Genomic DNA, 102969 nt, shown 5'->3' with positions numbered 1-102969 from the left:
CTAAGTATACTTGCTTGAAAATTGCTGTGCAAAGTTTTATGATGCCCAGCAGAGTTTTTCTGATGGATAAAACCCAAGACATGTCACATGCTGTGTGCAGATAAGTACTTACAAATAATTTTAGCAGTTTGACAAAAAACAAAATTCAATTGTGCAAATTAGTAAATACAATCTATTTTGAGAGTTTTGAAAAAACAACATTCAGTTGAAATTCACTCAGGAAATTGACTACAATAAGATAATAGAACCATTTCAAAGAATCTGAAAATTTGGGCTCATCCAGGATTTGAACCCGGGACCTCTCGCACCCGAAGCGAGAATCATACCCCTAGACCAACGAGCCACCTACCTGAAGATTTTTCTTTGGATTTTTCAATTGATTTTTAGAAAATAGCTTTTTGTTTTTAAAACACCATATACATTTATGTAAAAATTAATTTGTAGAATAAATAAAATATTTCCTTATGGTCCAGTAGATAGTTTTCTAAGGTATGCATATAGGAAAAGTGCAGGGACAAGATTTGTGAGTGCCTACAGAGTTTGCACTTCTCTCATGGATGAAGCTATAGACTTGTCATATGCAATGTACAAATCATGCTTCCAGACACCGAAGAAAGGCAAAAGAATACCTTGCAATTTCATTTTTGAACTTTTTGTGTTTCAAAGTGAGACTATTCTTTTAAAACATTCAAAGCTATCTAGACAGAAGGGAACTTGCAGTTTTCCGGATATACCACAATACGGTTGAAATTTTAATAAGTATGCTCTTATTTGTAGTACAACTAAAATGTTTTCGTAAGATTCTATTGATAGTTTTCTATGTGTGCTTATTTGGAAAGTGCAGTGACAAGATATAAAAATGGCGACAGAGTTTGGACTTGTCTGATCGATAAAACCCAAGACTTGTAAAAAGCTATGTGTAAATCATGCATAAATAGAAGAAAGGCAATAGGAAAATGATGAAGGCAAGATTCATAAGTATGTACAAATTCTATTGGGAGTATGGCAAAAACAAAACTCAGTTGATGCTATTGACTTAGCCAATTGAGAAAATCAGATATATATAAACCATGAGATGCACCGTAAAAAGAAAGAGAGGGCTCGTCAGGGAATTGAACCAGGGACCTGTCGCGCCCAAAATGAAAATCATAGAATCATCAAGTAAGCATGTTTTATTTGATATCTTAACCAATTTTATGTGAAAATTATATTATTTTAAAGCAGTCACTAATGTGTACAAGGAGGAAATATTAGCATAAATAAAATATTTCCTAATAGTCAATAATTTTCTAAGTATACTTGCTTGAAAATTGCTGTGCAAAGTTTTATGATGCCCAGCTGAGTTTTTCTGATGGATAAAACCCAAGACATGTCACATGCTGTGTGCAGATAAGTACTTACAAATAATTGTAGCAGTTTGACAAAAAACAAAATTCAATTGTGCAAATTAGTAAATACAATCTATTTTGAGAGTTTTGAAAAAACAACATTCAGTTGAAATTCACTCAGGAAATTGACTACAATAAGATAATAGAACCATTTCAAAGAATCTGAAAATTTGGGCTCGTCCGGGATTTGAACCTGGGACCTCTCGCACCCTAAGCGAGACCAGCGAGCCACCTACCTGAAGATTTTTCTTTGGATTTTTCAATTGATTTTAAGAAAATAGCTTTTTGTTTTTAAAACACCATATACATTTATGTAAAAATTAATTTGTAGAATAAATAAAATATTTCCTTATGGTCCAGTAGATAGTTTTCTAAGGTATGCATATAGGAAAAGTGCAGGGACAAGATTTGTGAGTGCCTACAGAGTTTGGACTTCTCTCATGGACGAAGCTATAGACTTGTCATATGCAATGTACAAATCATGCTTCCAGACACTGAAGAAAGGCAAAAGAATACCTTGCAATTTCATTTTTGAACTTTTTGTGTTTCAAAGTGAGACTATTCTTTTAAAACATTCAAAGCTATCTAGATAGAAGGGAACTTGCAGTTTTCCGGATATACCACAATACGGTTGAAATTTTAATAAGTATGCTCTTATTTGTAGTACAACTAAAATGTTTTCGTAAGATTCTATTGATAGTTTTCTATGTGTGCTTATTTGGAAAGTGCAGTGACAAGATATAAAAATGGCGACAGAGTTTGGACTTGTCTGATCGATAAAACCCAAGACTTGTAAAAAGCTATGTGTAAATCATGCATAAATAGAATAAAGGCAATAGGAAAATGATGAAGGCAAGATTCATAAGTATGTACAAATTCTATTGGGAGTATGGCAAAAACAAAACTCAGTTGATGCTATTGACTTAGCCAATTGAGAAAATCAGATATATATAAACCATGAGATGCACCGTAAAAAGAAAGAGAGGGCTCGTCAGGGAATTGAACCAGGGACCTGTCGCGCCCAAAATGAAAATCATAGAATCATCAAGTAAGCATGCTTTATTTGATATCTTAACCAATTTTATGTGAAAATTATATTATTTTAAAGCAGTCACTAATGTGTACAAGGAGGAAATATTAGCATAAATAAAATATTTCCTAATAGTCAATAATTTTCTAAGTATACTTGCTTGAAAATTGCTGTGCAAAGTTTTATGATGCCCAGCAGAGTTTTTCTGATGGATAAAACCCAAGACATGTCACATGCTGTGTGCAGATAAGTACTTACAAATAATTTTAGCAGTTTGACAAAAAACAAAATTCAATTGTGCAAATTAGTAAATACAATCTATTTTTAGAGTTTTGAAAAAACAACATTCAGTTGAAATTCACTCAGGAAATTGACTACAATAAGATAATAGAACCATTTCAAAGAATCTGAAAATTTGGGCTCGTCCAGGATTTGAACCCGGGACCTCTCGCACCCGAAGCGAGACCAGCGAGCCACCTACCTGAAGATTTTTCTTTGGATTTTTCAATTGATTTTAAGAAAATAGCTTTTTGTTTTTAAAACACCATATACATTTATGTAAAAATTAATTTGTAGAATAAATAAAATATTTCCTTATGGTCCAGTAGATAGTTTTCTAAGGTATGCATATAGGAAAAGTGCAGGGACAAGATTTGTGAGTGCCTACAGAGTTTGGACTTCTCTCATGGACGAAGCTATAGACTTGTCATATGCAATGTACAAATCATGCTTCCAGACACCGAAGAAAGGCAAAAGAATACCTTGCAATTTCATTTTTGAACTTTTTGTGTTTCAAAGTGAGACTATTCTTTTAAAACATTCAAAGCTATCTAGACAGAAGGGAACTTGCAGTTTTCCGGATATACCACAATACGGTTGAAATTTTAATAAGTATGCTCTTATTTGTAGTACAACTAAAATGTTTTCGTAAGATTCTATTGATAGTTTTCTATGTGTGCTTATTTGGAAAGTGCAGTGACAAGATATAAAAATGGTGACAGAGTTTGGACTTGTCTGATCGATAAAACCCAAGACTTGTAAAAAGCTATGTGTAAATCATGCATAAATAGAAGAAAGGCAATAGGAAAATGATGAAGGCAAGATTCATAAGTATGTACAAATTCTATTGGGAGTATGGCAAAAACAAAACTCAGTTGATGCTATTGACTTAGCCAATTGAGAAAATCAGATATATATAAACCATGAGATGCACCGTAAAAAGAAAGAGAGGGCTCGTCAGGGAATTGAACCAGGGACCTGTCGCGCCCAAAATGAAAATCATAGAATCATCAAGTAAGCATGTTTTATTTGATATCTTAACCAATTTTATGTGAAAATTATATTATTTTAAAGCAGTCACTAATGTGTACAAGGAGGAAATATTAGCATTAATAAAATATTTCCTAATAGTCAATAATTTTCTAAGTATACTTGCTTGAAAATTGCTGTGCAAAGTTTTATGATGCCCAGCAGAGTTTTTCTGATGGATAAAACCCAAGACATGTCACATGATGTGTGCAGATAAGTACTTACAAATAATTTTAGCAGTTTGACAAAAAACAAAATTCAATTGTGCAAATTAGTAAATACAATCTATTTTGAGAGTTTTGAAAAAACAACATTCAGTTGAAATTCACTCAGGAAATTGACTACAATAAGATAATAGAACCATTTCAAAGAATCTGAAAATTTGGGCTCGTCCAGGATTTGATCGGGACCTCTCGCACCCGAAGCGAGACCAGCGAGCCACCTACCTGAAGATTTTTCTTTGGATTTTTCAATTGATTTTAAGAAAATAGCTTTTTGTTTTTAAAACACCATATACATTTATGTAAAAATTAATTTGTAGAATAAATAAAATATTTCCTTATGGTCCAGTAGATAGTTTTCTAAGGTATGCATATAGGAAAAGTGCAGGGACAAGATTTGTGAGTGCCTACAGAGTTTGGACTTCTCTCATGGACGAAGCTATAGACTTGTCATATGCAATGTACAAATCATGCTTCCAGACACCGAAGAAAGGCAAAAGTATACCTTGCAATTTCATTTTTGAACTTTTTGTGTTTCAAAGTGAGACTATTCTTTTAAAACATTCAAAGCTATCTAGACAGAAGGGAACTTGCAGTTTTCCGGATATACCACAATACGGTTGAAATTTTAATAAGTATGCTCTTATTTGTAGTACAACTAAAATGTTTTCGTAAGATACTATTGATAGTTTTCTATGTGTGCTTATTTGGAAAGTGCAGTGACAAGATATAAAAATGGCGACAGAGTTTGGACTTGTCTGATCGATAAAACCCAAGACTTGTAAAAAGCTATGTGTAAATCATGCATAAATAGAAGAAAGGCAATAGGAAAATGATGAAGGCAAGATTCATAAGTATGTACAAATTCTATTGGGAGTATGGCAAAAACAAAACTCAGTTGATGCTATTGACTTAGCCAATTGAGAAAATCAGATATATATAAACCATGAGATGCACCGTAAAAAGAAAGAGAGGGCTCATCAGGGAATTGAACCAGGGACCTGTCGCGCCCAAAATGAAAATCATAGCATCATCAAGTAAGCATGTTTTATTTGATATCTTAACCAATTTTATGTGAAAATTATATTATTTTAAAGCAGTCACTAATGTGTACAAGGAGGAAATATTAGCATAAATAAAATATTTCCTAATAGTCAATAATTTTCTAAGTATACTTGCTTGAAAATTGCTGTGCAAAGTTTTATGATGCCCAGCTGAGTTTTTCTGATGGATAAAACCCAAGACATGTCACATGCTGTGTGCAGATAAGTACTTACAAATAATTGTAGCAGTTTGACAAAAAACAAAATTCAATTGTGCAAATTAGTAAATACAATCTATTTTGAGAGTTTTGAAAAAACAACATTCAGTTGAAATTCACTCAGGAAATTGACTACAATAAGATAATAGAACCATTTCAAAGAATCTGAAAATTTGGGCTCGTCCGGGATTTGAACCCGGGACCTCTCGCACCCTAAGCGAGACCAGCGAGCCACCTACCTGAAGATTTTTCTTTGGATTTTTCAATTGATTTTAAGAAAATAGCTTTTTGTTTTTAAAACACCATATACATTTATGTAAAAATTAATTTGTAGAATAAATAAAATATTTCCTTATGGTCCAGTAGATAGTTTTCTAAGGTATGCATATAGGAAAAGTGCAGGGACAAGATTTGTGAGTGCCTACAGAGTTTGGACTTCTCTCATGGACGAAGCTATAGACTTGTCATATGCAATGTACAAATCATGCTTCCAGACACCGAAGAAAGGCAAAAGAATACCTTGCAATTTCATTTTTGAACTTTTTGTGTTTCAAAGTGAGACTATTCTTTTAAAACATTCAAAGCTATCTAGACAGAAGGGAACTTGCAGTTTTCCGGATATACCACAATACGGTTGAAATTTTAATAAGTATGCTCTTATTTGTAGTACAACTAAAATGTTTTCGTAAGATTCTATTGATAGTTTTCTATGTGTGCTTATTTGGAAAGTGCAGTGACAAGATATAAAAATGGCGACAGAGTTTGGACTTGTCTGATCGATAAAACCCAAGACTTGTAAAAAGCTATGTGTAAATCATGCATAAATAGAAGAAAGGCAATAGGAAAATGATGAAGGCAAGATTCATAAGTATGTACAAATTCTATTGGGAGTATGGCAAAAACAAAACTCAGTTGATGCTATTGACTTAGCCAATTGAGAAAATCAGATATATATAAACCATGAGATGCACCGTAAAAAGAAAGAGAGGGCTCGTCAGGGAATTGAACCAGGGACCTGTCGCGCCCAAAATGAAAATCATAGAATCATAAAGTAAGCATGTTTTATTTGATATCTTAACCAATTTTATGTGAAAATTATATTATTTTAAAGCAGTCACTAATGTGTACAAGGAGGAAATATTAGCATAAATAAAATATTTCCTAATAGTCAATAATTTTCTAAGTATACTTGCTTGAAAATTGCTGTGCAAAGTTTTATGATGCCCAGCAGAGTTTTTCTGATGGATAAAACCCAAGACATGTCACATGATGTGTGCAGATAAGTACTTACAAATAATTTTAGCAGTTTGACAAAAAACAAAATTCAATTGTGCAAATTAGTAAATACAATCTATTTTGAGAGTTTTGAAAAAACAACATTCAGTTCAAATTCACTCAGGAAATTGACTACAATAAGATAATAGAACCATTTCAAAGAATCTGAAAATTTGGGCTCGTCCAGGATTTGAACCCGGGACCTCTCGCACCCGAAGCGAGACCAGCGAGCCACCTACCTGAAGATTTTTCTTTGGATTTTTCAATTGATTTTAAGAAAATAGCTTTTTGTTTTTAAAACACCATATACATTTATGTAAAAATGAATTTGTAGAATAAATAAAATATTTCCTTATGGTCCAGTAGATAGTTTTCTAAGGTATGCATATAGGAAAAGTGCAGGGACAAGATTTGTGAGTGCCTACAGAGTTTGGACTTCTCTCATGGACGAAGCTATAGACTTGTCATATGCAATGTACAAATCATGCTTCCAGACACCGAAGAAAGGCAAAAGAATACCTTGCAATTTCATTTTTGAACTTTTTGTGTTTCAAAGTGAGACTATTCTTTTAAAACATTCAAAGCTATCTAGACAGAAGGGAACTTGCAGTTTTCCGGATATACCACAATACGGTTGAAATTTTAATAAGTATGCTCTTATTTGTAGTACAACTAAAATGTTTTCGTAAGATTCTATTGATAGTTTTCTATGTGTGCTTATTTGGAAAGTGCAGTGACAAGATATAAAAATGGCGACAGAGTTTGGACTTGTCTGATCGATAAAACCCAAGACTTGTAAAAAGCTATGTGTAAATCATGCATAAATAGAAGAAAGGCAATAGGAAAATGATGAAGGCAAGATTCATAAGTATGTACAAATTCTATTGGGAGTATGGCAAAAACAAAAATCAGTTGATGCTATTGATTTAGCCAATTGAGAAAATCAGATATATATAAACCATGAGATGCACCGTAAAAAGAAAGAGAGGGCTCGTCAGGGAATTGAACCAGGGACCTGTCGCGCCCAAAATGAAAATCATAGAATCATCAAGTAAGCATGCTTTATTTGATATCTTAACCAATTTTATGTGAAAATTATATTATTTTAAAGCAGTCACTAATGTGTACAAGGAGGAAATATTAGCATAAATAAAATATTTCCTAATAGTCAATAATTTTCTAAGTATACTTGCTTGAAAATTGCTGTGCAAAGTTTTATGATGCCCAGCAGAGTTTTTCTGATGGATAAAACCCAAGACATGTCACATGCTGTGTGCAGATAAGTACTTACAAATAATTTTAGCAGTTTGACAAAAAACAAAATTCAATTGTGCAAATTAGTAAATACAATCTATTTTGAGAGTTTTGAAAAAACAACATTCAGTTGAAATTCACTCAGGAAATTGACTACAATAAGATAATAGAACCATTTCAAAGAATCTGAAAATTTGGGCTCATCCGGGATTTGAACCCGGGACCTCTCGCACCCTAAGCGAGACCAGCGAGCCACCTACCTGAAGATTTTTATTTGGATTTTTCAATTGATTTTAAGAAAATAGCTTTTTGTTTTTAAAACACCATATACATTTATGTAAAAATTAATTTGTAGAATAAATAAAATATTTCCTTATGGTCCAGTAGATAGTTTTCTAAGGTATGCATATAGGAAAAGTGCAGGGACAAGATTTGTGAGTGCATACAGAGTTTGGACTTCTCTCATGGACGAAGCTATAGACTTGTCATATGCAATGTACAAATCATGCTTCCAGACACCGAAGAAAGGCAAAAGAATACCTTGCAATTTCATTTTTGAACTTTTTGTGTTTCAAAGTGAGACTATTCTTTTAAAACATTCAAAGCTATCTAGACAGAAGGGAACTTGCAGTTTTCCGGATATACCACAATACGGTAGAAATTTTCATAAGTATGCTCTTATTTGTAGTACAACTAAAATGTTTTCGTAAGATTCTATTGATAGTTTTCTATGTGTGCTTATTTGGAAAGTGCAGTGACAAGATATAAAAATGGCGACAGAGTTTGGACTTGTCTGATCGATAAAACCCAAGACTTGTAAAAAGCTATGTGTAAATCATGCATAAATAGAAGAAAGGCAATAGGAAAATGATGAAGGCAAGATTCATAAGTATGTACAAATTCTATTGGGAGTATGGCAAAAACAAAACTCAGTTGATGCTATTGACTTAGCCAATTGAGAAAATCAGATATATATAAACCATGAGATGCACCGTAAAAAGAAAGAGAGGGCTCGTCAGGGAATTGAACCAGGGACCTGTCGCGCCCAAAATGAAAATCATAGAATCATCAAGTAAGCATGTTTTATTTGATATCTTAACCAATTTTATGTGAAAATTATATTATTTTAAAGCAGTCACTAATGTGTACAAGGAGGAAATATTAGCATAAATAAAATTTTTCCTAATAGTCAATAATTTTCTAAGTATACTTGCTTGAAAATTGCTGTGCAAAGTTTTATGATGCCCAGCAGAGTTTTTCTGATGGATAAAACCCAAGACATGTCACATGCTGTGTGCAGATAAGTACTTACAAATAATTGTAGCAGTTTGACAAAAAACAAAATTCAATTGTGCAAATTAGTAAATACAATCTATTTTGAGAGTTTTGAAAAAACAACATTCAGTTGAAGTTCACTCAGGAAATTGACTACAATAAGATAATAGAACCATTTCAAAGAATCTGAAAATTTGGGCTCGTCCGGGATTTGAACCTGGGACCTCTCGCACCCTAAGCGAGACCAGCGAGCCACCTACCTGAAGATTTTTCTTTGGATTTTTCAATTGATTTTAAGAAAATAGCTTTTTGTTTTTAAAACACCATATACATTTATGTAAAAATTAATTTGTAGAATAAATAAAATATTTCCTTATGGTCCAGTAGATAGTTTTCTAAGGTATGCATATAGGAAAAGTGCAGGGACAAGATTTGTGAGTGCCTACAGAGTTTGGACTTCTCTCATGGACGAAGCTATAGACTTGTCATATGCAATGTACAAATCATGCTTCCAGACACCGAAGAAAGGCAAAAGAATACCTTGCAATTTCATTTTTGAACTTTTTGTGTTTCAAAGTGAGACTATTCTTTTAAAACATTCAAAGCTATCTAGACAGAAGGGAACTTGCAGTTTTCCAGATATACCACAATACGGTTGAAATTTTAATAAGTATGCTCTTATTTGTAGTACAACTAAAATGTTTTCATAAGATTCTATTGATAGTTTTCTATGTGTGCTTATTTGGAAAGTGCAGTGACAAGATATAAAAATGGCGACAGAGTTTGGACTTGTCTGATCGATAAAACCCAAGACTTGTAAAAAGCTATGTGTAAATCATGCATAAATAGAAGAAAGGCAATAGGAAAATGATGAAGGCAAGATTCATAAGTATGTACAAATTCTATTGGGAGTATGGCAAAAACAAAACTCAGTTGATGCTATTGACTTAGCCAATTGAGAAAATCAGATATATATAAACCATGAGATGCACCGTAAAAAGAAAGAGAGGGCTCGTCAGGGAATTGAACCAGGGACCTGTCGCGCCCAAAATGAAAATCATAGAATCATCAAGTAAGCATGTTTTATTTGATATCTTAACCAATTTTATGTGAAAATTATATTATTTTAAAGCAGTCACTAATGTGTACAAGGAGGAAATATTAGCATAAATAAAATATTTCCTAATAGTCAATAATTTTCTAAGTATACTTGCTTGAAAATTGCTGTGCAAAGTTTTATGATGCCCAGCAGAGTTTTTCTGATGGATAAAACCCAAGACATGTCACATGATGTGTGCAGATAAGTACTTACAAATAATTTTAGCAGTTTGACAAAAAACAAAATTCAATTGTGCAAATTAGTAAATACAATCTATTTTGAGAGTTTTGAAAAACAACATTCAGTTGAAATTCACTCAGGAAATTGACTACAATAAGATAATAGAACCATTTCAAAGAATCTGAAAATTTGGGCTCGTCCAGGATTTGAACCCGGGACCTCTTGCACCCTAAGCGAGACCAGCGAGCCACCTACCTGAAGATTTTTCTTTGGATTTTTCAATTGATTTTAAGAAAATAGCTTTTTGTTTTTAAAACACCATATACATTTATGTAAAAATTAATTTGTAGAATAAATAAAATATTTCCTTATGGTCCAGTAGATAGTTTTCTAAGGTATGCATATAGGAAAAGTGCAGGGACAAGATTTGTGAGTGCCTACAGAGTTTGGACTTCTCTCATGGACGAAGCTAAAGACTTGTCATATGCAATGTACAAATCATGCTTCCAGACACAGAAGAAAGGCAAAAGAATACCTTGCAATTTCATTTTTGAACTTTTTGTGTTTCAAAGTGAGACTATTCTTTTAAAACATTCAAAGCTATCTAGACAGAAGGGAACCTGCAGTTTTCCTGATATACCACAATACGATTGAAATTTTAATTAGTATGCTCTTATTTGTAGTACAACTAAAATGTTTTCGTAAGATTCTATTGATAGTTTTCTATGTGTGCTTATTTGGAAAGTGCAGTGACAAGATATAAAAATGGCGACAGAGTTTGGACTTGTCTGATCGATAAAACCCAAGACTTGTAAAAAGCTATGTGTAAATCATGCATAAATAGAAGAAAGGCAATAGGAAAATGATGAAGGCAAGATTCATAAGTATGTACAAATTCTATTGGGAGTATGGCAAAAACAAAACTCAGTTGATGCTATTGACTTAGCCAATTGAGAAAATCAGATATATATAAACCATGAGATGCACCATAAAAAGAAAGAGAGGGCTCGTCAGGGAATTGAACCAGGGACCTGTCGCACCCAAAACGAAAATCATAGAATCATCAAGTAAGCATGTTTTATTTGATATCTTAACCAATTTTATGTGAAAATTATATTATTTTAAAGCAGTCACTAATGTGTACAAGGAGGAAATATTAGCTTAAATTAAATATTTCCTAATAGTCAATAACTTTCTAAGTATACTTGCTTGAAAATTGCTGTGCAAAGTTTTATGATGCCCAGCAGAGTTTTTCTGATGGATAAAACCCAAGACATGTCACATGCTGTGTGCAGATAAGTACTTACAAATAATTTTAGCAGTTTGACAAAAAACAAAATTCAATTGTGCAAATTAGTAAATACAATCTATTTTGAGAGTTTTGAAAAAACAACATTCAGTTGAAATTCACTCAGGAAATTGACTACAATAAGATAATAGAACCATTTCAAAGAATCTGAAAATTTGGGCTCGTCCAGGATTTGAACCCGGGACCTCTCGCACCCTAAGCGAGACCAGCGAGCCACCTACCTGAAGATTTTTCTTTGGATTTTTCAATTGATTTTAAGAAAATAGCTTTTTGTTTTTAAAACACCATATACATTTATGTAAAAATTAATTTGTAGAATAAATAAAATATTTCCTTATGGTCCAGTAGATAGTTTTCTAAGGTATGCATATAGGAAAAGTGCAGGGACAAGATTTGTGAGTGCCTACAGAGTTTGGACTTCTCTCATGGACGAAGCTATAGACTTGTCATATGCAATGTACAAATCATGCTTCCAGACACCGAAGAAAGGCAAAAGAATACCTTGCAATTTCATTTTTGAACTTTTTGTGTTTCAAAGTGAGACTATTCTTTTAAAACATTCAAAGCTATCTAGACAGAAGGGAACTTGCAGTTTTCCGGATATACCACAATACGGTTGAAATTTTAATAAGTATGCTCTTATTTGTAGTACAACTAAAATGTTTTCGTAAGATTCTATTGATAGTTTTCTATGTGTGCTTATTTGGAAAGTGCAGTGACAAGATATAAAAATGGCGACAGAGTTTGGACTTGTCTGATCGATAAAACCCAAGACTTGTAAAAAGCTATGTGTAAATCATGCATAAATAGAAGAAAGGCAATAGGAAAATGATGAAGGCAAGATTCATAAGTATGTACAAATTCTATTGGGAGTATGGCAAAAACAAAACTCAGTTGATGCTATTGACTTAGCCAATTGAGAAAATCAGATATATATAAACCATGAGATGCACCGTAAAAAGAAAGAGAGGGCTCGTCAGGGAATTGAACCAGGGACCTGTCGCGCCCAAAATGAAAATCATAGAATCATCAAGTAAGCATGTTTTATTTGATATCTTAACCAATTTTATGTGAAAATTATATTATTTTAAAGCAGTCACTAATGTGTACAAGGAGGAAATATTAGCATAAATAAAATATTTCCTAATAGTCAATAATTTTCTAAGTATACTTGCTTGAAAATTGCTGTGCAAAGTTTTATGATGCCCAGCAGAGTTTTTCTGATGGATAAAACCCAAGACATGTCACATGCTGTGTGCAGATAAATACTTACAAATAATTTTAGCAGTTTGACAAAAAACAAAATTCAATTGTGCAAATTAGTAAATACAATCTATTTTGAGAGTTTTGAAAAAACAACATTCAGTTGAAATTCACTCAGGAAATTGACTACAATAAGATAATAGAGCCATTTCAAAGAATCTGAAAATTTGGGCTCGTCCAGGATTTGAACCCTGGCCTCTCGCACCCTAAGCGAGAATCATACCCATAGACCAACAAGCCACCTACCTGAAGATTTTTCTTTGGATTTTTCAATTGATTTTAAGAAAATAGCTTTTTGTTTTTAAAACACCATATACATTTATGTAAAAATTAATTTGTAGAATAAATAAAATATTTCCTTATGGTCCAGTAGACAGTTTTCTAAGGTATGCATATAGGAAAAGTGCAGGGACAAGATTTGTGAGTGCCTACAGAGTTTGGACTTCTCTCATGGACGAAGCTAAAGACTTGTCATATGCAATGTACAAATCATGCTTCCAGACACAGAAGAAAGGCAAAAGAATACCTTGCAATTTCATTTTTGAACTTTTTGTGTTTCAAAGTGAGACTATTCTTTTAAAACATTCAAAGCTATCTAGACAGAAGGGAACCTGCAGTTTTCCTGATATACCACAATACAGTTGAAATTTTAATAAGTATGCTCTTATTTGTAGAACAACTAAAATGTTTCCGTAAGATTCTATTGATAGTTTTCTATGTGTGCTTATTTGGAAAGTGCAGTGACAAGATATAAAAATGGCTGCAGAGTTTGGACTTGTCTGATCGATAAAACCCAAGACTTGTAAAAAGCTATGTGTAAATCATGCATAAATAGAAGAAAGGCCATAATAAAATTATGAATGCAAGATTCATAAGTATGTACAAATTCTATTGGGAGTATGGCTAAAACAAAACTCAGTTGATGCTATTGATTTAGCCAATTGAGAAAATCATATATATATAAACCATGAGATGCACCGTAAAAAGAAAGAGAGGGCTCGTCAGGGAATTGAACCAGGGACCTGTCGCGCCCAAAACGAAAATCATAGAATCATCAACTAAGCATGTTTTATTTGATATCTTAACCAATTTTATGTGAAAATTATATTATTTTAAAGCAGTCACTAATGTGTACAAGGAGGAAATATTAGCATAAATAAAATATTTCCTAATAGTCAATAATTTTTTAAGTATACTTGCTTGAAAATTGTGTGCAAAGTTTTATGATGCCCAGCAGAGTTTTTCTGATGGATAAAACCCAAGACATGTCACATGCTGTGTGCAGATAAGTACTTTCAAATAATTTTAGCAGTTTGACAAAAAACAAAATTCAATTGTGCAAATTAGTAAATACAATCTATTTTGAGAGTTTTGAAAAAACAACATTCAGTTGAAATTCACTCAGGAAATTGACTACAATTAGATAATAGAACCATTTCAAAGAATCTGAAAACTTGGGCTCGTCCGGGATTTGAACCCGGGACCTCTCGCACCCGAAGCGAGAATCATACCCCTAGACCAACGAGCCACCTACCTGAAGATTTTTCTTTGGATTTTTCAATTGATTTTAAGAAAATAGCTTTATGTTTTTAAAACACCATATACATTTATGTAAAAATTAATTTGTAGAATAAATAAAATATTTCCTTATGGTCCAGTAGATAGTTTTCTAAGGTATGCATATAGGAAAAGTGCAGGGACAAGATTTGTGAGTTCCTACAGAGTTTGGACTTCTCTCATGGACGAAGCTATAGACTTGTCATATGCAATGTACAAATCATGCTTCCAGACTCAGAAGAAAGGCAAAAGAATACCTTGCAATTTCATTTTTGAACTTTTTGTGTTTCAAAGTGAGACTATTATTTTAAAACATTCAAAGCTATCTAGACAGAAGGGAACTTGCAGTTTTCCGGATATACCACAATACGGTTGAAATTTTAATAAGTATGCTCTTATTTGTAGTACAACTAAAATGTTTTCGTAAGATTCTATTGATAGTTTTCTATGTGTGCTTATTTGGAAAGTGCAGTGACAAGATATAAAAATGGCTGCAGAGTTTGGACTTGTCTGATCGATAAAACCAAAGACTTGTAAAAAGCTATGTGTAAATCATGCATAAATAGAAGAAAGGCAATAGGAAAATCATGAAGGCAAGATTCATAAGTATGTACAAATTCTATTGGGAGTATGGCAAAAACAAAACTCAGTTGATGCTATTGACTTAGCCAATTGAGAAATCAGATATATATAAACCATGAGATGCACTGTTAAAAGAAAGAGAGGGCTCGTCAGGGAATTGAACCAGGGACCTGTCGCACCCAAAATGAAAATCATAGAATCATCAAGTAAGCATGTTTTATTTGATATCTTAACCAATTTTATGTGAAAATTATATTATTTTAAAGCAGTCACTAATGTGTACAAGGAGGAAATATTAGCATAAATAAAATATTTCCTAATAGTCAATAATTTTCTAAGTATACTTGCTTGAAAATTGCTGTGCAAAGTTTTATGATGCCCAGCAGAGTTTTTCTGATGGATAAAACCCAAGACATGTCACATGCTGTGTGCAGATAAGTACTTACAAATAATTTTAGCAGTTTGACAAAAAACAAAATTCAATTGTGCAAATTAGTAAATACAATCTATTTTGAGAGTTTTGAAAAAACAACATTCAGTTGAAATTCACTCAGGAAATTGACTACAATAAGATAATAGAACCATTTCAAAGAATCTGAAAATTTGGGCTCGTCCGGGATTTGAACCCGGGACCTCTCACACCCTAAGCGAAACCAACGAGCCACCTACCTGAAGATTTTTCTTTGGATTTTTCAATTGATTTTTAGAAAATAGCTTTTTGTTTTTAAAACACCATATACATTTATGTAAAAATGAATTTGTAGAATAAATAAAATATTTCCTTATGGTCCAGTAGATAGTTTTCTAAGGTATGCATATAGGAAAAGTGCAGGGACAAGATTTGTGAGTGCCTACAGAGTTTGGACTTCTCTCATGGACGAAGCTAAAGACTTGTCATATGCAATGTACAAATCATGCTTCCAGACACAGAAGAAAGGCAAAAGAATACCTTGCAATTTAATTTTTGAACTTTTTGTGTTTCAAAGTGAGACTATTCTTTTAAAACATTCAAAGCTATCTAGACAGAAGGGAACCTGCAGTTTTCCTGATATACCACAATACGGTTGAAATTTTAATAAGTATGCTCTTATTTGTAGAACAACTAAAATGTTTCCGTAAGATTCTATTGATAGTTTTCTATGTGTGCTTATTAGGAAAGTGCAGTGACAAGATATAAAAATGGCTGCAGAGTTTGGACTTGTCTGATCGATAAAACCCAAGACTTGTAAAAAGCTATGTGTAAATCATGCATAAATAGAAGAAAGGCCATAATAAAATTATGAATGCAAGATTCATAAGTATGTACAAATTCTATTGGGAGTATGGCTAAAACAAAACTCAGTTGATGCTATTGATTTAGCCAATTGAGAAAATCATATATATATAAACCATGAGATGCACCGTAAAAAGAAAGAGAGGGCTCGTCAGGGAATTGAACCAGGGACCTGTCGCGCCCAAAACGAAAATCATAGAATCATCAAGTAAGCATGTTTTATTTGATATCTTAACCAATTTTATGTGAAAATTATATTATTTTAAAGCAGTCACTAATGTGTACAAGGAGGAAATATTAGCATAAATAAAATATTTCCTAATAGTCAATAATTTTTTAAGTATACTTGCTTGAAAATTGTGTGCAAAGTTTTATGATGCCCAGCAGAGTTTTTCTGATGGATAAAACCCAAGACATGTCACATGCTGTGTGCAGATAAGTACTTACAAATAATTTTAGCAGTTTGACAAAAAACAAAATTCAATTGTGCAAATTAGTAAATACAATCTATTTTGAGAGTTTTGAAAAAACAACATTCAGTTGAAATTCACTCAGGAAATTGACTACAATTAGATAATAGAACCATTTCAAAGAATCTGAAAACTTGGGCTCGTCCGGGATTTGAACCCGGGACCTCTCGCACCCGAAGTGAGAATCATACCCCTAGACCAACGAGCCACCTACCTGAAGATTTTTCTTTGGATTTTTCAATTGATTTTAAGAAAATAGCTTTATGTTTTTAAAACACCATATACATTTATGTAAAAATTAATTTGTAGAATAAATAAAATATTTCCTTATGGTCCAGTAGATAGTTTTCTAAGGTATGCATATAGGAAAAGTGCAGGGACAAGATTTGTGAGTGCCTACAGAGTTTGGACTTCTCTCATGGACGAAGCTATAGACTTGTCATATGCAATGTACAAATCATGCTTCCAGACTCAGAAGAAAGGCAAAAGAATACCTTGCAATTTCATTTTTGAACTTTTTGTGTTTCAAAGTGAGACTATTATTTTAAAACATTCAAAGCTATCTAGACAGAAGGGAACTTGCAGTTTTCCGGATATACCACAATACGGTTGAAATTTTAATAAGTATGCTCTTATTTGTAGTACAACTAAAATGTTTTCGTAAGATTCTATTGATAGTTTTCTATGTGTGCTTATTTGGAAAGTGCAGTGACAAGATATAAAAATGGCTGCAGAGTTTGGACTTGTCTGATCGATAAAACCAAAGACTTGTAAAAAGCTATGTGTAAATCATGCATAAATAGAAGAAAGGCAATAGGAAAATTATGAAGGCAAGATTCATAAGTATGTACAAATTCTATTGGGAGTATGGCAAAAACAAAACTCAGTTGATGCTATTGACTTAGCCAATTGAGAAATCAGATATATATAAACCATGAGATGCACTGTTAAAAGAAAGAGAGGGCTCGTCAGGGAATTGAACCAGGGACCTGTCGCACCCAAAATGAAAATCATAGAATCATCAAGTAAGCATGTTTTATTTGATATCTTAACCAATTTTATGTGAAAATTATATTATTTTAAAGCAGTCACTAATGTGTACAAGGAGGAAATATTAGCATAAATAAAATATTTCCTAATAGTTAATAATTTTCTAAGTATACTTGCTTGAAAATTGCTGTGCAAAGTTTTATGATGCCCAGCAGAGTTTTTCTGATGGATAAAACCCAAGACATGTCACATGCTGTGTGCAGATAAGTACTTACAAATAATTTTAGCAGTTTGACAAAAAACAAAATTCAATTGTGCAAATTAGTAAGTACAATCTTGAGAGTTTTGAAAAAACAACATTCAGTTGAAATTCACTCAGGAAATTGACTACAATAAGATAATAGAACCATTTCAAAGAATCTGAAAATTTGGGCTCGTCCAGGATTTGAACCCGGGCCTCTCGCACCCTAAGTGAGAATCATACCCATAGACCAACAAGCCACCTACCTGAAGATTTTTCTTTGGATTTTTCAATTGATTTTAAGAAAATAGCTTTTTGTTTTTAAAACACCATATACATTTATGTAAAAATTAATTTGTAGAATAAATAAAATATTTCCTTATGGTCCAGTAGACAGTTTTCTAAGGTATGCATATAGGAAAAGTGCAGGGACAAGATTTGTGAGTGCCTACAGAGTTTGGACTTCTCTCATGGACGAAGCTAAAGACTTGTCATATGCAATGTACAAATCATGCTTCCAGACACAGAAGAAAGGCAAAAGAATACCTTGCAATTTCATTTTTGAACTTTTTGTGTTTCAAAGTGAGACTATTCTTTTAAAACATTCAAAGCTATCTAGACAGAAGGGAACCTGCAGTTTTCCTGATAAACCACAATACAGTTGAAATTTTAATAAGTATGCTCTTATTTGTAGAACAACTAAAATGTTTCCGTAAGATTCTATTGATAGTTTTCTATGTGTGCTTATTTGGAAAGTGCAGTGACAAGATATAAAAATGGCTGCAGAGTTTGGACTTGTCTGATCAATAAAACCCAAGACTTGTAAAAAGCTATGTGTAAATCATGCATAAATAGAAGAAAGGCCATAATAAAATTATGAATGCAAGATTCATAAGTATGTACAAATTCTATTGGGAGTATGGCTAAAACAAAACTCAGTTGATGCTATTGATTTAGCCAATTGAGAAAATCATATATATATAAACCATGAGATGCACCGTAAAAAGAAAGAGAGGGCTCGTCAGGGAATTGAACCAGGGACCTGTCGCGCCCAAAACGAAAATCATAGAATCATCAAGTAAGCATGTTTTATTTGATATCTTAACCAATTTTATGTGAAAATTATATTATTTTAAAGCAGTCACTAATGTGTACAAGGAGGAAATATTAGCATAAATAAAATATTTCCTAATAGTCAATAATTTTTTAAGTATACTTGCTTGAAAATTGTGTGCAAAGTTTTATGATGCCCAGCAGAGTTTTTCTGATGGATAAAACCCAAGACATGTCACATGCTGTGTGCAGATAAGTACTTTCAAATAATTTTAGCAGTTTGACAAAAAACAAAATTCAATTGTGCAAATTAGTAAATACAATCTATTTTGAGAGTTTTGAAAAAACAACATTCAGTTGAAATTCACTCAGGAAATTGACTACAATTAGATAATAGAACCATTTCAAAGAATCTGAAACTTGGGCTCGTCCAGGATTTGAACCCGGGACCTCTCGCACCCGAAGTGAGAATCATACCCCTAGACCAACGAGCCACCTACCTGAAGATTTTTCTTTGGATTTTTCAATTGATTTTAAGAAAATAGCTTTATGTTTTTAAAACACCATATACATTTATGTAAAAATTAATTTGTAGAATAAATAAAATATTTCCTTATGGTCCAGTAGATAGTTTTCTAAGGTATGCATATAGGAAAAGTGCAGGGACAAGATTTGTGAGTGCCTACAGAGTTTGGACTTCTCTCATGGACGAAGCTATAGACTTGTCATATGCAATTTACAAATCATGCTTCCAGACTCAGAAGAAAGGCAAAAGAATACCTTGCAATTTCATTTTTGAACTTTTTGTGTTTCAAAGTGAGACTATTCTTTTAAAACATTCAAAGCTATCTAGACAGAAGGGAACTTGCAGTTTTCCGGATATACCACAATACGGTTGAAATTTTAATAAGTATGCTCTTATTTGTAGTACAACTAAAATGTTTTCGTAAGATTCTATTGATAGTTTTCTATGTGTGCTTATTTGGAAAGTGCAGTGACAAGATATAAAAATGGCTGCAGAGTTTGGACTTGTCTGATCGATAAAACCAAAGACTTGTAAAAAGCTATGTGTAAATCATGCATAAATAGAAGAAAGGCAATAGGAAAATTATGAAGGCAAGATTCATAAGTATGTACAAATTCTATTGGGAGTATGGCAAAAACAAAACTCAGTTGATGCTATTGACTTAGCCAATTGAGAAATCAGATATATATAAACCATGAGATGCACTGTTAAAAGAAAGAGAGGGCTCGTCAGGGAATTGAACCAGGGACCTGTCGCACCCAAAATGAAAATCATAGAATCATCAAGTAAGCATGTTTTATTTGATATCTTAACCAATTTTATGTGAAAATTATATTATTTTAAAGCAGTCACTAATGTGTACAAGGAGGAAATATTAGCATAAATAAAATATTTCCTAATAGTCAATAATTTTCTAAGTATACTTGCTTGAAAATTGCTGTGCAAAGTTTTATGATGCCCAGCAGAGTTTTTCTGATGGATAAAACCCAAGACATGTCACATGCTGTGTGCAGATAAGTACTTACAAATAATTTTAGCAGTTTGACAAAAAACAAAATTCAATTGTGCAAATTAGTAAGTACAATCTATTTTGAGAGTTTTGAAAAAACAACATTCAGTTGAAATTCACTCAGGAAATTGACTACAATAAGATAATAGAGCCATTTCAAAGAATCTGAAAATTTGGGCTCGTCCAGGATTTGAACCCGGGCCTCTCGCACCCTAAGCGAGAATCATAAACATAGACCAACAAGCCACCTACCTGAAGATTTTTCTTTGGATTTTTCAATTGATTTTAAGAAAATAGCTTTTTGTTTTTAAAACACCATATACATTTATGTAAAAATTAATTTGTAGAATAAATAAAATATTTCCTTATGGTCCAGTAGACAGTTTTCTAAGGTATGCATATAGGAAAAGTGTAGGGACAAGATTTGTGAGTGCCTACAGAGTTTGGACTTCTCTCATGGACGAAGCTAAAGACTTGTCATATGCAATGTACAAATCATGCTTCCAGACACAGAAGAAAGGCAAAAGAATACCTTGCAATTTCATTTTTGAACTTTTTGTGTTTCAAAGTGAGACTATTCTTTTAAAACATTCAAAGCTATCTAGACAGAAGGGAACCTGCAGTTTTCCTGATATACCACAATACAGTTGAAATTTTAATAAGTATGCTCTTATTTGTAGAACAACTAAAATGTTTCCGTAAGATTCTATTGATAGTATTCTATGTGTGCTTATTTGGAAAGTGCAGTGACAAGATATAAAAATGGCTGCAGAGTTTGGACTTGTCTGATTGATAAAACCCAAGACTTGTAAAAAGCTATGTGTAAATCATGCATAAATAGAAGAAAGGCAATAATAAAATTATGAATGCAAGATTCATAAGTATGTACAAATTCTATTGGGAGTATGGCAAAAACAAAACTCAGTTGATGCTATTGACTTAGCCAATTGAGAAAATCAGATATATATAAACCATGAGATGCACCGTAAAAAGAAAGAGAGGGCTCGTCAGGGAATTGAACCAGGGACCTGTCGCGCCCAAAACGAAAATCATAGAATCATCAAGTAAGCATGTTTTATTTGATATCTTAACCAATTTTATGTGAAAATTATATTATTTTAAAGCAGTCACTAATGTGTACAAGGAGGAAATATTAGCATAAATAAAATACTTCCTAATAGTCAATAATTTTCTAAGTATACTTGCTTGAAAATTGCTGTGCAAACTTTTATGATGCCCAGCAGAGTTTTTCTGATGGATAAAACCCAAGACATGTCACATGCTGTGTGCAGATAAGTACTTACAAATAATTTTAGCAGTTTGACAAAAAACAAAATTCAATTGTGCAAATTAGTAAATACAATCTATTTTGAGAGTTTTGAAAAAACAACATTCAGTTGAAATTCACACAGGAAATTGACTACAATTAGATAATAGAACCATTTCAAAGAATCTGAAAACTTGGGCTCGTCCGGGATTTGAACCCGGGACCTCTCGCACCCGAAGCGAGAATCATACCCCTAGACCAACGAGCCACCTACCTGAAGATTTTTCTTTGGATTTTTCAATTGATTTTAAGAAAATAGCTTTATGTTTTTAAAACACCATATACATTTATGTAAAAATTAATTTGTAGAATAAATAAAATATTTCCTTATGGTCCAGTAGATAGTTTTCTAAGGTATGCATATAGGAAAAGTGCAGGGACAAGATTTGTGAGTGCCTACAGTGTTTGGACTTCTCTCATGGACGAAGCTATAGACTTGTCATATGCAATGTACAAATCATGCTTCCAGACACAGAAGAAAGGCAAAAGAATACCTTGCAATTTCATTTTTGAACTTTTTGTGTTTCAAAGTGAGACTATTCTTTTAAAACATTCAAAGCTATCTAGACAGAAGAGAACTTGCAGTTTTCCGAATATACCACAATACGGTTGAAATTTTAATAAGTATGCTCTTATTTGTAGTACAACTAAAATGTTTTCGTAAGATTCTATTGATAGTTTTCTATGTGTGCTTATTTGGAAAGTGCAGTGACAAGATATAAAAATGGCAACAGAGTTTGGACTTGTCTGATCGATAAAACCCAAGACTTGTAAAAAGCTATGTGTAAATCATGCATAAATAGAAGAAAGGCAATAGGAAAATGATGAAGGCAAGATTCATAAGTATGTACAAATTCTATTGGGAGTATGGCAAAAACAAAACTCAGTTGATGCTATTGACTTAGCCAATTGAGAAAATCAGATATATATAAACCATGAGATGCACTGTAAAAAGAAAGAGAGGGCTCATCAGGGAATTGAACCAGGGACCTGTCGCGCCCAAAATGAAAATCATAGAAGCGTCAAGTAAGCATGTTTTATTTGATATCTTAACCAATTTTATGTGAAAATTAAATTATTTTAAAGCAGTCACTAATGTGTACAAGGAGGAAATATTAGCATAAATAAAATATTTCCTAATAGTCAATAATTTTCTAAGTATACTTGCTTGAAAATTGCTGTGCAAAGTTTTATGATGCCCAGAGGAGTTTTTCTGATGGATAAAACCCAAGACATGTCACATGCTGTGTGCAGATAAGTACTTACAAATAATTTTAGCAGTTTGACAAAAAACAAAATTCAATTGTGCAAATTAGTAAATACAATCTATTTTGAGAGTTTTGAAAAAACAACATTCAGTTGAAATTCACTCAGGAAATTGACTACAATTAGATAATAGAACCATTTCAAATAATCTGAAAATTTGGGCTCGTCCGGGATTTGAACCCGGGACCTCTCGCACCCGAAGCGAGAATCATACCCCTAGACCAACGAACCACCTACCTGAATATTTTTCTTTGGATTTTTCAATTGATTTTAAGAAAATAGCTTTTTGTTTTTAAAACACCATATACATTTATGTAAAAATTAATTTGTAGAATAAATAAAATATTTCCTTATGGTCCAGTAGATAGTTTTCTAAGGTATGCATATAGGAAAAGTGCAGGGACAAGATTTGTGAGTGCCTACAGAGTTTGGACTTCTCTCATGGACGAAGCTATAGTCTTGTCATATGCAATGTACAAATCATGCTTCCAGACACAGAAGAAAGGCAAAAGAATACCTTGCAATTTCATTTTTAAACTTTTTGTGTTTCAAAGTGAGACTATTCTTTTAAAACATTCAAAGCTATTTAGACAGAAGAGAACTTGCAGTTTTCCGGATATACCACAATACGGTTGAAATTTTAATAAGTATGCTCTTATTTGTAGTACAACTAAAATGTTTTCGTAAGATTCTATTGATAGTTTTCTATGTGTGCTTATTTGGAAAGTGCAGTGACAAGATATAAAAATGGCAACAGAGTTTGGACTTGTCTGATCGATAAAACCCAAGACTTGTAAAAAGCTATGTGTAAATCATGCATAAATAGAAGAAAGGCAATAGGAAAATGATGAAGGCAAGATTCATAAGTATGTACAAATTCTATTGGGAGTATGGCAAAAACAAAACTCAGTTGATGCTATTGACTTAGCCAATTGAGAAAATCAGATATATATAAACCATGAGATGCACCGTAAAAAGAAAGAGAGGGCTCGTCAGGGAATTGAACCAGGGACCCGTCGCGCCCATAATGAAAATCATAGAATCATCAAGTAAGCATGTTTTATTTGATATCTTAACCAATTTTATGTGAAAATTATATTATTTTAAAGCAGTCACTAATGTGTACAAGGAGGAAATATTAGCATAAATAAAATACTTCCTAATAGTCAATAATTTTCTAAGTATACTTGCTTGAAAATTGCTGTGCAAACTTTTATGATGCCCAGCAGAGTTTTTCTGATGGATAAAACCCAAGACATGTCACATGCTGTGTGCAGATAAGTACTTACAAATAATTTTAGCAGTTTGACAAAAAACAAAATTCAATTGTGCAAATTAGTAAATACAATCTATTTTGAGAGTTTTGAAAAAACAACATTCAGTTGAAATTCACACAGGAAATTGACTACAATAGAACCATTTCAAAGAATCTGAAAACTTGGGCTCGTCCGGGATTTGAACCCGGGACCTCTCGCACCCGAAGCGAGAATCATACCCCTAGACCAACGAGCCACCTACCTGAAGATTTTTCTTTGGATTTTTCAATTGATTTTAAGAAAATAGCTTTATGTTTTTAAAACACCATATACATTTATGTAAAAATTAATTTGTAGAATAAATAAAATATTTCCTTATGGTCCAGTAGATAGTTTTCTAAGGTATGCATATAGGAAAAGTGCAGGGACAAGATTTGTGAGTGCCTACAGAGTTTGGACTTCTCTCATGGACGAAGCTATAGACTTGTCATATGCAATGTACAAATCATGCTTCCAGACACAGAAGAAAGGCAAAAGAATACCTTGCAATTTCATTTTTGAACTTTTTGTGTTTCAAAGTGAGACTATTCTTTTAAAACATTCAAAGCTATCTAGACAGAAGAGAACTTGCAGTTTTCCGAATATACCACAATACGGTTGAAATTTTAATAAGTATGCTCTTATTTGTAGTACAACTAAAATGTTTTCGTAAGATTCTATTGATAGTTTTCTATGTGTGCTTATTTGGAAAGTGCAGTGACAAGATATAAAAATGGCAACAGAGTTTGGACTTGTCTGATCGATAAAACCCAAGACTTGTAAAAAGCTATGTGTAAATCATGCATAAATAGAAGAAAGGCAATAGGAAAATGATGAAGGCAAGATTCATAAGTATGTACAAATTCTATTGGGAGTATGGCAAAAACAAAACTCAGTTGATGCTATTGACTTAGCCAATTGAGAAAATCAGATATATATAAACCATGAGATGCACTGTAAAAAGAAAGAGAGGGCTCATCAGGGAATTGAACCAGGGACCTGTCGCGCCCAAAATGAAAATCATAGAAGCGTCAAGTAAGCATGTTTTATTTGATATGTTAACCAATTTTATGTGAAAATTAAATTATTTTAAAGCAGTCACTAATGTGTACAAGGAGGAAATATTAGCATAAATAAAATATTTCCTAATAGTCAATAATATTCTAAGTATACTTGCTTGAAAATTGCTGTGCAAAGTTTTATGATGCCCAGAGGAGTTTTTCTGATGGATAAAACCCAAGACATGTCACATGCTGTGTGCAGATAAGTACTTACAAATAATTTTAGCAGTTTGACAAAAAACAAAATTCAATTGTGCAAATTAGTAAATACAATCTATTTTGAGAGTTTTGAAAAAACAACATTCAGTTGAAATTCACTCAGGAAATTGACTACAATTAGATAATAGAACCATTTCAAATAATCTGAAAATTTGGGCTTGTCCGGGATTTGAACCCGGGACCTCTCGCACCCGAAGCGAGAATCATACCCCTAGACCAACAAACCACCTACCTGAATATTTTTCTTTGGATTTTTCAATTGATTTTAAGAAAATAGCTTTTTGTTTTTAAAACACCATATACATTTATGTAAAAATTAATTTGTAGAATAAATAAAATATTTCCTTATGGTCCAGTAGATAGTTTTCTAAGGTATGCATATAGGAAAAGTGCAGGGACAAGATTTGTGAGTGCCTACAGAGTTTGGACTTCTCTCATGGACGAAGCTATAGTCTTGTCATATGCAATGTACAAATCATGCTTCCAGACACAGAAGAAAGGCAAAAGAATACCTTGCAATTTCATTTTTAAACTTTTTGTGTTTCAAAGTGAGACTATTCTTTTAAAACATTCAAAGCTATTTAGACAGAAGAGAACTTGCAGTTTTCCGGATATACCACAATACGGTTGAAATTTTAATAAGTATGCTCTTATTTGTAGTACAACTAAAATGTTTTCGTAAGATTCTATTGATAGTTTTCTATGTGTGCTTATTTGGAAAGTGCAGTGACAAGATATAAAAATGGCGACAGAGTTTGGACTTGTCTGATCGATAAAACCCAAGACTTGTAAAAAGCTATGTGTAAATCATGCATAAATAGAAGAAAGGCAATAGGAAAATGATGAAGGCAAGATTCATAAGTATGTACAAATTCTATTGGGAGTATGGCAAAAACAAAACTCAGTTGATGCTATTGACTTAGCCAATTGAGAAAATCAGATATATATAAACCATGAGATGCACCGTAAAAAGAAAGAGAGGGCTCGTCAGGGAATTGAACCAGGGACCCGTCGCGCCCAAAATGAAAATCATAGAATCATCAAGTAAGCATGTTTTATTTGATATCTTAACCAATTTTATGTGAAAATTATATTATTTTAAAGCAGTCACTAATGTGTACAAGGAGGAAATATTAGCATAAATAAAATACTTCCTAATAGTCAATAATTTTCTAAGTATACTTGCTTGAAAATTGCTGTGCAAACTTTTATGATGCCCAGCAGAGTTTTTCTGATGGATAAAACCCAAGACATGTCACATGCTGTGTGCAGATAAGTACTTACAAATAATTTTAGCAGTTTGACAAAAAACAAAATTCAATTGTGCAAATTAGTAAATACAATCTATTTTGAGAGTTTTGAAAAAACAACATTCAGTTGAAATTCACACAGGAAATTGACTACAATTAGATAATAGAACCATTTCAAAGAATCTGAAAACTTGGGCTCGTCCGGGATTTGAACCCGGGACCTCTCGCACCCGAAGCGAGAATCATACCCCTAGACCAACGAGCCACCTACCTGAAGATTTTTCTTTGGATTTTTCAATTGATTTTAAGAAAATAGCTTTATGTTTTTAAAACACCATATACATTTATGTAAAAATTAATTTGTAGAATAAATAAAATATTTCCTTATGGTCCAGTAGATAGTTTTCTAAGGTATGCATATAGGAAAAGTGCAGGGACAAGATTTGTGAGTGCCTACAGAGTTTGGACTTCTCTCATGGACGAAGCTATAGACTTGTCATATGCAATGTACAAATCATGCTTCCAGACACAGAAGAAAGGCAAAAGAATACCTTGCAATTTCATTTTTGAACTTTTTGTGTTTCAAAGTGAGACTATTCTTTTAAAACATTCAAAGCTATCTAGACAGAAGAGAACTTGCAGTTTTCCGAATATACCACAATACGGTTGAAATTTTAATAAGTATGCTCTTATTTGTAGTACAACTAAAATGTTTTCGTAAGATTCTATTGATAGTTTTCTATGTGTGCTTATTTGGAAAGTGCAGTGACAAGATATAAAAATGGCAACAGAGTTTGGACTTGTCTGATCGATAAAACCCAAGACTTGTAAAAAGCTATGTGTAAATCATGCATAAATAGAAGAAAGGCAATAGGAAAATGATGAAGGCAAGATTCATAAGTATGTACAAATTCTATTGGGAGTATGGCAAAAACAAAACTCAGTTGATGCTATTGACTTAGCCAATTGAGAAAATCAGATATATATAAACCATGAGATGCACCGTAAAAAGAAAGAGAGGGCTCGTCAGGGAATTGAACCAGGGACCCGTCGCGCCCAAAATGAAAATCATAGAATCATCAAGTAAGCATGTTTTATTTGATATCTTAACCAATTTTATGTGAAAATTATATTATTTTAAAGCAGTCACTAATGTGTACAAGGAGGAAATATTAGCATAAATATAATATTTCCTAATAGTCAATAATTTTCTAAGTATACTTGCTTGAAAATTGCTGTGCAAAGTTTTATGATGCCCAGCAGAGTTTTTCTGATGAATAAAACCCAAGACATGTCACATGCTGTGTGCAGATAAGTACTTACAAATAATTTTAGCAGTTTGACAAAAAACAAAATTCAATTGTGCAAATTAGTAAATACAATCTATTTTGAGAGTTTCGAAAAAACAACATTCAGTTGAAATTCACTCAGGAAATTGACTACAATAAGATAATAGAACCATTTCAAAGAATCTGAAAATTTGGGCTCGTCCGGGATTTGAACCCGGGACCTCTCGCACCCTAAGCGAGACCAACGAGCCACCTACCTGAAGATTTTTCTTTGGATTTTTCAATTGATTTTAAGAAAATAGCTTTTTGTTTTTAAAACACCATATACATTTATGTAAAAATGAATTTGTAGAATAAATAAAATATTTCCTTATGGTCCAGTAGATAGTTTTCTAAGGTATGCATATAGGAAAAGTGCAGGGACAAGATTTGTGAGTGCCTACAGAGTTTGGACTTCTCTCATGGACGAAGCTAAAGACTTGTCATATGCAATGTACAAATCATGCTTCCAGACACAGAAGAAAGGGAAAAGAATACCTTGCAATTTCATTTTTGAACTTTTTGCGTTTCAAAGTGAGACTATTCTTTTAAAACATTCAAAGCTATCTAGACAGAAGGGAACTTGCAGTTTTCTTGATATACCACAATACGGTTGAAATTTTAATAAGTATGCTCTTATTTGTAGTACAACTAAAATGTTTTCGTAAGATTCTATTGATAGTTTTCTATGTGTGTTTATTTGGAAAGTGCAGTGACAAGATATAAAAATGGCGACAGAGTTTGGACTTGTCTGATCGATAAAACCCAAGACTTGTAAAAAGCTATGTGTAAATCATGCATAAATAGAAGAAAGGCAATAGGAAAATGATGAAGGCAAGATTCATAAGTATGTACAAATTCTATTGGGAGTATGGCAAAAACAAAACTCAGTTGATGCTATTGACTTAGCCAATTGAGAAAATTAGATATATATAAACCATGAGATGCACCGTAAAAAGAAAGACAGGGCTCGTCAGGGAATTGAACCAGGGACCTGTTGCGCCCAAAACGAAAATCATAGAATCATCAAGTAAGCATGTTTTATTTGATATCTTAACCAATTTTATGTGAAAATTATATTATTTTAAAGCAGTCACTAATGTGTACAAGGAGGAAATATTAGCATAAATAAAATATTTCCTAATAGTCAATAATTTTCTAAGTATACTTGCTTGAAAATTGCTGTGCCAAGTTTTATGATGCCCAGCAGAGTTTTTCTGATGGATAAAACCCAAGACATGTCACATGCTGTGTGCAGATAAGTACTTACAAATAATTTTAGCAGTTTGACAAAAAACAAAATTCAATTGTGCAAATTAGTAAATACAATCTATTTTGAGAGTTTTGAAAAAACAACATTCAGTTGAAATTCACTCAGGAAATTGACTACAATAAGATTATAGAACCATTTCAAAGAATCTGAAAATTTGGGCTCGTCCGGGATTTGAACCCGGGACCTCTCGCACCCTAAGCGAGACCAACGAGCCACCTACCTGAAGATTTTTCTTTGGATTTTTCAATTGATTTTAAGAAAATAGCTTTTTGTTTTTAAAACACCATATACATTTATGTAAAAATTAATTTGTAGAATAAATAAAATATTTCCTTATGGTCCAGTAGATAGTTTTCTAAGGTATGCATATAGGAAAAGTGCAGGGACAAGATTTGTGAGTGCCTACAGAGTTTGGACTTCTCTCATGGACAAAGCTAAAGACTTGTCATATGCAATGTACAAATCATGCTTCCAGACACAGAAGAAAGGCAAAAGAATACCTTGCAATTTCATTTTTGAACTTTTTGCATTTCAAAGTGAGACTATTCTTTTAAAACATTCAAAGCTATCTAGACAGAAGGGAACTTGCAGTTTTCTTGATATACCACAATACGGTTGAAATTTTAATAAGTATGCTCTTATTTGTAGTACAACTAAAATGTTTTCGTAAGATTCTATTGATAGTTTTCTATGTGTGTTTATTTGGAAAGTGCAGTGACAAGATATAAAAATGGCGACAGAGTTTGGACTTGTCTGATCGATAAAACCCAAGACTTGTAAAAAGCTATGTGTAAATCATGCATAAATAGAAGAAAGGCAATAGGAAAATGATGAAGGCAAGATTCATAAGTATGTACAAATTCTATTGGGAGTATGGCAAAAACAAAACTCAGTTGATGCTATTGACTTAGCCAATTGAGAAAATCAGATATATATAAACCATGAGATGCACCGTAAAAAGAAAGAGAGGGCTCGTCAGGGAATTGAACCAGGGACCTGTCGCGCCCAAAACGAAAATCATAGAATCATCAAGTAAGCATGTTTTATTTGATATCTTAACCAATTTTATGTGAAAATTATATTATTTTAAAGCAGTCACTAATGTGTACAAGGAGGAAATATTAGCATAAATAAAATATTTCCTAATAGTCAATAATTTTCTAAGTATACTTGCTTGAAAATTGCTGTGCCAAGTTTTATGATGCCCAGCAGAGTTTTTCTGATGGATAAAACCCAAGACATGTCACATGCTGTGTGCAGATAAGTACTTACAAATAATTTTAGCAGTTTGACAAAAAACAAAATTCAATTGTGCAAATTAGTAAATACAATCTATTTTGAGAGTTTCGAAAAAACAACATTCAGTTGAAATTCACTCAGGAAATTGACTACAATAAGATTATAGAACCATTTCAAAGAATCTGAAAATTTGGTCTCGTCGGGGATTTGAACCCGGGACCTCTCGCACCCTAAGCGAGAATCATACCCCTAGACTAACGAGCAACCTACCTGAAGATTTTCCTTTGGATTTTTCAATTGATTTTAAGAAAATTGCTTTTTGTTTTTAAAACACCATATACATTTATGTAAAAATGAATTTGTAGAATAAATAAAATATTTCCTTATGGTCCAGTAGATAGTTTTCTAAGGTATGCATATAGGAAAAGTGCAGGGACAAGATTTGTGAGTGCCTACAGAGTTTGGACTTCTCTCATGGACGAAGCTAAAGACTTGTCATATGCAATGTACAAATCATGCTTCCAGACACAGAAGAAAGGCAAAAGAAAACCTTGCAATTTCATTTTTGAACTTTTTGTGTTTCAAAGTGAGACTATTCTTTTAAAACATTCAAAGCTATCTAGACAGAAGGGAACCTGCAGTTTCCTGATATACCACAATACGGTTGAAATTTTAATAAGTATGCTCTTATTTGTAGTACAACTAAAATGTTTTCGTAAGATTCTATTGATAGTTTTCTATGTGTGCTTATTTGGAAAGTGCAGTGACAAGATATAAAAATGGCGACAGAGTTTGGACTTGTCTGATCGATAAAACCCAAGACTTGTAAAAAGCTATGTGTAAATCATGCATAAATAGAAGAAAGGCAATAGGAAAATGATGAAGGCAAGATTCATAAGTATGTACAAATTCTATTGGGAGTATGGCAAAAACAAAACTCAGTTGATGCTATTGACTTAGCCAATTGAGAAAATCAGATATATATAAACCATGAGATGCACCGTAAAAAGAAAGAGAGGGCTCGTCAGGGAATTGAACCAGGGACCTGTCGCGCCCAAAATGAAAATCATAGAATCATCAAGTAACCATGTTTTATTTGATATCTTAACCAATTTTATGTGAAAATTATATTATTTTAAAGCAGTCACTAATGTGTACAAGGAGGAAATATTAGCATAAATAAAATACTTCCTAATAGTCAATAATTTTCTAAGTATACTTGCTTGAAAATTGCTGTGCAAAGTTTTATGATGCCCAGCAGAGTTTTGCTGATGGATAAAACCCAAGACATGTCACATGCTGTGTGCAGATAAGTACTTACAAATAATTTTAGCAGTTTGACAAAAAACAAAATTCAATTGTGCAAATTAGTAAATACAATCTATTTTGAGAGTTTTGAAAAAACAACATTCAGTTGAAATTCACTCAACTGAGTTTTGTTTTGCCATACTCCCAATAGAATTTGTACATACTTATGAATCTTGCCTTCATCATTTTTCAATTGCCTTTCTTCTAGTTATGCATGATTTACACATAGCTTTTGACAAGTCTTGGGTTTTATCGATCAGACAAGTTCAAACTCTGTAGCCATTTTTAAATCTTGTCACTGCACTTTCCAAATAAGCACACAAAGAAAACCATAAATAGAATCTTACGGAAACATTTTAGTTGTTCTAAAAATAAGAGCATACTTATTCAAATTTCAACTGTATTGTGGAATATTAGGAAAACTGCAGGTTCCCTACTGTCTAGATAGCTTTGAATGTTTTAAAAGAATAGTCTCATTTTGAAACACAAAAAGTTCAAAAATGAAATTGCAAGGTTTTCTTTTGCCTTTCTTCTGTGTCTGGAAGCATGATTTGTACATTGCATATGACAAGTCTTTAGCTTTGTCCATGAGAGAAGTCCAAACTCTGTAGGCACTCACAAATCTTGTCCCTGCACTTTTCCTATATGCATACTTAGAAAACTATCTACTGGACCATAAGGAAATATTTTATTTATTCTACAAATTCATTTTTACATAAATGTATATGGTGTTTTTAAAAACAAAAAGCTATTTTCTTTAAATCAATGGAAAAATCAATAGAAAAATGTTCAGGTAGGTGGCTTGTTGGTCTAGTGTTAAGATTCTCGCTTAGGGTGTGAGAGGTCCCAGGTTCAAATCATGGACGAGCCCAAATTTTCACATTCTTTGACATAGTTCCATTATCTTATTGAAGTCAATTTCCTGAGTAAAATCTTCAACTGAATATTATTTTTTAAAAACTCACAAAATAGATTGGATTTACTTATTTGCACAATTGAATTTTGTTTTTTGTCAAACTGCTAAAATTATTTGTAATTACTTACCTGCACATAGAATGTGACATGTCTTGGGTTTTATCCATCAGAAAAACTCTGCTGGGCTTCATAAAACTTTGCACAGCAATTTCCAAGCAAGAATACTTAGAAAAATATTGACTATTAGGAAATATTTTATTTATGCTAATATTTCCACCTTGTATACATTAGTGACTGCTTTAAAATAAAACAATTTTCACATAAAAACAGTTAAGAAATCAAATAAAACATGCTTACTTGATGACTCTATTATTCTCACTTTGGGTGCGAGAGGTCACAGGTTCAAATCCCGGACGAGCCCAAATTTTTAGATTCTTTGACATGGTTCCATTATCTTATTGAAGTCAATTTCCAGAGTGAATTTCAACTGAATATTGTTTTTTCAAAACTCTCAAAATAGATTGGATTTACTTATTTGCAGAATTGAACTTTGTTTTTTGTAAAACTGCTAAAATTATTTGTAAGTACTTATCTGCACATAGCATGTGACATGTCTTGGGTTTTATCCATCAGAAAAACTCTGCTGGGCATCATAAAACTTTGCACAGCAATTTCCAAGCAAGTATACTTAGAAAAATATTGACTATTAGGAAATATTTTATTTATGCTAATATTTCCTCCTTGTATACATTAGTGACTGCTTTTAAAGAACACCATTTTCACATAAAATAGTTAAGAAATCAAATAAAACAGACTTATTTCTGTTGGCTCGTTGGTCTAGGGGTATGATTCTCACTTTTGTGTGAGAGGTCCCGGAGTCAAATCACGGACGAGCCCTCTATTTCTTTTTTACGGTGCATCTCATGGTTTATATATATATGATTTTCTCAATTGGCTAAGTCAATAGCATCAACTGAGTTTTGTTTTTGCCATACTCCCAATAGAATTTGTACATACTTATGAATCTTGCCTTCATCATTTTTCAATTGCCTTTCTTCTATTTATGCATGATTTACACATAGCTTTTGACAAGTCTTGGGTTTTATCGATCAGACAAGTCCAAACTCTGTAGCCATTTTTAAATCTTGTCACTGCACTTTCCAAATAAGCACACAAAGAAAACTATCAATAGAATCTTACGGAAACATTTTAGTTGTTCTAAAAATAAGAGCATACTTATTCAAATTTCTACTGTATTGTGGAATATTAGGAAAACTGCAGGTTCCCTACTGTCTAGATAGCTTTGAATGTTTTAAAAGAATAGTCTCATTTTGAAACACAAAAAGTTCAAAAATGAAATTGCAAGGTTTTCTTTTGCCTTTCTTCTATGTCTGGAAGCATGATTTGTACATTGCATATGACAAGTCTTTAGCTTTGTCCATGAGAGAAGTCCAAACTCTGTAGGCACTCACAAATCTTGTCCCTGCACTTTTCCTATATGCATACTTAGAAAACTATCTACTGGACCATAAGGAAATATTTTATTTATTCTACAAATTCATTTTTACATAAATGTATATGGTGTTTTTAAAAACAAAAAGCTATTTTCATTAAATCAATTGAAAAATCAATAGAAAAATGTTCAGGTAGGTGGCTTGTTGGTCTAGGGTTAAGATTCTCGCTTAGAGTGTGAGAGGTCCCATGTTCAAATCATGGATGAGCCCAAATTTTCAGATTCTTTGACATAGTTCCATTATCTTATTGAAGACAATTTCCTGAGTAAAATCTTCAAATGAATATTATTTTTTAAAAACTCACAAAATAGATTGGATTTACTTATTTGCACAATTGAATTTTGTTTTTTGTCAAACTGCTAAAATTATTTGTAAGTACTTATCTGCACATAGCAAGTGACATGTCTTGGGTTTTATCCATCAGAAAAACTCTGCTGGGCATCATAAAACTTTGCACAGCAATTTCCAAGCAAGTATACTTAGAAAAATATTGACTATTAGGAAATATTTTATTTATGCTAATATTTCCACCTTGTATACATTAGTGACTGCTTTAAAATAATACAATTTTCACATAAAAACAGTTAAGAAATCAAATAAAACATGCTTACTTGATGACTCTAACATTCTCACTTTGGGTGCTAGAGGTCACGGGTTCAAATGCCGGACGAGCCCAAATTTTTAGATTCTTTGACATGGTTCCATTATCTTATTGAAGTCAATTTCCAGAGTGAATTTCAACTGAATATTGTTTTTTCAAAACTCTCAAAATAGATTGGATTTACTTATTTGCACAATTGAATTTGTTTTTTGTCAAACTGCTAAAATTATTTGTAAGTACTTATCTGAACATAGCATGTGACATGTCTTGGGTTTTATCCATCAGAAAAACTCTGCTGGGCATCATAAAACTTTGCACAGCAATTTCCAAGCAAGTATACTTAGAAAAATATTGACTATTAGGAAATATTTTATTTATGCTAATTTTTCCTCCTTGTATACATTAGTGACTGCTTTAAAAGAACACCATTTTCACATAAAATAGTTAAGAAATCAAATAAAACAGACTTGTTTCAGTTGGCTTGTTGGTCTAGGGGTATGATTCTCGCTTTGGCTGCGAGAAGTCCCGGGTTCAAATCCCGGATGAGCCCTCTATTTCTTTTTTGTGGTGCTTCTCATGGTTTATATATATCTGATTTTCTCAATTGGCTAAGTCAATAGCATCAACTGAGCTTTGTTTTTGCCATACTCCCAATAGAATTTGTACATACTTACGAATCTTGCCTTCATCATTTTTCAATTGCCTTTCTTCTATTTATGCATGATTTACACATAGCTTTTGACAAGTCTTGGGTTTTATCGATCAGACAAGTCCAAACTCTGTAGCCATTTTTAAATCTTGTCACTGCACTTTCCAAATAAGCACACAAAGAAAACTATCAATAGAATCTTACGGAAACATTTTAGTTGTTCTAAAAATAAGAGCATACTTATTCAAATTTCAACTGTATTGTGGAATATTAGGAAAACTGCAGGTTCCCTACTGTCTAGATAGCTTTGAATGTTTTAAAAGAATAGTCTCATTTTGAAACACAAAAAGTTCAAAAATGAAATTGCAAGGTTTTCTTTTGCCTTTCTTCTTTGTCTGGAAGCATGATTTGTACATTGCATATGACAAGTCTTTAGCTTTGTCCATGAGAGAAGTCCAAACTCTGTAGGCACTCACAAATCTTGTCCCTGCACTTTTCCTATATGCATACTTAGAAAACTATCTACTGGACCATAAGGAAATATTTTATTTATTCTACAAATTCATTTTTACATAAATGTATATGGTGTTTTTAAAAACAAAAAGCTATTTTCATTAAATCAATTGAAAAATCAATAGAAAAATGTTCAGGTAGGTGGCTTGTTGGTCTAGGGTTAAGATTCTCGCTTAGAGTGTGAGAGGTCCCATGTTCAAATCATGGATGAGCCCAAATTTTCAGATTCTTTGACATAGTTCCATTATCTTATTGAAGACAATTTCCTGAGTAAAATCTTCAAATGAATATTATTTTTTAAAAACTCACAAAATAGATTGGATTTACTTATTTGCACAATTGAATTTTGTTTTTTGTCAAACTGCTAAAATTATTTGTAAGTACTTATCTGCACATAGCAAGTGACATGTCTTGGGTTTTATCCATCAGAAAAACTCTGCTGGGCATCATAAAACTTTGCACAGCAATTTCCAAGCAAGTATACTTAGAAAAATATTGACTATTAGGAAATATTTTATTTATGCTAATATTTCCACCTTGTATACATTAGTGACTGCTTTAAAATAATACAATTTTCACTAAAAACAGTTAAGAAATCAAATCAAACATGCTTACTTGATGATTCTATGACTCTCACTTTGGGTGCGAGAGGTCCCGGGTTCAAATCATGGACGAGCCCAACTTTTCAGATTCTTTGACATGGTTCCATTATCTTTTTGAAGGCAATTTCCGGAGTGAATTTCAACTGAATGTTGGTTTTTCAAAACTCTCAAAATAGATTGGATTTACTTATTTGCACAATTGAATTTAGTTTTTTGTCAAACTGCTAAAATTATTTGTAAGTACTTATCTGCACATAGCAAGTGACATGTCTTGGGTTTTATCCATCAGAAAAACTCTGCTGGGCATCATAAAACTTTGCACAGCAATTTCCAAGCAAGTATACTTAGAAAAATATTGACTATTAGGAAATATTTTATTTATGCTAATATTTCCACCTTGTATACATTAGTGACTGCTTTAAAATAAGACAATTTTCACATAAAAACAGTTAAGAAATCAAATAATACATGCTTACTTGATGACTCTTTGATTCTCACTTTGGGTGCGAGAGGTCACGGGTTCAAATCCCGGACAAGCCCAACTTTTTAGATTCTTTGACATGGTTCCATTATCTTATTGAAGTCAATTTCCAGAGTGAATTTCAACTGAATATTGTTTTTTCAAAACTCTCAAAATAGATTGGATTTACTTATTTGCAGAATTGAGTTTTGTTTTTTGTCAAACTGCTAAAATTATTTGTAAGTACTTATCTGCACATAGCATGTGACATGTCTTGGGTTTTATCCATCAGAAAAACTCTGCTGGGCATCATAAAACTTTGCACAGCAATTTCCAAGCAAGTATACTTAGAAAAATATTGACTATTAGGAAATATTTTATTTATGCTAATTTTTCCTCCTTGTATACATTAGTGACTGCTTTAAAAGAACACCATTTTCACATAAAATAGTTAAGAAATCAAATAAAACAGACTTGTTTCAGTTGGCTCGTTAGTCTAGGGGTATGATTCTCGCTTTGGGTGCGAGAAGTCCCGGGTTCAAATCCCAGACGAGCCCTCTACTTCTTTTTTATGGTGCTTCTCATGGTTTATATATATCTGATTTTCTCAATTGGCTAAGTTAATAGCATCAACTGAGTTTTGTTTTTGCCATACTCCCAATAGAATTTGTACATACTTATGAATCTTGCCTTCATCATTTTTCAATTGCCTTTCTTCTATTTATGCATGATTTACACATAGCTTTTGACAAGTCTTGGGTTTTATCGATCAGACAAGTCCAAACTCTGTAGCCATTTTTAAATCTTGTCACTGCACTTTCCAAATAAGCACACAAAGAAAACTATCAATAGAATCTTACAGAAACATTTTAGTTGTTCAAAAAATAAGAGCATACTTATTCAAATTTCAACTGTATTGTGGAATATTAGGAAAACTGCAGGTTCCCTACTGTCTAGATAGCTTTGAATGTTTTAAAAGAATAGTCTCATTTTGAAACACAAAAAGTTCAAAAATGAAATTGCAAGGTTTTCTTTTGCCTTTCTGCTTTGTCTGGAAGCATGATTTGTACATTGCATATGACAAGTCTTTAGCTTTGTCCATGAGAGAAGTCCAAACTCTGTAGGCACTCACAAATCTTGTCCCTGCACTTTTCCTATATGCATACTTAGAAAACTATCTACTGGACCATAAGGAAATATTTTATTTATTCTACAAATTCATTTTTACATAAATGTATATGGTGTTTTTAAAAACAAAAAGCTATTTTCATTAAATCAATTGAAAAATCAATAGAAAAATGTTCAGGTAGGTGGCTTGTTGGTCTAGGGTTAAGATTCTCGCTTAGAGTGTGAGAGGTCCTAGGTTCAAATCATGGACGAGCCCAAATTTTCAGATTCTCTGACATAGTTCCATTATCTTATTGAAGACAATTACCTGAGTAAAATCTTCAAATGAATATTATTTTTTAAAAACTCACAAAATAGATTGGAATTACTTATTTGCACAATTGAATTTTGTTTTTTGTCAAACTGCTAAAATTATTTGTAATTACTTACCTGCACATAGCATGTGACATGTCTTGGGTTTTATCCATCAGAAAAACTCTGCTGGGCATCATAAAACTTTGCACAGCAATTTCCAAGCAAGTATACTTAGAAAAATATTGACTATTAGGAAATATTTTATTTATGCTAATATTTCCACCTTGTATACATTAGTGACTGCTTTAAAATAAGACAATTTTCACATAAAAACAGTTAAGAAATCAAATCAAACATGCTTACTTGATGACTCTATCATTCTCACTTTGGGTGCGAGAGGTCATGGGTTCAAATCCCGGACGAGCCCAAATTTTTAGATTCTTTGACATGGTTCCATTATCTTATTGAAGTCAATTTCCAGAGTGAATTTCAAATGAATATTGTTTTTTCAAAACTCTCAAAATAGATTGGATTTACTTATTTGCACAATTGAATTTTGTTTTTTGTCAAACTGCTAAAATTATTTGTAAGTACTTATCTGAACATAGCATGTGACATGTCTTGGGTTTTATCCATCAGAAAAACTCTGCTGGGCATCATAAAACTTTGCACAGCAATTTCCAAGCAAGTATACTTAGAAAAATATTGACTATTAGGAAACATTTTATTTATGCTAATATTTCCTCCTTGTATACATTAGTGACTGCATTAAAAGAATACCATTTTCACATAAAAACAGTTAAGAAATCAAATAAACCACACTTATTTCAGTTGGCTCGTTGGTCTAGGGGTATGATTCTCGCTTTGGGTGCGAGAGGTCCCGGGTTCAAATCCCGGACGAGCCCTCTATTTCTTTTGTACGGTGCATCTCATGGTTTATATATATGTGATTTTCTCAATTGGCTAAGTCAATAGCATCAACTGAGTTTTGTTTTTGCCATACTCCCAATAGAATTTGTACATACTTATGAATCTTGCCTTCATCATTTTTCAATTGCCTTTCTTCTATTTATGCATGATTTACACATAGCTTTTGACAAGTCTTGGGTTTTATCGATCAGACAAGTCCAAACTCTGTAGCCATTTTTAAATCTTGTCACTGCACTTTCCAAATAAGCACACAAAGAAAACTATCAATAGAATCTTACGGAAACATTTTAGTTGTTCTAAAAATGAGAGCATACTTATTCAAATTTCAACTGTATTGTGGAATATTAGGAAAACTGCAGGTTCCCTACTGTCTAGATAGCTTTGAATGTTTTAAAAGAATAGTCTCATTTTGAAACACAAAAAGTTCAAAAATGAAATTGCAAGGTTTTCTTTTGCCTTTCTTCTTTGTCTGGAAGCATGATTTGTACATTGCATATGACAAGTCTTTAGCTTTGTCCATGAGAGAAGTCCAAACTCTGTAGGCACTCACAAATCTTGTCCCTGCACTTTTCCTATATGCATACTTAGAAAACTATCTACTGGACCATAAGGAAATATTTTATTTATTCTACAAATTCATTTTTACATAAATGTATAAGGTGTTTTTAAAAACAAAAAGCTATTTTCATTAAATCAATTGAAAAATCAATAGAAAAATGTTCAGGTAGGTGGCTTGTTGGTCTAGGGTTAAGATTCTCGCTTAGAGTGTGAGAGGTCCCAGGTTCAAATCATGGACGAGCCCAAATTTTCAGATTCTTTGACATAGTTCCATTATCTTATTGAATACAATTTCCTGAGTAAAATCTTCAAATGAATATTATTTTTTAAAAACTCACAAAATAGATTGGATTTACTTATTTGCACAATTGAATTTTGTTTTTTGTCAAACTGCTAAAATTATTTGTAATTACTTACCTGCACATAGCATGTGACATGTCTTGGGTTTTATCCATCAGAAAAACTCTGCTGGGCATCATAAAACTTTGCACAGCAATTTCCAAGCAAGTATACTTAGAAAAATATTGACTATTAGGAAATATTTTATTTATGCTAATATTTCCACCTTGTATACATTAGTGACTGCTTTAAAATAATACAATTTTCACTAAAAACAGTTAAGAAATCAAATCAAACATGCTTACTTGATGACTCTATCATTCTCACTTTCGGTGCGAGAGGTCACGGGTTCAAATCCCGGACGAGCCCAAATTTTTAGATTCTTTGACATGGTTCCATTATCTTATTGAAGTCAATTTCCAGAGTGAATTTCAACTGAATATTGTTTTTTCAAAACTCTCAAAATAGATTGGATTTACTTATTTGCACAATTGAATTTTGTTTTTTGTCAAACTTCTAAAATTATTTGTAAGTACTTATCTGAACATAGCATGTGACATGTCTTGGGTTTTATCCATCAGAAAAACTCTGCTGGGCATCATAAAACTTTGCACAGCAATTTCCAAGCAAGTATACTTAGAAAAATATTGACTATTAGGAAATATTTTATTTATGCTAATTTTTCCTCCTTGTATACATTAGTGACTGCTTTAAAAGAACACCATTTTCACATAAAATAGTTAAGAAATCAAATAAAACAGACTTGTTTCAGTTGGCTCGTTAGTCTAGGGGTATGATTCTCGCTTTGGGTGCGAGAAGTCCCGGGTTCAAATCCCGGACGAGCCCTCTACTTCTTTTTTATGGTGCTTCTCATGGTTTATATATATCTGATTTTCTCAATTGGCTAAGTTAATAGCATCAACTGAGTTTTGTTTTTGCCATACTCCCAATAGAATTTGTACATACTTATGAATCTTGCCTTCATCATTTTTCAATTGCCTTTCTTCTATTTATGCATGATTTACACATAGCTTTTGACAAGTCTTGGGTTTTATCGATCAGACAAGTCCAAACTCTGTAGCCATTTTTAAATCTTGTCACTGCACTTTCCAAATAAGCACACAAAGAAAACTATCAATAGAATCTTACAGAAACATTTTAGTTGTTCAAAAAATAAGAGCATACTTATTCAAATTTCAACTGTATTGTGGAATATTAGGAAAACTGCAGGTTCCCTACTGTCTAGATAGCTTTGAATGTTTTAAAAGAATAGTCTCATTTTGAAACACAAAAAGTTCAAAAATGAAATTGCAAGGTTTTCTTTTGCCTTTCTGCTTTGTCTGGAAGCATGATTTGTACATTGCATATGACAAGTCTTTAGCTTTGTCCATGAGAGAAGTCCAAACTCTGTAGGCACTCACAAATCTTGTCCCTGCACTTTTCCTATATGCATACTTAGAAAACTATCTACTGGACCATAAGGAAATATTTTATTTATTCTACAAATTCATTTTTACATAAATGTATATGGTGTTTTTAAAAACAAAAAGCTATTTTCATTAAATCAATTGAAAAATCAATAGAAAAATGTTCAGGTAGGTGGCTTGTTGGTCTAGGGTTAAGATTCTCGCTTAGAGTGTGAGAGGTCCTAGGTTCAAATCATGGACGAGCCCAAATTTTCAGATTCTCTGACATAGTTCCATTATCTTATTGAAGACAATTACCTGAGTAAAATCTTCAAATGAATATTATTTTTTAAAAACTCACAAAATAGATTGGAATTACTTATTTGCACAATTGAATTTTGTTTTTTGTCAAACTGCTAAAATTATTTGTAATTACTTACCTGCACATAGCATGTGACATGTCTTGGGTTTTATCCATCAGAAAAACTCTGCTGGGCATCATAAAACTTTGCACAGCAATTTCCAAGCAAGTATACTTAGAAAAATATTGACTATTATGAAATATTTTATTTATGCTAATATTTCTACCTTGTATACATTAGTGACTGCTTTAAAATAATACAATTTTCACATAAAAACAGTTAAGAAATCAAATCAAACATGCTTACTTGATGACTCTATCATTCTCACTTTGGGTGCGAGAGGTCATGGGTTCAAATCCCGGACGAGCCCAAATTTTTAGATTCTTTGACATGGTTCCATTATCTTATTGAAGTCAATTTCCAGAGTGAATTTCAAATGAATATTGTTTTTTCAAAACTCTCAAAATAGATTGGATTTACTTATTTGCACAATTGAATTTTGTTTTTTGTCAAACTGCTAAAATTATTTGTAAGTACTTATCTGAACATAGCATGTGACATGTCTTGGGTTTTATCCATCAGAAAAACTCTGCTGGGCATCATAAAACTTTGCACAGCAATTTCCAAGCAAGTATACTTAGAAAAATATTGACTATTAGGAAACATTTTATTTATGCTAATATTTCCTCCTTGTATACATTAGTGACTGCATTAAAAGAATACCATTTTCACATAAAAACAGTTAAGAAATCAAATAAACCACACTTATTTCAGTTGGCTCGTTGGTCTAGGGGTATGATTCTCGCTTTGGGTGCGAGAGGTCCCGGGTTCAAATCCCGGACGAGCCCTCTATTTCTTTTGTACGGTGCATCTCATGGTTTATATATATGTGATTTTCTCAATTGGCTAAGTCAATAGCATCAACTGAGTTTTGTTTTTGCCATACTCCCAATAGAATTTGTACATACTTATGAATCTTGCCTTCATCATTTTTCAATTGCCTTTCTTCTATTTATGCATGATTTACACATAGCTTTTGACAAGTCTTGGGTTTTATCGATCAGACAAGTCCAAACTCTGTAGCCATTTTTAAATCTTGTCACTGCACTTTCCAAATAAGCACACAAAGAAAACTATCAATAGAATCTTACGGAAACATTTTAGTTGTTCTAAAAATGAGAGCATACTTATTCAAATTTCAACTGTATTGTGGAATATTAGGAAAACTGCAGGTTCCCTACTGTCTAGATAGCTTTGAATGTTTTAAAAGAATAGTCTCATTTTGAAACACAAAAAGTTAAAAAATGAAATTGCAAGGTTTTCTTTTGCCTTTCTTCTTTGTCTGGAAGCATGATTTGTACATTGCATATGACAAGTCTTTAGCTTTGTCCATGAGAGAAGTCCAAACTCTGTAGGCACTCACAAATCTTGTCCCTGCACTTTTCCTATATGCATACTTAGAAAACTATCTACTGGACCATAAGGAAATATTTTATTTATTCTACAAATTCATTTTTACATAAATGTATATGGTGTTTTTAAAAACAAAAAGCTATTTTCATTAAATCAATTGAAAAATCAATAGAAAAATGTTCAGGTAGGTGGCTTGTTGGTCTAGGGTTAAGATTCTCGCTTAGAGTGTGAGAGGTCCCAGGTTCAAATCATGGACGAGCCCAAATTTTCAGATTCTCTGACATAGTTCCATTATCTTATTGAAGACAATTTCCTGAGTAAAATCTTCAAATGAATATTATTTTTTAAAAACTCACAAAATAGATTGGATTTACTTATTTGCACAATTGAATTTTGTTTTTTGTCAAACTGCTAAAATTATTTGTTATTACTTACCTGCACATAGCATGTGACATGTCTTGGGTTTTATCCATCAGAAAAACTCTGCTGGGCATCATAAAACTTTGCACAGCAATTTCCAAGCAAGTATACTTAGAAAAATATTGACTATTAGGAAATATTTTATTTATGCTAATATTTCCACCTTGTATACATTAGTGACTGCTTTAAAATAATACAATTTTCACATAAAAACAGTTAAGAAATCAAATCAAACATGCTTACTTGATGACTCTATCATTCTCACTTTGGGTGCGAGAGGTCACGGGTTCAAATCCCGGACGAGCCCAAATTTTTAGATTCTTTGACATGGTTCCATTATCTTATTGAAGTCAATTTCCAGAGTGAATTTCAACTGAATATTGTTTTATCAAAACTCTCAAAATATATTGGATTTACTTATTTGCACAATTGAATTTTGTTTTTTGTCAAACTGCTAAAATTATTTGTAAGTACTTATCTGAACATAGCATGTGACATGTCTTGGGTTTTATCCATCAGAAAAACTCTGCTGGGCATCATAAAACTTTGCACAGCAATTTCCAAGCAAGTATACTTAGAAAAATATTGACTATTAGGAAACATTTTATTTATGCTAATATTTCCTCCTTGTATACATTAGTGACTGCATTAAAAGAATACAATTTTCACATAAAAACAGTTAAGAAATCAAATAAACCATACTTATTTCAGTTGGCTCGTTGGTCTAGGGGTATGATTCTTGCTTTGGGTGCGAGAGGTCCCGGGTTCAAATCCCGGACGAGCCCTCTATTTCTTTTGTACGGTGCATCTCATGGTTTATATATATCTGATTTTCTCAATTGGCTAAGTCAATAGCATCAACTGAGTTTTGTTTTTGCCATACTCCCAATAGAATTTGTACATACTTATGAATCTTGCCTTCATCATTTTTCAATTGCCTTTCTTCTATTTATGCATGATTTACACATAGCTTTTGACAAGTCTTGGGTTTTATCGATCAGACAAGTCCAAACTCTGTAGCCATTTTTAAATCTTGTCACTGCACTTTCCAAATAAGCACACAAAGAAAACTATCAATAGAATCTTACGGAAACATTTTAGTTTTTCTAAAAATGAGAGCATACTTATTCAAATTTCAACTGTATTGTGGAATATTAGGAAAACTGCAGGTTCCCTACTGTCTAGATAGCTTTGAATGTTTTAAAAGAATAGTCTCATTTTGAAACACAAAAAGTTCAAAAATGAAATTGCAAGGTTTTCTTTTGCCTTTCTTCTTTGTCTGGAAGCATGATTTGTACATTGCATATGACAAGTCTTTAGCTTTGTCCATGAGAGAATTCCAAACTCTGTAGGCACTCACAAATCTTGTCCCTGCACTTTTCCTATATGCATACTTAGAAAACTATCTACTGGACCATAAGGAAATATTTTATTTATTCTACAAATTCATTTTTACATAAATGTATATGGTGTTTTTAAAAACAAAAAGCTATTTTCATTAAATCAATTGAAAAATCAAGAGAAAAATGTTCAGGTAGGTGGCTTGTTGGTCTAGGGGTAAGATTCTCGCTTAGAGTGTGAGAGGTCCCAGGTTCAAATCATGGACGAGCCCAAATTTTCAGATTCTCTGACATAGTTCCATTATCTTATTGAAGACAATTTCCTGAGTAAAATCTTCAAATGAATATTATTTTTTAAAAACTCACAAAATAGATTGGATTTACTTATTTGCACAATTGAATTTTGTTTTTTGTCAAACTGCTAAAATTATTTGTAATTACTTACCTGCACATAGCATGTGACATGTCTTGGGTTTTATCCATCAGAAAAACTCTGCTGGGCATCATAAAACTTTGCACAGCAATTTCCAAGCAAGTATACTTAGAAAAATATTGACTATTAGGAAATATTTTATTTATGCTAATATTTCCACCTTGTATACATTAGTGACTGCTTTAAAATAATACAATTTTCACATAAAAACAGTTAAGAAATCAAATCAAACATGCTTACTTGATGACTCTATCATTCTCACTTTGGGTGCGAGAGGTCACGGGTTCAAATCCCGGACAAGCCCAAATTTTTAGATTCTTTGACATGGTTCCATTATCTTATTGAAGTCAATTTCCAGAGTGAATTTCAACTGAATATTGTTTTATCAAAACTCTCAAAATAGATTGGATTTACTTATTTGCACAATTGAATTTTGTTTTTTGTCAAACTGCTAAAATTATTTGTAAGTACTTATCTGAACATAGCATGTGACATGTCTTGGGTTTTATCCATCAGAAAAACTCTGCTGGGCATCATAAAACTTTGCACAGCAATTTCCAAGCAAGTATACTTAGAAAAATATTGACTATTAGGAAACATTTTATTTATGCTAATATTTCCTCCTTGTATACATTAGTGACTGCATTAAAAGAATACAATTTTCACATAAAAACAGTTAAGAAATCAAATAAACCATACATTTTTCAGTTGGCTCGTTGGTCTAGGGGTATGATTCTCGCTTTGGGTGCGAGAGGTCCCGGGTTCAAATCCCGGACGAGCCCTCTATTTCTTTTGTACGGTGCATCTCATGGTTTATATATATCTGATTTTCTCAATTGGCTAAGTCAATAGCATCAACTGAGTTTTGTTTTTGCCATACTCCCAATAGAATTTGTACATACTTATGAATCTTGCCTTCATCATTTTTCAATTGCCTTTCTTCTATTTATGCATGATTTACACATAGCTTTTGACAAGTCTTGGGTTTTATCGATCAGACAAGTCCAAACTCTGTAGCCATTTTTAAATCTTGTCACTGCACTTTCCAAATAAGCACACAAAGAAAACTATCAATAGAATCTTACGGAAACATTTTAGTTTTTCTAAAAATGAGAGCATACTTATTCAAATTTCAACTGTATTGTGGAATATTAGGAAAACTGCAGGTTCCCTACTGTCTAGATAGCTTTGAATGTTTTAAAAGAATAGTCTCATTTTGAAACACAAAAAGTTCAAAAATGAAATTGCAAGGTTTTCTTTTGCCTTTCTTCTTTGTCTGGAAGCATGATTTGTACATTGCATATGACAAGTCTTTAGCTTTGTCCATGAGAGAATTCCAAACTCTGTAGGCACTCACAAATCTTGTCCCTGCACTTTTCCTATATGCATACTTAGAAAACTATCTACTGGACCATAAGGAAATATTTTATTTATTCTACAAATTCATTTTTACATAAATGTATATGGTGTTTTTAAAAACAAAAAGCTATTTTCATTAAATCAATTGAAAAATCAAGAGAAAAATGTTCAGGTAGGTGGCTTGTTGGTCTAGGGGTAAGATTCTCGCTTAGAGTGTGAGAGGTCCCAGGTTCAAATCATGGATGAGCCCAAATTTTCAGATTCTCTGACATAGTTCCATTATCTTATTGAAGACAATTTCCTGAGTAAAATCTTCAAATGAATATTATTTTTTAAAAACTCACAAAATAGATTGGATTTACTTATTTGCACAATTGAATTTTGTTTTTTGTCAAACTGCTAAAATTATTTGTAATTACTTACCTGCACATAGCATGTGACATGTCTTGGGTTTTATCCATCAGAAAAACTCTGCTGGGCATCATAAAACTTTGCACAGCAATTTCCAAGCAAGTATACTTAGAAAAATATTGACTATTAGGAAATATTTTATTTATGCTAATATTTCCACCTTGTATACATTAGTGACTGCTTTAAAATAATACAATTTTCACATAAAAACAGTTAAGAAATCAAATCAAACATGCTTACTTGATGACTCTATCATTCTCACTTTGGGTGCGAGAGGTCACGGGTTCAAATCCCGGACAAGCCCAAATTTTTAGATTCTTTGACATGGTTCCATTATCTTATTGAAGTCAATTTCCAGAGTGAATTTCAACTGAATATTGTTTTATCAAAACTCTCAAAATAGATTGGATTTACTTATTTGCACAATTGAATTTTGTTTTTTGTCAAACTGCTAAAATTATTTGTAAGTACTTATCTGAACATAGCATGTGACATGTCTTGGGTTTTATCCATCAGAAAAACTCTGCTGGGCATCATAAAACTTTGCACAGCAATTTCCAAGCAAGTATACTTAGAAAAATATTGACTATTAGGAAACATTTTATTTATGCTAATATTTCCTCCTTGTATACATTAGTGACTGCATTAAAAGAATACCATTTTCACATAAAAACAGTTAAGAAATCAAATAAACCACACTTATTTCAGTTGGCTCGTTGGTCTAGGGGTATGATTCTCGCTTTGGGTGCGAGAGGTCCAAGGTTCAAATCCCGGACAAGCCCTCTATTTCTTTTGTACGCTGCATCTCATGGTTTATATATATCTGATTTTCTCAATTGGCTAAGTCAATAGCATCAACTGAGTTTTGTTTTTGCCATACTCCCAATAGAATTTGTACATACTTATGAATCTTGCCTTCATCATTTTTCAATTGCCTTTCTTCTATTTATGCATGATTTACACATAGCTTTTGACAAGTCTTGGGTTTTATCGATCAGACAAGTCCAAACTCTGTAGCCATTTTTAAATCTTGTCACTGCACTTTCCAAATAAGCACACAAAGAAAACTATCAATAGAATCTTACGGAAACATTTTAGTTGTTCTAAAAATAAGAGCATACTTATTCAAATTTCAACTGTATTGTGGAATATTAGGAAAACTGCAGGTTCCCTACTGTCTAGATAGCTTTGAATGTTTTAAAAGAATAGTCTCATTTTGAAACACAAAAAGTTCAAAAATGAAATTGCAAGGTTTTCTTTTGCCTTTCTTCTGTGTCTGGAAGCATGATTTGTACATTGCATATGACAAGTCTTTAGCTTTGTCCATGAGAGAAGTCCAAACTCTGTAGGCACTCACAAATCTTGTCTCTGCACTTTTCCTATATGCATACTTAGAAAACTATCTACTGGACCATAAGGAAATATTTTATTTATTCTACAAATTCATTTTTACATAAATGTATATGGTGTTTTTAAAAACAAAAAGCTATTTTCATTAAATCAATTGAAAAATCAATAGAAAAATGTTCAGGTAGGTGGCTTGTTGGTCTAGGGTTAAGATTCTCGCTTAGAGTGTGAGAGGTCCCAGGTTCAAATCATGGACGAGCCCAAATTTTCAGATTCTTTGACATAGTTCCATTATCTTATTGAATACAATTTCCTGAGTAAAATCTTCAAATGAATATTATTTTTTAAAAACTCTCAAAATAGATTGGATTTACTTATTTGCACAATTGAATTTTGTTTTTTGTCAAACTGCTAAAATTATTTGTAATTACTTACCTGCACATAGCATGTGACATGTCTTGGGTTTTATCCATCAGAAAAACTCTGCTGGGCATCATAAAACTTTGCACAGCAATTTCCAAGCAAGTATACTTAGAAAAATATTGACTATTAGGAAATATTTTATTTATGCTAATATTTCCACCTTGTATACATTAGTGACTGCTTTAAAATAATACAATTTTCACATAAAAACAGTTAAGAAATCAAATAAAACATGCTTACTTGATGACTCTATCATTCCCACTTTGGGTGCGAGAGGTCACGGGTTCAAATCCCGGACGAGCCCAAATTTTTAGATTCTTTGACATGGTTCCATTATCTTATTGAAGTCAATTTCCAGAGTGAATTTCAACTGAATATTGTTTTTGCAAAACTCTCAAAATAGATTGGATTTACTTATTTGCACAATTGAATTTTGTTTTTTGTCAAACTGCTAAAATTATTTGTAATTACTTTCCTGCACATAGCATGTGACATGTCTTGGGTTTTATCCATCAGAAAAACTCTGCTGGGCATCATAAAACTTTGCACAGCAATTTCCAAGCAAGTATACTTAGAAAAATATTGACTATTTGGAAATATTTTATTTATGCTAATATTTCCACCTTGTATATATTAGTGACTGCTTTAAAATAATAAAATTTTCACATAAAAACAGTTAAGAAATCAAATAAAACATGCTTACTTGATGACTCTATCATTCTCACTTTGGGTACGAGAGGTCACGGGTTCAAATCCCGGATGAGCCCAAATTTTTAGCTTCTTTGACATGGTTCCATTATCTTATTGAAGTCAATTTCCAGAGTGAATTTCAACTGAATATTGTTTTTTCAAAACTCTCAAAATAGATTGGATTTACTTATTTGCACAATTGAATTTTGTTTTTTGTCAAACTGCTAAAATTATTTGTAAGTACTTATCTGAACATAGCATGTGACATGTCTTGGGTTTTATCCATCAGAAAAACTCTGCTGGGCATCATAAAACTTTGCACAGCAATTTCCAAGCAAGTATACTTAGAAAAATATTGATTATTAGGAAATATTTTATTTATGCTAATTTTTCCTCCTTGTATACATTAGTGACTGCTTTAAAAGAACACCATTTTCACATAAAATAGTTAAGAAATCAAATAAAACAGACTTGTTTCAGTTGGCTCGTTAGTCTAGGGGTATGATTCTCGCTTTGGGTGCGAGAGGTCCCGGGTTCAAATCCCGGACGAGCCCTCTATTTCTTTTTTACGGTGCTTCTCATGGTTTATATATATCTGATTTTCTCAATTGGCTAAGTTAATAGCATCAACTGAGTTTTGTTTTTGCCATACTCCCAATAGAATTTGTACATACTTATGAATCTTGCCTTCATCATTTTTCAATTGCCTTTCTTCTAGTTATGCATGATTTACACATAGCTTTTGACAAGTCTTGGGTTTTATCGATCAGACAAGTCCAAACTCTGTAGCCATTTTTAAATCTTGTCACTGCACTTTCCAAATAAGCACACAAAGAAAACTATCAATAGAATCTCACGGAAACATTTTAGTTGTTCTAAAAATAAGAGCATACTTATTCAAATTTCAACTGTATTGTGGTATATTAGGAAAACTGCAGGTTCCCTACTGTCTAGATAGCTTTGAATGTTTTAAAAGAATAGTCTCATTTTGAAACACAAAATGTTCAAAAATGAAATTGCAAGGTTTTCTTTTGCCTTTCTTCTGTATCTGGAAGCATGATTTGATCATTGCATATGACAAGTCTTTAGCTTCGTCCATGAGAGAAGTCCAAACTCTGGAGGCACTCACAAATCTTGTCCCTGCACTTTTCCTGTATGCATACTTAGAAAACTATCTACTGGACCATAAGGAAATATTTTATTTATTCTACAAATTCATTTTTACATAAATGTATATGGTGTTTTTAAAAACAAAAAGCTATTTTCATTAAATCAATTGAAAAATCAATAGAAAAATGTTCAGGTAGGTGGCTTGTTGGTCTAGGGTTAAGATTCTCGCTTAGAGTGTGAGAGGTCCCAGGTTCAAATCATGGACGAGCCCAAATTTTCAGATTCTTTGACATAGTTCCATTATCTTATTGAATACAATTTCCTGAGTAAAATCTTCAAATGAATATTATTTTTTAAAAACTCTCAAAATAGATTGGATTTACTTATTTGCACAATTGAATTTTGTTTTTTGTCAAACTGCTAAAATTATTTGTAATTACTTACCTGCACATAGCATGTGACATGTCTTGGGTTTTATCCATCAGAAAAACTCTGCTGGGCATCATAAAACTTTGCACAGCAATTTCCAAGCAAGTATACTTAGAAAAATATTGACTATTATGAAATATTTTATTTATGCTAATATTTCTACCTTGTATACATTAGTGACTGCTTTAAAATAATACAATTTTCACATAAAAACAGTTAAGAAATCAAATAAAACATGCTTACTTGATGACTCTATCATTCTCACTTTGGGTGCGAGAGGTCACGGGTTCAAATCCCGGACGAGCCCAAATTTTTAGATTCTTTGACATGGTTCCATTATCTTATTGAAGTCAATTTCCAGAGTGAATTTCAACTGAATATTGTTTTATCAAAACTCTCAAAATAGATTGGATTTACTTATTTGCACAATTGAATTTTGTTTTTTGTCAAACTGCTAAAATTATTTGTAAGTACTTATCTGAACATAGCATGTGACATGTCTTGGGTTTTATCCATCAGAAAAACTCTGCTGGGCATCATAAAACTTTGCACAGCAATTTCCAAGCAAGTATACTTAGAAAAATATTGACTATTAGGAAACAATTTATTTATGCTAATATTTCCTCCTTGTATACATTAGTGACTGCATTAAAAGAATACCATTTTCACATAAAAACAGTTAAGAAATCAAATAAACCACACTTATCTCAGTTGGCTAGTTGGTCTAGGGGTATGATTCTCGCTTTGGTTGCGAGAGGTCCAAGGTTCAAATCCTGGACGAGCCCTCTATTTCTTTTGTACGGTGCATCTCATGGTTTATATATATCTGATTTTCTCAATTGGCTAAGTCAATAGCATCAACTGAGTTTTGTTTTTGCCATACTCCCAATAGAATTTGTACATACTTATGAATCTTGCCTTCATCATTTTTCAATTGCCTTTCTTCTATTTATGCATGATTTACACATAGCTTTTGACAAGTCTTGGGTTTTATCGATCAGACAAGTCCAAACTCTGTAGCCATTTTTAAATCTTGTCACTGCACTTTCCAAATAAGCACACAAAGAAAACTATCAATAGAATCTCACGGAAACATTTTAGTTGTTCTAAAAATAAGAGCATACTTATTCAAATTTCAACTGTATTGTGGTATATTAGGAAAACTGCAGGTTCCCTACTGTCTAGATAGCTTTGAATGTTTTAAAAGAATAGTCTCATTTTGAAACACAAAAAGTTCAAAAATGAAATTGCAAGGTTTTCTTTTGCCTTTCTTCTGTGTCTGGAAGCATGATTTGTACATTGCATATGACAAGTCTTTAGCTTCGTCCATGAGAGAAGTCCAAACTCTGGAGGCACTCACAAATCTTGTCCCTGCACTTTTCCTGTATGCATACTTAGAAAACTATCTACTGGACCATAAGGAAATATTTTATTTTATTCTACAAATTCATTTTTACATAAATGTATATGGTGTTTTTAAAAACAAAAAGCTATTTTCATTAAATCAATTGAAAAATCAAGAGAAAAATGTTCAGGTAGGTGGCTTGTTGGTCTAGGGGTAAGATTCTCGCTTAGAGTGTGAGAGGTCCCAGGTTCAAATCATGGATGAACCCAAATTTTCAGATTCTCTGACATAGTTCCATTATCTTATTGAAGACAATTTCCTGAGTAAAATCTTCAAATGAATATTATTTTTTAAAAACTCACAAAATAGATTGGATTTACTTATTTGCACAATTGAATTTTGTTTTTTGTCAAACTGCTAAAATTATTTGTAATTACTTACCTGCACATAGCATGTGACATGTCTTGGGTTTTATCCATCAGAAAACTCTGCTGGGCATCATAAAACTTTGCACAGCAATTTCCAAGCAAGTCTACTTAGAAAAATATTGACTATTAGGAAATATTTTATTTATGCTAATATTTCCACCTTGTATACATTAGTGACTGCTTTAAAATAATACAATTTTCACATAAAAACAGTTAAGAAATCAAATCAAACATGCTTACTTGATGACTCTATCATTCTCACTTTGGGTGCGAGAGGTCACGGGTTCAAATCCCGGACAAGCCCAAATTTTTAGATTCTTTGACATGGTTCCATTATCTTATTGAAGTCAATTTCCAGAGTGAATTTCAACTGAATATTGTTTTATCAAAACTCTCAAAATAGATTGGATTTACTTATTTGCACAATTGAATTTTGTTTTTTGTCAAACTGCTAAAATTATTTGTAAGTACTTATCTGAACATAGCATGTGACATGTCTTGGGTTTTATCCATCAGAAAAACTCTGCTGGGCATCATAAAACTTTGCACAGCAATTTCCAAGCAAGTATACTTAGAAAAATATTGACTATTAGGAAACATTTTATTTATGCTAATATTTCCTCCTTGTATACATTAGTGACTGCATTAAAAGAATACCATTTTCACATAAAAACAGTTAAGAAATCAAATAAACCACACTTATTTCAGTTGGCTCGTTGGTCTAGGGGTATGATTCTCGCTTTGGGTGCGAGAGGTCCAAGGTTCAAATCCCGGACGAGCCCTCTATTTCTTTTGTACGCTGCATCTCATGGTTTATATATATCTGATTTTCTCAATTGGCTAAGTCAATAGCATCAACTGAGTTTTGTTTTTGCCATACTCCCAATAGAATTTGTACATACTTATGAATCTTGCCTTCATCATTTTTCAATTGCCTTTCTTCTATTTATGCATGATTTACACATAGCTTTTGACAAGTCTTGGGTTTTTTCGATCAGACAAGTCCAAACTCTGTAGCCATTTTTAAATCTTGTCACTGCACTTTCCAAATAAGCACACAAAGAAAACTATCAATAGAATCTTACGGAAACATTTTAGTTGTTCTAAAAATAAGAGCATACTTATTCAAATTTCAACTGTATTGTGGAATATTAGGAAAACTGCAGGTTCCCTACTGTCTAGATAGCTTTGAATGTTTTAAAAGAATAGTCTCATTTTGAAACACAAAAAGTTCAAAAATGAAATTGCAAGGTTTTCTTTTGCCTTTCTTCTGTGTCTGGAAGCATGATTTGTACATTGCATATGACAAGTCTTTAGCTTTGTCCATGAGAGAAGTCCAAACTCTGTAGGCACTCACAAATCTTGTCTCTGCACTTTTCCTATATGCATACTTAGAAAACTATCTACTGGACCATAAGGAAATATTTTATTTATTCTACAAATTCATTTTTACATAAATGTATATGGTGTTTTTAAAAACAAAAAGCTATTTTCATTAAATCAATTGAAAAATCAATAGAAAAATGTTCAGGTAGGTGGCTTGTTGGTCTAGGGTTAAGATTCTCGCTTAGGGTGTGAGAGGTCCCAGGTTCAAATCATGGATGAGCCCAAATTTTCAGATTCTTTGACAGCGTTCCATTATCTTATTGAAGTCAATTTCCTGAGTAAAATCTTCAATTGAATATTATTTTTTAAAAACTCACAAAATAGATTGGATATACTTATTTGCACAATTGAATTTTGTTTTTTGTCAAACTGCTAAAATTATTTGTAATTACTTACCTGCACATAGCATGTGACATGTCTTGGGTTTTATCCATCAGAAAAACTCTGCTGGGCATCATAAAACTTTGCACAGCAATTTCCAAGCAAGTATACTTAGAAAAATATTGACTATTATGAAATATTTTATTTATGCTAATATTTCTACCTTGTATACATTAGTGACTGCTTTAAAATAATACAATTTTCACATAAAAACAGTTAAGAAATCAAATAAAACATGCTTACTTGATGACTCTATCATTCTCACTTTGGGTGCGAGAGGTCACGGGTTCAAATCCCGGACGAGCCCAAATTTTTAGATTCTTTGACATGGTTCCATTATCTTATTGAAGTCAATTTCCAGAGTGAATTTCAACTGAATATTGTTTTATCAAAACTCTCAAAATAGATTGGATTTACTTATTTGCACAATTGAATTTTGTTTTTTGTCAAACTGCTAAAATTATTTGTAAGTACTTATCTGAACATAGCATGTGACATGTCTTGGGTTTTATCCATCAGAAAAACTCTGCTGGGCATCATAAAACTTTGCACAGCAATTTCCAAGCAAGTATACTTAGAAAAATATTGACTATTAGGAAACATTTTATTTATGCTAATATTTCCTCCTTGTATACATTAGTGACTGCATTAAAAGAATACCATTTTCACATAAAAACAGTTAAGAAATCAAATAAACCACACTTATCTCAGTTGGCTAGTTGGTCTAGGGGTATGATTCTCGCTTTGGTTGCGAGAGGTCCAAGGTTCAAATCCCGGATGAGCCCTCTATTTCTTTTGTACGGTGCATCTCATGGTTTATATATATCTGATTTTCTCAATTGGCTAAGTCAATAGCATCAACTGAGTTTTGTTTTTGCTATACTCCCAATAGAATTTGTACATACTTATGAATCTTGCCTTCATCATTTTTCAATTGCCTTTCTTCTATTTATGCATGATTTACACATAGCTTTTGACAAGTCTTGGGTTTTATCGATCAGACAAGTCCAAACTCTGTAGCCATTTTTAAATCTTGTCACTGCACTTTCCAAATAAGCACACAAAGAAAACTATCAATAGAATCTCACGGAAACATTTTAGTTGTTCTAAAAATAAGAGCATACTTATTCAAATTTCAACTGTATTGTGGTATATTAGGAAAACTGCAGGTTCCCTACTGTCTAGATAGCTTTGAATGTTTTAAAAGAGTAGTCTCATTTTGAAACACAAAAAGTTCAAAAATGAAATTGCAAGGTTTTCTTTTGCCTTTCTTCTGTGTCTGGAAGCATGATTTGTACATTGCATATGACAAGTCTTTAGCTTCGTCCATGAGAGAAGTCCAAACTCTGGAGGCACTCACAAATCTTGTCCCTGCACTTTTCCTGTATGCATACTTAGAAAACTATCTACTGGACCATAAGGAAATATTTTATTTATTCTACAAATTCATTTTTACATAAATGTATATGGTGTTTTTAAAAACAAAAAGCTATTTTCATTAAATCAATTGAAAAATCAAGAGAAAAATGTTCAGGTAGGTGGCTTGTTGGTCTAGGGGTAAGATTCTCGCTTAGAGTGTGAGAGGTCCCAGGTTCAAATCATGGATGAGCCCAAATTTTCAGATTCTCTGACATAGTTCCATTATCTTATTGAAGACAATTTCCTGAGTAAAATCTTCAAATGAATATTATTTTTTAAAAACTCACAAAATAGATTGGATTTACTTATTTGCACAATTGAATTTTGTTTTTTGTCAAACTGCTAAAATTATTTGTAATTACTTACCTGCACATAGCATGTGACATGTCTTGGGTTTTATCCATCAGAAAACTCTGCTGGGCATCATAAAACTTTGCACAGCAATTTCCAAGCAAGTATACTTAGAAAAATATTGACTATTAGGAAATATTTTATTTATGCTAATATTTCCACCTTGTATACATTAGTGACTGCTTTAAAATAATACAATTTTCACATAAAAACAGTTAAGAAATCAAATCAAACATTCTTACTTGATGACTCTATCATTCTCACTTTGGGTGCGAGAGGTCACGGGTTCAAATCCCGGACAAGCCCAAATTTTTAGATTCTTTGACATGGTTCCATTATCTTATTGAAGTCAATTTCCAGAGTGAATTTCAACTGAATATTGTTTTATCAAAACTCTCAAAATAGATTGGATTTACTTATTTGCACAATTGAATTTTGTTTTTTGTCAAACTGCTAAAATTATTTGTAAGTACTTATCTGAACATAGCATGTGACATGTCTTGGGTTTTATCCATCAGAAAAACTCTGCTGGGCATCATAAAACTTTGCACAGCAATTTCCAAGCAAGTATACTTAGAAAAATATTGACTATTAGGAAACATTTTATTTATGATAATATTTCCTCCTTGTATACATTAGTGACTGCATTAAAAGAATACCATTTTCACATAAAAACAGTTAAGAAATCAAATAAACCACACTTATTTCAGTTGGCTCGTTGGTCTAGGGGTATGATTCTCGCTTTGGGTGCGAGAGGTCCAAGGTTCAAATCCCGGACGAGCCCTCTATTTCTTTTGTACGCTGCATCTCATGGTTTATATATATCTGATTTTCTCAATTGGCTAAGTCAATAGCATCAACTGAGTTTTGTTTTTGCCATACTCCCAACAGAATTTGTACATACTTATGAATCTTGCCTTCATCATTTTTCAATTGCCTTTCTTCTATTTATGCATGATTTACACATAGCTTTTGACAAGTCTTGGGTTTTATCGATCAGACAAGTCCAAACTCTGTAGCCATTTTTAAATCTTGTCACTTCACTTTCCAAATAAGCACACAAAGAAAACTATCAATAGAATCTTACGGAAACATTTTAGTTGTTCTAAAAATAAGAGCATACTTATTCAAATTTCAACTGTATTGTGGAATATTAGGAAAACTGCAGGTTCCCTACTGTCTAGATAGCTTTGAATGTTTTAAAAGAATAGTCTCATTTTGAAACACAAAAAGTTCAAAAATGAAATTGCAAGGTTTTCTTTTGCCTTTCTTCTGTGTCTGGAAGCATGATTTGTACATTGCATATGACAAGTCTTTAGCTTTGTCCATGAGAGAAGTCCAAACTCTGTAGGCACTCACAAATCTTGTCCCTGCACTTTTCCTATATGCATACTTAGAAAACTATCTACTGGACCATAAGGAAATATTTTATTTATTCTACAAATTCATTTTTACATAAATGTATATGGTGTTTTTAAAAACAAAAAGCTATTTTCATTAAATCAATTGAAAAATCAATAGAAAAATGTTCAGGTAGGTGGCTTGTTGGTCTAGGGTTAAGATTCTCGCTTAGAGTGTGAGAGGTCCCAGGTTCAAATCATGGACGAGCCCAAATTTTCAGATTCTTTGACATAGTTCCATTATCTTATTGAATACAATTTCCTGAGTAAAATCTTCAAATGAATATTATTTTTTAAAAACTCTCAAAATAGATTGGATTTACTTATTTGCACAATTGAATTTTGTTTTTTGTCAAACTGCTAAAATTATTTGTAATTACTTACCTGCACATAGCATGTGACATGTCTTGGGTTTTATCCATCAGAAAAACTCTGCTGGGCATCATAAAACTTTGCACAGCAATTTCCAAGCAAGTATACTTAGAAAAATTTTGACTATTAGGAAATATTTTATTTATGCTAATATTTCCACCTTGTATACATTAGTGACTGCTTTAAAATAATACAATTTTCACATAAAAACAGTTAAGAAATCAAATAAAACATGCTTACTTGATGACTCTATCATTCCCACTTTGGGTGCGAGAGGTCACGGGTTCAAATCCCGGACGAGCCCAAATTTTTAGATTCTTTGACATGGTTCCATTATCTTATTGAAGTCAATTTCCAGAGTGAATTTCAACTGAATATTGTTTTTGCAAAACTCTCAAAATAGATTGGATTTACTTATTTGCACAATTGAATTTTGTTTTTTGTCAAACTGCTAAAATTATTTGTAAGTACTTATCTGAACATAGCATGTGACATGTCTTGGGTTTTATCCATCAGAAAAACTCTGCTGGGCATCATAAAACTTTGCACAGCAATTTCCAAGCAAGTATACTTAGAAAAATATTGATTATTAGGAAATATTTTATTTATGCTAATTTTTCCTCCTTGTATACATTAGTGACTGCTTTAAAAGAACACCATTTTCACATAAAATAGTTAAGAAATCAAATAAAACAGACTTGTTTCAGTTGGCTCGTTAGTCTAGGGGTATGATTCTCGCTTTGGGTGCGAGAGGTCCCGGGTTCAAATCCCGGACGAGCCCTCTATTTCTTTTTTACGGTGCTTCTCATGGTTTATATATATCTGATTTTCTCAATTGGCTAAGTTAATAGCATCAACTGAGTTTTGTTTTTGCCATACTCCCAATAGAATTTGTACATACTTATGAATCTTGCCTTCATCATTTTTCAATTGCCTTTCTTCTAGTTATGCATGATTTACACATAGCTTTTGACAAGTCTTGGGTTTTATCGATCAGACAAGTCCAAACTCTGTAGCCATTTTTAAATCTTGTCACTGCACTTTCCAAATAAGCACACAAAGAAAACTATCAATAGAATCTCACGGAAACATTTTAGTTGTTCTAAAAATAAGAGCATACTTATTCAAATTTCAACTGTATTGTGGTATATTAGGAAAACTGCAGGTTCCCTACTGTCTAGATAGCTTTGAATGTTTTAAAAGAATAGTCTCATTTTGAAACACAAAAAGTTCAAAAATGAAATTGCAAGGTTTTCTTTTGCCTTTCTTCTGTATCTGGAAGCATGATTTGATCATTGCATATGACAAGTCTTTAGCTTCGTCCATGAGAGAAGTCCAAACTCTGGAGGCACTCACAAATCTTGTCCCTGCACTTTTCCTGTATGCATACTTAGAAAACTATCTACTGGACCATAAGGAAATAGTTTATTTATTCTACAAATTCATTTTTACATAAATGTATATGGTGTTTTTAAAAACAAAAAGCTATTTTCATTAAATCAATTGAAAAATCAATAGAAAAATGTTCAGGTAGGTGGCTTGTTGGTCTAGGGTTAAGATTCTCGCTTAGAGTGTGAGAGGTCCCAGGTTCAAATCATGGACGAGCCCAAATTTTCAGATTCTTTGACATAGTTCCATTATCTTATTGAATACAATTTCCTGAGTAAAATCTTCAAATGAATATTATTTTTTAAAAACTCTCAAAATAGATTGGATTTACTTATTTGCACAATTGAATTTTGTTTTTTGTCAAACTGCTAAAATTATTTGTAATTACTTACCTGCACATAGCATGTGACATGTCTTGGGTTTTATCCATCAGAAAAACTCTGCTGGGCATCATAAAACTTTGCACAGCAATTTCCAAGCAAGTATACTTAGAAAAATATTGACTATTATGAAATATTTTATTTATGCTAATATTTCTACCTTGTATACATTAGTGACTGCTTTAAAATAATACAATTTTCACATAAAAACAGTTAAGAAATCAAATAAAACATGCTTACTTGATGACTCTATCATTCTCACTTTGGGTGCGAGAGGTCACGGGTTCAAATCCCGGACGAGCCCAAATTTTTAGATTCTTTGACATGGTTCCATTATCTTATTGAAGTCAATTTCCAGAGTGAATTTCAACTGAATATTGTTTTATCAAAACTCTCAAAATAGATTGGATTTACTTATTTGCACAATTGAATTTTGTTTTTTGTCAAACTGCTAAAATTATTTGTAATTACTTACCTGCACATAGCATGTGACATGTCTTGGGTTTTATCCATCAGAAAACTCTGCTGGGCATCATAAAACTTTGCACAGCAATTTCCAAGCAAGTAAACTTAGAAAAATATTGACTATTAGGAAATATTTTATTTATGCTAATATTTCCACCTTGTATACATTAGTGACTGCTTTAAAATAATACAATTTTCACATAAAAACAGTTAAGAAATCAAATCAAACATGCTTACTTGATGACTCTATCATTCTCACTTTGGGTGCGAGAGGTCACGGGTTCAAATCCCGGACAAGCCCAAATTTTTAGATTCTTTGACATGGTTCCATTATCTTATTGAAGTCAATTTCCAGAGTGAATTTCAACTGAATATTGTTTTATCAAAACTCTCAAAATAGATTGGATTTACTTATTTGCACAATTGAATTTTGTTTTTTGTCAAACTGCTAAAATTATTTGTAAGTACTTATCTGAACATAGCATGTGACATGTCTTGGGTTTTATCCATCAGAAAACTCTGCTGGGCATCATAAAACTTTGCACAGCAATTTCCAAGCAAGTATACTTAGAAAAATATTGACTATTAGGAAACATTTTATTTATGCTAATATTTCCTCCTTGTATACATTAGTGACTGCATTAAAAGAATACCATTTTCACATAAAAACAGTTAAGAAATCAAATAAACCACACTTATTTCAGTTGGCTCGTTGGTCTAGGGGTATGATTCTCGCTTTGGGTGCGAGAGGTCCAAGGTTCAAATCCCGGACGAGCCCTCTATTTCTTTTGTACACTGCATCTCATGGTTTATATATATCTGATTTTCTCAATTGGCTAAGTCAATAGCATCAACTGAGTTTTGTTTTTGCCATACTCCCAATAGAATTTGTACATACTTATGAATCTTGCCTTCATCATTTTTCAATTGCCTTTCTTCTATTTATGCATGATTTACACATAGCTTTTGACAAGTCTTGGGTTTTATCGATCAGACAAGTCCAAACTCTGTAGCCATTTTTAAATCTTGTCACTGCACTTTCCAAATAAGCACACAAAGAAAACTATCAATAGAATCTTACGGAAACATTTTAGTTGTTCTAAAAATAAGAGCATACTTATTCAAATTTCAACTGTATTGTGGAATATTAGGAAAACTGCAGGTTCCCTACTGTCTAGATAGCTTTGAATGTTTTAAAAGAATAGTCTCATTTTGAAACACAAAAAGTTCAAAAATGAAATTGCAAGGTTTTCTTTTGCCTTTCTTCTGTGTCTGGAAGCATGATTTGTACATTGCATATGACAAGTCTTTAGCTTTGTCCATGAGAGAAGTCCAAACTCTGTAGGCACTCACAAATCTTGTCTCTGCACTTTTCCTATATGCATACTTAGAAAACTATCTACTGGACCATAAGGAAATATTTTATTTATTCTACAAATTCATTTTTACATAAATGTATATGGTGTTTTTAAAAACAAAAAGCTATTTTCATTAAATCAATTGAAAAATCAATAGAAAAATGTTCAGGTAGGTGGCTTGTTGGTCTAGGGTTAAGATTCTCGCTTAGAGTGTGAGAGGTCCCAGGTTCAAATCATGGACGAGCCCAAATTTTCAGATTCTTTGACATAGTTCCATTATCTTATTGAATACAATTTCCTGAGTAAAATCTTCAAATGAATATTATTTTTTAAAAACTCTCAAAATAGATTGGATTTACTTATTTGCACAATTGAATTTTGTTTTTTGTCAAACTGCTAAAATTATTTGTAATTACTTACCTGCACATAGCATGTGACATGTCTTGGGTTTTATCCATCAGAAAAACTCTGCTGGGCATCATAAAACTTTGCACAGCAATTTCCAAGCAAGTATACTTAGAAAAATATTGACTATTAGGAAACAATTTATTTATGCTAATATTTCCTCCTTGTATACATTAGTGACTGCATTAAAAGAATACCATTTTCACATAAAAACAGTTAAGAAATCAAATAAACCACACTTATCTCAGTTGGCTAGTTGGTCTAGGGGTATGATTCTCGCTTTGGTTGTGAGAGGTCCAAGGTTCAAATCCCGGACGAGCCCTCTATTTCTTTTGTACGGTGCATCTCATGGTTTATATATATCTGATTTTCTCAATTGGCTAAGTCAATAGCATCAACTGAGTTTTGTTTTTGCCATACTCCCAATAGAATTTGTACATACTTATGAATCTTGCCTTCATCATTTTTCAATTGCCTTTCTTCTATTTATGCATGATTTACACATAGCTTTTGACAAGTCTTGGGTTTTATCGATCAGACAAGTCCAAACTCTGTAGCCATTTTTAAATCTTGTCACTGCACTTTCCAAATAAGCACACAAAGAAAACTATCAATAGAATCTCACGGAAACATTTTAGTTGTTCTAAAAATAAGAGCATACTTATTCAAATTTCAACTGTATTGTGGTATATTAGGAAAACTGCAGGTTCCCTACTGTCTAGATAGCTTTGAATGTTTTAAAAGAATAGTCTCATTTTGAAACACAAAAAGTTCAAAAATGAAATTGCAAGGTTTTCTTTTGCCTTTCTTCTGTGTCTGGAAGCATGATTTGTACATTGCATATGACAAGTCTTTAGCTTCGTCCATGAGAGAAGTCCAAACTCTGGAGGCACTCACAAATCTTGTCCCTGCACTTTTCCTGTATGCATACTTAGAAAACTATCTACTGGACCATAAGGAAATATTTTATTTTATTCTACAAATTCATTTTTACATAAATGTATATGGTGTTTTTAAAAACAAAAAGCTATTTTCATTAAATCAATTGAAAAATCAAGAGAAAAATGTTCAGGTAGGTGGCTTGTTGGTCTAGGGGTAAGATTCTCGCTTAGAGTGTGAGAGGTCCCAGGTTCAAATCATGGATGAACCCAAATTTTCAGATTCTCTGACATAGTTCCATTATCTTATTGAAGACAATTTCCTGAGTAAAATCTTCAAATGAATATTATTTTTTAAAAACTCACAAAATAGATTGGATTTACTTATTTGCACAATTGAATTTTGTTTTTTGTCAAACTGCTAAAATTATTTGTAATTACTTACCTGCACATAGCATGTGACATGTCTTGGGTTTTATCCATCAGAAAACTCTGCTGGGCATCATAAAACTTTGCACAGCAATTTCCAAGCAAGTATACTTAGAAAAATATTGACTATTAGGAAATATTTTATTTATGCTAATATTTCCACCTTGTATACATTAGTGACTGCTTTAAAATAATACAATTTTCACATAAAAACAGTTAAGAAATCAAATCAAACATGCTTACTTGATGACTCTATCATTCTCACTTTGGGTGCGAGAGGTCACGGGTTCAAATCCCGGACAAGCCCAAATTTTTAGATTCTTTGACATGGTTCCATTATCTTATTGAAGTCAATTTCCAGAGTGAATTTCAACTGAATATTGTTTTATCAAAACTCTCAAAATAGATTGGATTTACTTATTTGCACAATTGAATTTTGTTTTTTGTCAAACTGCTAAAATTATTTGTAAGTACTTATCTGAACATAGCATGTGACATGTCTTGGGTTTTATCCATCAGAAAAACTCTGCTGGGCATCATAAAACTTTGCACAGCAATTTCCAAGCAAGTATACTTAGAAAAATATTGACTATTAGGAAACATTTTATTTATGCTAATATTTCCTCCTTGTATACATTAGTGACTGCATTAAAAGAATACCATTTTCACATAAAAACAGTTAAGAAATCAAATAAACCACACTTATTTCAGTTGGCTCGTTGGTCTAGGGGTATGATTCTCGCTTTGGGTGCGAGAGGTCCAAGGTTCAAATCCCGGACGAGCCCTCTATTTCTTTTGTACGCTGCATCTCATGGTTTATATATATCTGATTTTCTCAATTGGCTAAGTCAATAGCATCAACTGAGTTTTGTTTTTGCCATACTCCCAATAGAATTTGTACATACTTATGAATCTTGCCTTCATCATTTTTCAATTGCCTTTCTTCTATTTATGCATGATTTACACATAGCTTTTGACAAGTCTTGGGTTTTATCGATCAGACAAGTCCAAACTCTGTAGCCATTTTTAAATCTTGTCACTGCACTTTCCAAATAAGCACACAAAGAAAACTATCAATAGAATCTTACGGAAACATTTTAGTTGTTCTAAAAATAAGAGCATACTTATTCAAATTTCAACTGTATTGTGGAATATTATCAAAACTGCAGGTTCCCTACTGTCTAGATAGCTTTGAATGTTTTAAAAGAATAGTCTCATTTTGAAACACAAAAAGTTCAAAAATGAAATTGCAAGGTTTTCTTTTGCCTTTCTTCTGTGTCTGGAAGCATGATTTGTACATTGCATATGACAAGTCTTTAGCTTTGTCCATGAGAGAAGTCCAAACTCTGTAGGCACTCACAAATCTTGTCTCTGCACTTTTCCTATATGCATACTTAGAAAACTATCTACTGGACCATAAGGAAATATTTTATTTATTCTACAAATTCATTTTTACATAAATGTATATGGTGTTTTTAAAAACAAAAAGCTATTTTCATTAAATCAATTGAAAAATCAATAGAAAAATGTTCAGGTAGGTGGCTTGTTGGTCTAGGGTTAAGATTCTCGCTTAGGGTGTGAGAGGTCCCAGGTTCAAATCATGGATGAGCCCAAATTTTCAGATTCTTTGACAGCGTTCCATTATCTTATTGAAGTCAATTTCCTGAGTAAAATCTTCAATTGAATATTATTTTTTAAAAACTCACAAAATAGATTGGATATACTTATTTGCACAATTGAATTTTGTTTTTTGTCAAACTGCTAAAATTATTTGTAATTACTTACCTGCACATAGCATGTGACATGTCTTGGGTTTTATCCATCAGAAAAACTCTGCTGGGCATCATAAAACTTTGCACAGCAATTTCCAAGCAAGTATACTTAGAAAAATATTGACTATTATGAAATATTTTATTTATGCTAATATTTCTACCTTGTATACATTAGTGACTGCTTTAAAATAATACAATTTTCACATAAAAACAGTTAAGAAATCAAATAAAACATGCTTACTTGATGACTCTATCATTCTCACTTTGGGTGCGAGAGGTCACGGGTTCAAATCCCGGACGAGCCCAAATTTTTAGATTCTTTGACATGGTTCCATTATCTTATTGAAGTCAATTTCCAGAGTGAATTTCAACTGAATATTGTTTTATCAAAACTCTCAAAATAGATTGGATTTACTTATTTGCACAATTGAATTTTGTTTTTTGTCAAACTGCTAAAATTATTTGTAAGTACTTATCTGAACATAGCATGTGACATGTCTTGGGTTTTATCCATCAGAAAAACTCTGCTGGGCATCATAAAACTTTGCACAGCAATTTCCAAGCAAGTATACTTAGAAAAATATTGACTATTAGGAAACAATTTATTTATGCTAATATTTCCTCCTTGTATACATTAGTGACTGCATTAAAAGAATACCATTTTCACATAAAAACAGTTAAGAAATCAAATAAACCACACTTATCTCAGTTGGCTAGTTGGTCTAGGGGTATGATTCTCGCTTTGGTTGCGAGAGGTCCAAGGTTCAAATCCCGGACGAGCCCTCTATTTCTTTTGTACGGTGCATCTCATGGTTTATATATATCTGATTTTCTCAATTGGCTAAGTCAATAGCATCAACTGAGTTTTGTTTTTGCCATACTCCCAATAGAATTTGTACATACTTATGAATCTTGCCTTCATCATTTTTCAATTGCCTTTCTTCTATTTATGCATGATTTACACATAGCTTTTGACAAGTCTTGGGTTTTATCGATCAGACAAGTCCAAACTCTGTAGCCATTTTTAAATCTTGTCACTGCACTTTCCAAATAAGCACACAAAGAAAACTATCAATAGAATCTTACGGAAACATTTTAGTTGTTCTAAAAATAAGAGCATACTTATTCAAATTTCAACTGTATTGTGGAATATTAGGAAAACTGCAGGTTCCCTACTGTCTAGATAGCTTTGAATGTTTTAAAAGAATAGTCTCATTTTGAAACACAAAAAGTTCAAAAATGAAATTGCAAGGTTTTCTTTTGCCTTTCTTCTGTGTCTGGAAGCATGATTTGTACATTGCATATGACAAGTCTTTAGCTTTGTCCATGAGAGAAGTCCAAACTCTGTAGGCACTCTCAAATCTTGTCTCTGCACTTTTCCTATATGCATACTTAGAAAACTATCTACTGGACCATAAGGAAATATTTTATTTATTCTACAAATTCATTTTTACATAAATGTATATGGTGTTTTTAAAAACAAAAAGCTATTTTCATTAAATCAATTGAAAAATCAATAGAAAAATGTTCAGGTAGGTGGCTTGTTGGTCTAGGGTTAAGATTCTCGCTTAGAGTGTGAGAGGTCCCAGGTTCAAATCATAAACGAGCCCAAATTTTCAGATTCTTTGACATAGTTCCATTATCTTATTGAATACAATTTCCTGAGTAAAATCTTCAAATGAATATTATTTTTTAAAAACTCTCAAAATAGATTGGATTTACTTATTTGCACAATTGAATTTTGTTTTTTGTCAAACTGCTAAAATTATTTGTAATTACTTACCTGCACATAGCATGTGACATGTCTTGGGTTTTATCCATCAGAAAAACTCTGCTGGGCATCATAAAACTTTGCACAGCAATTTCCAAGCAAGTATACTTAGAAAAATATTGACTATTATGAAATATTTTATTTATGCTAATATTTCTACCTTGTATACATTAGTGACTGCTTTAAAATAATACAATTTTCACATAAAAACAGTTAAGAAATCAAATAAAACATGCTTACTTGATGACTCTATCATTCTCACTTTGGGTGCGAGAGGTCACGGGTTCAAATCCCGGACGAGCCCAAATTTTTAGATTCTTTGACATGGTTCCATTATCTTATTGAAGTCAATTTCCAGAGTGAATTTCAACTGAATATTGTTTTATCAAAACTCTCAAAATAGATTGGATTTACTTATTTGCACAATTGAATTTTGTTTTTTGTCAAACTGCTAAAATTATTTGTAAGTACTTATCTGAACATAGCATGTGACATGTCTTGGGTTTTATCCATCAGAAAAACTCTGCTGGGCATCATAAAACTTTGCACAGCAATTTCCAAGCAAGTATACTTAGAAAAATATTGACTATTATGAAATATTTTATTTATGCTAATATTTCTACCTTGTATACATTAGTGACTGCTTTAAAATAATACAATTTTCACATAAAAACAGTTAAGAAATCAAATAAAACATGCTTACTTGATGACTCTATCATTCTCACTTTGGGTGCGAGAGGTCACGGGTTCAAATCCCGGACGAGCCCAAATTTTTAGATTCTTTGACATGGTTCCATTATCTTATTGAAGTCAATTTCCAGAGTGAATTTCAACTGAATATTGTTTTATCAAAACTCTCAAAATAGATTGGATTTACTTATTTGCACAATTGAATTTTGTTTTTTGTCAAACTGCTAAAATTATTTGTAAGTACTTATCTGAACATAGCATGTGACATGTCTTGGGTTTTATCCATCAGAAAAACTCTGCTGGGCATCATAAAACTTTGCACAGCAATTTCCAAGCAAGTATACTTAGAAAAATATTGACTATTAGGAAACATTTTATTTATGCTAATATTTCCTCCTTGTATACATTAGTGACTGCATTAAAAGAATACCATTTTCACATAAAAACAGTTAAGAAATCAAATAAACCACACTTATCTCAGTTGGCTAGTTGGTCTAGGGGTATGATTCTCGCTTTGGTTGCGAGAGGTCCAAGGTTCAAATCCCGGACGAGCCCTCTATTTCTTTTGTACGGTGCATCTCATGGTTTATATATATCTGATTTTCTCAATTGGCTAAGTCAATAGCATCAACTGAGTTTTGTTTTTGCCATACTCCCAATAGAATTTGTACATACTTATGAATCTTGCCTTCATCATTTTTCAATTGCCTTTCTTCTATTTATGCATGATTTACACATAGCTTTTGACAAGTCTTGGGTTTTATCGATCAGACAAGTCCAAACTCTGTAGCCATTTTTAAATCTTGTCACTGCACTTTCCAAATAAGCACACAAAGAAAACTATCAATAGAATCTCACGGAAACATTTTAGTTGTTCTAAAAATAAGAGCATACTTATTCAAATTTCAACTGTATTGTGGTATATTAGGAAAACTGCAGGTTCCCTACTGTCTAGATAGCTTTGAATGTTTTAAAAGAATAGTCTCATTTTGAAACACAAAAAGTTCAAAAATGAAATTGCAAGGTTTTCTTTTGCCTTTCTTCTGTGTCTGGAAGCATGATTTGTACATTGCATATGACAAGTCTTTAGCTTCGTCCATGAGAGAAGTCCAAACTCTGGAGGCACTCACAAATCTTGTCCCTGCACTTTTCCTGTATGCATACTTAGAAAACTATCTACTGGACCATAAGGAAATATTTTATTTATTCTACAAATTCATTTTTACATAAATGTATATGGTGTTTTTAAAAACAAAAAGCTATTTTCATTAAATCAATTGAAAAATCAAGAAAAAAATGTTCAGGTAGGTGGCTTGTTGGTCTAGGGGTAAGATTCTTGCTTAGAGTGTGAGAGGTCCCAGGTTCAAATCATGGATGAGCCCAAATTTTCAGATTCTCTGACATAGTTCCATTATCTTATTGAAGACAATTTCCTGAGTAAAATCTTCAAATGAATATTATTTTTTAAAAACTCACAAAATAGATTGGATTTACTTATTTGCACAATTGAATTTTGTTTTTTGTGAAACTGCTAAAATTATTTGTAATTACTTACCTGCACATAGCATGTGACATGTCTTGGGTTTTATCCATCAGAAAACTCTGCTGGGCATCATAAAACTTTGCACAGCAATTTCCAAGCAAGTATACTTAGAAAAATATTGACTATTAGGAAATATTTTATTTATGCTAATATTTCCACCTTGTATACATTAGTGACTGCTTTAAAATAATACAATTTTCACATAAAAACAGTTAAGAAATCAAATCAAACATGCTTACTTGATGACTCTATCATTCTCACTTTGGGTGCGAGAGGTCACGGGTTCAAATCCCGGACAAGCCCAAATTTTTAGATTCTTTGACATGGTTCCATTATCTTATTGAAGTCAATTTCCAGAGTGAATTTCAACTGAATATTGTTTTATCAAAACTCTCAAAATAGATTGGATTTACTTATTTGCACAATTGAATTTTGTTTTTTGTCAAACTGCTAAAATTATTTGTAAGTACTTATCTGAACATAGCATGTGACATGTCTTGGGTTTTATCCATCAGAAAAACTCTGCTGGGCATCATAAAACTTTGCACAGCAATTTCCAAGCAAGTATACTTAGAAAAATATTGACTATTAGGAAACATTTTATTTATGCTAATATTTCCTCCTTGTATACATTAGTGACTGCATTAAAAGAATACCATTTTCACATAAAAACAGTTAAGAAGTCAAATAAACCACACTTATCTCAGTTGGCTAGTTGGTCTAGGGGTATGATTCTCGCTTTGGTTGCGAGAGGTCCAAGGTTCAAATCCCGGACGAGCCCTCTATTTCTTTTGTACGGTGCATCTCATGGTTTATATATATCTGATTTTCTCAATTGGCTAAGTCAATAGCATCAACTGAGTTTTGTTTTTGCCATACTCCCAATAGAATTTGTACATACTTATGAATCTTGCCTTCATCATTTTTCAATTGCCTTTCTTCTATTTATGCATGATTTACACATAGCTTTTGACAAGTCTTGGGTTTTATCGATCAGACAAGTCCAAACTCTGTAGCCATTTTTAAATCTTGTCACTGCACTTTCCAAATAAGCACACAAAGAAAACTATCAATAGAATCTTACGGAAACATTTTAGTTGTTCTAAAAATAAGAGCATACTTATTCAAATTTCAACTGTATTGTGGAATATTAGGAAAACTGCAGGTTCCCTACTGTCTAGATAGCTTTGAATGTTTTAAAAGAATAGTCTCATTTTGAAACACAAAAAGTTCAAAAATGAAATTGCAAGGTTTTCTTTTGCCTTTCTTCTGTGTCTGGAAGCATGATTTGTACATTGCATATGACAAGTCTTTAGCTTTGTCCATGAGAGAAGTCCAAACTCTGTAGGCACTCACAAATCTTGTCTCTGCACTTTTCCTATATGCATACTTAGAAAACTATCTACTGGACCATAAGGAAATATTTTATTTATTCTACAAATTCATTTTTACATAAATGTATATGGTGTTTTTAAAAACAAAAAGCTATTTTCATTAAATCAATTGAAAAATCAATAGAAAAATGTTCAGGTAGGTGGCTTGTTGGTCTAGGGTTAAGATTCTCGCTTAGAGTGTGAGAGGTCCCAGGTTCAAATCATGGACGAGCCCAAATTTTCAGATTCTTTGACATAGTTCCATTATCTTATTGAATACAATTTCCTGAGTAAAATCTTCAAATGAATATTATTTTTTAAAAACTCTCAAAATAGATTGGATTTACTTATTTGCACAATTGAATTTTGTTTTTTGTCAAACTGCTAAAATTATTTGTAATTACTTACCTGCACATAGCATGTGACATGTCTTGGGTTTTATCCGTCAGAAAAACTCTGCTGGGCATCATAAAACTTTGCACAGCAATTTCCAAGCAACTATACTTAGAAAAATATTGACTATTAGGAAATATTTTATTTATGCTAATATTTCCACCTTGTATACATTAGTGACTGCTTTAAAATAATACAATTTTCACATAAAAACAGTTAAGAAATCAAATAAAACATGCTTACTTGATGACTCTATCATTCTCACTTTGGGTGCGAGAGGTCACGGGTTCAAATCCCGGACGAGCCCAAATTTTTAGATTCTTTGACATGGTTCCATTATCTTATTGAAGTCAATTTCCAGAGTGAATTTCAACTGAATATTGTTTTATCAAAACTCTCAAAATAGATTGGATTTACTTATTTGCACAATTGAATTTTGTTTTTTGTCAAACTGCTAAAATTATTTGTAAGTACTTATCTGAACATAGCATGTGACATGTCTTGGGTTTTATCCATCAGAAAAACTCTGCTGGGCATCATAAAACTTTGCACAGCAATTTCCAAGCAAGTATACTTAGAAAAATATTGACTATTAGGAAACATTTTATTTATGCTAATATTTCCTCCTTGTATACATTAGTGACTGCATTAAAAGAATACCATTTTCACATAAAAACAGTTAAGAAATCAAATAAACCACACTTATCTCAGTTGGCTAGTTGGTCTAGGGGTATGATTCTCGCTTTGGTTGCGAGAGGTCCAAGGTTCAAATCCCGGATGAGCCCTCTATTTCTTTTGTACGGTGCATCTCATGGTTTATATATATCTGATTTTCTCAATTGGCTAAGTCAATAGCATCAACTGAGTTTTGTTTTTGCCATACTCCCAATAGAATTTGTACATACTTATGAATCTTGCCTTCATCATTTTTCAATTGCCTTTCTTCTATTTATGCATGATTTACACATAGCTTTTGACAAGTCTTGGGTTTTATCGATCAGACAAGTCCAAACTCTGTAGCCATTTTTAAATCTTGTCACTGCACTTTCCAAATAAGCACACAAAGAAAACTATCAATAGAATCTCACGGAAACATTTTAGTTGTTCTAAAAATAAGAGCATACTTATTCAAATTTCAACTGTATTGTGGTATATTAGGAAAACTGCAGGTTCCCTACTGTCTAGATAGCTTTGAATGTTTTAAAAGAATAGTCTCATTTTGAAACACAAAAAGTTCAAAAATGAAATTGCAAGGTTTTCTTTTGCCTTTCTTCTGTGTCTGGAAGCATGATTTGTACATTGCATATGACAAGTCTTTAGCTTCGTCCATGAGAGAAGTCCAAACTCTGGAGGCACTCACAAATCTTGTCCCTGCACTTTTCCTGTATGCATACTTAGAAAACTATCTACTGGACCATAAGGAAATATTTTATTTATTCTACAAATTCATTTTTACATAAATGTATATGGTGTTTTTAAAAACAAAAAGCTATTTTCATTAAATCAATTGAAAAATCAAGAGAAAAATGTTCAGGTAGGTGGCTTGTTGGTCTAGGGGTAAGATTCTCGCTTAGAGTGTGAGAGGTCCCAGGTACAAATCATGGATGAGCCCAAATTTTCAGATTCTCTGACATAGTTCCATTATCTTATTGAAGACAATTTCCTGAGTAAAATCTTCAAATGAATATTATTTTTTAAAAACTCACAAAATAGATTGGATTTACTTATTTGCACAATTGAATTTTGTTTTTTGTCAAACTGCTAAAATTATTTGTAATTACTTACCTGCACATAGCATGTGACATGTCTTGGGTTTTATCCATCAGAAAACTCTGCTGGGCATCATAAAACTTTGCACAGCAATTTCCAAGCAAGTATACTTAGAAAAATATTGACTATTAGGAAATATTTTATTTATGCTAATATTTCCACCTTGTATACATTAGTGACTGCTTTAAAATAATACAATTTTCACATAAAAACAGTTAAGAAATCAAATCAAACATGCTTACTTGATGACTCTATCATTCTCACTTTGGGTGCGAGAGGTCACGGGTTCAAATCCCGGACAAGCCCAAATTTTTAGATTCTTTGACATGGTTCCATTATCTTATTGAAGTCAATTTCCAGAGTGAATTTCAACTGAATATTGTTTTATCAAAACTCTCAAAATAGATTGGATTTACTTATTTGCACAATTGAATTTTGTTTTTTGTCAAACTGCTAAAATTATTTGTAAGTACTTATCTGAACATAGCATGTGACATGTCTTGGGTTTTATCCATCAGAAAAACTCTGCTGGGCATCATAAAACTTTGCACAGCAATTTCCAAGCAAGTATACTTAAAAAAATATTGACTATTAGGAAACATTTTATTTATGATAATATTTCCTCCTTGTATACATTAGTGACTGCATTAAAAGAATACCATTTTCACATAAAAACAGTTAAGAAATCAAATAAACCACATTTATTTCAGTTGGCTAGTTGGTCTAGGGGTATGATTCTCGCTTTGGGTGCGAGAGGTCCAAGGTTCAAATCCCGGACGAGCCCTCTATTTCTTTTGTACGCTGCATCTCATGGTTTATATATATCTGATTTTCTCAATTGGCTAAGTCAATAGCATCAACTGAGTTTTGTTTTTGCCATACTCCCAATAGAATTTGTACATACTTATGAATCTTGCCTTCATCATTTTTCAATTGCCTTTCTTCTATTTATGCATGATTTACACATAGCTTTTGACAAGTCTTGGGTTTTATCGATCAGACAAGTCCAAACTCTGTAGCCATTTTTAAATCTTGTCACTTCACTTTCCAAATAAGCACACAAAGAAAACTATCAATAGAATCTTACGGAAACATTTTAGTTGTTCTAAAAATAAGAGCATACTTATTCAAATTTCAACTGTATTGTGGAATATTAGGAAAACTGCAGGTTCCCTACTGTCTAGATAGCTTTGAATGTTTTAAAAGAATAGTCTCATTTTGAAACACAAAAAGTTCAAAAATGAAATTGCAAGGTTTTCTTTTGCCTTTCTTCTGTGTCTGGAAGCATGATTTGTACATTGCATATGACAAGTCTTTAGCTTTGTCCATGAGAGAAGTCCAAACTCTGTAGGCACTCACAAATCTTGTCTCTGCACTTTTCCTATATGCATACTTAGAAAACTATCTACTGGACCATAAGGAAATATTTTATTTATTCTACAAATTCATTTTTACATAAATGTATATGGTGTTTTTAAAAACAAAAAGCTATTTTCATTAAATCAATTGAAAAATCAATAGAAAAATGTTCAGGTAGGTGGCTTGTTGGTCTAGGGTTAAGATTCTCGCTTAGAGTGTGAGAGGTCCCAGGTTCAAATCATGGACGAGCCCAAATTTTCAGATTCTTTGACATAGTTCCATTATCTTATTGAATACAATTTCCTGAGTAAAATCTTCAAATGAATATTATTTTTTAAAAACTCTCAAAATAGATTGGATTTACTTATTTGCACAATTGAATTTTGTTTTTTGTCAAACTGCTAAAATTATTTGTAATTACTTACCTGCACATAGCATGTGACATGTCTTGGGTTTTATCCATCAGAAAAACTCTGCTGGGCATCATAAAACTTTGCACAGCAATTTCCAAGCAAGTATACTTAGAAAAATATTGACTATTAGGAAATATTTTATTTATGCTAATATTTCCACCTTGTATACATTAGTGACTGCTTTAAAATAATACAATTTTCACATAAAAACAGTTAAGAAATCAAATAAAAAATGCTTACTTGATGACTCTATCATTCCCACTTTGGGTGCGAGAGGTCACGGGTTCAAATCCCGGACGAGCCCAAATTTTTAGATTCTTTGACATGGTTCCATTATCTTATTGAAGTCAATTTCCAGAGTGAATTTCAACTGAATATTGTTTTTGCAAAACTCTCAAAATAGATTGGATTTACTTATTTGCACAATTGAATTTTGTTTTTTGTCAAACTGCTAAAATTATTTGTAATTACTTTCCTGCACATAGCATGTGACATGTCTTGGGTTTTATCCATCAGAAAAACTCTGCTGGGCATCATAAAACTTTGCACAGCAATTTCCAAGCAAGTATACTTAGAAAAATATTGACTATTTGGAAATATTTTATTTATGCTAATATTTCCACCTTGTATATATTAGTGACTGCTTTAAAATAATAAAATTTTCACATTAAAACAGTTAAGAAATCAAATAAAACATGCTTACTTGATGACTCTATCATTCTCACTTTGGGTACGAGAGGTCACGGGTTCAAATCCCGGACGAGCCCAAATTTTTAGATTCTTTGACATGGTTCCATTATCTTATTGAAGTCAATTTCCAGAGTGAATTTCAACTGAATATTGTTTTTTCAAAACTCTCAAAATAGATTGGATTTACTTATTTGCACAATTGAATTTTGTTTTTTGTCAAACTGCTAAAATTATTTGTAAGTACTTATCTGAACATAGCATGTGACATGTCTTGGGTTTTATCCATCAGAAAAACTCTGCTGGGCATCATAAAACTTTGCACAGCAATTTCCAAGCAAGTATACTTAGAAAAATATTGATTATTAGGAAATATTTTATTTATGCTAATTTTTCCTCCTTGTATACATTAGTGACTGCTTTAAAAGAACACCATTTTCACATAAAATAGTTAAGAAATCAAATAAAACAGACTTGTTTCAGTTGGCTCGTTAGTCTAGGGGTATGATTCTCGCTTTGGGTGCGAGAGGTCCCGGGTTCAAATCCCGGACGAGCCCTCTATTTCTTTTTTACGGTGCTTCTCATGGTTTATATATATCTGATTTTCTCAATTGGCTAAGTTAATAGCATCAACTGAGTTTTGTTTTTGCCATACTCCCAATAGAATTTGTACATACTTATGAATCTTGCCTTCATCATTTTTCAATTGCCTTTCTTCTAGTTATGCATGATTTACACATAGCTTTTGACAAGTCTTGGGTTTTATCGATCAGATAAGTCCAAACTCTGTAGCCATTTTTAAATCTTGTCACTGCACTTTCCAAATAAGCACACAAAGAAAACTATCAATAGAATCTCACGGAAACATTTTAGTTGTTCTAAAAATAAGAGCATACTTATTCAAATTTCAACTGTATTGTGGTATATTAGGAAAACTGCAGGTTCCCTACTGTCTAGATAGCTTTGAATGTTTTAAAAGAATAGTCTCATTTTGAAACACAAAAAGTTCAAAAATGAAATTGCAAGGTTTTCTTTTGCCTTTCTTCTGTGTCTGGAAGCATGATTTGTACATTGCATATGACAAGTCTTTAGCTTCGTCCATGAGAGAAGTCCAAACTCTGGAGGCACTCACAAATCTTGTCCCTGCACTTTTCCTGTATGCATACTTAGAAAACTATCTACTGGACCATAAGGAAATATTTTATTTATTCTACAAATTCATTTTTACATAAATGTATATGGTGTTTTTAAAAACAAAAAGCTATTTTCATTAAATCAATTGAAAAATCAATAGAAAAATGTTCAGGTAGGTGGCTTGTTGGTCTAGGGTTAAGATTCTCGCTTAGGGTGTGAGGGGTCCCAGGTTCAAATCATGGATGAGCCCAAATTTTCAGATTCTTTGACAGCGTTCCATTATCTTATTGAAGTCAATTTCCTGAGTAAAATCTTCAATTGAATATTATTTTTTAAAAACTCACAAAATAGATTGGATATACTTATTTGCACAATTGAATTTTGTTTTTTGTCAAACTGCTAAAATTATTTGTAATTACTTACCTGCACATAGCATGTGACATGTCTTGGGTTTTATCCATCAGAAAAACTCTGCTGGGCATCATAAAACTTTGCACAGCAATTTCCAAGCAAGTATACTTAGAAAAATATTGACTATTATGAAATATTTTATTTATGCTAATATTTCTACCTTGTATACATTAGTGACTGCTTTAAAATAATACAATTTTCACATAAAAACAGTTAAGAAATCAAATAAAACATGCTTACTTGATGACTCTATCATTCTCACTTTGGGTGCGAGAGGTCACGGGTTCAAGTCCCGGACGAGCCCAAATTTTTAGATTCTTTGACATGGTTCCATTATCTTATTGAAGTCAATTTCCAGAGTGAATTTCAACTGAATATTGTTTTTTCAATACTCTCAAAATAGATTGGATTTACTTATTTGCACAATTGAATTTTGTTTTTTGTCAAACTGCTAAAATTATTTGTAAGTACTTATCTGAACATAGCATGTGACATGTCTTGGGTTTTATCCATCAGAAAAACTCTGCTGGGCATCATAAAACTTTGCACAGCAATTTCCAAGCAAGTATACTTAGAAAAATATTGACTATTAGGAAACATTTTATTTATGCTAATATTTCCTCCTTGTATACATTAGTGACTGCATTAAAAGAATACCATTTTCACATAAAAACAGTTAAGAAATCAAATAAACCACACTTATCTCAGTTGGCTAGTTGGTCTAGGGGTATGATTCTCGCTTTGGTTGCGAGAGGTCCAAGGTTCAAATCCCGGACGAGCCCTCTATTTCTTTTGTACGGTGCATCTCATGGTTTATATATATCTGATTTTCTCAATTGGCTAAGTCAATAGCATCAACTGAGTTTTGTTTTTGCCATACTCCCAATAGAATTTGTACATACTTATGAATCTTGCCTTCATCATTTTTCAATTGCCTTTCTTCAATTTATGCATGATTTACACATAGCTTTTGACAAGTCTTGGGTTTTATCGATCAGACAAGTCCAAACTCTGTAGCCATTTTTAAATCTTGTCACTGCACTTTCCAAATAAGCACACAAAGAAAACTATCAATAGAATCTCACGGAAACATTTTAGTTGTTCTAAAAATAAGAGCATACTTATTCAAATTTCAACTGTATTGTGGTATATTAGGAAAACTGCAGGTTCCCTACTGTCTAGATAGCTTTGAATGTTTTAAAAGAATAGTCTCATTTTGAAACACAAAAAGTTCAAAAATGAAATTGCAAGGTTTTCTTTTGCCTTTCTTCTGTGTCTGGAAGCATGATTTGTACATTGCATATGACAAGTCTTTAGCTTCGTCCATGAGAGAAGTCCAAACTCTGGAGGCACTCACAAATCTTGTCCCTGCACTTTTCCTGTATGCATACTTAGAAAACTATCTACTGGACCATAAGGAAATATTTTATTTATTCTACAAATTCATTTTTACATAAATGTATATGGTGTTTTTAAAAACAAAAAGCTATTTTCATTAAATCAATTGAAAAATCAATAGAAAGATGTTCAGGTAGGTGGCTTGTTGGTCTAGGGTTAAGATTCTCGCTTAGGGTGTGAGAGGTCCCAGGTTCAAATCATGGATGAGCCCAAATTTTCAGATTCTTTGACAGCGTTCCATTATCTTATTGAAGTCAATTTCCTGAGTAAAATCTTCAATTGAATATTATTTTTTAAAAACTCACAAAATAGATTGGATATACTTATTTGCACAATTGAATTTTGTTTTTTGTCAAACTGCTAAAATTATTTGTAATTACTTACCTGCACATAGCATGTGACATGTCTTGGGTTTTATCCATCAGAAAAACTCTGCTGGGCATCATAAAACTTTGCACAGCAATTTCCAAGCAAGTATACTTAGAAAAATATTGACTATTATGAAATATTTTATTTATGCTAATATTTCTACCTTGTATACATTAGTGACTGCTTTAAAATAATACAATTTTCACATAAAAACAGTTAAGAAATCAAATAAAACATGCTTACTTGATGACTCTATCATTCTCACTTTGGGTGCGAGAGGTCACGGGTTCAAATCCCGGACGAGCCCAAATTTTTAGATTCTTTGACATGGTTCCATTATCTTATTGAAGTCAATATCCAGAGTGAATTTCAACTGAATATTGTTTTATCAAAACTCTCAAAATAGATTGGATTTACTTATTTGCACAATTGAATTTTGTTTTTTGTCAAACTGCTAAAATTATTTGTAAGTACTTATCTGAACATAGCATGTGACATGTCTTGGGTTTTATCCATCAGAAAAACTCTGCTGGGCATCATAAAACTTTGCACAGCAATTTCCAAGCAAGTATACTTAGAAAAATATTGACTATTAGGAAACATTTTATTTATGCTAATATTTCCTCCTTGTATACATTAGTGACTGCATTAAAAGAATACCATTTTCACATAAAAACAGTTAAGAAATCAAATAAACCACACTTATCTCAGTTGGCTAGTTGGTCTAGGGGTATGATTCTCGCTTTGGTTGCGAGAGGTCCAAGGTTCAAATCCCGGACGAGCCCTCTATTTCTTTTGTACGGTGCATCTCATGGTTTATATATATCTGATTTTCTCAATTGGCTAAGTCAATAGCATCAACTGAGTTTTGTTTTTGCCATACTCCCAATAGAATTTGTACATACTTATGAATCTTGCCTTCATCATTTTTCAATTGCCTTTCTTCTATTTATGCATGATTTACACATAGCTTTTGACAAGTCTTGGGTTTTATCGATCAGACAAGTCCAAACTCTGTAGCCATTTTTAAATCTTGTCACTGCACTTTCCAAATAAGCACACAAAGAAAACTATCAATAGAATCTTACGGAAACATTTTAGTTGTTCTAAAAATAAGAGCATACTTATTCAAATTTCAACTGTATTGTGGAATATTAGGAAAACTGCAGGTTCCCTACTGTCTAGATAGCTTTGAATGTTTTAAAAGAATAGTCTCATTTTGAAACACAAAAAGTTCAAAAATGAAATTGCAAGGTTTTCTTTTGCCTTTCTTCTGTGTCTGGAAGCATGATTTGTACATTGCATATGACAAGTCTTTAGCTTTGTCCATGAGAGAAGTCCAAACTCTGTAGGCACTCACAAATCTTGTCCCTGCACTTTTCCTATATGCATACTTAGAAAACTATCTACTGGACCATAAGGAAATATTTTATTTATTCTACAAATTCATTTTTACATAAATGTATATGGTGTTTTTAAAAACAAAAAGCTATTTTCATTAAATCAATTGAAAAATCAATAGAAAAATGTTCAGGTAGGTGGCTTGTTGGTCTAGGGTTAAGATTCTCGCTTAGAGTGTGAGAGGTCCCAGGTTCAAATCATGGACGAGCCCAAATTTTCAGATTCTTTGACATAGTTCCATTATCTTATTGAATACAATTTCCTGAGTAAAATCTTCAAATGAATATTATTTTTTAAAAACTCTCAAAATAGATTGGATTTACTTATTTGCACAATTGAATTTAGTTTTTTGTCAAACTGCTAAAATTATTTGTAATTACTTTCCTGCACATAGCATGTGACATGTCTTGGGTTTTATCCATCAGAAAAACTCTGCTGGGCATCATAAAACTTTGCACAGCAATTTCCAAGCAAGTATACTTAGAAAAATATTGACTATTAGGAAATATTTTATTTATGCTAATATTTCCACCTTGTATACATTAGTGACTGCTTTAAAATAATACAATTTTCACATAAAAACAGTTAAGAAATCAAATAAAACATGCTTACTTGATGACTCTATCATTCTCACTTTGGGTGCGAGAGGTCACGGGTTCAAATCCCGGACGAGCCCAAATTTTTAGATTCTTTGACATGGTTCCATTATCTTATTGAAGTCAATTTCCAGAGTGAATTTCAACTGAATATTGTTTTTTCAAAACTCTCAAAATAGATTGGATTTACTTATTTGCACAATTGAATTTTGTTTTTTGTCAAACTGCTAAAATTATTTGTAAGTACTTATCTGAACATAGCATGTGACATGTCTTGGGTTTTATCCATCAGAAAAACTCTGCTGGGCATCATAAAACTTTGCACAGCAATTTCCAAGCAAGTATACTTAGAAAAATATTGACTATTAGGAAATATTTTATTTATGCTAATTTTTCCTACTTGTATACATTAGTGACTGCTTTAAAAGAACACCATTTTCAAATAAAATAGTTAAGAAATCAAATAAAACAGACTTGTTTCAGTTGGCTCGTTAGTCTAGGGGTATGATTCTCGCTTTGGGTGCGAGAGGTCCCTGGTTCAAATCCCGGACGAGCCCTCTATTTCTTTTTTACGGTGCTTCTCATGGTTTATATATATCTGATTTTCTCAATTGGCTAAGTTAATAGCATCAACTGAGTTTGTTTTTGCCATACTCCCAATAGAATTTGTACATACTTATGAATCTTGCCTTCATCATTTTTCAATTGCCTTTCTTCTAGTTATGCATGATTTACACATAGCTTTTGACAAGTCTTGGGTTTTATCGATCAGACAAGTCCAAACTCTGTAGCCATTTTTAAATCTTGTCACTGCACTTTCCAAATAAGCACACAAAGAAAACTATCAATAGAATCTCACGGAAACATTTTAGTTGTTCTAAAAATAAGAGCATACTTATTCAAATTTCAACTGTATTGTGGTATATTAGGAAAACTGCAGGTTCCCTACTGTCTAGATAGCTTTGAATGTTTTAAAAGAATAGTCTCATTTTGAAACACAAAAAGTTCAAAAATGAAATTGCAAGGTTTTCTTTTGCCTTTCTTCTGTGTCTGGAAGCATGATTTGTACATTGCATATGACAAGTCTTTAGCTTTGTCCATGAGAGAAGTCCAAACTCTGGAGGCACTCACAAATCTTGTCCCTGCACTTTTCCTATATGCATACTTAGAAAACTATCTACTGGACCATAAGGAAATATTTTATTTATTCTACAAATTCATTTTTACATAAATGTATATGGTGTTTTTAAAAACAAAAAGCTATTTTCATTAAATCAATTGAAAAATCAATAGAAAAATGTTCAGGTAGGTGGCTTGTTGGTCTAGGGTTAAGATTCTCGCTTAGGGTGTGAGAGGTCCCAGGTTCAAATCATGGACGAGCCCAAATTTTTAGATTCTTTGACAGCGTTCCATTATCTTATTGAAGTCAATTTCCTGAGTAAAATCTTCAATTGAATATTATTTTTTAAAAACTCACAAAATAGATTGGATATACTTATTTGCACAATTGAATTTTGTTTTTTGTCAAACTGCTAAAATTATTTGTAATTACTTACCTGCACATAGCATGTGACATGTCTTGGGTTTTATACATCAGAAAAACTCTGCTGGGCATCATAAAACTTTGCACAGCAATTTCCAAGCAAGTATACTTAGAAAAATATTGACTATTAGGAAATATTTTATTTATGCTAATATTTCCACCTTGTATACATTAGTGACTGCTTTAAAATAATACAATTTTCACATAAAAACAGTTAAGAAATCAAATAAAACATGCTTACTTGATGACTCTATCATTCCCACTTTGGGTGCGAGAGGTCACGGGTTCAAATCCCGGACGAGCCCAAATTTTTAGCTTCTTTGACATGGTTCCATTATCTTATTGAAGTCAATTTCCAGAGTGAATTTCAACTGAATATTGTTTTTGCAAAACTCTCAAAATAGATTGGATTTACTTATTTGCACAATTGAATTTAGTTTTTTGTCAAACTGCTAAAATTATTTGTAATTACTTTCCTGCACATAGCATGTGACATGTCTTGGGTTTTATCCATCAGAAAAACTCTGCTGGGCATCATAAAACTTTGCACAGCAATTTCCAAGCAAGTATACTTAGAAAAATATTGACTATTAGGAAATATTTTATTTATGCTAATATTTCCACCTTGTATACATTAGTGACTGCTTTAAAATAATACAATTTTCACATAAAAACAGTTAAGAAATCAAATAAAACATGCTTACTTGATGACTCTATCATTCTCACTTTGGGTGCGAGAGGTCACGGGTTCAAATCCCGGACGAGCCCAAATTTTTAGATTCTTTGACATGGTTCCATTATCTTATTGAAGTCAATTTCCAGAGTGAATTTCAACTGAATATTGTTTTTTCAAAACTCTCAAAATAGATTGGATTTACTTATTTGCACAATTGAATTTTGTTTTTTGTCAAACTGCTAAAATTATTTGTAAGTACTTATCTGAACATAGCATGTGACATGTCTTGGGTTTTATCCATCAGAAAAACTCTGCTGGGCATCATAAAACTTTGCACAGCAATTTCCAAGCAAGTATACTTAGAAAAATATTGACTATTAGGAAATATTTTATTTATGCTAATTTTTCCTCCTTGTATACATTAGTGACTGCTTTAAAAGAACACCATTTTCACATAAAATAGTTAAGAAATCAAATAAAACAGACTTGTTTCAGTTGGCTCGTTAGTCTAGGGGTATGATTCTCGATTTGGGTGCGAGAGGTCCCTGGTTCAAATCCCGGACGAGCCCTCTATTTCTTTTTTACGGTGCTTCTCATGGTTTATATATATCTGATTTTCTCAATTGGCTAAGTTAATAGCATCAACTGAGTTTGTTTTTGCCATACTCCCAATAGAATTTGTACATACTTATGAATCTTGCCTTCATCATTTTTCAATTGCCTTTCTTCTAGTTATGCATGATTTACACATAGCTTTTGACAAGTCTTGGGTTTTATCGATCAGATAAGTCCAAACTCTGTAGCCATTTTTAAATCTTGTCACTGCACTTTCCAAATAAGCACACAAAGAAAACTATCAATAGAATCTCACGGAAACATTTTAGTTGTTCTAAAAATAAGAGCATACTTATTCAAATTTCAACTGTATTGTGGTATATTAGGAAAACTGCAGGTTCCCTACTGTCTAGATAGCTTTGAATGTTTTAAAAGAATAGTCTCATTTTGAAACACAAAAAGTTCAAAAATGAAATTGCAAGGTTTTCTTTTGCCTTTCTTCTGTGTCTGGAAGCATGATTTGTACATTGCATATGACAAGTCTTTAGCTTTGTCCATGAGAGAAGTCCAAACTCTGGAGGCACTCACAAATCTTGTCCCTGCACTTTTCCTATATGCATACTTAGAAAACTATCTACTGGACCATAAGGAAATATTTTATTTATTCTACAAATTCATTTATACATAAATGTATATGGTGTTTTTAAAAACAAAAAGCTATTTTCATTAAATCAATTGAAAAATCAATAGAAAAATGTTCAGGTAGGTGGCTTGTTGGTCTAGGGTTAAGATTCTCGCTTAGGGTGTGAGAGGTCCCAGGTTCAAATCATGGACGAGCCCAAATTATCAGATTCTTTGACAGCGTTCCATTATCTTATTGAAGTCAATTTCCTGAGTAAAATCTTCAATTGAATATTATTTTTTAAAAACTCACAAAATAGATTGGATATACTTATTTGCACAATTGAATTTTGTTTTTTGTCAAACTGCTAAAATTATTTGTAATTACTTACCTGCACATAGCATGTGACATGTCTTGGGTTTTATCCATCAGAAAAACTCTGCTGGGCATCATAAAACTTTGCACAGCAATTTCCAAGCAAGTATACTTAGAAAAATATTGACTATTAGGAAATATTTTATTTATGCTAATATTTCCACCTTGTATACATTAGTGACTGCTTTAAAATAATACAATTTTCACATAAAAACAGTTAAGAAATCAAATAAAACATGCTTAATTGATGACTCTATCATTCTCACTTTGGGTGCGAGAGGTCACGGGTTCAAATCCCGGACGAGCCCAAATTTTTAGATTCTTTGACATGGTTCCATTATCTTATTGAAGTCAATTTCCAGAGTGAATTTCAACTGAATATTGTTTTTTGAAAACTCTCAAAATAGATTGGATTTACTTATTTGCACAATTGAATTTTGTTTTTTGTCAAACTGCTAAAATTATTTGTAATTACTTACCTGCACATAGCATGTGACATGTCTTGGGTTTTATCCATCAGAAAAACTCTGCTGGGCATCATAAAACTTTGCACAGCAATTTCCAAGCAAGTATACTTAGAAAAATATTGACTATTAGGAAATATTTTATTTATGCTAATATTTCCACCTTGTATACATTAGTGACTGCTTTAAAATAATACAATTTTCACATAAAAACAGTTAAGAAATCAAATAAAACATGCTTACTTGATGACTCTATCATTCTCACTTTGGGTGCGAGAGGTCACGGGTTCAAATCCCGGACGAGCCCAAATTTTTAGATTCTTTGACATGGTTCCATTATCTTATTGAAGTCAATTTCCAGAGTGAATTTCAACTGAATATTGTTTTTTGAAAACTCTCAAAATAGATTGGATTTACTTATTTGCACAATTGAATTTTGTTTTTTGTCAAACTGCTAAAATTATTTGTAATTACTTACCTGCACATAGCATGTGACATGTCTTGGGTTTTATCCATCAGAAAAACTCTGCTGGGCATCATAAAACTTTGCACAGCAATTTCCAAGCAAGTATACTTAGAAAAATATTGACTATTAGGAAATATTTTATTTATGCTAATATTTCCACCTTGTATACATTAGTGACTGCTTTAAAATAATACAATTTTCACATTAAAACAGTTAAGAAATCAAATAAAACATGCTTACTTGATGACTCTATCATTCTCACTTTGGGTGCGAGAGGTCATGGGTTCAAATCCCAGACGTGCCCAAATTTTCAGATTCTTTGACATAGTTCCATTATCTTATTGAATACAATTTCCTGAGTAAAATCTTCAAATGAATATTATTTTTTAAAAACTCACAAAATAGATTGGATTTACTTATTTGCACAATTGAATTTTGTTTTTTGTCAAACTGCTAAAATTATTTGTAATTAGTTACCTGCACATAGCATGTGACATGTCTTGGGTTTTATCCATCAGAAAAACTCTGCTGGGCATCATAAAACTTTGCACAGCAATTTCCAAGCAAGTATACTTAGAAAAATATTGACTATTAGGAAATATTTTATTTATGCTAATATTTCCACCTTGTATACATTAGTGACTGCTTTAAAATAATAAAATTTTCACATAAAAACAGTTAAGAAATCAAATCAAACATGCTTACTTGATGACTCTATCATTCTCACTTTGGGTGCGAGAGGTCAAGGGTTCAAATCCCGGACGAGCCCAAATTGTTAGATTCTTTGACATGGTTCCATTATCTTATTGAAGTCAATTTCCAGAGTGAATTTCAACTGAATATTGTTTTTTCAAAACTCTCAAAATAGATTGGATTTACTTATTTGCACAATTGAATTTTGTTTTTTGTCAAACTGCTAAAATTATTTGTAAGTACTTATCTGAACATAGCATGTGACATGTCTTGGGTTTTATCCATCAGAAAAACTCTGCTGGGCATCATAAAACTTTGCACAGCAATTTCCAAGCAAGTATACTTAGAAAAATATTGACTATTAGGAAATATTTTATTTATGCTAATTTTTCCTCCTTGTATACATTAGTGACTGCTTTAAAAGAACACCATTTTCACATAAAATAGTTAAGAAATCAAATAAAACAGACTTGTTTCAGTTGGCTCGTTAGTCTAGGGGTATGATTCTCGATTTGGGTGCGAGAGGTCCCTGGTTCAAATCCCGGACGAGCCCTCTATTTCTTTTTTACGGTGCTTCTCATGGTTTATATATATCTGATTTTCTCAATTGGCTAAGTTAATAGCATCAACTGAGTTTGTTTTTGCCATACTCCCAATAGAATTTGTACATACTTATGAATCTTGCCTTCATCATTTTTCAATTGCCTTTCTTCTAGTTATGCATGATTTACACATAGCTTTTGACAAGTCTTGGGTTTTATCGATCAGATAAGTCCAAACTCTGTAGCCATTTTTAAATCTTGTCACTGCACTTTCCAAATAAGCACACAAAGAAAACTATCAATAGAATCTCACGGAAACATTTTAGTTGTTCTAAAAATAAGAGCATACTTATTCAAATTTCAACTGTATTGTGGTATATTAGGAAAACTGCAGGTTCCCTACTGTCTAGATAGCTTTGAATGTTTTAAAAGAATAGTCTCATTTTGAAACACAAAAAGTTCAAAAATGAAATTGCAAGGTTTTCTTTTGCCTTTCTTCTGTGTCTGGAAGCATGATTTGTACATTGCATATGACAAGTCTTTAGCTTTGTCCATGAGAGAAGTCCAAACTCTGGAGGCACTCACAAATCTTGTCCCTGCACTTTTCCTATATGCATACTTAGAAAACTATCTACTGGACCATAAGGAAATATTTTATTTAATCTACAAATTCATTTATACATAAATGTATATGGTGTTTTTAAAAACAAAAAGCTATTTTCATTAAATCAATTGAAAAATCAATAGAAAAATGTTCAGGTAGGTGGCTTGTTGGTCTAGGGTTAAGATTCTCGCTTAGGGTGTGAGAGGTCCCAGGTTCAAATCATGGACGAGCCCAAATTATCAGATTCTTTGACAGCGTTCCATTATCTTATTGAAGTCAATTTCCTGAGTAAAATCTTCAATTGAATATTATTTTTTAAAAACTCACAAAATAGATTGGATATACTTATTTGCACAATTGAATTTTGTTTTTTGTCAAACTGCTAAAATTATTTGTAATTACTTACCTGCACATAGCATGTGACATGTCTTGGGTTTTATCCATCAGAAAAACTCTGCTGGGCATCATAAAACTTTGCACAGCAATTTCCAAGCAAGTATACTTAGAAAAATATTGACTATTAGGAAATATTTTATTTATGCTAATATTTCCACCTTGTATACATTAGTGACTGCTTTAAAATAATACAATTTTCACATAAAAACAGTTAAGAAATCAAATAAAACATGCTTACTTGATGACTCTATCATTCTCACTTTGGGTGCGAGAGGTCACGGGTTCAAATCCCGGACGAGCCCAAATTTTTAGATTCTTTGACATGGTTCCATTATCTTATTGAAGTCAATTTCCAGAGTGAATTTCAACTGAATATTGTTTTTTGAAAACTCTCAAAATAGATTGGATTTACTTATTTGCACAATTGAATTTTGTTTTTTGTCAAACTGCTAAAATTATTTGTAATTACTTACCTGCACATAGCATGTGACATGTCTTGGGTTTTATCCATCAGAAAAACTCTGCTGGGCATCATAAAACTTTGCACAGCAATTTCCAAGCAAGTATACTTAGAAAAATATTGACTATTAGGAAATATTTTATTTATGCTAATATTTCCACCTTGTATACATTAGTGACTGCTTTAAAATAATACAATTTTCACATAAAAACAGTTAAGAAATCAAATAAAACATGCTTACTTGATGACTCTATCATTCTCACTTTGGGTGCGAGAGGTCACGGGTTCAAATCCCGGACGAGCCCAAATTTTTAGATTCTTTGACATGGTTCCATTATCTTATTGAAGTCAATTTCCAGAGTGAATTTCAACTGAATATTGTTTTTTGAAAACTCTCAAAATAGATTGGATTTACTTATTTGCACAATTGAATTTTGTTTTTTGTCAAACTGCTAAAATTATTTGTAATTACTTACCTGCACATAGCATGTGACATGTCTTGGGTTTTATCCATCAGAAAAACTCTGCTGGGCATCATAAAACTTTGCACAGCAATTTCCAAGCAAGTATACTTAGAAAAATATTGACTATTAGGAAATATTTTATTTATGCTAATATTTCCACCTTGTATACATTAGTGACTGCTTTAAAATAATACAATTTTCACATTAAAACAGTTAAGAAATCAAATAAAACATGCTTACTTGATGACTCTATCATTCTCACTTTGGGTGCGAGAGGTCATGGGTTCAAATCCCAGACGTGCCCAAATTTTCAGATTCTTTGACATAGTTCCATTATCTTATTGAATACAATTTCCTGAGTAAAATCTTCAAATGAATATTATTTTTTAAAAACTCACAAAATAGATTGGATTTACTTATTTGCACAATTGAATTTTGTTTTTTGTCAAACTGCTAAAATTATTTGTAATTAGTTACCTGCACATAGCATGTGACATGTCTTGGGTTTTATCCATCAGAAAAACTCTGCTGGGCATCATAAAACTTTGCACAGCAATTTCCAAGCAAGTATACTTAGAAAAATATTGACTATTAGGAAATATTTTATTTATGCTAATATTTCCACCTTGTATACATTAGTGACTGCTTTAAAATAATAAAATTTTCACATAAAAACAGTTAAGAAATCAAATCAAACATGCTTACTTGATGACTCTATCATTCTCACTTTGGGTGCGAGAGGTCAAGGGTTCAAATCCCGGACGAGCCCAAATTGTTAGATTCTTTGACATGGTTCCATTATCTTATTGAAGTCAATTTCCAGAGTGAATTTCAACTGAATATTGTTTTTTCAAAACTCTCAAAATAGATTGGATTTACTTATTTGCACAATTGAATTTTGTTTTTTGTCAAACTGCTAAAATTATTTGTAAGTACTTATCTGAACATAGCATGTGACATGTCTTGGGTTTTATCCATCAGAAAAACTCTGCTGGGCATCATAAAACTTTGCACAGCAATTTCCAAGCAAGTATACTTAGAAAAATATTGACTATTAGGAAATATTTTATTTATGCTAATTTTTCCTCCTTGTATACATTAGTGACTGCTTTAAAAGAACACCATTTTCACATAAAATAGTTAAGAAATCAAATAAAACAGACTTGTTTCAGTTGGCTCGTTAGTCTAGGGGTATGATTCTCGATTTGGGTGCGAGAGGTCCCTGGTTCAAATCCCGGACGAGCCCTCTATTTCTTTTTTACGGTGCTTCTCATGGTTTATATATATCTGATTTTCTCAATTGGCTAAGTTAATAGCATCAACTGAGTTTGTTTTTGCCATACTCCCAATAGAATTTGTACATACTTATGAATCTTGCCTTCATCATTTTTCAATTGCCTTTCTTCTAGTTATGCATGATTTACACATAGCTTTTGACAAGTCTTGGGTTTTATCGATCAGATAAGTCCAAACTCTGTAGCCATTTTTAAATCTTGTCACTGCACTTTCCAAATAAGCACACAAAGAAAACTATCAATAGAATCTCACGGAAACATTTTAGTTGTTCTAAAAATAAGAGCATACTTATTCAAATTTCAACTGTATTGTGGTATATTAGGAAAACTGCAGGTTCCCTACTGTCTAGATAGCTTTGAATGTTTTAAAAGAATAGTCTCATTTTGAAACACAAAAAGTTCAAAAATGAAATTGCAAGGTTTTCTTTTGCCTTTCTTCTGTGTCTGGAAGCATGATTTGTACATTGCATATGACAAGTCTTTAGCTTTGTCCATGAGAGAAGTCCAAACTCTGGAGGCACTCACAAATCTTGTCCCTGCACTTTTCCTATATGCATACTTAGAAAACTATCTACTGGACCATAAGGAAATATTTTATTTATTCTACAAATTCATTTATACATAAATGTATATGGTGTTTTTAAAAACAAAAAGCTATTTTCATTAAATCAATTGAAAAATCAATAGAAAAATGTTCAGGTAGGTGGCTTGTTGGTCTAGGGTTAAGATTCTCGCTTAGGGTGTGAGAGGTCCCAGGTTCAAATCATGGACGAGCCCAAATTATCAGATTCTTTGACAGCGTTCCATTATCTTATTGAAGTCAATTTCCTGAGTAAAATCTTCAATTGAATATTATTTTTTAAAAACTCACAAAATAGATTGGATATACTTATTTGCACAATTGAATTTTGTTTTTTGTCAAACTGCTAAAATTATTTGTAATTACTTACCTGCACATAGCATGTGACATGTCTTGGGTTTTATCCATCAGAAAAACTCTGCTGGGCATCATAAAACTTTGCACAGCAATTTCCAAGCAAGTATACTTAGAAAAATATTGACTATTAGGAAATATTTTATTTATGCTAATATTTCCACCTTGTATACATTAGTGACTGCTTTAAAATAATACAATTTTCACCTAAAAACAGTTAAGAAATCAAATAAAACATGCTTACTTGATGACTCTATCATTCTCACTTTGGGTGCGAGAGGTCACGGGTTCAAATCCCGGACGAGCCCAAATTTTTAGATTCTTTGACATGGTTCCATTATCTTATTGAAGTCAATTTCCAGAGTGAATTTCAACTGAATATTGTTTTTTGAAAACTCTCAAAATAGATTGGATTTACTTATTTGCACAATTGAATTTTGTTTTTTGTCAAACTGCTAAAATTATTTGTAATTACTTACCTGCACATAGCATGTGACATGTCTTGGGTTTTATCCATCAGAAAAACTCTGCTGGGCATCATAAAACTTTGCACAGCAATTTCCAAGCAAGTATACTTAGAAAAATATTGACTATTAGGAAATATTTTATTTATGCTAATATTTCCACCTTGTATACATTAGTGACTGCTTTAAAATAATACAATTTTCACATAAAAACAGTTAAGAAATCAAATAAAACATGCTTACTTGATGACTCTATCATTCTCACTTTGGGTGCGAGAGGTCACGGGTTCAAATCCCGGACGTGCCCAAATTTTTAGATTCTTTGACATGGTTCCATTATCTTATTGAAGTCAATTTCCAGAGTGAATTTCAACTGAATATTGTTTTTTCAACACTCTCAAAATAGATTGGATTTACTTATTTGCACAATTGAATTTTGTTTTTTGTCAAACTGCTAAAATTATTTGTAATTACTTACCTGCACATAGCATGTGACATGTCTTGGGTTTTATCCATCAGAAAAACTCTGCTGGGCATCATAAAACTTTGCACAGCAATTTCCAAGCAAGTATACTTAGAAAAATATTGACTATTAGGAAATATTTTATTTATGCTAATATTTCCACCTTGTATACATTAGTGACTGCTTTAAAATAATACAATTTTCACATTAAAACAGTTAAGAAATCAAATAAAACATGCTTACTTGATGACTCTATCATTCTCACTTTGGGTGCGAGAGGTCATGGGTTCAAATCCCAGACGTGCCCAAATTTTCAGATTCTTTGACATAGTTCCATTATCTTATTGAATACAATTTCCTGAGTAAAATCTTCAAATGAATATTATTTTTTAAAAACTCACAAAATAGATTGGATTTACTTATTTGCACAATTGAATTTTGTTTTTTGTCAAACTGCTAAAATTATTTGTAATTAGTTACCTGCACATAGCATGTGACATGTCTTGGGTTTTATCCATCAGAAAAACTCTGCTGGGCATCATAAAACTTTGCACAGCAATTTCCAAGCAAGTATACTTAGAAAAATATTGACTATTAGGAAATATTTTATTTATGCTAATATTTCCACCTTGTATACATTAGTGACTGCTTTAAAATAATAAAATTTTCACATAAAAACAGTTAAGAAATCAAATCAAACATGCTTACTTGATGACTCTATCATTCTCACTTTGGGTGCGAGAGGTCAAGGGTTCAAATCCCGGACGAGACCAAATTGTTAGATTCTTTGACATGGTTCCATTATCTTATTGAAGTCAATTTCCAGAGTGAATTTCAACTGAATATTGTTTTTTCAAAACTCTCAAAATAGATTGGATTTACTTATTTGCACAATTGAATTTTGTTTTTTGTCAAACTGCTAAAATTATTTGTAAGTACTTATCTGAACATAGCATGTGACATGTCTTGGGTTTTATCCATCAGAAAAACTCTGCTGGGCATCATAAAACTTTGCACAGCAATTTCCAAGCAAGTATACTTAGAAAAATATTGACTATTAGGAAATATTTTATTTATGCTAATTTTTCCTCCTTGTATATATTAGTGACTGCTTTAAAAGAACACCATTTTCACATAAAATAGTTAAGAAATCAAATAAAACAGGCTTGTTTCAGTTGGCTCGTTAGTCTAGGGGTAAGATTCTCACTTTGGGTGCGAGAGGTCCCGGGTTCAAATCCCGGATGAGCCCTCTATTTCTTTTTTACGGTGCTTCTCATGGTTTATATATATCTGATTTTCTCAATTGGCTAAGTTAATAGCTTCAACTGAGTTTTGTTTTTGCCATACTCCCAATAGAATTTGTACATACTTATGAATCTTGCCTTCATCATTTTTCAATTGCCTTTCTTCTAGTTATGCATGATTTACACATAGCTTTTGACAAGTCTTGGGTTTTATCGATCAGACAAGTCCAAACTCTGTAGCCATTTTTAAATCTTGTCACTGCACTTTCCAAATAAGCACACAAAGAAAACTATCAATAGAATCTTACGGAAACATTTTAGTTGTTCTAAAAATAAGAGCATACTTATTCAAATTTCAACTGTATTGTGGTATATTAGGAAAACTGCAGGTTCCCTACTGTCTAGATAGCTTTGAATGTTTTAAAAGAATAGTCTCATTTTGAAACACAAAAAGTTCAAAAATGAAATTGCAAGGTTTTCTTTTGCCTTTCTTCTGTGTCTGGAAGCATGATTTGTACATTGCATATGACAAGTCTTTAGCTTTGTCCATGAGAGAAGTCCAAACTCTGGAGGCACTCACAAATCTTGTCCCTGCACTTTTCCTATATGCATACTTAGAAAACTATCTACTGGACCATAAGGAAATATTTTATTTATTCTACAAATTCATTTTTACATAAATGTATATGGTGTTTTCTAAAAACAAAAAGCTATTATCATTAAATCAATTGAAAAATCAATAGAAAAATGTTCAGGTAGGTGGCTTGTTGGTCTAGGGTTAAGATTCTCGCTTAGAGTGTGAGAGGTCCCAGGTTCAAATCATGGACGAGCCCAAATTTTCAGATTCTTTGACATAGTTCCATTATCTTATTGAATACAATTTCCTGAGTAAAATCTTCAAATGAATATTATTTTTAAAAAACTCACAAAATAGATTGGATATACTTATTTGCACAATTGAATTTTGTTTTTTGTCAAACTGCTAAAATTATTTGTAATTACTTACCTGCACATAGCATGTGACATGTCTTGGGTTTTATCCATCAGAAAAACTCTGCTGGGCATCATAAAACTTTGCACAGCAATTTCCAAGCAAGTATACTTAGAAAAATATTGACTATTAGGAAATATTTTATTTATGCTAATATTTCCACCTTGTATACATTAGTGACTGCTTTAAAATAATACAATTTTCACATAAAAACAGTTAAGAAATCAAATAAAACATGCTTACTTGATGACTCTATCATTCTCACTTTGGGTGCGAGAGGTCACGGGTTCAAATCCCGGACAAGCCCAAATTTTTAGATTCTTTGACATGGTTCCATTATCTTATTGAAGTCAATTTCCAGAGTGAATTTCAACTGAATATTGTTTTTTGAAAACTCTCAAAATAGATTGGATTTACTTATTTGCACAATTGAATTTTGTTTTTTGTCAAACTGCTAAAATTATTTGTAATTACTTACCTGCACATAGCATGTGACATGTCTTGGGTTTTATCCATCAGAAAAACTCTGCTGGGCATCATAAAACTTTGCACAGCAATTTCCAAGCAAGTATACTTAGAAAAATATTGACTATTAGGAAATATTTTATTTATGCTAATATTTCCACCTTGTATACATTAGTGACTGCTTTAAAATAATACAATTTTCACATAAAAACAGTTAAGAAATCAAATAAAACATGCTTACTTGATGACTCTATCATTCTCACTTTGGGTGCGAGAGGTCACGGGTTCAAATCCCGGACGTGCCCAAATTTTTAGATTCTTTGACATGGTTCCATTATCTTATTGAAGTCAATTTCCAGAGTGAATTTCAACTGAATATTGTTTTTTCAAAACTCTCAAAATAGATTGGATTTACTTATTTGCACAATTGAATTTTGTTTTTTGTCAAACTGCTAAAATTATTTGTAATTACTTACCTGCACATAGCATGTGACATGTCTTGGGTTTTATCCATCAGAAAAACTCTGCTGGGCATCATAAAACTTTGCACAGCAATTTCCAAGCAAGTATACTTAGAAAAATATTGACTATTAGGAAATATTTTATTTATGCTAATATTTCCACCTTGTATACATTAGTGACTGCTTTAAAATAATACAATTTTCACATAAAAACAGTTAAGAAATCAAATAAAACATGCTTACTTGATGACTCTATCATTCTCACTTTGGGTGCGAGAGGTCATGGGTTCAAATCCCGGACGTGCCCAAATTTTTAGATTCTTTGACATGGTTCCATTATCTTATTGAAGTCAATTTCCAGAGTGAATTTCAACTGAATATTGTTTTTTCAAAATTCTCAAAATAGATTGGATTTACTTATTTGCACAATTGAATTTTGTTTTTTGTCAAACTGCTAAAATTATTTGTAAGTACTTATCTGAACATAGCATGTGACATGTCTTGGGTTTAATCCATCAGAAAAACTCTGCTGGGCATCATAAAACTTTGCACAGCAATTTCCAAGCAAGTATACTTAGAAAAATATTGACTATTAGGAAACATTTTATTTATGCTAATTTTTCCTCCTTGTATACATTAGTGACTGCATTAAAAGAATACCATTTTCACATAAAAACAGTTAAGAAATCAAATAAACCACACTTATTTCAGTTGGCTCGTTGGTCTAGGGGTATGATTCTCGCTTTGGGTGCGAGAGGTCCCGGGTTCAAATTCCGGACGAGCCCTCTATTTCTTTTGTACGGTGCATCTCATAGTTTATATATATCTGATTTTCTCAATTGGCTAAGTCAATAGCATCAACTGAGTTTTGTTTTTGCCATACTCCCAATAGAATTTGTACATACTTATGAATCTTGCCTTCATCATTTTTCAATTGCCTTTCTTCTATTTATGCATGATTTACACATAGCTTTTGACAAGTCTTGGGTTTTATCGATCAGACAAGTCCAAACTCTGTAGCCATTTTTAAATCTTGTCACTGCACTTTCCAAATAAGCACACAAAGAAAACTATCAATAGAATCTTACGGAAACGTTTTAGTTGTTCTAAAAATAAGAGCATACTTATTCAAATTTCAACTGTATTGTGGAATATTAGGAAAACTGCAGGTTCCCTACTGTCTAGATAGCTTTGAATGTTTTAAAAGAATAGTCTGATTTTGAAACACAAAAAGTTCAAAAATGAAATTGCAAGGTTTTCTTTTGCCTTTCTTCTGTGTCTGGAAGCATGATTTGTACATTGCATATGACAAGTCTTTAGCTTTGTCCATGAGAGAAGTCCAAACTCTGTAGGCACTCACAAATCTTGTCCCTGCACTTTTCCTATATGCATACTTAGAAAACTATCTACTGGACCATAAGGAAATATTTTATTTATTCTACAAATTCATTTTTACATAAATGTATATGGTGTTTTTAAAAACAAAAAGCTATTTTCATTAAATCAATTGAAAAATCAATAGAAAAATGTTCAGGTAGGTGGCTTGTTGGTCTAGGGTTAAGATTCTCGCTTAGAGTGTGAGAGGTCCCAGGTTCAAATCATGGACGAACCCAAATTTTCAGATTCTTTGACATAGTTCCATTATCTTATTGAATACAATTTCCTGAGTAAAATCTTCAAATGAATATTATTTTTTAAAAACTCACAAAATAGATTGGATTTACTTATTTGCACAATTGAATTTTTTTTTTTGTCAAACTGCTAAAATTATTTGTAATTAGTTACCTGCACATAGCATGTGACATGTCTTGGGTTTTATCCATCAGAAAAACTCTGCTGGGCATCATAAAACTTTGCACAGCAATTTCCAAGCAAGTATACTTAGAAAAATATTGACTATTAGGAAATATTTTATTTATGCTAATATTTCCACCTTGTATACATTAGTGACTGCTTTAAAATAATAAAATATTCACATAAAAACAGTTAAGAAATCAAATCAAACATGCTTACTTGATGACTCTATCATTCTCACTTTGGGTGCGAGAGGTCAAGGGTTCAAATCCCGGACGAGCCCAAATTGTTAGATTCTTTGACATGGTTCCATTATCTTATTGAAGTGAATTTCAACTGAATATTGTTTTTTCAAAACTCTCAAAATAGATTGGATTTACTTATTTGCACAATTGAATTTTGTTTTTTGTCAAACTGCTAAAATTATTTGTAAGTACTTATCTGAACATAGCATGTGACATGTCTTGGGTTTTATCCATCAGAAAAACTCTGCTGGGCATCATAAAACTTTGCACAGCAATTTCCAAGCAAGTATACTTAGAAAAATATTGACTATTAGGAAATATTTTATTTATGCTAATTTTTCCTCCTTGTATATATTAGTGACTGCTTTAAAAGAACACCATTTTCACATAAAATAGTTAAGAAATCAAATAAAACAGACTTGTTTCAGTTGGCTCGTTAGTCTAGGGGTATGATTCTCACTTTGGGTGCGAGAGGTGTCGGGTTCAAATCCCGGATGAGCCCTCTATTTCTTTTTTACGGTGCTTCTCATGGTTTATATATATCTGATTTTCTCAATTGGCTAAGTTAATAGCATCAACTGAGTTTTGTTTTTGCCATACTCCCAATAGAATTTGTACATACTTATGAATCTTGCCTTCATCATTTTTCAATTGCCTTTCTTCTAGTTATGCATGATTTACACATAGCTTTTGACAAGTCTTGGGTTTTATCGATCAGACAAGTCCAAACTCTGTAGCCATTTTTAAATCTTGTCACTGCACTTTCCAAATAAGCACACAAAGAAAACTATCAATAGAATCTTACGGAAACATTTTAGTTGTTCTAAAAATAAGAGCATACTTATTCAAATTTCAACTGTATTGTGGTATATTAGGAAAACTGCAGGTTCCCTACTGTCTAGATAGCTTTGAATGTTTTAAAAGAATAGTCTCATTTTGAAACACAAAAAGTTCAAAAATGAAATTGCAAGGTTTTCTTTTGCCTTTCTTCTGTGTCTGGAAGCATGATTTGTACATTGCATATGACAAGTCTTTCGCTTTGTCCATGAGAGAAGTCCAAACTCTGGAGGCACTCACAAATCTTGTCCCTGCACTTTTCCTATATGCATACTTAGAAAACTATCTACTGGACCATAAGGAAATATTTTATTTATTCTACAAATTCATTTTTACATAAATGTATATGGTGTTTTCTAAAAACAAAAAGCTATTATCATTAAATCAATTGAAAAATCAATAGAAAAATGTTCAGGTAGGTGGCTTGTTGGTCTAGGGTTAAGATTCTCGCTTAGAGTGTGAGAGGTCCCAGGTTCAAATCATGGACGAGCCCAAATTTTCAGATTCTTTGACATAGTTCCATTATCTTATTGAATACAATTTCCTGAGTAAAATCTTCAAATGAATATTATTTTAAAAAAACTCACAAAATAGATTTGATTTACTTATTTGCACAATTGAATTTTGTTTTTTGTCAAACTGCTAAAATTATTTGTAATTAGTTACCTGCACATAGCATGTGACATGTCTTGGGTTTTATCCATCAGAAAAACTCTGCTGGGCATCATAAAACTTTGCACAGCAATTTCCAAGCAAGTATACTTAGAAAAATATTGACTATTAGGAAATATTTTATTTATGCTAATATTTCCACCTTGTATACATTAGTGACTGCTTTAAAATAATACAATTTTCACATAAAAACAGTTAAGAAATCAAATAAAACATGCTTACTTGATGACTCTATCATTCTCACTTTGGGTGCGAGAGGTCAAGGGTTCAAATCCCGGACGAGCCCAAATTGTTAGATTCTTTGACATGGTTCCATTATCTTATTGAAGTCAATTTCAAGAGTGAATTTCAACTGAATATTGTTTTTTCAAAACTCTCAAAATAGATTGGATTTACTTATTTGCACAATTGAATTTTGTTTTTTGTCAAACTGCTAAAATTATTTGTAAGTACTTATCTGAACATAGCATGTGACATGTCTTGGGTTTTATCCATCAGAAAAACTCTGCTGGGCATCATAAAACTTTGCACAGCAATTTCCAAGCAAGTATACTTAGAAAAATATTGACTATTAGGAAATATTTTATTTATGCTAATTTTTCCTCCTTGTATACATTAGTGACTGCTTTAAAAGAACACCATTTTCACATAAAATAGTTAAGAAATCAAATAAAACAGGCTTGTTTCAGTTGGCTTGTTAGTCTAGGGGTATGATTCTTGCTTTGGGTGCGAGAGGTCCCGGGTTCAAATCCCGGATGAGCCCTCTATTTCTTTTTTACGGTGCTTCTCATGGTTTATATATGTCTGATTTTCTCAATTGGCTAAGTTAATAGCATCAACTGAGTTTTGTTTTTGCCATACTCCCAATAGAATTTGTACATACTTATGAATCTTGCCTTCATCATTTTTCAATTGCCTTTCTTCTAGTTATGCATGATTTACACATAGCTTTTGACAAGTCTTGGGTTTTATCGATCAGACAAGTCCAAACTCTGTAGCCATTTTTAAATCTTGTCACTGCACTTTCCAAATTAGCACACAAAGAAAACTATCAATAGAATCTTACGGAAACATTTTAGTTGTTCTAAAAATAAGAGCATACTTATTCAAATTTCAACTGTATTGTGGTATATTAGGAAAACTGCAGGTTCCCTACTGTCTAGATAGCTTTGAATGTTTTAAAAGAATAGTCTCATTTTGAAACACAAAAAGTTCAAAAATGAAATTGCAAGGTTTTCTTTTGCCTTTCTTCTGTGTCTGGAAGCATGATTTGTACATTGCATATGACAAGTCTTTAGCTTCGTCCATGAGAGAAGTCCAAACTCTGGAGGCACTCACAAATCTTGTCCCTGCACTTTTCCTATATGCATACTTAGAAAACTATCTACTGGACCATAAGGAAATATTTTATTTATTCTACAAATTCATTTTTACATAAATGTATATGGTGTTTTTAAAAACAAAAAGCTATTTTCATTAAATCAATTGAAAAATCAATTGAAAAATGTTCAGGTAGGTGGCTTGTTGGTCTAGGGTTAAGATTCTCGCTTAGAGTGTGAGAGGTCCCAGGTTCAAATCATGGACGAGCCCAAATTTTCAGATTCTTTGACATAGTTCCATTATCTTATTGAATACAATTTCCTGAGTAAAATCTTCAAATGAATATTATTTTTTAAAAACTCACAAAATAGATTGGATTTACTTATTTGCACAATTGAATTTTGTTTTTTGTCAAACTGCTAAAATTATTTGTAATTACTTACCTGCACATAGCATGTGACATGTCTTGGGTTTTATCCATCAGAAAAACTCTGCTGGGCATCATAAAACTTTGCACAGCAATTTCCAAGCACGTATACTTAGAAAAATATTGACTATTAGGAAATATTTTATTTATGCTAATATTTCCACCTTGTATACATTAGTGACTGCTTTAAAATAATAAAATTTTCACATAAAAACAGTTAAGAAATCAAATAATACATGCTTACTTGATGACTCTTTGATTCTCACTTTGGGTGCGAGAGGTCAAGGGTTCAAATCCCGGACGAGCCCAAATTGTTAGATTCTTTGACATGGTTCCATTATCTTATTGAAGTCAATTTCCAGAGTGAATTTCAACTGAATATTGTTTTTTCAAAACTCTCAAAATAGATTGGATTTACTTATTTGCACAATTGAATTTTGTTTTTTGTCAAACTGCTAAAATTATTTGTAAGTACTTATCTGAACATAGCATGTGACATGTCTTGGGTTTTATCCATCAGAAAAACTCTGCTGGGCATCATAAAACTTTGCACAGCAATTTCCAAGCAAGTATACTTAGAAAAATATTGACTATTAGGAAATATTATATTTATGCTAATTTTTCCTCCTTGTATACATTAGTGACTGCTTTAAAAGAACACCATTTTCACATAAAATAGTTAAGAAATCAAATAAAACAGGCTTGTTTCAGTTGGCTCGTTAGTCTAGGGGTATGATTCTTGCTTTGGGTGCGAGAGGTCCCGGGTTCAAATCCCTGATGAGTCCTCTATTTCTTTTTTACGGTGCTTCTCATGGTTTATATATATCTGATTTTCTCAATTGGCTAAGTTAATAGCATCAACTGAGTTTTGTTTTTGCCATACTCCCAATAGAATTTGTACATACTTATGAATCTTGCCTTCATCATTTTTCAATTGCCTTTCTTCTAGTTATGCATGATTTACACATAGCTTTTGACAAGTCTTGGGTTTTATCGATCAGACAAGTCCAAACTCTGTAGCCATTTTTAAATCTTGTCACTGCACTTTCCAAATTAGCACACAAAGAAAACTATCAATAGAATCTTACGGAAACATTTTAGTTGTTCTAAAAATAAGAGCATACTTATTCAAATTTCAACTGTATTGTGGTATATTAGGAAAACTGCAGGTTCCCTACTGTCTAGATAGCTTTGAATGTTTTAAAAGAATAGTCTCATTTTGAAACACAAAAAGTTCAAAAATGAAATTGCAAGGTTTTCTTTTGCCTTTCTTCTGTGTCTGGAAGCATGATTTGTACATTGCATATGACAAGTCTTTAGCTTTGTCCATGAGAGAAGTCCAAACTCTGGAGGCACTCACAAATCTTGTCCCTGCACTTTTCCTATATGCATACTTAGAAAACTATCTACTGGACCATAAGGAAATATTTTATTTATTCTACAAATTCATTTTTACATAAATGTATATGGTGTTTTTAAAAACAAAAAGCTATTTTCATTAAATCAATTGAAAAATCAATTGAAAAATGTTCAGGTAGGTGGCTTGTTGGTCTAGGGTTAAGATTCTCGCTTAGAGTGTGAGAGGTCCCAGGTTCAAATCATGGACGAGCCCTAATTTTCAGATTCTTTGACATAGTTCCATTATCTTATTGAATACAATTTCCTGAGTAAAATCTTCAAATGAATATTATTTTTTAAAAACTCACAAAATAGATTGGATTTACTTATTTGCACAATTGAATTTTGTTTTTTGTCAAACTGCTAAAATTATTTGTAATTACTTACCTGCACATAGCATGTGACATGTCTTGGGTTTTATCCATCAGAAAAACTCTGCTGGGCATCATAAAACTTTGCACAGCAATTTCCAAGCAAGTATACTTAGAAAAATATTGACTATTAGGAAATATTTTATTTATGCTAATATTTCCACCTTGTATACATTAGTGACTGCTTTAAAATAATAAAATTTTCACATAAAAACAGTTAAGAAATCAAATCAAACATGCTTACTTGATGACTCTATCATTCTCACTTTGGGTGCGAGAGGTCAAGGGTTCAAATCCCGGACGAGCCCAAATTGTTAGATTCTTTGACATGGTTCCATTATCTTATTGAAGTCAATTTCCAGAGTGAATTTCAACTGAATATTGTTTTTTCAAAACTCTCAAAATAGATTGGATTTACTTATTTGCACAATTGAATTTTGTTTTTTGTCAAACTGCTAAAATTATTTGTAAGTACTTATCTGAACA

At 32.2% G+C, this 102969-nt stretch overlaps 27 non-coding genes across 27 annotated transcripts; 18 read left to right on the top strand and 9 right to left on the bottom strand.

Annotated features, from left to right (window-relative positions):
• Positions 1 to 271: 271 nt before the first annotated feature.
• On the bottom strand, positions 272 to 343 carry TRNAP-CGG (transfer RNA proline (anticodon CGG)). Its single transcript has one exon. It is a non-coding gene; the product is annotated as a tRNA-Pro (tRNA).
• A 13976-nt stretch (positions 344 to 14319) lies between these two features.
• Positions 14320 to 14391, bottom strand: TRNAP-CGG (transfer RNA proline (anticodon CGG)). The gene has a single exon. It is a non-coding gene; the product is annotated as a tRNA-Pro (tRNA).
• A 2490-nt stretch (positions 14392 to 16881) lies between these two features.
• On the bottom strand, positions 16882 to 16953 carry TRNAP-CGG (transfer RNA proline (anticodon CGG)). Its single transcript has one exon. It is a non-coding gene; the product is annotated as a tRNA-Pro (tRNA).
• A 2498-nt stretch (positions 16954 to 19451) lies between these two features.
• Positions 19452 to 19523, bottom strand: TRNAP-CGG (transfer RNA proline (anticodon CGG)). The gene has a single exon. It is a non-coding gene; the product is annotated as a tRNA-Pro (tRNA).
• A 2504-nt stretch (positions 19524 to 22027) lies between these two features.
• Positions 22028 to 22099, bottom strand: TRNAP-CGG (transfer RNA proline (anticodon CGG)). The gene has a single exon. It is a non-coding gene; the product is annotated as a tRNA-Pro (tRNA).
• Positions 22100 to 23316: 1217 nt separating this feature from the next.
• Positions 23317 to 23388, bottom strand: TRNAP-CGG (transfer RNA proline (anticodon CGG)). Its single transcript has one exon. It is a non-coding gene; the product is annotated as a tRNA-Pro (tRNA).
• Positions 23389 to 24597: 1209 nt separating this feature from the next.
• Positions 24598 to 24669, bottom strand: TRNAP-CGG (transfer RNA proline (anticodon CGG)). The gene has a single exon. It is a non-coding gene; the product is annotated as a tRNA-Pro (tRNA).
• A 1217-nt stretch (positions 24670 to 25886) lies between these two features.
• On the bottom strand, positions 25887 to 25958 carry TRNAP-CGG (transfer RNA proline (anticodon CGG)). The gene has a single exon. It is a non-coding gene; the product is annotated as a tRNA-Pro (tRNA).
• Positions 25959 to 27175: 1217 nt separating this feature from the next.
• Positions 27176 to 27247, bottom strand: TRNAP-CGG (transfer RNA proline (anticodon CGG)). Its single transcript has one exon. It is a non-coding gene; the product is annotated as a tRNA-Pro (tRNA).
• Positions 27248 to 35638: 8391 nt separating this feature from the next.
• TRNAP-UGG (transfer RNA proline (anticodon UGG)) lies at positions 35639 to 35710 on the top strand. Its single transcript has one exon. It is a non-coding gene; the product is annotated as a tRNA-Pro (tRNA).
• Positions 35711 to 37869: 2159 nt separating this feature from the next.
• On the top strand, positions 37870 to 37941 carry TRNAP-UGG (transfer RNA proline (anticodon UGG)). The gene has a single exon. It is a non-coding gene; the product is annotated as a tRNA-Pro (tRNA).
• A 1698-nt stretch (positions 37942 to 39639) lies between these two features.
• Positions 39640 to 39711, top strand: TRNAP-UGG (transfer RNA proline (anticodon UGG)). The gene has a single exon. It is a non-coding gene; the product is annotated as a tRNA-Pro (tRNA).
• Positions 39712 to 41407: 1696 nt separating this feature from the next.
• On the top strand, positions 41408 to 41479 carry TRNAP-UGG (transfer RNA proline (anticodon UGG)). The gene has a single exon. It is a non-coding gene; the product is annotated as a tRNA-Pro (tRNA).
• Positions 41480 to 43177: 1698 nt separating this feature from the next.
• Positions 43178 to 43249, top strand: TRNAP-UGG (transfer RNA proline (anticodon UGG)). The gene has a single exon. It is a non-coding gene; the product is annotated as a tRNA-Pro (tRNA).
• A 1698-nt stretch (positions 43250 to 44947) lies between these two features.
• TRNAP-UGG (transfer RNA proline (anticodon UGG)) lies at positions 44948 to 45019 on the top strand. Its single transcript has one exon. It is a non-coding gene; the product is annotated as a tRNA-Pro (tRNA).
• Positions 45020 to 46717: 1698 nt separating this feature from the next.
• On the top strand, positions 46718 to 46789 carry TRNAP-UGG (transfer RNA proline (anticodon UGG)). Its single transcript has one exon. It is a non-coding gene; the product is annotated as a tRNA-Pro (tRNA).
• Positions 46790 to 50719: 3930 nt separating this feature from the next.
• On the top strand, positions 50720 to 50791 carry TRNAP-UGG (transfer RNA proline (anticodon UGG)). Its single transcript has one exon. It is a non-coding gene; the product is annotated as a tRNA-Pro (tRNA).
• A 3468-nt stretch (positions 50792 to 54259) lies between these two features.
• TRNAP-UGG (transfer RNA proline (anticodon UGG)) lies at positions 54260 to 54331 on the top strand. Its single transcript has one exon. It is a non-coding gene; the product is annotated as a tRNA-Pro (tRNA).
• A 3467-nt stretch (positions 54332 to 57798) lies between these two features.
• Positions 57799 to 57870, top strand: TRNAP-UGG (transfer RNA proline (anticodon UGG)). Its single transcript has one exon. It is a non-coding gene; the product is annotated as a tRNA-Pro (tRNA).
• A 1697-nt stretch (positions 57871 to 59567) lies between these two features.
• On the top strand, positions 59568 to 59639 carry TRNAP-UGG (transfer RNA proline (anticodon UGG)). The gene has a single exon. It is a non-coding gene; the product is annotated as a tRNA-Pro (tRNA).
• A 2159-nt stretch (positions 59640 to 61798) lies between these two features.
• On the top strand, positions 61799 to 61870 carry TRNAP-UGG (transfer RNA proline (anticodon UGG)). Its single transcript has one exon. It is a non-coding gene; the product is annotated as a tRNA-Pro (tRNA).
• A 3005-nt stretch (positions 61871 to 64875) lies between these two features.
• Positions 64876 to 64947, top strand: TRNAP-UGG (transfer RNA proline (anticodon UGG)). The gene has a single exon. It is a non-coding gene; the product is annotated as a tRNA-Pro (tRNA).
• Positions 64948 to 76418: 11471 nt separating this feature from the next.
• Positions 76419 to 76490, top strand: TRNAP-UGG (transfer RNA proline (anticodon UGG)). Its single transcript has one exon. It is a non-coding gene; the product is annotated as a tRNA-Pro (tRNA).
• Positions 76491 to 81727: 5237 nt separating this feature from the next.
• Positions 81728 to 81799, top strand: TRNAP-UGG (transfer RNA proline (anticodon UGG)). The gene has a single exon. It is a non-coding gene; the product is annotated as a tRNA-Pro (tRNA).
• An 11636-nt stretch (positions 81800 to 93435) lies between these two features.
• Positions 93436 to 93507, top strand: TRNAP-UGG (transfer RNA proline (anticodon UGG)). The gene has a single exon. It is a non-coding gene; the product is annotated as a tRNA-Pro (tRNA).
• A 2625-nt stretch (positions 93508 to 96132) lies between these two features.
• Positions 96133 to 96204, top strand: TRNAP-UGG (transfer RNA proline (anticodon UGG)). The gene has a single exon. It is a non-coding gene; the product is annotated as a tRNA-Pro (tRNA).
• A 3454-nt stretch (positions 96205 to 99658) lies between these two features.
• Positions 99659 to 99730, top strand: TRNAP-UGG (transfer RNA proline (anticodon UGG)). The gene has a single exon. It is a non-coding gene; the product is annotated as a tRNA-Pro (tRNA).
• Positions 99731 to 102969: the final 3239 nt, after the last annotated feature.

This window comes from Taudactylus pleione, unplaced genomic scaffold, assembly GCF_031769625.1.
Source record: "Taudactylus pleione unplaced genomic scaffold, aTauple2 ptg000317l, whole genome shotgun sequence".
Lineage (NCBI taxonomy): Eukaryota > Metazoa > Chordata > Amphibia > Anura > Myobatrachidae > Taudactylus > Taudactylus pleione.
Note: the sequence above shows the minus strand (reverse complement) of the source record. Positions and strands in the feature narration are given on the sequence as shown.